General features: G+C 37.9%; 1 protein-coding gene and 1 long non-coding RNA gene across 3 annotated transcripts; one reads left to right on the top strand and one right to left on the bottom strand.

The window, feature by feature from the left end:
• Window positions 1-49,027: 49,027 nt before the first annotated feature.
• On the bottom strand, window positions 49,028-53,667 carry LOC142044724 (uncharacterized). 2 transcript variants are annotated; one of them, XR_012654405.1, is made up of 2 exons: window positions 53,241-53,667; window positions 49,028-53,152 (listed from the first exon to the last, which is right to left on the bottom strand). It is a non-coding gene; the product is annotated as an uncharacterized LOC142044724 (long non-coding RNA). The 2 variants fall into 2 exon arrangements; XR_012654406.1 differs by having other exon boundaries at window positions 53,327-53,667.
• Window positions 53,668-66,511: 12,844 nt separating this feature from the next.
• On the top strand, window positions 66,512-128,621 carry PRKX (protein kinase cAMP-dependent X-linked catalytic subunit). Its single transcript, XM_075057335.1, has 9 exons — window positions 66,512-66,985; window positions 96,916-97,084; window positions 101,321-101,584; window positions 107,988-108,107; window positions 113,989-114,084; window positions 118,390-118,447; window positions 121,026-121,103; window positions 124,158-124,306; window positions 124,815-128,621. The coding sequence occupies exons 1-8, from the start codon at window positions 66,796-66,798 to the stop codon at window positions 124,281-124,283; spliced, it is 1,101 nt and encodes a 366-aa protein (XP_074913436.1). The 5' UTR covers window positions 66,512-66,795; the 3' UTR covers window positions 124,284-124,306; window positions 124,815-128,621.
• The last annotated feature ends 15,558 nt before the right edge of the window (window positions 128,622-144,179 follow it).

Raw genomic sequence — 144,179 nt, 5'->3', positions numbered from 1 at the left:
GTCAACTGCAAGTGCTGCAAAAGAACCAAAATAATCAAGCAACATGTTAACATTACTGCATTAGAAATAAGGCATCTTTCTTTTAGTGAGAACCTGCTTTTGCTTCTCTTCCAGTAACAAAGTGTTACCTGTATAAACAACAAAAAGACGATTGATAAATGAGACACTGCATACCTGGTAATGTTTGGCCACTATACTGTATCTTCCTGGAGCCAGCCTAGCACACTGCTAAGCTGAATAAAGGGTTAGTCTGAAAATCAGACCAGCAGAGCAGTAACAGGCAAGACCGAGAAGCAGTTAAAACAATCCCAGAGTAAGCAGCTTCCTCTAACAATTCAAAGAAGAAAGGGAAGTATCAGGGGCTATACACAAATGAGCAAGTGCGGGTCTAACCAGCAAGCAGGTCTATGAATAGGAAAGAGCACAAGCATGAAGCTTTTTTGAGATATCTTGTATGAGGTAGCTACAGAGTCACAAGCAATAATGGAAATAAAACCAAAGACTTCATAGATAAAAGCAGATGCCTGGTGTACATGGATAAGCAAAGCTAAAGCTAGAGCTGTTAGGACACAGGTGGGATGATAGGAGATCAGAACTGATACACATGAACCACAGCAAGGATTGATTCAGCAAGATCCCACTCAATATGAGTGCAAACACTAACAAGGCAGACTAAGTCTGTGTCTAACATTAACAATGCAAGCAGGAGAGGGCACAGTGGTTAGAAAAAACAGCACAGATAAAGGACTGTGCGGCAGACTAACATCTCCTACAAACCTAGCAAACTCTGCCCTCCCAAAAGTAACTAATTGCTTGCAAACAAACCTTTCTAAAAAAAATAGTTGTCAATAGGAAACAGAGAAATCATTGTGATGTTCAAAGAGTGAATTCTGGGTAGTGGAAAGAAAGCATCTGAAATACAAACCAAGTAGCCAATTCTGCATACATCAGAATAGTCTATGGCACCAGTAATTTTCCTAAAGGAGAAATGGTTTGTTTTTTTCTAGCATGGTAAGGTCTTGCTTTCGCCCAGAATGCAGTTCATAGGGCACAGTGTAACAATGAATCCTGCAGATCAAACAGCCATGAATCTTTTGAATGGATGAACAGCAGCCTGCAAAAAGGCAGAATTTGAACTTGAGTCTCCTGGATGATCTGTTAAACCACTGAGCTTTTGGTTTAAAAAGGCCTGGTCATTATCTGTTCCCATCGTTCAGGACAGAGGAATGAGAACAGGCCACAACTGCTGGCTAAGAGTGTTTAAAACAATCAGAGAATTACTAATTATATTTTATTTCTGCAGCAGTGCATTTCCTCCAGGGCTGATTGAGTTTTTAAACCTATAGCCAGTAATTACAGCCTGTTTTCGTTGTCTCACACTGAACAAGCTACACTGCTACAAGCCTCTTCTAGGAGTTTGCAACTCCTTGTTAATGTTTCTGCAACCTCCCTTAGGGAAGTCATGACACTGCTTGAGATAATTAACATTATCTTCTCCCTTCAAGTTACAGCTCTAGGAAAAACATTTTGCTCTAACTGTCTTTTCCTTTTTGGAGTCTAGGCAAGAAAGAGAAAAAGTGATGTAGGGGAAGAAAGGGGAAGGGTGTCCATGCCACACTAACAGGCTTGGCATAGGCTCAGAATGGCAATAACTTCAGATAAGAGCATTTCTTTACAAACAGTAGGGTTTCCCACCCCCACTCGTTGGATCAAATAAACAATGATGTATTGGTAAAGCCACATTAACCCTCCTTTCTCCACAACTGACTCCACAATTGATGATAACACAAGATGGACAGATAGCAGAGACAAGTGTTCAAGCTCTAAATCTCTTAACACCAGGCCACAGAGCTCACTTATGCCCATGACGTGTTATTTTAGTCTTTATAGATTCTGGCCATGCATCTGCTGGGTACTACATGAGCTCCACATACTTGTTACTCACCTTAACCAGTTTCTTTTTTCCTGCTCCTAGCTCATTCCTTTAAATTTGCATAAAGGAAACACAAGGGCTTTCCAGTAACTGTTGTCTGAGCAATGACATTGTAAGCAGCTGCTTGTCTTCCCTCTATGAGATGCTTGCCTTGAGAAGCTGGTATGGGCCAGGAGATGGAGTCCCAGACAATGATACAGGGATGACAAGTTTCTTGACTAGCAGGGAAAATTCCCTGACACAGGGAAATTTAAGAGATTCAAACTCTTTGGTCCTTTGTATCTTGGGTACAGAACATATGAAGGTTTCCTTGGGCCTTCCCCCATGTTCTGTAGGCAGACAGTCCTGCTCTCAGCCAGAAAAAGTTATGTCCTTTCAGCATACAAGTGACTGAATTATTTTGTCATTTACCAGCAGTTTTAGATGACTCTCCAGGCAGAAAAATTGCATGCCCCTCACACTTATCTCAGCAGGATGCCTTAGGTCTCAGTAATATTAGGCTTTCATACCTGATAATAATCCAGGGTGGCAAAAATAGATACAATAAGCTCAAGTGGCAAAACCTTTCAAATGGCAATAATGTCGGGGGCGGAACTACCTGAAATGAATCCTTTTGGCCTTATCATTGCAACTGCTAGAAGGTTGTGAATGGTATTTAGACACTTTATTCTATGGCCAAGGGTCCACACAGCACTCAGAAGAACAGCACAAATCTGTTTAAAGTGAGATCTCTATTTTCTTCCAGCTTCTGAGATGACCTACCCTATGGATTAGGCTACTAACCCAACAAAGCTGTTCTTCCCAGAATATGTTTTCCTTCCACTTACATCAGCCCCACTGACAACAGTGCTGTGGTATCTAAGCTGGAGAAGTGCTTCAAAAATGGCAAGACATTTGGGAGTTCATCCCTGAAACACCTTGCAGTGCTTCTCTCTTGGGTGACCCAAACATACAGAAACTCTGGTAAGTCACAGGCTTCCCAGCAGAGGGGTCAGTTTGCAGTTATGCAGCTGTATACTGTGTCAGGATGCTCTCTTCTGTTCTCGTACACTCTGTAGAAAGAAGTAGGAAAAATTCTTATTGCCAGGTTATTAGACACAGTGACCTGAGTCTGAAAATGATGCATAATTCTGAATCTGTGAAGCTCATATTTATTAAGAAGAAAGAGACAAACACAATTTATGCATCATGATAAATGATCTGCTGCTTAGTGGAGATAAATAACCAGCCACCTATTCTATGAAACACTGTGACATTTGTGTGCTTTTTTATTAAATGCATAATCAAGATGAAAAATCTGTCCCTGGTTGAAGTTCTCTCCTTCCCAGCTTTGGCATGTCCTTCCAAAGGTAAATGAGGCATTCCAGCTACAGCTCCCTCAGGTGTTGTATCATAATTTGTGGGTTACATGCAGAAAGCTTTATAACGGGTTTAGACTAGAATAGCTATGCAGAATTGAAAATACATTTTCCTTTCCTTTCAGTGCAGTTTTTTCAGAAACTGCATTTAGATAGAATATTCCTATGCAACTCTGATAGCCATGGTACCAGCAGTCCAAAATGTCTTTTTAGAAATCAGACTAGTGCAATTATCAGAAATTGCTTCCCAGAAGAAACTGAATGCACAAATGTACTGCAAGAGAGATTTCAGAAAATGCAAATGCTAAAAACATTTGAAATAGATTTGCAATCCTTGAGATGTTTCCTCTATACATGCTTTTATGGTGTGACACGCACAGGAACAGGCAGCCTTTGAAGGTCGGGGTTAGAAAGTGGAACCTTTCTTTTCATTGGTGAACATTTGCTCACTGAAACACTGTCTTTGACTCATTGGTTTTTCATCAGTGTGAATAAGTAATTTACAATTTGATCTCATCTGAATGAGCCACATATCTTCCATGAAGTAAAAGCCTTCTGAAATAAACCGTTTCAGGAACTTTCACATTATTAGCATAGACTGAAGTACACCAATTGTCTGGTAGTATATCTGTAATTTGCCAAAAAGGTGGTTCTGCAATTTCTGAAGGTTATTCATTTGAACAGTATTTACAGGACACTGATCAAAACTACTCTTCAGTACATAGATGGTAGTCTGTACATATATTCCTAGCAAATAAGTGCTAGTCTGCTTGTAAGCAAGTGCTATTACTACTCAAGCCTTGAAGTTAATTAAAAGACTAAATGCCACATGTACCATTTGGAATTATTCAAATTACCATTTGACTATTTTATCTAAATATTATAGTATTCTTACCAAACCAATTAAACATCTTCAAGTGGTCTGCTCTTCTACTTTTCATTCCTCCTTGTACTCAGCTTTACATTTATTGCTACCTTTTTGTTTCCTTCTTATTTAGATAATCCTGTTAATTTTCTTTCTTCCCCTCTAATTTAAGTTCTGTAAACATTTACAGTTTTCTGTCATTTCTTAGATTTTTTTTTCCTCTGGATAGTCTTTCATAATCCCAAATGTGAGTTCTTCTGTAATTTGTTGTGACATTTTATGAAATTTATTCAATACCTGTTATTATACTTAAGTTACTTTTCTTAATACATTTTTTTTCTTGCCTTCACATAATAGTATGCATCTTTCTAGTATCAAATCAAGTCTGCCCTCTGAAGACTTTTTGCAACACTCAGACACTCCTCCTCTAACACTTGTCTAACTCCTGTTTACGGCAGACTCGTTATTCTGCACACGTGGTGGTTTTATTCTGTCTTTTCCATAGTGCTCATAAATGATATTCATGCCTTGTCTGACTTTGAACATACTTTCTCAGAGTCAGATTTTAAAAAGCTACATGTATCACTTCCTTGTGAATCTTCAGCTTTACCAAACATATTTCTTCTTCTCAAGGTACTTTGGGATTAAGTAAGACACATGCTTTTTTGACTGATTTTCAGATACTGAAGACTCACAAGTCCTACCAAAGCCACTAGAAGCTGTGGGATTCAGCATCTCCGTCAGCCCCTGAAAAAAGTTTTTGGCAACATCTCATTTCATCACTTATAAGGTCTGGTACTTTGTCACAAGTAATGGCTGCTTAAAAGCCATTTTAGGCCATCGATCCATCACTTTTCCCATAGCAATTTCCCACTTGTTTTCCATTTACTACTTTCCGCTTCTTCAGCCACCCAGTTTATCTTCATCCCTCATTCCAACTGCAGGTCTGGCCTCTGGACACCACAGGAGAGGCACGTCTGCCAAGATGGAGGGAACCCATTACCAAACCTTTAATCCTGATTCCCTCTTCCCCTCCCTTTCCTGGCTGTCATGGTTGACACTTACGCTTCCTGCAAGACAAACTGCTCTACCGCATTAATAGAAAAATATTCTGAGGTGACACTAGTCTATGAGCCCCTCTTGGGGCTCTTACCACGGAGACCACAGGGAGTGTATTTCTCTTGAGCTAGGGAAAAGAATATATGTTTGCAATATAACTGAGTTTTTGATATCCTAGGTTATGCCACACTTTACTGTGTTAACCTCTGCAACTTCACAAACCACTCCTTAGCAATCAGTAACTGCTGAACAACGTGGCACTTACGAGGCCTTCACGTGTCTTTTCAATTCACTACGTGTTTTTAATTAAGTAATTTCTTGAGGATTTTTAAAAGCTTTATCTCTGCTTCAGCTGGATCCACCTTCCTTTTTTAAATCCTCCCCACAAATCCAAAGTGTTTGTTATTACACGGACATGAAACCTTTCAGACTCATTTCTATCCTGCTTGGTTTTCTTTTTATGTGGGAAAGTATTTTCCTACACTCTCCAGAAGATGCTTAGAAAAAGGCAGAAAGACTCTCAACGTCAGCGTCACACCGCGGGGATCCCACCCAGAAGCAGCCCGCAAAGCCCAGCTACGCAGGCCACTACGGCTCGGGGGATGTTTTAGGGGATGGAAAAGGACCCACTCTTCCCCATTTCTAAAACCCACAGGCGGGCCAACAGAGCCGAGGAAGGCACGGAGGGGAAGGCCTCTCCCCCGTAGGAAGAAGCCCGCTCCGACGCGGTGCCTTGCGCTAGGCCCAGGCCGAGGCGCGGGGCCTGCTCCCAGCAGAGGGGGCTGCTGCTCCTGACGAGCCGCCCGGCCCGGCCCGGCCCGGCCCGGCCCGGCCCGGCCCGGCCCGGCCCGGCCCGGCCCGGCCCGGCCCGGCCCGGCCCGGCCCGGCCCGGCCCGGCCCCGGCCGGCCCGCGGCCCCTGGAGCCCTGGCGGGCCTTCGCCGCCGGAACGGGCTGGAGGGAGACCATTGCTCGAGGCGGAGAAACGGTACAGTCGTGATGGAGGGAACGTCTTTTAAAACGGCGACAAACGCCGTGCGTATTAGGTAGAAGGCGAAAGCCAGTCAGAGTACGGGGAGAAGCGTGAGCGCCCTCACGGTCCGCGTTTCTGCAGATGTGGTCCCAGCGATTCAGAGCGGGCGCTAAAATAAAGTACTTGTGAATATATGGTGAGCTTAAAGCTCAAAATAGAGTTTTCTAGACAAGCATGAATTTTACCGAAATGAGACAGGTTAAGTAGCTTCCTGCAAATAGTTCACACTGATGTAATAACACAAATGGGGGGGGGGGGGGGGCAGGTTTTCTTGACAAGAAGATCTCTAAGTGCAGGTCACTGTTCTCTTCCCTCATGTGAAACCGTAGAGAAATTGAGATACAAAGGTGGAAAACGACTTCTACCAATCACTCGGCAAGCTGTTGTTAGAGGCAGGCAGACACCGAATCCTCCTAAATCCAATATCGAGAAGGTTGACAAAGTACTTCTGCACAAATCTCAGAGACTTTTAAGTGTGATAGCTTGGGCAAACAATATTGCTAGTCAGGCTCGGGGATTTGCAGCTGTGTGCTCCCTCACTTCATAACAAGAGCACAAAAATTGTCTATCACACTGTGTCAGACCAAAAGTCCACCTAGCCCAGTATCATTTTTCCACCAATCAATAGTAGCAGATGCCAAAACACTAACAATTTTAAAGCACAGGGGACTCTTTCTCTCACTTTGTCTACCATTTCTCAGCAGCCAGCTGTTCGGGGAATTTCTGAGCCAGGGGCTGTGACTGGACTATTATATTAAACAGCCACTGGCTGATCTATTCTCAGCAAAATCTTCTAACTCCTTTTAAGCCACTTAAGCTTTTGAACTCCACAACATCCTGTGGCAGTGAGTTCCAACAGTTAATTATGTGTCAAAAGAAAAATTACTTCCTTTGTTTGTGTTGAATCTGCTGCCTGATATGTTAATGTTGTATTGTAGTACTAATTCCTTCTCTAGGTACCAGAACAGTAAGCACCTTTCCTGTAATCAATCGGGAGAAAGATGTCACAACTATTTTGTTTGCTTACACAACTTCTGACTCACAAATAGTTTTGCCAAGTTTGTTGACACTGAATATCAAACAGCAGATTCAAACCCATTTTCATTTTACTCATACCATATTATATATCATGTTGGCCTGAATCATCAGATTCTAAGTAACCCCTTATAGCTTAAAAATACAGAGATGATCAGCTTATTCATGAGTGGGGGCAGTTGCTTTTCTCTTTTTCCTTGCTGTGAAATATCCAGCATTAACTACTGAGAGAAAGAGCATAGCAGAGAGCTTTTCTTCTGTTTCTCCAAGCCCATTCCTATATTCCTGTGTTATTTTTTTATTTGAAACTCAAGACATTAAAAGTATGACTTGTCATGGACAAAACATATAATTGCCAGCATGAAGGATGCTATAGTTTTAATTAGCCATCGCATGCAGCGTCTTTCACTTACACGCTGGTGTCAAAACAAAAGCAGTAACTGTCTAAAAAAGCAGCAACATGAAAAGATTGGTGGCTTTCAGACACTCTTCATTAATTTTTTAGAATTTCCCTACCATTACACAATTTTTATGTTATGCCATGTAGTTCAGAGAACTTTCCCAGTCCCAGCCCTTTATGGTATTGTTCCTTTCAGTGCATACCACCATACCACCCACCCAAAACTCCTCTCTCTCACTTTTCCTACTTCTGTAATTGCAGACAAAGCACTATTGTACTTTGTTTCCAAAATAAAGAAGTCGTCTAGAATTGCATCAAACTCTTGGCTGATCAAACAATAAAACCATACATTAACATCAGCTGATATTTCTTTGTAACAATTGTGCAGCACAGGTGAATCAAGGGCTAATATATTACAGATTACTTCAATAATTAACTCCCTTGAGACACTCATTTTCATCTGGGGACAGTAACAATGGTTCTCCAAAAGGAAGAAAAAAGTCAATTTTTTCCTTTACAAATTCCCTGATGATGCAGGACAAACTTGCAATTAGTCCATATGAGAAATAAACATCATTTTAAGGAACAGGTTATATCTCTTTGTGCTACATTGATTTAAAGATCAAAAGGCAAGCCAAAATTTCCAGGCTCTTTGACTTAAGAAAAATAGCATATTGATTTGTTTAGCCTGTAGCAGGGTTTGGTGGGACAGAAACATTGCAGGATGTAATATGACAAGGCTTTAGTTCCTAATTATGTGGGATGGATTATGGGGAAAATATGCAAATGTAAAGTTCTTGTTGTGAAACTCTAGGCAATTCAGTTGGTGGGAGTTCTCCTTACAAAACAAGAGGTTATGTTCAGAGTTGTGAAACTTGGGTGGGGCTATAAATGAAATATTCAGCCAGATGATACATTGGTAGTCAGTGGCTTAAATTATTCCAAGGAAGTGAGTCCATGCCAACTGAAAGAGGAAAATAAGTCTTGGCTTCTTACAAATGGGGTATGCTGGCTGGTAAGTACTCTAGTGCAAGGAATGGAAAAGACCTAATGGGGTCATAGGGTTCATCTTTGCTTTCCATTACCTTTATGACTGTTGCTCAGTGTTCTCCAGCTCAGCAGGCTCTATTGCAGCTACATGGGAGCAGGGCCCTTGCTACTGTATTCAACAGCCAGTGCAATGCCATTTCCCCATTCCTGTGTGACGAGTTCCTGAAGATTAGAAAATGCTGTAGCAAAAACCTCTCCACAGCCAGCAGCTGAACATTCCCCAGAAAAATACATGATGATGATTTTCATCAGACCCAAGGTCTTTTTCTGGAATCTCTTCTTCCTCTTTCTGTCCATCTGATAGATGCTTGGTCTTATAAACCACTCAAACCTCACACATCAAAACTGATACTCTTTCAGCACATGCTGTCAGCCCAGTTTTGGAGCTGGCGACTCACTGCTTCACTTATTGCTCAGCCACAGGCACAGAGAGCTAACATGCATGGCCTGAATCCTCACTGCTCACACAACTGGATTTAGTTTATCTCTGCCAAGATGAAGAGAAGTTCTTAAATTGCTGTGAATCGAGTCTTGGTCCTGTAGGATCAAGGAGGGGACAACAGTTCTCACCATCCACCTAACGGGTATCTCTGGCAGAGTCAGGCCATTCTGCTGGTTCACCACCATCCTCTTCCCACCTGCCATTGCTTTTTCTTTCTTCCCATCCAAACCTCTGTTCTGCTCATCTGTCATTTTTCTTTCTCTCTGTGCAGTACTGAGCTCGACTGTGCTGCAAACCTGACAGCTTTCTTGCATGAACAGCTGAACTCTGGCGAGCTGAGAGAGGGAACTGGGGGGGGCAAGTGCAGCTGAGACTTGTGCTCTTCTAGTGAACGTGGGGAGCAGGACAGGTCTCAGGTTATGTCATACGGGCTTTCTGTGCAACACACGATTCCCCCAATGCCTACCTGAGTAGAGGATCTCAGGAGAAGGACCTTAGAGTCATCTATGCCTGTGAGTGTTGTTTGCAACTCTAAAGTTTTGCTACAAATATTGCATTTAGTTCATTTAAAAAGAAAAAAAAAGTTGGACTTCAACTGATTGAAATGATTATTCACAGATTTGGGACTGCTTCAGCAGAAGTAGGGGGGAATTGTGAGAAGCTGAAACATTTCACTTGTAGTTTCTGGTTTTATTTTTGTTATTTCCGTTCTTTTTAAACAACTATTTTAAAAGAATTCATAGCAAAATAAAATTTGGGCTAACATTTATTTTTATTTCGGTTTGCTCTTTGAACCAAGACTGTTCCCTTGCCCATTTGACTTATAGTTGTAAAAGGTGGTAGGCTTTTCAAAAATGTGTTTCTTAGCACCATGTCAACACTCTATCACCAGTATTCTCATTAACTCCTTAGTAGAATTGGCTGAATAATATTAATCAAATGATGCATGAGAAAATTTTTTCTAAAAAACCCAAACTCTATGAATTTTTTTCCTTCAGTTTCACTCAGCCAGAAATAGAAATGGGGAAACTTTATGAGTACATCTGCAAAATACTTCTATAGTGTTCAATTAAATATTTTGGGTTTGCTTTTGGACAAACTGCACTAGGATATTTTGTTAAAAAAATTTTCTGAGACTATACACCCATTTTTTGTTAAAAAAAAAAATGGTTAAGTTTTGCCTAAATCTGCCAAAGCCCTCCTAAATGAGTTTTTATTTTGTTTTATTAATCTTTCTTGCCATTATATTTCTATAAAGCACTTTTTGCATCTGATGCCTTTGGAGAATGTCACTTCTATTCACTGTAAAAATTCACTTTCAAAACAATCCTATTGGCAGGAGAGAGTAAAATGCTATCATTGGTAGAGGAGCACTGTATGATATTACAAATGTTCAGTCCTATTAAGCTTTTTCCTGTTGAGAACTAGAAACACTCACAAATTGTCAGGAAAGATACAGAAACATATGAGATACCTAGCAGAACTAACAAGCTAAGGCTGCTTCATAACCAGCTGCAAAAGCATGTGGAAAGCCAATCCAATCTCTCTGCTTTGGGTGAGCTTGTGAGAGCGTTTCATTCAAATTACCAGTAAATCTTTACTTTCGTACAAGGTGGCCCAATCGTGTTTCTAGCAATTCTCATGGGAGTCAAAAGACAAAGCTGTAATGTCTAATTGTGCTGGTTTTGGCTGGGGTAGAGTTAATTTTCTTCATAGAAGCTAGTATGGGGCTGTGTTTTGGATTTGTGACCAAAACCAGTGTTGGTAACCCAGGGACATTTTCGTTCCTGCTGAGCAGTGCTCACCCAGAGCCACGGGCTTCTCCCCCCACCCCACCAGCGAGCAGGCTGGGGGGGCACAAGGAGTTGGGAGGGGACACAGCTGGGACAGCTGACCCCAACTGACCCAAGGGAGATGCCAGACCATAGGACGTCATGATCAGCAGGTAAAGCTGAAGGGGGAAGAAGGAAGGGGGGACGTTCGGTGTGATGGCGTTTGATTGGCGTTTTGGGTTGATCCCAAGTCACCATTAGGTGTGCTGGAGCCCTGCTGTCCTGGAGATGGCTGAACACCTGCCTGCCCGTGGGGAGCAGGGAATGGATTCCTTGTTTTGTTTTGCTTGCACACACAGCTTTTGCTTTCCCTATTAAACTGTCTTTATCTCAGCCCACGAGTTGTCTCACTTCTACCCTTCTGATTTTCTCCCCCATCCCACCAGGGGGAAGTGAGGGAGCGGCTGCGTGGGGCTGAGCTGCCGGCTGGGGTTAAACTGCGACACTAATGAAAACTCTGAGCTGGAAATGGCTCTAAGATAACATGACCTCAAAATCAAAAGAAAGGGAAAAGGAAGAAGGGAAAAAGGAGAAGGAAAAAGGGGAAAGAAGAAAAAAGGGGGGAAAGGAAAGAAGAAAAAATGGGAAAAAGGAAAGAGGAAAAAGGGAAAAAGGAAAAAGGAAAAAGAAAAAGGGAAAAGAGAAAAGGGAAAAGGGGAATGGGAAGCCATTATGGAACAGAAGACAAACAGAAGATAGAATATCTGTTTCTCCATCCTTTTTCAGAATTAATCCCATACGGACAGACTGGTGTTCAGTGAAGTCTATGTCTACATTTTTAAGGGTTTACCAAGGTAAGGTCTAATGGTTTGTTTCCAAGAGCAGAGAGGCCAATATAGTGGCTTACAACCAAGCAGAGCACAGAAAGGGTAAAAGAGAGCAGTGGTGGTACAGTATCAGTGAAAAAAATTTGAAGAAGCTTGGGTGTTGCAGAGACTGGAGAGAGGACACTAGCTTTAGAGGAAGGGGGCACTCTCCCCAGAACCGGGGACTTTGCTCAGGTAGGGATAGGAAGGAAAGGTCACTGGCAGCAATTTGGAGAAACTGCCTACATGTGGGCAGGGGGATGTGGCATAAAGGGTCTCTGCATGGAAAGGTAAAGAGGATGGGAAGCAGTTCTGGGGTCAGAGCGCTTGATGTGGAATAGAAGCAGCCCATATTAATACTCACACAGATACACACATACCTTTAAGTGGAACCCCCCATTTTGGGTTTGGAGGTGGACACAAGGCACCCTGATTACCGTTGGTAGCAAGGATACTTTTGTGTGCTCAAATGAAGAGCCCAGTGCTCTCACACACAGTGTCCCAGGCGTCATTACCTTTTAGCCCACACATCCTAATAGGACAGTCCCTACAATCATGCTTCATAAAAGGAAAGAAATGGGAGAGTTGAAGACCACAAGGGATTATACATAAGGCACAAAGGAAACAAACACCTACAGAAAATTAAAGGAAGTTGGATTTGTTTTTTTATTTAAAAAAAGGCTAAGAAATGTAAATGGTTAAAGGAAACTTGGATGAGAGAGAGGAGAGAAGAAGCAGCAGAAATCTGCGGGAGATTAAAGGAAGGACATGTGTTTGGAAGAATGTTTATATTTCAGTCATCACAAGGAGGGAGTGGACATACAGGCTGGAAACCACTTTTTCTCCTCACTTTTCTTACCCAACTAGTCAGCCTATAGCCCTTACGGGTACTCCTTTTTATAGGAGCAAAGTAACTCCTCATACTTTTCAGTCCTCATACTCCAACACACATCTAACCTCACCATCGATGACATTGGGGATCTCGGGAATCTCTTCCTCTCTAGCATATGTTCCTCTTCTTTGCAGTGTAAAGTTGGAGAAAATAGAGGTGGAAGAAACAACAGATGGAAAAATAGGGAAAATAATGCTGTCAGACACAGGATTTAGGGGAGGAATCATTTTACATTCTGAACAAATTTTAGTTAATTGACCACTTGATGGAATAACGAGAACTAATTCCTATTCATTATTCTTCCCATTTAATGTGGGAAAAAAAAGCTAAATTTATACCACTGTACTTTTACTGGAGTAAGAAAATCATGGTGTGATGAAACTTTCCAGTTCCTTATAGATTAAGAAAAATGCAAACAAACAGCTGAAACAGCATAGGGAAAGAATAAATGTGAGGGTATTTGTGTAAGACATGTAAGCTTGAAGTTCAGTTATTTGCCATGCTATTATCTTAGACTAGAATCTCCTCTCAGGCACTCTGATCTGCATTTCCACATGCATCCTCTGAGACAGAAGATAATCCTTCAGATATGGAGTCCAAAACTCAAAGACAATTTGGATGGGTGAATGAGCAGGTATTTTTCCAGGTGTATTTTGGCTTACTGCATGTTGGGCCACAGCCTAATCTGCTTGGGGAGGAAATGGGGAAGATATTTTGCTCAGTTGGACTTCTGAGATCTAATAGCTGAAAGCTGAAATCCTCTCCACCTCACCCAGTAAATGCACACCTCCTTTAAAAGTGCAGCAATGCATATTTAGCCCCACTATGTAACACCTGACAAATTGATTTTCTCTCTGAAACACAGTGGTAAGCAAAATACATAGCAGAAGAAAAATGTTAACACAGATGATTCAAAAGAAATAATTTTTTAGGATGCGAATGATTTTATTAGACCTTGGGTTGCTGTTGTTGGTTTTCCCCTGCCTTCTGCCTTGTTATTAATAGAAGTTTAAAAATTAAAAGCAGAACTCAGATGTGAGAAGTTGGGAAACAAAACTACAATGACTTTGCTTTAACTCTATTGCCTTAAGCAGAGAACAGAGAAACAAAAAAATTCCCCTACTCATCCCTTCTGTAACTCGAGGCAGGCTCGGGCTAGAAGCAGCACCATCTTTAGGCAGCGGCAGACGCACTAACTGGCAGAAACACAAACCAGCCATGTCTCCTTGGCTAGCTTTGCTTGCACTGGGATACTGGAAAGTGATGCTGGCTGCTGTGTTGCTATGAGAACCCGAGGTTGTGACTCCTGCCAGGAGCACTGCCCCCAGAGAAGCACTCCTTCTCCCTTTGCCATGGCCAGAGTCCACCAGTCTGGCTCCCCAGAGCTTTCTGTGTAGCTTCCATCCAGCTTGGCTCTCACCCACAGTCGTCCTCACCCGACTCACATCTGGGGTGACACAGTTCTCACAGCAGAGAGTTCCTCATCAGCTTCGGTATTTCCCTTTGCTGGAGAGCAGGAGCAGGGGCAGAGACACAGTGAGCACAAGAGAAACCCTGACCTGTTTGCTACACAGAAATGCTTGCTAGAAACAGAGGCAAAGGTGTATCAGCTTCACAATGACTTTTTCCTCTTCTCTACAAAATAGAGCGAGGAAAATTACTGAATGTTTCCTTTCTTGTTTTGTTTTGGTGTTTTTCCCCTGCAAAACCCATCCTAGGATCTGTACATGTTGTACCTGACACACAGTTATGAAATGTGGGATTTGCCCCTTTGGCAACAGTGTAATGGGGTTGATGTAGGCTCTGGTGCAGAGTATGAAGAAAATGCTGTCACCTGAATCTACTCCAGCCACTTGCAGCACCATAACTGATGTTCATGGCATGACATAGTTGCTACAAATAATTATAAAAGCACCTTTAATATGTGGCAGCATTGGTCATCTTAAACTTTCATTTCTAAATAGTCTTTTTAGCTGTGACTCTATGTAAGACAAATACAAAAAAAAGTGAAGGAAAGTATAGAACTCACTATAGACTTGGACAGAAATACAAAGAAGTGATGAAATAAAGTTCTTATCTTTTAGATAGTCATCTTGGGTGTTTCTCACAATTATTGAGAAATAAGTAGGATTAAATGTAGTTAAATAGGGGTTACACAAAAGCACAGACAGAACTGAGATTAAATTGATAATACTTTTAAACATATTGAGCATTTTTTTCTCTCAGGTTGTTATGAGGCAATGACCCTATCTTTTTTTTTTACATAGTTGTTGCTATTTGCAGTGATTTTTCTTTGGTCTAATTTCCAACTACTATCAAATCACGTGGCAGCTGCAGAAACATGTTTTCTTTAGCAAAATGTCAATGAGGTTTGGCCAGTTTCTTTACAATAGAGAATTTACAGCTGAAATTTGTATACTTTAGATTTCTAGAGAACTGCAATTTCTTCTATGGAACTACATTTGGACTGTTGGACTACATTTTATCTCCAAGTGATACCTAAAAGTGGTGCAAAATTTAACAGCTTGCCTTGTCAGATTTTATTATGAGCGTTTTATTCTATTATTTCTGACATGGCCTTTGCGTTGCCTCTGGCTTTCTGCAAAACAAGTGGATTTTATGGATTTGTTTTGTCTTCTACAATACTGAACTTCCTAAGACTCACCTGAAACCATCCTGCCAGTTATGATCACAAAGATGTTTCAGTTAGACACCCCAATCTTTTGTAGGGCTTTTCGGCTTTTGCAGAGGTTTTCTTTCATCAGCCATCTCATCTGCATAATTGACTGAAGTCTTAGCCGAGAAACTCCAAGGACTGCTGCAAGACCAGCTAGGTTTCCGTTAGCAGGGATGGATCATGATATAGATCTTGAATGCTTGTGGTTATCAGTGGTTTCTGTGAGATGACATTTGTATTTCACGGCTGTTTATTTAAGGATTGCCAAAGAAGAATCTAGAGTGAAGTTAAGATGTTTCTTTGAGTAGATGGAACCTAAGTAAGTATATACAAAAGAAAGAAAGATATGTTCAGAGAAGTGTGGTTAGGTTATAAGCTCTAGCACTCAAAAGCTAGAGAATGGCAAAGTAATGTATCCTCTGCAAATCTTGGACTACACTGCAGTTTCTACTTCCTTGGCCATTTATGCTTTTTTCTCCCCCTAGTAAATGTCTGTCTTTTTCAGTGTGCAGACTGAACTGTTTTACTTCTTGTGCTCCTGCTCCTTCTTCTCCTCTACCTTCCAAGTAGATGAGCCAGGATCCGCTTACCTGCCAAAATCAGGTGCGCCAACATGTGATATCTGATGCCACTGCTGATCTGTTCTCTTTCCCCATTTTGTTTATTATTCATTGTCCAAAATGTGGACCACGCCCTGTATAATGCACGTGACTCAAGGCCTTCCCTAGATACAAAATTATTATTTTCCTCCTGGGCTTTCCTGTAGCCTGCTGTAGTCGCCAAGTGATGCACAAACACCAATTAAGTTATTTTCACAACACACCAGTGAGACAGCAAGGTATTATTATACCCAATTTAGATGTGGAGCACTAAGGTATGAGAAACTGTGGTTCCACGTGTAAGCTATCAGCATCTTTAACTACACAAGCTTGGACCATTCTTGGAACAGGGCTGACCTATTAACTAAATGAGGTAGGGTTACTGTAAAAAAATAGTATGCGATCATGTAATTAAAGACTAAGTCATACCACAAGTGCCCGATAGGGTCAAAAGAACGTTACTCAATCAGCTGTAATTCTGACATTTCCTAATCTTTCAAGCTTAATTTCTGGTCCTTAATTATGTTATTTTAATACAGCTAATATTTGCAAATTGTAGGATTAACCCCCCACAAAATCAGAAAAAAGAAAATTTCACTAGATCTCATTATCCTGATTTTCATGCAAGTCATCAGAAGGGTGTGAGCCTGCAGCCTCATGGTGTGGTCCTATAATACCTAGGCTGTCACAGGCTGTGCTTCTGTGGAGGTCTAGACCCACGTGCTGCTGGCTAAAAGACAATCTGAGAGCAAAACACTGCAGTTTCTTTTCTGGATTATCAGTGAAGGATCAATAAGCACCCACAGTAGATAGGTGCTGTGAAACCACAACCTGAAGTAGCAGCAGTATTATATTTTTTTTTGTGGCTGAGCATTAGTTCCAGAGATACTGTTTTATCAGCAGGTTTCCTGGGATTTTTTATAACATCAGAGACTCAGATAGGGTCAGTTTTATTCCCAGCTTTGAAGAGAAAGGTATTGATTTTCTCAGTCTCCCAAATATGACCCTTGATGTTGCACTTGCACCTTGGGCTCTGTTGATCATATACATTTTGAGCTGCTTCTAATAACTTCTTTAATAAAATACTGCAGAGTGCTTTCTCTATTTGTAATTTATTAAATTGAAAAGCAGAATTCTCAGGTAATGCATACAGGAAGGAGAGTTAAGGTGGTTAGATTTGGATTTAATCTTCTGGCAGTTTCACTGAGAAACAATTCATAAAGCCTTTTAATTTGAAGACTTGGCCAGGTTCTTCTGCTGGAGTGGCTCGCCAGGTTTTCAAAGGATTAAGTGTCCTATTTCAAAAGTTGCAGGATGTCTTGAAGCAATGCTGTTTTGTGGAGAGGTATAAAGTGGGAAATACTAAAACCCAAAATGAAAGTTTGGAGCTCCTATATGTGTGGGAACAACACACAGAAATTGAGTTATTTTAAAACATTTCTCCTCCTGCTTTGCTTATGTTTATAGTTAAGTTTCATGAAAACAGTACTATATTGCCTGCAGACTCCTAAAAGAAAAACCCATATCCTTCACATTACCAGATCTACTAGGCAATCACTGTATACAGAGTGGTGTACTCCAGAATCTGGCCTAAAAATAGGAGAATTGCAAGATTTCACTGTGTAAGAGATAAAGGCATCAGAGTCAGGAGACCGAAGAAATACGGTGAAAAATACACTAGAAATGAAATATAAATGTAGTTATATGCTACACAGTGTCCCATCAGGCTCATGATTCCCCTAATCTCAGTTTGCTCCCACTCCAATGATGATTTTCCTTGACTGTTTCCCCTCCCCAGGTACTTACCCTGCATATTTTTGTTACCCATTTCCAAGTACTCACTTCTGTTAGCTGGCCAGTCACTCACCTGCCTACATTTCTTCAGCTTACTGGATTCCAGTCACAATCTCACTCCCTGAACATCTTACTCCATTTCAGTTTCACCTAGCAAGTTCCCATTTTTCCTCTTCTTACTGATAGAGCTCTTCCTTTCCTGCTGCCACTTCCATCCAGCTTTCAAATTTTTCACCCGGGCTTGATCATTTTCTCAAGTAATCAGCCCCAGTCTTCAACTCAATGCCTACTCCTTTCCTAACCTATCTATTCCTGGGGACTTCTTTCATAGCCTTTCCTTGGATTCTTATCATCAGCTCCATTGTGCCCAACCTCCTCACCCACATCTTTCCTCACCCACACCTTTCCTCATTCCACTTCAACACACTCAACCGCAGACAAAAGAGGGTCTGGTTCTCATCACATCTTCATTCAGATTACACTGGTTTTTCCTACACAGATCCTGCATCTACTTCAGAACTCAGGGGAAACAGATAAAACCCCTTCCTTCATTTCAAGTATCCAGGTCAGGGTAGCTACTGAAGAAAACGTATAGCTGCAGGAGGGTGGGTCTGAGTCCAGGCGTTCACCACATATGGAACATTCAAGGAATCCCACAGGGAAACAGAAGAGGTCTCCACTCCACAAACCACTTCTCTTTCTCAGGTTTTGAACATGGCCAAAAGTCTGCAAATTCTAACCTGGGTTTCAGAAGACACATCCTTGGCAACATTGTAGACCCAGTTCTCACATTGAGCTCATTCTTCAAGCGCAAGGAAGAAAGGTCAACAGCATTTACAGCTATAATAACAATGCATTATACATAAGGCTTTTCAAGCGCTATTATTATTTATAGACAGACTGGGGGCCATATTTTGTTCCTTAGCTTTTTCTCAATAATGGCCAAATTTTTGTGGCTTCAATTTAAAAAATAACCCCATTCCAGGATCAACCCAGCTTCAGAAATATGCACCCAAATGATTCATATTTAGCAAATTTAGACGAAAAAGAAAACACAGAAAAATGGAAGAGCAAGGCAAGACCAACAATTGCTAGGCTTGCCTTTAATAAAACAGTTGATTAATCTTAATTAGTCTTCTGGTAGAAACAGAGACTGTTTGCTTAAATGAGCAATTTATAGGATTAACCTATTACAGGGAAAACTAGTTCATTTCAGAAACAGAACATTTGAGAAAAGAAGTCCTTTTTATGTGTTGAATTATGGAAGGCTTTTCTCCACACTGGGACAAATTGCACATTTCTCAAGAACTCAGTACCTGTCGTACATTTGGCAAAGCACACACATTACCCACTGCTCTCTTTTCTTAGGACTCAGCATTGTATTCCCTGAAGAGAAGTCTACTGGGAATACTTTTGAATGAACTTCTACAGACAAAGAAGTATCTGCTCTTGAGTAAGCAAAATGAAGTGCCCGTCAGCAGTCTGTTGAAAAACGAGTTCAAAAAGTTAGTGTCGCATGATCTGCAGTATTATTGTAGCACATATGCTACTAGTACTGCTTAACACAATTGGAATTAATTGCTGTATCTTTTTTTTTCTTTATTACCAGACAATACCAGGCTAACAAAGCAATGATATAGGGCTAGTAAAAAATTAATTGCAACAAATATCTACCTAAATATTAAAATTATATATTTGTTCTGTGTACTGAAATATATTTCATGTGTTTATAGATTCATAGTAGTTTTTATTAAAAAAATCAATCACAAAAGAAATAGTAAAGTATATAAGTAAAAAATTGTTTCTGATTATTTGCTAATTTATTCCTCAAGGAAGGTATTTTATTCCTTGTCACTTCTCTTGTTATCTTTAACAACTTCTGTGATTTAATTGTGGTTTTGGTTTATCATTCAGATAGCTGGCATGAGTCCAATCTTCCAATATGCAAGAATTTATTTGCATTTTTATTTTGTCAAGAGACAATAAAAGTAATGAGTTCTATCTAAATTAGAAGCTTTGTTTTATCTTTTAGTTTGAAACCTGTAATCCACTCATTCCTCTTGGCAGCCAGGCACAAAGATGAATCAGGAGGCGCTAACGATATCTAGATAAGTCATATACATAGCTTGTGCACATCAGCTTTGTGACTCAGTGGATCAGCCTAGCCTGCGATTTGTGCCACGCTAGTAATACATCCTGTTGATCCATTGGCTGTATTATGCAAGGCTGACCTTGAAAAGGGAACTGGGTGGTCTCTAAACATACCGGGGTATAGGAAAAATTAGGAACATTTATTACTATTATTTATGGGGTTTTTTTCTATGCAGAAAAGGATGTTTTCTTAGGGCTCTTTCATGTTCAGTTTTCTCCTGCTCATGTGACTGAAAAAATCCAGGAAAATCTGCCAGCAGCTGGAGCTGTAGGTTTGTGCAATAGCTTACACATTAAAAGCCCTAGAAATACCTGTTGTCATTCATTTTATTCTAAATAACTCTGAAAACTACAGTCTTACATGTTTAGGAAACAAATTGAGTAAACTAGAAGTAGCACTAAATCTTAAAAGGTTTACTTTAAAAAGGTAAACTCAGAAGGATTTTCCCCTTGAATTTGCTTTGTTTGCAGACAGTGACTGTAAGTCTTCTCCATAGCAATATTTGTCCTATGAGCATAGATAAACCCTCAAGGGTTTATCAGGTCTGCTCCCTCTCTAGTGCTGATGCTGACGTAGGTACACTCAGGAGATAAAAGGGAAACACATCTGATGGCACACCAGAGGCAACATCTGATTGTTTCAAATTCCTCTTCCCAAAGAATGACCACCTCTTTCCAGTTCTGAGAAACCACCTCTTGCGTAAGCACTGTATGGGTTTGGTCTTTTCATGGTACTGTGCATACCTTTAAAACGGTCAGTGCTCTCAAGCCCTGCTGAAGTCAGTGGGACTGAAGTGCACTTTGCTTCTAAGAGTGATCAAAGCCTGGCCAAAGGGAGGCCCAAACTGATGGTCAGAGTCATTATTAAGACTCAGACATGAATAATATCTATGAAAGCTAGAGGTGCAGCCAAAACACAGTTTCAGACACACAATGTGAGTATTTTCCTTCATGTACAGTCTGCCAGTTCTCAGTTATTCAAGGCTGTCCTCAATTAGGCTCTAGCTCAGCAAAACAATTGAGGCAAGTGCTTAAATTTAGGTGTGTGAATATTCACGCTCAAATCACACTGAAATGTGTACTATTACTGTCCCTTATTGTTAGGATTTATTCTCTCCTCTATGCTTTCTTAGATAAATTCTCCTTCCCCTCCCGAGACCCACAGAACAAGCTTTGAAAGCCCTTGGGAGCTTTCGCAGGCTGAGAATCCTCAGAAATATTTATCTACATTTCTAGCTTTGTCCCTCCTGTAAACATTTTTACATATAAAAACTTCCTCACTTGATTCTTGGAGGAAAAAAAGGGTCAGTAAAGTGGCAAGATACAGTTTCCCATTTTTTCTTTTCTTTTTCCTTGTTTTTTTAGATCAATTCTTTTTGTACAGCTGTTCTATTTTTACCAGAATCTCCTACTGTTTTTTTTTTAACATATACTGCTAGGTTTCAGCTACAGGCTTCTCAATGCCGTTAGACTATTTAATACTATTTTGATTTTAATGTGTCAGTGTAAATCAATAGAAAACTGGATATTTGACCCATTAGTTCTTCTCAATTGTTACCCTAAGTCTTTTATTTACCATATTTACAGATTATTTTTTTTTAATGGCAAAACAAATCTTTGCTTTGTCTCTAGGAGGATTCTGCAGCTTGTCAATTAATTTACAAGTTTCAAAGTTTGACTTCAAGCCCTTGGGGTACTCTGATCCCACACTGAACAGGGCAGAGCTTTCCAAAATAAGCTTGCTAACGTCAGAACCTCTTGTTGCTAAGAGAAGAAGTGAGTGTAGCCTGGTAAAAGCACGTTGTTTCAACAAATCCATTTGAACTGGCAGCCAACCTGTCTAAAGACAATGGAAGTAGTTTTAAGCAATACATACCAGATTGTTACATCAGCCTGTTTTACTGGACCAAGAAAAAAGCACAAGGGTATTGAGGAAAATAAAAGGGGAAAAAAACCCCATATCCTCTACTTACAGAGTTTGCAGAATGTAAATGTGTTCTATCAGTCAGAAAACTAATGGAGGTGAGAATGACCTACCCCAGGCTAATAATGTACAGTACATGCAAGTTCTCAAAAGAATTTCCAATTAAGCTTCTTTTTATTACTGCACTAACCAAAGGCTCCACTGCTGCATGGTACATTACTTTTAAGAATTGAACATTAATTTAGATCAGAGGTAGGTATTCCCATCCCAACTAGGAGGAATGCTACGCAATATTGACTCTCCCCTAGGAACAGCATGTAAGTTCATAAAGCAATCCATACCTCACAATATGTACAATTCACAACCAGCTACTGACCACCTGGATGGATCTCTGCACCATGGTCCTTTCTTTCTCTTCAATTTCTAGCCCGTTAAAAATGAAACACCCTACAGTCTTGCATTTTGACCTTCTTGAAGACACATGCAAACACACACACACATTCCTGAGAAGCTGAGAATAGAGTAAAATATAAGAGGATCCTCAGCTTTCACAGATTATAAAATGACACACGATACTGGTTGCATGAATGGGAATTAAAAACTTGTCACTTTTTGGAAGGTTAACAAGCTCTACAAATAATGGTAGCTATCATGTATTTAACTAACAGTAGTGGAATACAACTTGTATGGGTCATGGGGGAAATCTGTGGCTCCACAGAGTGAAAACATCCAGTGAATTTCAGTGTGAGATACCTACTTTAACAGGCAAACCACTACATATCTATGGTTGATTCATTTATCATCTGTTTTGTAGAAATCACTTACATGTCAGTGGGACTGGTTTGATTTTTATTTGCAAAATTATTGTATCTTAAAAATACTGAAAGTTCAAAAGCACAAGAAGAACTGGCTCTGATCGTTTGCATCTCCTATCTTTGCATCTTTTTTATTATTATTATTGCATTTTAATTCCCTTTAAATCACTGCAGGATGAAATGTCAAGTTTTAATGACCAATTTTCATAGCCTTTGTGGATACACATGCATTAATACCAAAATCATTCTGTTTTAAATCCCTAAAGTAAGAAGAAAAGTGCTCAAAAGAGGTAAAGAATGTTCCTGACTCTGGAGAATAGGTCTTGATTCAAAATCTTGTATTTTAGAGTTCTTTTTACTGGCTTAGGAGAGTTGTGAGTCAAGTCACTGATTAATGCCCTTACCTTATGGAGTGCATACAACTGGCACTGACTTCAGGGAAATTCTTTGAGTTCAGGGTAGCTCTGCCTTGCTTATATATGTGATTGTGCTAATTGTTATGAAACTGTTATGAAAAGTCTTTTACGTAACATGAATAAAAAAGAAACATTATTGCTGTAATCAGTCAGCCAATACTGGAAGGAAAAATCGGTTCTGCATGACCCTGAACTAATTGCCTTGGGAGTCAGTAGAAAGACTTGGGATTTCATGGTGGTCTTCCCATTGATTGCAATAGACGTTCGAGTAGAACTTTCTGCTCTCTGGGCCACATTTGTGTTCCTGCTTACTATGTGGGTTGGCTGATTTTAACATTGGGCACCAAACTCTGCCTTGGTTTTCTCAGAGTTATTGTTAAGCTAGTTAATTAGCATTACCTCTGTGAGGTCCTGTGGTGGAAGACTCCACGTTAGCATAATATACTGTTAATGCTATTATCTTGTACAAGCAATTGGAAAATAATTGTCCCTTAAATACAAGTTTACCTCAGCCATGATCTTTCGAAATCACTTGCAGCATATATCTGAATCGAACTCTAACCATATATAGATTTCATAGTCAAAATTTTCGCAGGGTTTTATTTCAAATTCTTACATACCAGACCTTGAAGGTGAAATGTACACTTACTCAATCACAGGGCAAAGATTTAATGTCCTTCTAATTAGAAACATGACCAGTTCTGCTAATTTACCTGAAGGAGGAAAGGCTGTGCAATGGAGTGAGCATTAATCGGGGCCTCAGGAGACTGCCACTCAGCTCCTTGCTTTTCCAGGTACTTCCTCTGTGACTTTGTATGAATCGCATATACCCAGATTCTGAAAGGTATTTCATTATCTGCCATTAAAATCTCATTCAATCTCAGTCAGCTGCCTAAATCACGGAACTAAAAATAACCCTATCAAAATAACCAGGGATTTATGTATCTCAGAATATTCCCCACTCCACTTAAAAAGACCATCTATATCCATGGCATTACTTACAGACGTTTGCTTGGTATTGCCACCTCTTTGATCTGCTTTTATACATAGTTCATTAAGGAAATTCCTTGATATCTCTCAAAAAGCTATTCTAGTACTTACCTATCCTTAAACGGATTTCCGTGTATCAGAACTGAAATCATTCCATGCTCCATTTCTTCACTTAGAAAATGGGGTGACTTCTATTATTTAATTGAACTGTTGCAAGACTAAAAATACTTCTGAGAAAATCTGAGAAAGTTATATTAATCAAGTTTAGGTGCTTAAATCAATGTACTCCACATTTGAACAGCTTGCTTGTGTAACTAATCAAAACTAAGCACTGCAATCTGGCAAATTTACAAACAGTCCACACAAAAAAACTGAAACATTCAAACATAGCCAGGCTACACAGGTTTTTGAGTAAATCAAATTCTGCTGACAGCAACAAATACTTTTTTGTAAAATATAATACATTATATTTCTCCATAGATATTTTAAGAAAAAAAAAAGGACTAAGTAATTGCTTTATTTCATCGTGTTATCTTCACCTAGTCCTGTTATAGGAGCTGGATGTAAAAATACTATATGCAAAGAATACACCCCAAAGGAAATGCACTCTGCCTACTCATCAAAGCACAGTGATAGCATTCTTTTCAAAACTGATCTCTGTAAAAGTACGACAGATGCTGACAAACATGAATTTCAAAAGAAGATATAACGCCATGTTTCCGCATTTTTGGAACTTTATAGTTCAGAATTCATATCTTCAATAAAAAGTTCATTTTTCTGACTCAGAATATGATTTTTAAATGTCAATTTTATTTCCATGAAAAATAAAAAAAAAAGCTATCAAAATTGGAATTCAGGATTTTCAAACAATCAAAATGAAGTATTTGATTTGTCAGTCACAATTTTCTGTTTGATTACTGGATCGTGAACGTGTTTGGAACTTTCGGTTTTTGTCTCAGTGGAAACATTTAATTTAGACTTGAATACTCAAGTATGGGAGAGAATTTCCTAATAATAGATAAAATGAATGCTTTTTTCCCCAGGAAATATCAGGTTGGATTTGTTTGGCAGCTGGCATTCAAATGACAGTTTAAGCTTAAACAGCTTATTGCACAAATTTTGGAAAAATAATCTCTTTATCTTTGTCAACATTCCCTTTCTGACAACAGATTTTGAAATCTGACATTCTTTCCCATGTGTGAATTACCAAGAAAGGTTTTTCCTCTGTTTCTTGACAGAATTTTATAATACAGTAGGCATTGCTAGCTTCTAAGATCTGTAACTGAACATGTACTCTGGACTCAATTTGTTTAGCTGTGGCTAACTCAGGTAAAACAGAGAAAAATCAAGATCCTTTTTTCATTATAGGTTAGAAGACATTGAGTTTGCACTATACCTTCCTTCCCAATCACCTCTATAGGTACCATCTGTGCTCCTCATTTATGTTCACCTGCTTTCTAATTAGCACCTTGCAAAGCTGCACACCTGCAGCAGCTCTCCTCACCTCACTGCACATTACCCAGTAAGTCTCCACAGCACACCCTACACAGAAATAATTTTGTCACTACATCATTGTATCTCCTCCCCTTCTGGGGAATACAGGCAAAAATCAACTGCTTAAAATTATGTTATTCTTGGGGAACAATAGCTATTCCTTTGCTTTTGCATCTTTACATGTTTTCACATAAGGTGAGAATCTCGCGTGTCCAATGTCAGTATTGCAACTGGCTCTGTTAAGACCAGGGTAAGGGGTTGAAAACCAAAAAAAAAAAAAAAAACCCGAACGAACAAACAAAAAACCCCAGAAACACAGAGTTTTCTCTTTGGATCTCATTAACAAGTATGCCAAACCACAGCCAAATGTTTTGAAATGTTCTCACTGTTGAAACATATACTTTTGCATTAGGTGCATTTCTTGTAAAGTCACACCAACCCTATTCAGTTGGGCTGGTTGCTCTTGATGAGGGGTTATTTTATTTTTCTGTGTTGCATCACATTTTCTGTAAATCACATGCACATACAAGCACATGCTGCACTCACCCACAAGCCCAGCTGCTCATGAATAACTTAATTGTGAAGTAATTCAGCAAACCCTGAATACCATGTGGACAAAAAGCATCACATCAGGGGAGTCCGATGCTTGGTCAGATTTTGAACTGTAGTAAGGAACATTGTTTTCTTATGTATTCTCATGCCATAGAAGAACTGTGTCCCTCTAAGCTCTGTTGTATGATCAGTACACCCTGTCATAGCCTGTATTTTCCTCCGATTCCCAGACAGGTGTGCATGTGCATGTTTGTGAGTGTATGTATGCAAGGAGTGCCTAGAGTGGTACTCTGCCCCAATAGTATTTAAATCACCATTGTACAATTGTGATGCTTAGTGATAAATTGCACGTATAATGGAAATTTTTTTAATTGTTACAGTGGCTTTATTTTTCCTCTCACCTATTTGGTATAAGTCTTATTTAAGTAAAAAAAAAAAAAAAAAAGGAATATTCTGTGATTTTCTTAAACCCATAGTGCCTGTAAGTCTGTTCATATGTGATCACTTACGCCTCTTTGAAGCAGGTGGGATAGGATGCTTAACGCTACCCAAGCAGAACAAGCATGAATCACTCTCATTTTGTGGTCATGCTGCAGAGTTGTGAATAACTTCACCAAAGCCAGTAAGCGCTGCCGAGACAGTCATATGCTCTCTTAAAATCAGAGTATTGCAGTCTTCATAAAATGTAACATTACAAAACACAATAATGGAAAATTATGGCTGGGAAGAAGCTGTGATCCACATTACTGAAATTGGCATATTTGCAAAAAACAAGGACTAATTTATATGTGGAATGACATTTTCTATCTGAGCCATGTCCTCTGCTTAGCAGGGTCAGTCTCTGTGCCTTCAGTGTGGTAGATCACTGCTCTGTCAGCCAAGGACTGGTCTGAAAGCTCTGTGCTGTTTACTAGTGTTTTCTATTCAACTGATCCTCATTGAAGAGAACAGTCATAATCCATTGATTTTAATAGCAAAACAGAATTAGGACTAAGAATATATGCAAGCAATTTAAGAGCAAAGACATTTCAAAGAAATTGCAGGAAGTATTTGAGATCAGAACTTTCAGCAATGAAAAATACTTCAAAAAAATTAAAAATATGTTAAGGGATGGAAATATGCAATACAATTTAACTGCCATATGCTTATATGCAAAAACCACAGACATTTGAAATGTAGCGATGATGTTGCATGTTTGCAACTCAACAATAACCAAATACTAGCTTCACAGTGTGCCTCCTCTAATGATGCTCCAATGGATTAGCATTAAAGGATTTCTGCCAATGAAGTACAGTTAATGTAAAGCTTGTTAGTCATAAAATACTTACATGACTAAGAATTTAATGTAAAATATTTTTTTTAAATACTGAATGAAAATAAATGTAGACTGGACAATCTCATGAATTTGGAATTTACTGGTTGGAAAACCATTTCTTTGCCACACCTTCAGAAGGGGAAAACCCCATCCCATTTCCTGTCCTAATCCCTGTTCCAACTTGCACAGCATATTTAGTTCCGATGATTGCACTACTTAGCAGATACATTCATGCCCAGGAAACCCAGCCAAGTGTTGAGATTATATCTTTATTTAAATTATAAGATAAAAATAGTGCCACATGCATATTTTTGGGTAGTACTTCTCCCTACCTGATGGTATTAAAATCTAGATATCAATCTCTGTAACAATGATTCAGTGAAACAAGCCATAACTCTAAAATCCTGTTGAGAAAACACACATTATACAGTCACAGAATCACAGAATGGTTGAGGTTGGAAGGGACATCTTGTGGTCATCTGGTCCAACCCCTCTGCTTAGGCAGGGCCACCGAGAGTCTGTTGCCCAGGACGATGTCCAGACAACTTTCAGATATCTCCAAGGATGGAGACTCCACAACTTCTCTGGGAAGTCTGTGCCAGTGCTCAGTCACCCTCACAGTAAAAAAATGTTTCCTGATGTTCAGAGGGAACTTCCCATGTTTCCATTTGTGCCCATGGCCTCTTGCCCTGTCGCTGGGCACCACTGAAAAGAGTCTGGTTCTGTCTTCTTTATAACCTCCCTTCAGATATTTATACACATTGACAAGATCCCCCAAAAGTCCCAGTTCAACTTCGTGTATCACAAAGATTAGCTCAAACCTGTTTCAGTGTTGGGCCAATGTTTAAATGGCTGCACTAGGCAGCAGACAACTATTGTCATACCTAAAACACAGACATCTGTCCTTAGCAAGGTGAGTCCCAATACCATTAAACATGCAGGAGTTTTGGTTTGTTTTGTGGTTTTTTTAACATTACAAATCATCCTGAGAGCCCTTCTGCTTGCTTTCTGAATTAGTCAGCAGAAAAGCTGACTACCAGTTCAGACATGGGCCTGTCCCTCTGTGTGTCCATACACTTCAGGGAAGGGACAAAGTAGCCTGACTATGTCTGTAGCCACCCATATAGTTAGGACTTCAAACATAGTTTTGACACAATATGTAGAAAAAGCCAACTATCTCTGATGGGGCACTTCAGCATTTATGCACACCAACAAGGAAACTGCCTGAAGCTGCCTGGTAGGACACATTTAGCCCATCCCCTGTGGGGAATTCAAACCAGAGTCATCTCTTGGCCTTTGCCCCCAACTAGCAGGGGTCATGCTTTGTAAACAGAAGGAAGATGTCCTTTAGTCATGCATGTCACCATCCAGCTTTTCTAATACCCCAGTGGTTAACGTATTCAGATGAGGTGTGAGATTCTTGTCTTTTATCAGTGATGTCTTCTTCTAGGAAGTTGTCTGGCTACCCAAATATAGGATTGACTAGGAGGGAATACACTTCACCTCTGTGTTGTAGCTGGACCACTATATAGCCAAGAGATAAGAGTAGTTACTTTTCTTCACAAATATTTCTTCCAGATCACTCTATTCATAATAAAAATTATATTACATTTTAAGTACCCTGATCATGTATGAGTAAATCTACTAGTCGATCTACCTCTATTCTTTGTCGTTTCTTCACCAAATGCATTCTGAAATGCCTCTATGCAGTCAGAGAAAAATTGCTTATCATATGTCAAGTAAGAGTCCTATAGAAAATATAGTTTATAATAAAAAATCTCATACACACATAAATACTGACATGAATGTGCTTATTTTGCAGTAACAATGCAATTAAGTCCTGTCATTTTTGTATACAGCCTTGGGAATCACAGCATCAGTTATCATTAATCAGAGGAAAGAATACAATAAATACTAATCTGTATAAAGAAAAATAATCTGTTCTTTTCTGACCACTACCAAAATAAGACACAGTGGGAACACAAGTCATTGATATTTATGAGACTTATATGTTTATATATCCAGACAGTTTAGCATTTTAACTAGACTTTGACTGATTAAACATAATGCCCCAGTGACAAGCCAAGACCTGTACTCTGAAATTCACACATGGCATTGATAGAAAATATTTTAGTAACACAACTGGGAGACTAACTCTTAATAAACTATTTCTCCAAAGAACTCTGCTGCTTAGGAAATACATGCCACATTCTCAAAATACGTTTTTTTCTTGAAAGTTTTATTACCTTCTATCACTCCAGTTGGTGGGGGTAAAGGGGGTACGGGTTAGATCTTGCTAATTCTTGGAGCTGACTATGAAAACTTCAGTGGGAGCAGTCACTGTTCAATCTGTGTTACTTCTTTCAGCCACGCAGTATGGTTTATGTATTGTGAATGGAAGAGTTCATAGCCCCTTTTTGCTTGAATTCTTATACCTTCAGGTATAAAAAAGATTCCTTAAACATCACTCAAACAATTTTACCATTTATGACAACCACAACTGACTACACAGATGTTCACACACACAAATAATAGTTTTCTGTCAAATACCCAGCAAACAGTTCTGCAGTATGGTAACACTTGCATCTATTAAGCAAACTCAAAACTTTTATCAAGTTTTCTTTGCTATCTCTGAAAAATTTGTGGAAGAAAATACATCCAGCATCTGTGTTTTGTATCAAAATATTGATAATTCTGATTTTTGAATGAGCTTTTTGAATCACAAACATTTTACAGACATTTTTCCTAGTTGCTTCAGTGTCAGTATGGTTCTAGTTGGTCTCAAAATGTACTACTATATCCAGACTTCCTTTAAAAAGAAATATGATTTTGGCTGTACTAACTTAAGCCAGTGTTTCAGAGTTTCCCCTTGAAGTGTTGTATGGATGTGCTTCATACTTCATCTCTGCAGAGTCATGAACACAGAAGGGAAAATGAGCATGTAAAAATCCATGGATTATGGATATATTCCTACAAACTTTTTGCTGGACAGTAGCAGAGTTGACCGCTGCTTTTAGCAAAAACTGGGTATGGTTCTCCCATGTTTCAGCAATACAAACTGGTGTACTTGCATCCCCTCCGTATGAATGTAGTTTTAAACCAGTTAACTTGGCCAAAGTAAAAAGGCATTTGAACTTATGAACCCAGAATCACACAGTGAAAAACAATCCACAAAAGTCTGTATGTGGCACTCCAATGTGTAAATAACTCGTGTCTTAATCTCCTCAAGGATTGCTGATGGACAAATATGTTACCCAAATATGAGGGTTTCTGCTCTTTTACAGTTTATCAGGCTGTCCCATTAATTTTTCAAGCTCTTCCAGTAACAAATGCTTAAATTATTTGGATAAGAGGAAAGGAGAAAACAAAACAAAACAATGTTTATATCTTCCTTAAAGTATTTCCTCATCTATGGAACTGTTGTAGCTAGCTGCTTATTCAAGTAGAACACATTTTATCTCTCCCTGTTTAAATTTACGGTGTTAATAGTTGTTTCATCAGCTAAATATATAATTGCATAATGTTCACACCTACCCAAAGTTTGGGGCTTTTTTTTTTAAGGAAAATGAGATATACTTTCACTAGTACTGTAACAGTGGAGATTCATTTTCCCTACAAACCAGCCTGTCGAGGAGGTGTAAGCTGCATTGTGTCTACAGAAGTGCAAAGGATTTGCATATTTCAAATCTGTGAACCTTCATGGATGAGCAAACAAAAATAATCACTGCTGCACATATTTGTGTCAGATGGCAGTATGGATGTATATTTCTGCTGCTGAAATCTTCATTTTTTTAATGTGCTCAATTATTAGAGCATGCACAAGGCAAATTACTCGAATTAATATCCAGTAAGTCAAAATAAAGGTACTATAACTGCGACAGTTGTTTCCTCTTAGAGTTTTTTTTTGTGGGCTTTTATAGCTCCTGAAATACAGCTGCAGTCATAAACAGGCCATATCAACTATTTTAAAGCATCTCTTATGAAAATTAATTTACATATTATCACAAGAACAGCTAAACAGATTTAGAAGGGTTAATTTTTAGGAGTAGATTAGTTGAAAAGTACTTTGAAATATGAAGGCCACCATTTTGCTTCCATTAAAAACAAAGAAACACAGAGGGTTCCACTGGAGCAGCACAGAGGCTGAAATGAGCTTTTTAACTCCAAAGCAAACAAATAAACAAACAGAAAACCCAAACAATCATTTGCATGTCTCTGTTCAGAAATGCCTCACAGCTACATATATTCCTATGGGAGCTTCTTAGAATATGTGGAAGGGAATAATTAATCAATGTTTCATTTAGGTGTTTGTTTTAGACTTTATAAATAAACCAATCTGTTTGTTTATTTATTCCCTTGTGTACTGTGCCTTACAGCAAAACCTGATAACATGTATTAGAAATTAAGTATATATGTTTCTATTAACACTAAACACATTTTGTAGCAGTTATTAAATCAATTAAGATTTAGTAGATAACTGTCTCAGACAGAAAATTTTGTGGGATGGATTAAGAACCCTATACTAAGGAATGCAATTCCATATTAAACTATGTGGAACATTAATATAAGGAACAGAGAGCCAGCAGAACAGAATGCAGTTTTTCAGAACGTGAATAAAAATGTAAAAGCAAATTTTTTTGGTGTTTAGAAGAAACAGTAGGATCACTGTGCAGAGACCATTTTTCATTAAAATGTTAGGCATGTTTATACCTGCTGTACATGTATCAGAGGTGCTCTTTTGTGTAAAGTAGATAAAATCCTATTGATTGAGGATTTTTAAAAAAATCTGTCATGCATATAAGGCACAGATTATGGGTCCATAATAATATGCATTGCCATGAAAATGTTGTAACAGCTGTGAGAAGTTGTGCTCTCTGTTGTGCCAATGAAATGAAGAATAAAACCTATTTCAAAGCACAGAAGACTGGAAAATAGAGCAGGCTCTGGCATGCACTATACATCATACTGTATACTTGGATTGGTCAAATGGATTTTTGCTGTTACTTCATACAAATTTCACTGAATGAAGATTTCTGAAGTAGTGAAAAGAAGAAATATTAGTCAAGTAGAGGTAGATTCACAAGTAAGAACATTTCCTACAAAATTACTAAAACATGCATATGCCCATTCACAGCACCAGGAAAGGTGCTGCACTTTTATTATGTCTTTTCCTCTGAGAAATTTCTTCAGATTAAGATGGAAAGTTATAGTCCTGCTTTGGCACTGACAACCTCATTTAACACAGTGATCACAGATTATTGCCTCTTGGTCCCTTGGCAAGGATCAAGTTTATAAATTCTCTCTGTATTTGTGCAATTCAAACTCATTAAACTGATACTGCTAGCTGTTGCCAAAGGCTACCACAAGGTTAGGGATGGGTAATCAGACTGTCCGATTCATTTTCATTACTTGTGAGGAGGTGATTCCCTCCTGAACAGCTCCAAATACAATGTTTTTTTTCTTTATTTTTATCTTTAGAGGTCAGAATATCTCAATTCAGTCATAAGGACTGCAGAACTGAAAATTGTCTGGTATCAGATTTTGCTGTATTTCATAATAAAGAGTAATAGTATGAAATATTTATCTTAAATACTTTCAGAGGAAGATAAAGTAAGAATGCAGGAATGATGGCACCAAATATTCGGTATCACTCTATCACTGTAACTGAAATATCCAATTTGGATGTAACTGCCCTCTAATGAATGCAACAATATGTATACTTTTAGCTTAAATTTCAATCAACGTGGACATTCATCCCTAAGTATTCGACTGAGATCATCCTTTTTTTATGCAACATCCAAAATAATGCAACATCATTTATGCACCATCGGCCAATACCTGTCCGTGGAGGCTGAGCCTGGTGATGAAGGACAGTAAGCCCAGCAACTGCTGTCTTTCAACTATCAGACAGAATCAATTGTCTCTGTCTTAAACTTCACCTTTTATTTTATTAAAGAGGTTGGTTTTTCAAGCCGCAATGCTGCTTTTCAATGCCTTCAATATAAAAAATTTAAGCAGCGTTTTTATTCAGTAGCTAGAAACTTTGACATATAATTACTTTTTTCCCACCCAGTGTACGCATACCTAGGTCACTACAAGTGGTAACTTGCGGAAACGTATCAATTGCCTGGCACGACTTATTTAAGAAAATCAAGGAAATGAATTAGTAGAATCAGTTTCCTTCCCTGACCATTTAATTGTCACAGCAAGCACAAGGGAAAGGGGTTGATGCCCACTCCGGCCGGGTTACCAGCCCAGCGCCACACGCTGCCGCCACAGCCGTCCCCAGGCCCCTGAACCTGCCAGCTGCGCACCGCGAACGACCTGTCCACCGGCGACCTGGTGCGTCCTGACGAAATCATGTTGCCAAAACTGCTCCTGGCGAGGGCCAAGCCTGACCGGAGGGCAAGGTGGAGGCTGCTGGGGTGAGGGAGGCCGGCGTGAGAGGTGGCCGCGGTGGGTCGGTCGCAGGCCGCACCGTGAGGGGGGTCGGTCGCAGGCAGCACCGTGAGGGAGGCCGGGCAGGGAGGGCAGCCGGGGTGGCCGGTGAGGGAGGCCGGACCCAGCCGGGGGGGACAGGGCAGCCCCACAGGGAGGTGACAGGGACACCGGAGGAGCGGGGAGCTCAGGAACAGGGTGGGAGACATCAGCCCCGTAGGGAGGCGGCAAAAGCGGGTCCTGCGTGAGGGAGACGGGGGTGAGGGCTGCGGGAGAGAGGGAGGGAGGGAGAAGACTTCTGCGTTAAACCCTGTGTTTGTAGTACAACAGAATTCGGGTTTGCCCCCTTAAGAAATATTGCTCGGCGCGTTTCTTTCTTTCGAGACAGTATTATGTTGCATACGCAGGCAGAAAATTGAAGTAACGGCCTAGCTTCGTCACTGCCTTTTCTGCTTCTGTGCTTTATTTTTGTCTCTTATTCTCTGTCAACAAATTTTTATTCCAAAATTGCTTTGCACAACATGGGGCGCTGCATCCAGTTTATTCCATGCCAAAAGCAATTTAGAGAAGTAGTGTAAATCAAACGTCATCTCGTAAGAGGTGACATAATAATGAAGCAATCCTCTTCTACCCAAGGACTTCACATGAGCACATGAACATCAGTTCTTCCCTTTGAATATCTTGTTCTGTGACGGCCAAGTCAGCAGGCTAATATTTGTCATCCAAAAAGCCAGTCATGCCTCTGCTGTAACTCTAGCACCTTTCACAGAAACAGAACTAGAAGAAAGGGATAAATTACCAGCTTGGTGTAAGGCCGTATACAAAAGCTATTGAATAGCTTGGGATAATTCCTGTTAAACACATGAGTTTTGGGTCAAACCCCATTTAAGGATGGTCCTATGGCACTCCCATTACAGAGCTCAGGAGCGATAGCAACATTGCCTAATTGCTGAATTTTGTAAGTGGAACACAGTTAAGTCCCCAACTATAACTTCTTTGAAATAGTCTTTTGAACTGCATGTCCAAAATGTCCCTGTCTGACCAAACATAGGCAGCACCATCCTTAAAGATGTAAGAATAGTTGGAAAGAATGGTCAGCAAAAATAGGACAGGATTATTTGTTAGCACAGACTGCTAGTTGGACAGCAGTGAGGAGCAAATACAGTAGTAGCCAAAAAAAAAAAAAAGATAAAAAGTGATCACAAATTATTCATAAAAATTATAAAATACTGTATTCATTATAAAAATCCAGATGTATATGCCATTGAAAAGAGAAAATGTAAAAAGTCTGATCATTAGATTACTGATTGTGCCAAGTTGAACATTTAAGAAATACACGTACGTACATACATACATAGAAGCATAAATGCATGTAGGAAAAAAGGGAACTCCGAAGGTCCCAAATCAGTGAACTCCCAAGGCAGGTGAGGTTGCTCTGCCTTCGTCCAGCCCAGATTAGAACAGCTCCATGGGTAGAGACTCCAGAGCCTCTCTGCGCAGCTGGTCCAGCCTCACATTCTTAGCCACTCTGAATCCACCGTCGTTTATTTGTTATTCATCTGTTATTGAAGTATAACATCCTTATGGCAAAGTCACACTTGCCATTGGTATTCACTTTATTCTGCTTTGTGTATTTACATAGAGAGTACCTAACTCCCTGTCATACAAACTGAAGAAACTAATAGATACTATAAAGGAAAATCTTTCTTTCTGCAGTTAAGAGTGGAAGGATTTGGCCACATGAGGCTGGACTGATATTTTCCCAGTGGTGTTGACACATGAGTGAAAACTCATAATCAGCTCTTTTTATTAGCACTAGATAATATCACATTCATTGCAAGACTGGTCCCCAATCTCACAAGGGCACCTTGAAATCCTTGTACCTCTGGGGCAAAGAAGTCACTACAGTTTTACTAGCTGTAACTGTAACAATAGTTCAGATATATAAACAGGTAAAAAAGTCTGGGATAATCTGACTCTGATACACGTTCATTGTTTAAATGGAGGCTATTTTTCATCAAATTGCCCATCTGTCTATTTGCATGCATACTAAAAGAAAAGAGAAATCATTCAGAAGAAAAAAGAACAGTTATCTAAAATGTAACTTGGGGAATAAAATACAGTCTTGATCCAGGAGATAAAGAAAAACATATGTTTTTCCATGGTCTTTTTGGAGGGGCAGAGGGGAAAGTTATCTACAGATTATCAGTGTGTAGGTGTTTGAAGATAATGATGAAAGGGAATTTATTTTTAAAACAACATGTTGTCAAAACAGGCATATGCAATTTCATCATAGACTGTTTAATTACAAACCCTTATGACATACACTAATACAAAAATATCCATTACAGTGATATTATCCCTTTCTTAATTCAGCAGGATGGCAACAGTTTTTACCTAAAACATTCTGAATAGCTTCCACTACAAAGTTAATGATGTTTATTGTGTAATTCTGAATTATTTGGATTTGTATTATATTGTAACATAAATGTTTTCAAAATATTTTGGAAAGCATTTCAAAAGACAAACTTAATCCAATTCTGTCTGCCAGAGCATCCACATGCTGGACCCTGAAAAATCACATTACTGTGTGAGTCAAGGTTCTCTCATCCTTTCACCTAATTTTGTTCTCTGATTTTTAAGCCAAAGATATAAATTTAGAAATATTTAGAAGCAGTTCAATGTTGGCTGGAAAATAAGTTTTCTATTCTTGTAAAATCAGTGATTTAAGTGTTTTCTTTTATACACACACAGAGTAATGTAAATTATTCACATAAACACACACTAGTTTTGAGGCTATTTTTAGTGCAAGATCTAGTTATAGACTTGGATGACTTAAACACAGTCTGAGTGTCCTACCTCTGATTTTTTTCTCCTTGTGACTGAACAAGGCATTCATAAGTGTCAAGACCAAATGGCTCTTTTTGCTTTTTCTCTCAAGCAGCTGCAGAATTACACGAGAAGAGAAAGAAAATTGAGAGTGTTATATTGAGAAATGGGCATGTTCATGCATGAAGTTCAGACAAAATATGCTGGCAACACAGAACAAAGTTCACTGGGTAATTCCAAATACATTCTTTGGGTAATTTTTCAGAGGGCAGTGATCACAGAGTTAGCATAATAAAGGCTCTTTCAATAAGTAAACTGCTAAAGGAACTAAAAACACCCTTCTCACACACTTCTCTTGAAGTATAGATGTAATGCCAAGACCCTGCCAGCATACTGGCTTTCTGTGTGCCTGCTATGTTCTGTACACTTGCTACTCTGCTCCATATGTTCTCCTGGCCTGCTTTTTTGTGTGTGTCTCCTGTGTAATTTTGCTCTTCTCCGTGCCGTGTCTTGGAGAAAAAAGGGTCTTCCATTCTGACAGACTGCATCCCGATTCCTGTTAGAGCTCCTTTGAATAAAAAGGACTCTCCTCGTACCTCGCTTCTGAAGTACAAGTCATATGCAGACAATTTTGAGCTGGTGGAGCACTCTCGTTACAGGTGTGGCCTGGGAAGTGAATGTACTTGGCGCTGCCAAGATCAAGATATCTAATTTAGGTTAACCCACATGAAGACCACAGGTAAAACTATACTAATGCAGAACCCCAAAAGGAGAAGGAAGCTTGGAGATGTTCTCAAATGTAAGCCACCACCATGAAAAATCAGAGAATGTGGCTGACGCCATCAGGATTCAGTCCCCCTGGAAGTGTTGATGTTACAAAGGAGTCTAGAGTTAGGCTGGTGTGAGGTGTATTAGAATATGCTAATATATGCTAATAGAGTTTGTTCTGGTACTAAGCTGGAAATATGTATGTAATTAACAGTCACCCTCGTATCTTAACAAGATGACCACGAACTGATCTATTCTGTATCTTTGATGTGGGTTAGCTTACACCATGCAGCTATTTTCTACACGGTAATCTACACAGCATCATGAATTCGACTTTTCCTCTATTTTGTGAATACGTAAGTATACTTTGCATAAATGCTTACATATTTTAAATATACAGTTTCTTAGCTCTTCCTGCCTTAAGCCATGCAATGATAGCGAGACCTAAAAAAGAGTATCTGGGGGTATAGCAGATCCACCATAAATCTACAAAGAAAGCCTAAAGCCAAAGCACACACACAAGAGATGGAGAATAGCTCTACAAAATGCTTTTCAGTAATTCTCCACTGAATAGCCATGAAAAAGCATTAGGCATAGAGATGGGCGAACACAGCTGTGGATTCCTCTGTGATCCTGTATCAAGAGCTGTTCTGTGGATAATCCATTTAAAAATGCTCTTTGGCCTCAGCTAGCATGTGCCAAGTTTCTGCATCAATCATGACATTCTGCCTTGCCCAGATAGAAGCCAGTCAACAACTAATGCGATTACATGGCCATGATAGTTTTTAACTGGAAAATGGCTTAGAAACTTGCAATTGGATTTGAAGCAATAATCCGTTGAATGCAAAGGTGGCTTTTCAGGTACTGATGCCAAATGACTATTTCTAGCAATAGAAACAGAAGACAAAAGTTCAAAAAAATTCCGTTTTCTCTCGTTCTTTTTAAGGCTTCAGTGTGTTAAAATGTTCGTCACTTAGGTTGGAGATCATACCTCAAATATTTCTCTGAGAAGAAAGAAAGATCCATTCGGATACAGTGGACATATTCTGATCAGCAAAATATTTACTGTAAATGGGCTGTGTTCTTTGCAGTCTACACTGCAGGGCATTGCAGCTCTATTAGAAGGCAGCAACAGCCAAAGATGTCAATGAGCATCATTTACTTCCTTTTGAAAGTGCAATTATGGTATAGTGAAGTTTGTACTATTTGCAGCTGAAAATTGCTTATTAACTATATATGAAAATTTAAAGTATTATGTCCTAGCAGCACTGTCCTATGTCATTTTACAGAACTAAATTCTATTTTAGTTTAGCAGAACTAATTTTATCTAAATAGCCAAAATGCAGAATGAACAAGACAAAATGCAAATCACACTAGTGAAGGCTAATTGTTCCATTTCATTCAAGTGAACAGCAACTCATTAAAAATCAACTTGCTGCACTGATTTCTACATCACCTATATTTTTTCCTGAGTTTACTATGGAAAGGCAGGAAGCAGAGCACAAAACCTAAAAGTTTTGCCTCCTGAACACATGGGCCTCTCACAGCAGCAAGTTTTAACTGCCTCAATCACCCAGCACAAGGCGTAAACTCAGCTTTACTCGAAGCAACCAGAAGGCACTGCAAATCCAGAATAAGATGCAGTACGAGGATTACCTGAGCAGAAGCATACAGAGCCTACATTTGCCTGCTTCCTTTTGTCTATCACAAACAGCACTTTTAATGGAAAATCTTGGAACTTTTCCTGGGTCATCTTACTATAATTTTGTAGTCAGTAATTACTTGATAATTTTAGTTAATCAGTATTTAATTTTTTAAATCTCTCTGCAATTGTAAGCACTTGCATTTTCCCCACATTTCTAGCCAGAAGAAGCTATCTTCAGGAGTTAGCTGGCTGCCTGTAGTCTGAGGAGCTTTAGTGAATGCAGGAGTCCTTACATGACTTCAGGCTGACCCTTGCTTGACTCTCAGTAAATCTTGGCTATGGTAAAACATTGTGGCTTCTCTGCAACATGACACATAAAGCACACCCCTCATAGTAGGTTCCATTCCTGTCTAAGGTTGTGTTTGCCTGCTGGTCCTACATCACTGGAGAAGACTAGAGCTGTTTTTCTGTGGTGACTTTCCATCCATCAGGCATCTCTGCATTCTTTGCTCTGCTACTTGTATTAATACTTCTTTCTACAATGGGGTGGGGTTTTTTCTCCCCATTTTTATGTAGGTTTTTTCATACTACTTATTAGGTTCTTTTTTTTTAATGTAAGCCTATTAAATATTACAAGTGAGTTTCTGTTGGCAAAAGAGGCTGGATTTCTTGCATTAAATACTGACATGCTCATCATCCATTATTTTGAATAATTTATTAGTCCAAACCCTAAGAGTACCTTAGAAAAAAACAAAACCTTACCTCCTGTGAACATACCACACCCACATCCACAAATGCTGATCAGTTGAACACTACCTACAACCTAATTAGTATATCAGAGCCATTTGCTTTTGTGCCAAAGTAATCTATGGCCAAAGATTCAGCCAAAAGCATGTCAACTCTAAGTGTTTTTGTTGCTTTGCACCTGAAGTTAAATGACTTTTCAAACCTCAGACTACATTCAAAAAAAGACTGATAAAAATGCATTACCTCTTCATACAGTGGGGAAGCTAGCGGCTCTGTGTAAGCCTCTTTTCTTCCCAGAAAGTCGCTGGATCTCACCACAAGATACAATGTGAGAAATGTGAGCACAAACTGTACAGGGTGGGTAGTGTTTAAGGGCGGGATTCATCAGATTTAAACCTCAGCAAAAGTTTCAAAGGGCTGGTTCACTTCCAAAGACTTGACTGTCAGTTTTGAACTGTGCCAAAACAAACCAGTGACCTAAAAATAAGACTCTGCATTGTGTCTACCATCTTCCTCCTTGTTCTATTTTTTTCCTAAATAAAAGAAAATTGCAGTGATACAATCAATCAGGAAACAGAAGGAAAATGAAGGAGTTTTTTAAACCATTTCCCACTGAACAAAGATGTCATCCAAATGAGAAAGGGTAAGCAGACAACTGGTTTACAGTCCACATCAGACAAAGGAAGAAAGAAAATAATATCCTTCTAGCTTTTATAACTCAGTAATTTAAAAGAGAAAAAAAAAAACAACCAACAACTCTTCTAACCAAATTAGGTTAACAGACTAGTGAGGCTGCCTGCTTCCTATTTCATCTTATTTTCATTTTGTTAATTAATTTTGAGAATATTAACATTAGCTTTAATGTTGAGCTTCCTACTTCTTTGTAATCAGATTAAGTGATTCCAAGGTCTTTCATGTGTTTTCTAGTTCTCCTTTCAACAGCTTTCATAACTGCCTGCTTCTATTTATATTTCTCTTACCGCAAAGCCAATGTCACTGAGATACTTCTGCTCTTGCTTGTGAGAAACGTTAAATCTGCTATTTTTGGAAAGGGGATCAGCATCATTTGTGCTGACTAATTACATTAATTTCTTTCATCTCATTTTCCGTTTTCCATCTCTTTTATTTTGCATTAACCCTTATTGGTAACATCCTCTGGGCAGCAGTCTAGTGGAGCCAGGCTACCACAGCACTGACAGCTCCTTAACGATAGGCAGAGATGCTGGAGTATTTCTGTGTGACAGGCTGCAAAAAACATCCCCACTTTCTTGATACTGTCACATTCAGAGATAAGCTGTGATGGGTCACATGTTTTCCTTTCGCACTGCTTGTTCCTGCCCAATTGAGCAACGGCAGCAGGGAGACATTTTTCTCCTAGCACTCATCAAGATGTAATAACAGGGTTCCTATTGTCAGAGAGGCAAGCCTTGCTTTTGTTGGCACCGATAAGAGTTTTAATGTAAACATCGGCCTTGAAAGACAACATACTTGTAGTTAAGAGAATACAAAAATGTCTAATAATAACATATCTTCATTGTAAATTCTGACACGTGCTTCTGAGATTGCCAGACTTTCTCAGTTTAAGTCACAAACCTAACGCTATACCTTAAGTTACAGCAATCCTATAATAGACATAGAGGTTAGAATACAAGGTGGTTTTCTCCCTCCTGAAGCTTGTTTAAAGCTAATACTGAAAACAGCCAGAGCCTTCTCACAAAGACATGGATGTAAAAATAAAGGTCAGGATCCTGGCTCTGCCTGCCTCTGCCTTGGCCAGAAGAACCAGCCCAGCAAAGACATGGAAGCACCTAACTTTATGCTCCTTCAGAGGGCCAGCAAGGGTGACACTGACATGTGGTATGCATCAAAACACAGTGCCTCCTGTTCTTTGGTATTAGCTATCAGACTTGATTTTACTTTGCTCCAGGCCTGCAGGTGCACAAAACACCTCAGGGGCTCCTAGTCCAAAATACCTTTCAGTTTGGTACGTGCTGTCCCTACTCTACTTGCAAGCATCAGATTCCCATACAAGATTTAGCATGATTTATATCTAACTATTAAATGTTGTTTAATAGTGTAAGTCTACCCATTAAATCTTTCTACAAACCAGGTAATTTTAGGAGTAGTCACAGGTGATAATAAGCTTTGGTATACTGGCCTGCTTTCTCCTGGTTGCAGAAAATGAATGGAATGAAAAAGTCACTTGGTATTTCGCCACTACTATAGTTCTGATCCACCAGCACAAAAACATACCATAGTGAAATGCAAAGTCAGAAGAAAAAAAGCAGCTCTAAAATGTCAACTTTGTACATCTAACACCAGTGGTTTACATCCGTGCTCAGACAGGTAACAAACCTGATCACCAGTTACTGAGGTCACAGGACCTCCACCGAGCCAAGCGTCTGATTTTGCAGATTTGGTTTCTGGTTGCAGAGCACTGTCCAAATGTAAAGAAGTTTTCCAAAACATTATATAGTTTATTAAAAAAAGTCATCAGTGCCCTGACAATAATTACCCATAAGATCCACAATGTCATTAGGACCAGAAAGACTGGTCATAATGATATTCATTTTTCTATTGCCCACATAAAGCCAAGGGTAATGACTGCCAGATATATCCCATCCACTTTGCCTAGCTCTTACTGCCAGGGAATGTGTATAATTTGATTACAGACCTGGGCACATTGCTGTACTATGTCAGATGCTTTTTTAAACTGCCATCTTCCAGTTTCATGATTTATATTTAAAACCTCTCTAGTCCCCGTGCTTTAAAACATAAAATGAGTGTGCAATCAATGCAGCGATGTCTCTCTGAGTTCACAGCCTGGAACAATGGCTTGAAATGGCATAAAATGCCTTGTATTACTTGGCAGGATGTTATTACTGAAGTCTGGTGACAATTCTCTTAACATCAATTATTTCACTACTGATTCTACTAGATCACTACTAGGTAATCAGCCACACTGGACATACCTACAGCTTTTGGCAAATGTTTGCTGTGCGAGGTTAAAGACATTCACATCTTTTCTTTGCATGTTTAAAGCAATTCCCTACCTGGCCAGCAAAGTCAGGGAATGATGAAATACGTCTCGTCCAAATCAAACTGGTCCCTCAATACCGAAAACCAAACTGTCTTATGCTGGTTTAGGTGCCTGAGGACCCAGTTACCCTTTCTCTAACTGCCAACCTTCGGTTTTCTTTTAGCTTCTCAAATGTCTTGTGTAGCTGAATTTAATTAAATGATATTTAATATAAAGGTAATACTAGAGGAGAAGATACCTATTCAACATGACTGTGCAAGAAAGTGGAAAACAAGAAAGACAGCACACTGACCCAGCTACTTAATTTCATGGTGCCTACTATACATTTCAAATCTAATGTGTGTCAGAAGTCAGTGTTTATCTATTGTATCTTAATTGTCAGTGATATCCATGGATAGATACTGCTCCAAGAGGAGGTTATTGCTGGGTCCACAGAGACACCATCTTAATCTTCCTCACCTACTCAGAAAACGGTCCAGTTTTCTAATATGCAGCAAATACTGCAACATGCAATGACTGTGCCACAGTCACATTTCTGTTTTCTGACAAATTTATGACCAGGCTTTCCTCAAGAACAGTTGAATAGGTTACTCCATAATGTGCTACCATGCCTGTGGGAGAAAAAAAGCCAGAAACAGGTTTACTTACTAAAAACATATGCTGCCTTTTTCTTGAAGATCATTTGGTTTCATTTGGTTAGCATAAGGGAAGGGGGTGGGGGGAAGGAGAGAGCAAGCAATATAGAATAAACTGTACCCTCTGAAAGCAGCATTTGGCACACAGACAACTCACTAACAGTTTCTTAGTAGTGATAATTAGCAAGTCAGCTTCTGTCTGTTTGTCTGTCTCCTGTTCGGTTGTGCTTTGCTATCACAACAGTTCCAGTCATCTTCTTTCTTCGCACACAGCAAATCTACCAGTAGATGAATTATTCTGGTGCTATTTAATAATTCATTTTTTTATTGTCCACAGGGTTTACACGTAGCTATTTTTGTAACATGAGTGAAATTGCATTACACAGAGTATTTTTGAACATTTGGCCTGTCACGTCCTTTGCAGCTCTTATACTTGTGGAGGACGAGTTGAACAAAGTAGTTTACGATCTAGATATAGGCATCACTAAATGAAGGACTTGCTCAGGATGGGAGCAAACTTCTGGGATGACAGTCACGGTCCCGGGGCAGCAGCATTCCCAGAGGGCAGAGAGACAGTCAGATGAAAGAGGAGGGCGGTGAGCCTTGGAGAGGATAGCTTTATACCTCTTCCAGAGGCCAGTTCTTTTTTGCTAGACTGTGTTTCTGATTTACCTGTACTGTCACAACAGCTCCAAGGACACATATCATGACAGCTTTTCCCCCACTTATGTACAGAAGAAATGTTCAGGAAAAGGTGAAGTTGCATGCTGCAGATGTTGAGGCCTCCAGACATTGAGACAGAGTCCTTCAAACTCTTCTTTTCCCCTTTTTCTCCCTTCTTCATGAGACACATTCATCTTTTCACCAGGTTTCTTCCATCTTCTTTTCTTCATCTATACTTTTACTTTCTACTTGTTCTTACATTTTAAGGAAATTTTATTTCAAATACTGCTGCTTCTTCATTCAATCAACTTTATTTTTTTTCAAATTTTGGGGGGGGAATTGTGAGCGACTTTTTCCCCTAAATGTACAAATAAATTGCTTCCCACTCCCATGATGCTAGAAGGAGGGCAGGTCAAGGAAAATATAAAAGAACACAACTGAATCAAAAATTTGTTTTGCATTCATGAACTGTTTATAAGAATAAAATCTTGCCACTGATTGTCTAGTTACAATCAAGATGCACATCCCAAGTGCGACTAGTAAAAACTCTATAACCACAGCAGTAAATCTGCAATAATAATACAAATCGGGCAGCAAGGCAAAATGACTTTTCCAGACAAAGTGTTTATAGCTTTCTTGAAAAGCTTTACTGTAGGTTGGTTTGGAATAGAGAGAAGGGAAATAGCTAAAAATATCAAAAGAGAAATAATAAAACTTTTTGTATTTGCAGAAAAAAAATTCTCATGTCACAATGCCAAGGAGACAGTGCACTGCAAAAGAATTCTGAAATCCCGGCTGAAAAAAATACATATATCATAAAAAATTGGAACTGTCTAGAACTATCTACTATCAAGCAGGGATGAAATGAAAATAAACAGAAAAAGAAAGAATCACAAATAGATGGAAAATGTTGGTATAAAACTGCTTAGGAATGAGGATAAGTATAACCAGCTCCAGTGAAACTTGGATCAGAAAGCAGCTTTTAAAAGCAAATTTTCCTCCTGAGGATAAACAAAAAACAGATTGCAGAGAGATATTTACCCATGGTAATTCATACTTTTCACAGGCAATTTTTGAGTGCTGCACCTAAGGCCAAGGCAAAGAACAGCCCAGACTAGCACTCAATGAACAAAATCAAGCTCTCAGAAAAACTCAAGCAACTAAATTACGGTCACCTGTGCCACCTTGACTCAGGTTCCCACTATCTCATCTGCATTAGCATGGATGTTATTACATGTTCATTATTCCTTTGCTACATTCAGTGAATAATTGCAGTAGACAGAGTAGATGGTGTTTATTTAATAGAAAGCAAGACACTAATTTTTCAAAGCTTCCAGCTGCAGTGAAAATGAAACTTAAGATGCTGTGATGACAATTGCCTCCATTATAAAAGCAGGCCCATGGGACCAGGTCCTGTGATCATGCAAATAAAGGTAATACTATAGCATAAGAGGCAAGTCTCTGTCTAGCATTTCTTAATTTTGAATATTTGGAAACTTTGTATTTCCTTAATGTGTCCTTCTCTTCAGGTACTTTCTAAAATGTAAACTGAAGCAAAACAATAAAACAGAAACCATTGTATCATGGTGATGGTCTGTACAGGTTGTCAGTAGAATCAGGAACTACAACGGAGGGTTGATGACAAGGAGTATCTACTTGAACCCTCATTTCTGAACAGGAGCACGTGACTGTGGTTGCAGAGCCTTTTGCAGTCTTTACCCACGCTTTTCCATCTTTGCCAATTTGTTCCACACCAGGCTTTTCCCCATGGGTTACCTGATTTTTTCCTTTTCCATTCTTCTTGACTGCACAATGACAATTTCCTCCTTTCAGCATCTCACTCCCACCGATTGTCCATTTTGTCTCAATACTTCACCAATAACCAGATTTCTCCCTGATGACCCCAGCTGCCAAGCTTGGGTTCCTCTATATTTGAGGCAGGCACTCAGAGAGATTTTCATAAAATGATCCTCTGGTTCAGAGAAGAGGCTTAATTGAGAAGCCTCTCACTCTTCACAAACTCTACAGGATTTTAAAGCAAAATGGGTTTGTATCTTGCAAGCCTAATTTTAGGTGGTACATCCATCACCTATAGTGCCTGGGCAGTGACAGCAGTGATGGGAGTTCCCTCATTTATCCTGGGATATAATCTGAAGGGTTTTTATTGATGAAATCTAAGAAATCTACCCAGTGGTTGTATACAGCAGTTCTTCCAAAACCTAGAATGGCTGGATTTCAAAAGGGACAGCAAAAGATAATGGAAACTTAGCACAGTGGACTACCTCTATTTTCATGAGCAAATGTTCAAAAAGAAGGTACACTCTGAGCATTGCTATCATATCTGAACAATCAACCATACATACAGATTGACTAGCCTGTAAGAAAGAGATTTTACAGCAATTTAAGGACACATCTCTTCTTACTCCTTTCATACCCTGGTACTAATGAGTGTGTTGCTTTTAAAGAGACTCAGTTGTGTTACCATAAAAATAAACACCCCTAATGTTTTCTTCTACATAACAGAAGTTAATGGGAAACCTATTCTAGGTAGGTGTCTTCGTGTGATCCTTCACAACTGACTTATACAATAAGAGTACATTAATATATCACTACTTGCATAAAGACTGCCACTGTGTGGAACTATCATTTTTCTATTTATTCAGAGAAAATCAAGAACTTATGTGGCATTACACTTTGCAGTTTTGTTTTCTGTTAGTAATGCAATGTTTACTATTGCTTTATGTTGTTGGTTTTTCGTTGTTTTTTTTCATAAGAAGTGTTGTAATTTGAAATGTGTTTGGGTGACACCTATTTTTCAGGCACAAAGTTCTAAAATATCTTGTAGTCAGACAGCATGGCTGGACACTCAATCTCCAAATTGTAAAAACTGCTAATAGAAAATTCCTGGGTAGCAGCTCTGACCCTCTCTAAAAGCAGGTGATGATCTGAATGGGATACTAAATAATTGTATTAATTATAACACTGGTTATGTGCTGGTGGCTTCCATTGTACAAGGCTAGCTCTCGAGTGATGACTTCTCTGTAATTCATGACTGACATTGATTTGATAGGGAGATGCAAGTAATTTTTTTTTTTTACACTGAAAAAATATAAGATAAGAAAGACTCTAGCGTTCAAATTTTCCAAGTATTTTCTCAAAAGTCAGTCCCTCTTCAATATTTAACGTGGGTGAAGTTTTTTTTTTATTTAGAACATTATCCGATTACCACAGGTATAGTTTCATTTGGATTTATTCATTTATTTATGTTAATTTCTGCATTTGTTCCCAATGATTCAAGTAAGATTGATAACATATCACCCACAAGAATAAAAGCTTCTTAGAATGAGTCAATTATAATGAGAATTTATAATTTGAATCTGAAAGAAGGCACTCAAGTGGAAATTATTTTATTTTAAATTGTTAGCATCAATCTGAACTCCTATAATTATGAAAATTTTCAAATACCATGATGTAGCTGAGGTACATCCATCTAATTATCCAGTTTCTGGGGAGAATACACTAAATCCTGTGATCCAGTATAAAAACTGGTAAGAGGTAAGGAGGCATAAAGCTCAGTCATGTATTCTGCCATTACATTTTCCATGTACACAGAGAGTAATTCCTAAAATTAGACACATCATTTTAGCTGAGGCCTCACTAGATCTGGAAAAAGCAGAGTAATTACTACCTGTGTTACGTATAACACAGCTGCTAATAGCCCCTAGAATGAAATTTGCATTTTTTTTAACCACATCACACTGTTGATTTACATTTATTATGTTGCTGTATGCAATATCTCCAAAATCCTTTTCTGTAATTCTTCTGCCTAAGGGGTGATTCCCCATTTCGTATTTGTATTTTTTTTTGATCCCTAAGTGCCTTAATATGCATTTTTCTTTACTGGATTTCACCTTACTGACTTCAGATAAATTAGAGAAATTATCACATTCGTTAAATTCTCACTTTTTTTTTATTGAGATATTTTGCTGTTGCAAAATTTAATTAATTCTTTAAGTGAGTTATAGCTTTCTACCTTGATAGTTATCCTTCTTTCATCCTATCTTCCCAAGAGACCCTACCTAACAGCACTTGGAATTTGCTAAGTCTCCTTTGTTGAAACATACTTCTGTCAGTCTATCCTCCTCTTCCATCCACGCATCCTCTTCCTAAAGTCCTAGATACATCATAATCACTTACATCAACATATCTTCTGTCTTTGGATTTTCAATTGGTATTGTCTGGCTAGTTAGAATGACATCTAAAACTGCTAGTACTAACCATTTATTCAAATGAAAATATTGTGTCTGTCTGACAAGTTGTTATTCCTTGTGTGAAAAGCAACATTACTCTTCCAAAGATACAAACTTAATTAAAACCATCTACTACAACCCTGTTATTTCAAAGCATTACATAGCTACACAAAAATAGCCTCATCCACCTACTCCTTCTGTTTGGCAGTTTATAGTAAATCCTTACCATTAAATTAACCTTATTCTTTTCCCCTTTCATCTTCACCCAAGTATCCAACCACACTGCCTCCTCCTGAACTTCAGAGCAGGTATGTGTACATTCTTGATCCACAGAGCAACAGTTCCCTGTGTTTTTCCTTCAGCATGGGCTGGGTTTCACCCTATGTTTAAACTAAACATGAACATGGTAACTATTTCACATAAACGTTGACTTATATCCTGAAGCCTCAAAACTTGCCTGGGTACTTTTCAGAGAAAACAAAGGATGACCTATTGTAGTGACCTGCATGTGTACCAGCCCCAAAACAATGCAGACTAGAAGTGCATGTAAGGAGAAGCTACTTGAGTAGGGATTAAAATGGATGAACATAAAAAGGCAGTATTTTATTAACACAACAAAATGCCGCACAACATAGCCAAGCGAGTAAACAAGAAAAATCGGTAACAGCCCTATAATTATCATGCAAATTGAGATTAATAATAGTAGAAATACTCATCCCATGCTCTTCTAATCAACAAATAGTAGATTACAGGGTAATTAGTAGGGTATTTATATATGATTATTAGGCTCCAGATTACACGGTGACTAATTATAGTAGCAATCTGAAGGCACGCTAATGACCATGGAATCATCTGGCAAAAAGTACATAAATTAAAGGTGTAGCATGTCCTAGAATTGTATACATGATCAAACATGGATACAAATATAACAAGATATTTTTCATTATTTATCCATTTCTCCAAAATAATGAAAAATAAGGCATCTAAGTAATACTTTTGAAAAGCCACAAGGTATCAGCGCAAGATTTACTAGAAAATATTATTCATGATTTATTGACTGACCATGACCATAAAAATATCTGTATCAGTTTCACTAATTTGCAAAAAGGACAATTCAGAGAAAATTTGAAAGCCTAAGCAGTATGATGGACACATGCTATTTTTGTGACTCTCACTCCTAACTAATTCCTGTGAGCAATATATAGGACAATCTCTGTCCTTTCGAATGAGAGCACATCCTTAAGAACTCAAAAACAATGTGAATTCTCCCTGAAAATGTAAAAATAAAATTTATGCGATTTTCTAATTCCACCAAATATAAAACTGGCTTCCTATGTTCACACAGGGACACCAATACCATGATTTTCTGATGTGGTAGGGTATGCAGCAATTGTCTTGGGTGAAACTACTGAAGAGTGAGCATTAATGAAACTCAGACCTTAATTTAGGAGCCAAAACTGAACTTTCAGTCTTAAGTTTAGACAGCCTTAAAAACAATCCTCAGAAGAAATTACCATAAAGCACTACTTTAGTATGATTATTTTAAAACAATGATAATTTATTTCCTGGGAAAACCAGAAGAGTGGGTAATTTCTGGGCAATAGAAGAGAACGTTTATATAGCCACTGCCACATCTACTCTTTCATTTATCAATGTCTGTTTTCTACTGCAATCCAAAACAATAACAATGATCTTTAAAATCAGCAGAGACTCTGTAACAGGCATGAAAAGAGAGCAAGAGAGGTAATGGAATGGCGCATACGCTCTGCAGAATGGAATTAGAAGAATGGAAAAGTTAAACGCTCATAAAAAGAATAAAGTGTGGGAGAAAGACCATCTAATGAGAAATAATAAGGAAAGAGTGTGGACCATATTCTCGTAGCTGCCTAAACCAGCCTGACTTTTAAGTTCTAGTTATAAATGCTAAACAAGATCAAAAGACTTGTTCTCAGGTGAACAATTGGACATAGCATGCCTCATTCTCATATTAATAAGGACCTGGGAATGAGCTGGAGAACATTAAATTGTCCAGTGCTGCTTAGCCCTGGGGAAGATGCTTCAGAAAGTCTTACACAAAGGCTGAATTCTGCTTATCAGTTAGCAGTTCTCATAAACTGTGAAGAGCACTTACAGAATTGGGACATAGAGCATTTGATCTGTGAATCTTCCACTACTCAAGGCAGGAATTATTTCTGAAACTCTAGAACTGCCTGATTTCTTTTGAGAATCGGTTTAGGAGGAGACCTGGCACGCACAGTTTTTCCCCCTGCAGCGCAAAAGACTGGCTTGGTTGTCCCTCTGGCATCATCCAGCCTCCTTAAAGCTGGTACAGAAATGTCATGGGCCGAGGAATCACACAGAGAAGAAGAAATGTTTATTGAGTACCCCATTTTCTGGAGCTAGCGATGCAGGGATCAAAACCAGGGCTGTTCTCAACCTCAAAAAAGATTAGGAAGCCTGAAGCTGTTTCTTTTCATTTTGTGCTAATATTTTACACCTTCCCTGCAGGGCTTTTCTCCAGGGCCTTTTGCCAGACAAAGCTTAGCAGTGAAGTGACTCCGGTATTTCTGGGAAGAGCACAGTGAGACCAGAAGTGGAAAAGGATACCTTCGGCTGTGAGATGCCGTTAAAGCAGTAGACTTTATAATGACTTATATAGCTTATATCACACTCTGTCAGCATGTGTCTCTTCCTCAGCTGAATTTTTATTTCCATATGGTCTGCACTGATGTTTTCTTAAAAACATTCCCACACTAAGGCCACAGCTACAGGGCCCAATAGCGTTAATATATTTACCTGGTACAACACAGAAGTAGCATTGCTACACTAGCCATCGCTGCACCCGAGTTAAAAAGCCCTGTCAGCTGGGTACTTGCATGACTTCACTGCTTCCAAAATCCTGAGTGAGGATAACTACGGACTCTGTTCCACCCTTCACTCCACAGTGAAAACAAATTTTAACTTTTTTCTGATTTGCTATCCTTTTTAGGGAAATCCAGTTGCTGTAATTACCTTATGCTCACGTACCACCAATCATAGCAACAATTAAGCAACCCATTAATCACTCAAAGGGAATTCTTGCCAAACAGATTTTGAAAAAAAATAAGGGTTCAGCTGATAAAATAAATGAGAGATGGATGAGAAGGTCAGAGAAGGACAATGGCATAGGAAATCTGCTAAATATTTATATTCCTGCAAAATAATTTAAAAAATTGCATCATTAGGGATCAATACATTTTTAAAGACACATATGCAAGATATAAACAGATAGAAATGCTGCTACAGAAGGTGAAATAAATCTAAAACAGCAGAAGGGAAGACAGTTGTGAGTGAGAATGAGTGAAATATGCCAGAAATTGTTGCATGTTTTACAGAAATGAAAATTAGATAGAACAGAGGGTAAATAATTTTGTAGGCTACTAAACAACAAAAAGTAGTAAGAGCTCCAAAACAGACTGTTTATATTACAGCATGATGAAACAGATGAAAGATAGGGAGAAATATGGAGAAATAGAAATGTTAAATATGTCATGAGGAAGAACAAACCCTAACACAGGTAAGTTAGGATGAATTTTACAGCAGCTCAGGGTCTAGTCTTCAAACTAACAGCCATGACAGATTTCACATATTTTATATTATAAATGGTGAGATGCAATTACAGAAGAAAGAAAAGAGATTGTTAAAGACGGGAAAAAGAGATGTGAAATAATGGAAAAAAGAATGAAAAAATGTCAAAAATCAGAAAAGATAATAGCACCTTGATAATAACTGTTGAGAAATTCATATGGGGACCTGTCCAATGTTTGTGGCAATGTGTTTCAAAAGAAGATAGCAAAGAACTATGAATGATAAAAAGAAGTCAAGATTGGCAAGATCTCGGGTTGAATTTGGCTCTGTTGAGAGATTCCAGTAATAAGATTACAACAAAACAAATAGACATTAGAATGTCAGATTTCTTTTTCAACTGCATGAAGATGGGTTCTTCCCAAATACTTGAAAGCATAAGGCCAAAACAAGAAAAAAAGACAACAAAAGACATGTCTCTGTTATAAAAGGTAGATAATACGCTACAGGAATGCAAAAGAAATAGGAAGACAAAAGAAATAACTTCACTTGGAATCAACTTGTGGATCATATTGGGAAGGACTACAGTTTAAGATTCAACTGTGAATGCAGTCCAAAGAATGCTAGAAATCACTAGAGACAGGTTTCACTTTCTTTGTGTCTTTTCTGACTATTCTCGTTAATTTTGATGAACCGGATTATTTCTTAGGTAAAACAGCCAATTTCATAAGTAAATGTAGATAAGCAAATGTCAGTTGTTTTTTTGAAGAACAGTGGTCTTATAAAACAACTTTAGATGATATCTAGATTCAGGAGGAAACACAGGTGGTGTGACTCCACTATATTCTGTAGTGAGTCAATGGCAAGAAACAGTTTGACAAAAATACGTCTCTGAGGTCATCATCTTATGTGGGTTTCTTCAGCTGCAGCACCATCGCACGTGGCTCACATACATCCTCTATGCCTGACCACCTCTTCCATTTTTCTGGGAGAGCTATTTTTGCAGCCGTGTGGTGACCCAAACCGAGGAACTGGTGAGGCTGAAAAAAGCCCTCTCTTCCTATTACATCAGTTTTCAGCCTGATGACTTTGCCAGGACCGTTCACTGGGTGGTGGTGCAACTGAGGGGACAAGTGGAAGGGGCTGGGGGAAAAAAGAAACAATATCAGCTGCGGGCTGCTTAACTTGGCCTGAATCCCATTTTGCCCCAATGGCTGAGGTGATACGGCACCTGCATTTCCATCTTGATTTTGTATACCACTAATCTGCATATCAAAGGCAAAGTCTTCGCTTTGCCCGCACCGCACTTGCCCTTGCCTCCGCTCGCCTCCGCTCGCTCGTGGATGACTGCCACTTCCTCGCTCAGTGCACTGGGCTCTGCAACTCTGGTTTCAGTATTACGTTAGTGTAGGTAGCAGTGCTCACTCTTTCTTCTTTTTATGCCGCAGAAATAATGTAGTCCTTCAGGGAGAAACAAAGAGAATTCTGCAGAGTGAAAAGAAAAACCAGGTAATTCCCCTGCACTCACAGAAATGGAATTTTGTTCAGAAAGCCATGTGCTATCTTGAATAAATATGCCTGTTTTCAAAATGTAAACAGTGAAAAAACTCAGTTTTAGATGAAATTTCTAAAAAAGAACCAAAGATACAGCATGGCATTTTACATTGTAATTATATGCTTTTGAGAAAGCGCAAAGCATAACTGCCATAGAGGCACTCAAGTAATTATCAGATGTGTCTCTAGAAGAAAAATGTTAGACCCTTAAGCAATGTTTGGTTTAAATTTGAAACATTTTGTTTCAAACTAAAATATGGCAATATCAATTCTGATTCTAACCTAGTTTTGAAGTTCCCTGCATCAGGTAAATGAACTACTAGAAAATGTCTGATTTTCATTAGCATAAACCTAGATAAAACCAGGAAAACTTAAATAAGTGGTAGGCTACTTTATGTTCATGTTTACATGTTACAAAAGCAAAAACTAATGAATAAAACAGTGAGTTAATAATTTGAGTTGGTTTTTGGAGGCAACATATAAAATTCTCATAAAAGTTTTGATGTGAACCCTTCTTTATTGTAATGATATGAAACTTTGCTAAGTAAGGACAAACAGATACCAGCAGAAATCTTTCTGTGATATAGCAAGGGGTCTTGAAGGGCCCCAGAGGTCATATAGTTTTCCCTGTCTTAAAATAGTTCCCTACTTAGACCTTAACAGGCTTCACTGCAGAGGAGATATTCTCGTGGCCTTGAATGATTGTCACAGCTTCAGCAGGAACACTTCTCAGAACAGAGGCAGACCTTCCTCTCATGCAAAGAATAATCTTTTCAGGAAATTTATATCATTGCAGTTTTATTTTGAGATGTCTAATGCATAATCACTTCTAATGACAACTTATGGTATTTCTGTAATATGGGGGAACCCAGTTCTTTATATACACATGTGGATCTATAGAAAATATTTTAATTCTTTGGAAGGCCTTAGCACAGAGATTTACATGTGTCAATGATGTATCATTTGCTAGTCTTTTATTTCTGCACTGCACTGTAGGGTTCATTTGGCAAGAAATTATTTCATATTTTCAGCAAATGTATAAAAATGCAGGAATGTACATTTCTAATATACTATTTCCTTTGCATCAATAGTTCCAGTTTCAATTCTTTTACTGCTTTGTGAAACTAAAATTTAGTACATCTTTGGAAAAGAATAAATCGGGGTGCTAAAGAAATACTTGAAAGTGAATTTTTGAGTTTCCAGCAAATCTGTGTCATGAGCGCATCTTTTCCCTCTGTCAAATCATTACCCGCTGTCAGAAACCGTCAGTGTGGTACTTTATTTTTATGAGGTATTCCTTGCTCTGTGCTTATTTCATGCTTTTGGATTAGCAGAAAACAATTTCACACCCAGTGAAATTAGTGTTACATGTAATAAGAATACGTAGTTTGAAGCTTCATTCTGCTGAATTGGCCTGATTTGGTATAAATGGTTCCTAGAGAGCCATGCCTATAATTTTAAATGGTTCAGTGAGATCAAAGGTAATTTTTCTCTTCTTCTTTCAGTCTACTCTCACCACAACTGGAGAAAATGTTTAAATTATAGGAGTTTCAATCTAGTAAAGCACTTACTGTTACGTATGTGTTTAGGTTTTTGTTAGTCAACAAAGCACTTAAACATTTCTTTCATTCCTACTGACTTCAAATTATACATAAGCTTAAACTGAAACACACACGTATTTGCTTTCAGGAAACAAGGCCAAACTGAGAAATATATTTTAAATGGACTTATCCAAGAAAAGCTTCAAGCTGCCATCTGATTCTATTAAAATTCAGTGAAGATTCTATCCTGTGCAAAATCCGTGACTATAGCTAGGGAGATTAAATTGTCAGCCTTTGGAACCTTATCTAAAGTTAAAATCTGTCAAAAACCTTTAAATAACTATCAAAGTTGTCATGTTATGTTCAGCAAATAACTAGTGATTTTTAAGAAATAAAAATAATCTATGATGTAATGAGATTAAGTTATGCAATATTTGTAATGCCAAATAAATGCTAGTAGTGCTTTTCAAATTAGCTAGTGATAGCCACTTCTCACTGAATCTCAGGAATAATATCACCAATTATTCTCGCATCTCTTCTCAAATGCACAAGTCATCTTTGTGCTGTCTGTTTTTTTCCCCATCGAATGTTATATATTAAACAATTTTGGTAGAACAGCAGACTACACTGTTGAAGATCTTGAATATTTATAGTGAACGGAATATCTGTCAATGGTCAGGTAAAAGTTACTCCACCCCACATAACAGAGTAGAAGAGTACTGAATAAACCTGAAGAAACGTTTGATGTCTCCATCTTCCAATTCAGCCTTGTTACTCCACTATCTGTAACGCCATCATAATATGATTTTCACATGTTCAGCTCTCCGTTTCCTAACTGCTGAAAACCTGCCTGCATGTCCCTTTGTTAAGATCCTCGCTCATCCTACGTGACACCCACTGGGGCCATAGGGTGGCACAGCCAGGAATTACCACTGACAGAAAACCGAGGTGCTCAGCTGTCCAGCCTAAAGAGCATACGCTCATTCCAAAACGCCTCGCCAGATGTTCCCCGAGCCACCTGTGCCCTAAAACTTGTACTGCTGCATTTTTAGGGAAGCACTTCTCTCTCTTCACCATTTCTTTGAGAAATCCCTGTATCCCCTTACCTAGGTTTCTTTCTGAATTACAGTAATTTTTGTCTTTTCAATACTCCCCAAGTTCCAGCTGTTCAAATTCAGATACTAAAACCAACTGATGAACCCAGTGAAGTCATCGCTAAAGAACTTCTTTCTTCTCCCATTACTTTTAGAATCAGATTTGTATCTGGAGTCTGAATGAACCAAAGCTTACATATACTACAAGCAGCACAGATGCCCACGTTGGCTCGAACTCCTGGGCAGCCCTCCTCCTCGGCAGGGACGCCTGGAAGCGCTGCCGGTTCCCACGCACCCACCCACCCTGCATCTCGCTCAGTTTTCAAACAGGAACACTCTTTCGCCTTGGCCTATGTGTCCGCTATTATTTGGTACTGACTTTTGTCATTTTTCACATACTAGGCTTTTCTACAGTGAATTTGGGTATCCTTTTTAATGGAGAATGTGAAAGAGATGAAGCCACCTGGCACAGTTTTCTATTCATTTTTGAGTAGTAACCGTCTCAGCTGTGTAAGTGTCACTGGGAGATACGAACCTTGTTCTAAGCAAGGAGACTGCTTGGCTTTCTGATGAAAGGGTGTGTAAAAACAGAAGCAGATAAGAAACCCACAGTATATAAACATGAGGAGAACAGCTTCTTATAACATGAAAGCAGCACCGCTGATAAAGTGGTTAAGGCAGTAAAGTATCTGAAGAATAACAGTCACAAAAAAAGGACTAACCAAACAAACATCAAAACCTTATCCCCATGCTACAGGACCTACCAAGTGGTTAACTGCAGCCCAAGTTAAAAACAAAGTTAACACACACACACACAAAATTTTATTAAAATATATATGGTCAGAACTCTTTTAGTAAAATAGAATATATAAATCTATGTGGCTTTCATGACATATAATATACAGGAGAGAGAAAGAAGGAAAATAGAACTGTTCAAAATAAAACTTATTTGATTAAATACAAAAAAATTCTTTCTGAAGTAAGTGCAGAAAGAGCATTGTTATGGTATTTGTCCTCTCCCTCACCCCAAATCCTATCTTTTTCCACTTCTATTTCTAGTTACTAGGTTGCAGACACGCACGAGAGCTGAATAGCAACACGAACTAAACTTATATGTGGAAAAAAAGTGAGCGCAGATATATTAGATAAAATAGATTACAGGTACATTATGTAAAATATATTAAAAAAATTAATACATAATATTAAGGGTGCACAAGTAAAAGAAATGTCATACCTCATACCATACCTAAAAGAAAGGTCATCACCTTATTCTTCTGTATCCATTTATGCATGGCAGTATCAGACCAAAAGGAACAGGGGTTCTAGGGGATTGCTGTGTCCGCTTCTCCAGCATGGCCAGAAACGGAGAAGCAGGGTGATCAACAGAGGCTGTGGACCCAGGTGTTTGCCTTGGGAAGCCCATCTGGAGCAGCTGGGGACTGTGAGGAGACAAGCCATGGCTGAAAAGAAAACCTCACAATTCATTCCAGTAGAAAACTAATGAGAGGTTTCTCTCGCTCTGGGGTGTGCTGATTAGCGGTCAGCTCCATGCCCCAAACGGTGAGCCCAGTGAAATCAATGGCAAAACTCCTCTTGTTTTCAACATGAGCAGGACTGCCCATCATATTTATAAAGGATAGCAGCAGCTACAAAGGTTGATCTGCAGTTCCAGTACAATCTCCTAAACATCTATTCTACCTGCAGTTGCCTTTACCTGCAAATATACCAAAATGGATAAAAGCTACAGTTGGAGTCAGTGAGAGCCTTCTGCACAAGAGGAACGTCCACATGCATGCAAAAAAGCATCCACAGCATTTCAGACAAACTTAAAGTATTCCAAGAATTGCCTATATTAATGGCAAGGGAAACACTTGGTATGTTTAAATGGTAATGTTTAAAATTGGATTCCAAGTTACAATAAAGTAATTTTTAATACAACTTAAAGTTGTAATTTTTTATATATATATATATATATATAGATACATACATCACAGGAAATGTGAATAAGCACATAATTCATTTTGAGAAATTTATTAAAATGGAGAGAGGAAAACATCAGAACTAAAGGTACTTTTCCTGTAAGCTGAGACTCCCAAAGATAATTTCTTCTTTTACAAAGTCATATTATCTACTAATCCTGGCTATCAGTAAGTGCAAGATTCATGTTAATTTCCACTAGTTTTGAATCAGTATCTAAACAACCACCTCTTAATACTTGAAGTGTGTCATTATTAACTAATCACAGCAAACAAACAAACCAACAAACAATGCCAAGTGTATGTAGATTATACCTGATACAAAGCCTCTGTCATCACAGAAATATCCCTGTGCCTATGAGGAGATGATGGGTGGATGAAGAAAAATAATCATGGCAAAAAAAAAAAGATAAACATGTTGAGAAACTTTCCAAAACACTGGATATAAGCCTTGATAAAGTGAATTTGTTAATGATGCAAATAACTTATCTGCCTCATGACAGACATGATCTGTTTCTTACATATACTAAGCTCAAAGCTGGCAAAGAATGCTTCCATTTATTTTTAGCTGTTTTAAAGCACCTCTTCTTCCTAAATGAATTTTTCATCTGATTCAAGCCACTGTCTTCCTCATTCTCCTCAGACTTGCAGGAAATTGCATTGACAGTGCGTCAGTTGAGCACAGTTACCTATCTCCTGAAATGCTATTAGCTTGAATTCCAGCTGTCAGATTTTACATTTAATTAAATAATCCTAATTTCATCAAAGGCTGTAAAATTACATCAGTCTGAAACCTGGATAACAGAATGGCTGTGCACCAAACCTTGGCTTTCTAAAAGTTCTCATCCTTAACAGAACTAGTGATCCACTCCAGCCCTCCAGAGAAATGATCCATTGCCTTCCAACAAACACAAGGACTGGAAACAAGATCAGCTCAAAGGCCAGAGATCAGCTGCTAAGTATAGTAGGGAAGTTATGTAATTAGGTATTTTGCAAAATAAATGAATTATTGGTCTGCTTACATGTTGCTGAACTCATCTATATTCATACTCTGTATTGCCCAACATTCACTGCGCTATATATGTTATGTTGACAATTTTGCAGATTTTATACTACACAAAAGCAATATACAAGGAAAAATAAAATGCACCGTAAAATAGCAAAAAATGTGAAAGCACTAAATGAATTCACATGTAAAGCCCTTGATGGTAAATTGTCCTTCTTCAGGAGTTAATGTGCCCAGCTATGTATTTATATATGCTTGGACATAACCTAGGGTTTGCATAGATCTATAATGATCATATATTAACTTGATTTTTCCAAAAAGCCACAATGCTTTTTCTTGCTGAAGTTCATAGTTAAATGGGCAAGATGCCCGAGTAAAATGTATTTCCATTTTATATTTGCAAATAGATCCATTCTCAGTTTCATTGCTTGAACAGTTTTATGCTTTTTGGTTCATGCTCCCGTTCATAAAAGCACGTAAGTGCATGCATGACTTTAAGTATGTATATAAACTCAGCTGTAGTCATTGAAACATTGCACCTTGTGACTAATTCCCTTGGCTTTAACAGAATCTAGGCACTTGCTTAAAACTAATAGAAATTAAGTAGGTGCTTAACTACTTTGCTTAATGAGTCTGCAATGACTCTCCTGTACTGAACAGTTCATGAACTGAACAGTAAACAGAAGAATGAATCACAGTTATATCACTTTATATTTCTTTGGTAAAATAAATATTTGATTAGCAGAAAAGAGTTTGAAAAGCATAGATAAATTTTATTTTACACATAAGAGTACAAAAAATGAATTCTAAGAAATCTTAAATCTGTTTCTTCACCTTCAGTAGTGATCAGATTGTAAGAATATCAGCAGAAATATCTTGAAGGCTTTTCTATCCACTTTAGCTCATGTTTCTATAAGGGTATTAACTGATAGTGAAAGATAAAAGTATAAATCAGGCCAGCCTGGAGTGTTAAAGTGGTAACTGTGCCATTACAGAGTGAATTTACAGAATTTATAGTATTTTAATTAAATAAAATTAATGAATTACAGAACACCAGAGAACAGATTAAGAAAAGAATATGTTACTTCACAGCAGAAGATATCAGCTATGGGTAATAAAGGCATAATTAATGTTGCTGGATTCAACTGATAATGTCCTCTCTTTTCACAATTCCATTCCTTTTTTAAAGAGGTAGCTAACACACATGCGAGCATTTTGCTTTCAAAAAACAAGTAACAAGACTTGCTTACTTTTAGCCGTGAATATCAATATTCCCTTCATACTTGCATCGTACCTGTAAAAGCATCGTACTTGTATAGTACCTGTAAAACTTTGGGGATTGTGGTGTCATCTTCGTTTTAGCGATAAACTGCAACGATTTGTAAAGATTTGCCTAAACTGGGAGCTAGTAAGGGTCAGACTTTGCTTAGCTGATTTCAAGTGCCACAGAAGTAAGCGAGAGAATGCCAGCCTCTTGCCTGGAGCTAGTAACTACATATTTCTGAATAGAGCTAGGCAGATACCTCCAGAATACAAGAAATCCTGATAATCTAAATGAGGTACTCATTTTTTGTCTCTGGTTTTATGGCCAGCCTCAATGCCCCTGTGAAGCGATTTGTTTGTCCCGAACACTGAATGAAGATCTCTTTAAAAACCATACACGGGAAACACCTCAGCTGCAGCCATGTACATCCATGGAGTATTCAAAGTGCTGATTTTTGCTTTTGAGGGGCAATAGGAGGGATGGCAAAGGCATAAGCAGAAGAAAGTGGAGGATAAAGCTGAACCAGCTTGATGGAAATACAGCCTGCCTCAGAATTCCCCACAGCCGAGTGGTTAGGACACTGAATGCCCTAAAACTTTGTGCGTGGCAATGGTTTGGGGAGCTGATCTGGCTAAAAACCCTAATTATTTTATAAATAAATCCTTGAACTAATTCCTGAACTGGCTTACCAGGGAGCTATCTAAGTGTCAAATGCAAAAGCAAGGGCATGGGTGGGACTGCTGATGCGAGAGAGGGAGGAGGACGACAGAATTGTGGCAGCCTGGATTTGGATCAGCTTAAAATGAACCACACCTTTCTAAGCCTGAAGCCTGCATAAATTGTGAGGGGAAAACCTGACACTAAATCAATGAAGATACGATGGACTCTAAAGCCTGGCGTCTTTCTCATTTTGATGCCTGCGACTAAAGGACGTTTTTTGCTGTTTCTTTTTACCTTGTGCAAGTCCTTACTCTTGGATATGAAGATACCAACATGAAACCAAATAGAATTTCAAAAATTTTTGAATTAAAAGATTTATTCTGTTCATGCATTAGATGTGTCTGCCATAGAAAAGACATTATACGCAATTTCACTTTAAAAGCCCTTTAACTATTCTAAACGTAGGGGAAGAAAATGGTTCGGCACAGAAATTTTACATTTATCTAACTGAGGACTCCTTGATGAGATAGCTTAGTTCCCTGAGGTTGGTAGCAACAGATGGGTTTTCTTGTTCTGTTTGACTACCCTGAATGTTATGTCTTGCTACAAAAAAAATTGATAAAGCTCATACCAATTTAATAATTTGTGGAACTTATTATTTTACAGTAGTCTCTGCAGAACCTTGACAAAATTTGTAAGAACACACCACAGTTACATACCAAAAATTGTATAAATAAATGTGACTTGTACTATATTTCATTTCTACAACTTTTGCAACATTCCACAGAGCAGTGAACTAAACACCTCATCTCATGGGCACAGTAAAAAAGGAGTGTTTGTGAAGTAGGAATGCACACTATGGGAGAATATGTCCTGCAGTTGCCTTTGATAATTTAAAGGAAGGAGGCTAGAATGACAACTCCTTTCATACAATTAAGCTCAAAAATGCTGGATATTCCATTTGCAGAGTGACTGCTCTAACTAGCATGCTATCCTGAGTATTCAAAACGAGATGTGCTAGTATGAATATACATAACTAGTTCTTTGGGGAAAAGAATGAACAAAAAAATGTCCTAGCATATTGCTACTCTATCCTGTCTTCCATCTGAAGAAAATATCACCATCTGTCTTTGGAGAGCTTGTCCAGCACACTGGTAGTTCAGTGTCTCCTGTTAGCCAACACAGCATTCCTCCAACAATTTTTTCTAAAAAGGTGGCCACGACTTAATTTTGTGAGGGGAGCAGTTTTGCATATATGTGAGATATGCTTTCAGAATGCTTACCAGAACAAGTTCCTCAGCAAACGTAGGCAAAGCAATGTCTTGCTTCCAGATCTCAATCTAGTTTTGGCAGAAGCTAGGCACAAACTTGCTCAGACTGGGCAGAAGTCTAGACACCCTAGTAACAGCATTTCCATGTTTGAACTGGCTAAAACGATGCACTTCCGAAGCAAGGCATTGAGTCGGCAAGACTCGACAAAATCACAGTTTTGGATGTCGGCATCTACCTTATATTCTTGGTGCTTAAATTCTCATTTGGATTCAGCCACTAGACTCATAATCATTTCAATGCTTTTACAAAAACATTAAACATAATCATATTGAAATACAAGTGTGATAGTTGCTTTATGAATGTGTAGATACATTCACATGATGTGTGATTGTTCATTATACGAATGGTCTTATTTCCATACTATGAAGGAACTACTTCAGATGGGTGGAACAATTTCCCCCTTCCTTTGTCACAGGCAGAGATTTCTTGCATGAAAGGGAACTTGTTTACTTCATAGAACCTGCCTGATCATGAGATTCTTTAGCAAAACAAAACAAATGAAAAACACATACCAGTACTAATTATCTTTACTAGTTATTCTTCCTCCTCAGAGCAGTCCCATGTTTTTAGGCACAGCACATAATGTGACAAAAGGAGACGATACAGAGCTATATATTAGTAATAACCACCATTGAAGGACTTGTCCATTTTCTCCCTACATGTCTGAACTGGTTCTCTAGCAAACTTGTTGTAGTAGTTTTACTATGACACTGATGGTAAAGATATGCTTTAACAAGATTTGTAAGGAAAATTATATATTTGCAGGGAAGAAAAAAACATGCTTTCAGGTAGACAAATGCAAACCTGCTCAGACCACAGGAGAGACTCTTTCGTCTGCAGTCATGGAGACATTTAAATGACTGATGCCTTTCTCAGAGAACCAAAAGACCAAGAGTTAGGTGCTTAAATCATATTCCATTTGCATGATATGTGTATCACAATGTCCCCTTGAAACGACAGAGAAATCATCTCATATCAATTCATAGTCAGGTAGAAAGTTTGTAATCCTTCCCTTTAGTTTAAAATTGTTAACAAAGGTTTTCTGGGGGAAAATAAAAAACCTACAAAAAAACAAAAAGGAAGGAATGGGAGCTAGGTTAGTAATTTAACACCCAAAGCATCACTGAACTACTGGTGTGGCTGTACGTGCAGCAAACTGAGGTTTGGCAAACATACATACATGAAAGGCAGCATGGAGTAACCAAATTGACACCTAGGGACCCTTTTGGCTCCTCAAAATTCTGAGCATATAAAGGACTATAAAGTACACTGAACACTTTTTGCAGCTGAAATGGAAGAAAAAAATCCTCACCTAAATTCATGAGTATTTAGAAAACTACTTAAACTACTGTTCTCTGTATTAAAAAAAAAATATCTCTTTTAGTAAGGCATTCACTGTCTTTGTAAAGAATCATCTGTAATATCTGGTACTGTTAAGGGAAAATGAAAATAGAGCTAACCCTTGGTGTAAGCATCTTCAAGGTAAAGGAATGGAAACATAAGGCATTAAACTCTGTTTTAAACTGAAAGAACCTGGCTGTAGGCATCTACCACATGTGTGGGTAAAGTGAAAAAGATAAGAACTATGAATTATCGAGGGCAAGGGAAAGGCTAAGATTATTCAAAAAGTACCTGTGACCAAATGTTCACATATTAAGTTAAAATAGTAGCAAAAATGAAAGACAAAAGAAGAACAGGGCTGCAGACTTTCCTGTGAAGTGTGGCCAAATTGGGCAAGAAACTAAGTTTCATATCCAGTATTGCAGCCCCATGGCCAGCTCTACTTCCACATGCAATTTAAGAAGTTATGAGTTTTGATTCTCAATCTCGTTGTATTTCAAAAGAACGGCATTTTCTTTCCCTGAAATATTGTGAATAATAATCAGTGTCTGTAAGATAAATTCTAAGTAGGTTATACAGAGGTGGTAAAGCACACTAATAATATGTTGACGTTCTAAATATAAACATTGCAATTATATTGCTACAACTACAACTAGTGAATGCTTTGGATGCCAGTCTAGCAGGGTAGGAAGCTAACTTTAATCATAAGAAAAGAGACACTTCATTGAATGGAGCTAATCCTGTGCTTACAAACCTTGCTGAATCATAGCCTTTTTGAATGCGTGCTGTCATACAGGCCACCAACCGTGGAAGTACGGCAGTAGGAGGCTCTTTAAAGAAAGTTTGAAGTTCCTGAATGCAAGTAATTTACTCACTAAGTAAAGTTTGTAGCATAAATAGAAATATCAGTTGAAAGTAATCAGTACTTTCTGTAAAGGTTTTTATGTCCTTTTCCACATCTGAGCAGTGAATGATTTCTTAGTTTTTATGAAAAAAAAAAAGACAGATTTCAGCAAGATCACATATTGACCTTCTTGGATAGACTGAAGTTAAGGTACTCTCTCTTGAAAATGATGATCACAATTAGCTTGTACCTTTTTCTAAATATCATCTCAATTTGCAATTATTTGTCTAAAAAACAAAGTTACATTTTTATATACACTGAGATTTCTTCAATGCTTATTTTTCAAACTGTTATTTTAAACAAAATTTTCTGTTACTGTTGAGACAGATTTGTTGATTTGCTCACCTTTTGACCAAACAGGAACTAAATTTACAGACTGCCAGAACATTTACAATTTGCAGTTTAGGGAATCTTTAAAACATTCAATTCAAGGCATGAATCATGATAATTTTTGTATGCGATGTACAAAACTTAATAGAAAAGGAAATTAAGTAGTAAAGCAAAACAGAAGTGCAAAACTTGCACTCCAAAGAATACACAAATGAAATTTGAAATTTTGTAGCATAAGTGATGTCATCCTCATTGACCGGTAATTCTTTTCACAGGCTGACAGGAAGCAGAGATGACCTAGCATTTTTCCAAATTAGTCATAATCCTTCATGTCAACAAGCTAAAGATAAAAATACATGTTATATCCTCTGGGTATCATGACTATAAACGAGACTGTAAGGATCTCTTAAAGATCAGGAAAGATGTACATAAATTTGTAATTCTTATATACAATTCATATATTTATACTCATTTTTTGTATACACACACGTAATGATTTCTCATTATTACTGAGACTACTCTACAGAGAAACTAGTAGGCCTTACAGTCCCATGTTTTCACATTTAATAAAGAGGAGATGCAAAATGCCACCTGCGTGACTTGATTTACACATCAGCTTTACAGATATCCTGCTTATCGGAGCACAGGCTAGCAGCTGTGAACAGCCTAAAACCGGGCCCGAACGAGGCATGGAAAAAAATTAGGATTTCCTTCCCAATTTTGACGCGACCGCTTCTCGGCGACTCGGCTCGCGTGCCAATATTCCCCGTCTTTCAGCGTAATTGCCAACAAGTTTCTTGGCGGCTGCGGAATGACCCATGTCGGCACACCAGGTGCCCTCTCAGCTGAGCACGGCGCAGCTCGGCACACCCGCCACCCGTCCCCGCTCCCCGCAATATTTCGCGGGCCCGAGCAGGGAACGCGGAGGGGCCGCGGCCGTCGCGATACCCGCACCTGACGTGAAAGCGGGGAGTAAAATCACGCCTGAGAAACCCTTCGCAACGTGCGGGTGAGGGGACCCTCGCCGACCCCAGAACCGCCGAGTTACTCGAACACGCGTGGGGAACGACAGGCTCCCCCCCACCCCCCCAGCTGTCACTGTGAAACCAGGTAGGCCAGGAAGCCGCTCCGCAAGGGCCACATCAATCGTTTTTAACTTGCCGTGGGGAGCGGACGGGACCTCCCCCCGTCGTCGTCGTCGTCGTCGTCCCCCCGCAGCCGCAGCACTGAGGGAACGCGGGAGCGGGCGCGGCATCCGCCCGGCCCCCCCCCCCGCCTCCTCTGAGGCGGGAGGCCGAGCGAAGGGCGCCGGCCTCACCAGACGCCCCCGGGCTGTGCCCGCGGCGGGGGGGGTGGGCGAGCTCCGCGCTCCCGCCGTGCGGCGGGGCCGCGCTTCCCCCACCCCTCCCCGCCCGCCCTCTGCGGGACCGTGCCGCAGCGGCAGGCGGGCAAACCCCGCCCCTCCGCCCCGCGTGTGGCGCGGCGCGGCTCGGCTCGGCTCGGCACAGCTCGGCGCGGCTCGGCTCGCCCTCGCCATTGTCTCATCTGCGCGGCGGTCCCCGCTGCGAGTGGCGGGCGGCGCGGCGGCTGGCCGCGATGCTGAAGGGCTCCGCGCCCCCTCAGAGGCGGCAGCGGGAACGGGCTCCAGCCCCCGGCGGCAGCAGCCAGCCCGCCTGCTGAAAGACTGAAACTTTGCGTCCCCGCCGCTCTCCCTCCTCCCGCCTTCCCGGCTCGGCTCGCCCTTCTCCATGCGCTGAGCGGCCGCGGGGCGCCCGCTCGGCCCCATGGACGCCTTCAGCGCCGCCAAGGCCAAAATGGGGGCGAAGAGCGGCGGCGAGGCGGCGGCGGCGGCGGCGGGGCTGGCCGCGCCTCAGCCCGCCGCGCCGGCCCCCAGCCCCGCCGGTCCCGGCTCGCCCGCCGCGCCCGAGCCCGCCGCCTACAAGCTGGAGGACCTGGAGACCCTGGCCACCGTGGGTGAGTGAGTGCGGGAAGGGGGGGAGAGGCGGCGGGACCGGGGAGGAACAAAGGAGCTGCCCAGGTGCCTGCCTCCGGCCGCCTGCCCCCTGCCCTCCCGCAGCCGCGGGCGTTGCGGGCCCGTTCTGTGAGGCAGCGGGGCTGGACCGGCGGCCGTTTAACGGCCGGCAGGTGCCGTTGGGAGCCATCCCCCCCCCCCTCACCACTACCACACACACAACGGCGGCGCTGGGGAGGGGGCCGCCGGCTGGCTTTACGGCTGCTGGGCGCCGCGGGGCTGCCTGCGGAGCCTGGGGAAGAGGCGCCGCAGCGGGGTCGGTGGAGTTTGGGGGCTGCGCTTTGGGCGGGCGGCGTCGTCCGTCCCTGGGGCGGCTGTGAGGGAGCGCTGAGGGGCCGCGGCGCTGCCGGTGTCGCCGGTCTCTGGCGGCGCGATCGTGGTTTTGATCTGCGGCTGAATGAGGCTGGGAGCGGGTTTGGCCTGCCCGGGAGACGGGGACGGTCGCTGCTGGAGCCGAAAGAGCTTTTGGTGCAAAACCTGATTTGTCTGGTTTAACTTCACTTACCTGCATCGTGATAAAAAAATTCATCGTTTAAATGCGGTTGTCGGGCCGGTGAAGAGATCAGACAGGTTAACTGGAGGCAGCTAAGTATATTTCAAAACCCCAACGCGCTGTTGCCCTGAATGTTGATGCAGAGATGCTTTGCGTGTGTAGAATTTTGGTAGAAAGCAAGGCTGCGTGTCACATCTACCACGCTTACTGAAAACCGCCTGTAATCAGCGGCACTGCAGAGTAAACGCGTGTGTTTAATAAATTGGCACTTCAGACATCAGTGATGATGTTCATTGTGTTCATATCCACTGTATCTGTCTGTGCGTTGTGTTTGAAAGTACGTATAGTTACATACGGTTTTGCACCTGGTGTGAAGTCTTGTATGTTCAACTATACGGAAGTTTTATTCTTTTTTTTTTTTCTTCATAGGACTGTGAAATGATTTTGAATAGGTTTATTCCAGCAAGTGCTGTAAATCTTCATTTTCCTTAAGCTCTCTTTAGCCAAAAAGGTGTGATTTAAAACCCTTTCTTAGTGAAGTTGATGGGTTTAGTAAGTCTTTAAATATGGAGTTGGAAAGGCCTGAGAGTGTTGTGATCGGTGAAGACCATGCCTGAGAATGTGATCGGTGAAGATCACGTTATCTTCTCTTGAAGCACGTTGGTTTTTGAGATATTTTTTCCAATTTAAAATGTGAACAGGCATTTTATTGAAAAATTAATTAAAATTATTAAGAGACTGCTTGAAAGGTTTGTGATGCTTTTTTTTCCACCAGAAGTGGTAGATCTTGTTTGTTACATCATGACTAGTTGCTGTGGATACAATTGTCATCACAGAGGATTATGACTTAAAGTGAAGCATAGGCTGCAGAAAAATTGTAATTTTTAAAGAAGGCATAAAAGTCACGGAAATGTCCCCAAGGCCAAGGAAGAAACATGGAAATAATCCTGGTGTCAATTTTAAACAGCATATCTTTTTAGAGTGTTCTGTGCAGTGTTCCTTAGAGGTTAAGGAAGAGGAAAGTTGTGATTACAAAAGGTATAGAGAGACTTAAAAAAAATGAGGCTGGTTGATATGAAGACACAGAGAAGGGAATAAAATGTAAAAGGAGCAGATAGCTGCCTGTCAGGGCACTGACAGGATACTTAAAGAACAGTCTCCCTTCCTTCTTTGTCTTCCCCAGCTTGATTTTTTTTTTTTTTTCTCCTTTTCTCAGATAGCTCCGTCTGAGATGACAACCATTCTTAGCATCTCTTATGAACCGTGGCATTGGTTGTTTTATAGTGAGAAGGAAGACAAAACACAAAACTTGAAGGGTACAAAAATATGCACAGATAAATACATAAGGCCTTACCCTACGAAAGAAGCTGAGCTGGCTTGTTGTAAGTTGGTTTCAAAATGAGTTTATGATATGCCTGTGCGCCTCACTAGAAGACTGTGAGGAGGGAAGGGATCTAGCTCCTGACCAGGAAGCAATATAGCAGCCTCAAAGTGATACTGAAACTCGACACATTTATACCTGCCTCTGAGTGGCAGAGTTCATAAAAGATGCAGTGCCCTGCTAATGTGTCTGTAGTGCATCTGAGATCTGAGCCGGTAACTCTGTGAGATTAGGCTGCTCTGTACAAGCCTGCTAACATGCTACGTTGCATTCCTGAGTTAAATGGGCTGCAGGTTAAATCAGTGCAGAATACTGCAGAGTACTATGTAGATGTGTATGTAGTTGAGCTTGAAAGGCTCATTTTTGCTTGGCTTAAATATTTTTGAATTGAGTTTGTTAAGTACAGTTTAGGTTTATGTCACATGTACTGAAAGAGTGTATCTACGGGGTTTTGTTTAGCAGAGGTTTAAGTCAATATTACCCTATCCTGTTTTGATCTCCCCTGCACAAATAGATGAGCTTAATGTATTGTCATCAATTTCACTACAGCAATTCAGAGTTGTCTGCAGTTTGATTGCTGTCATAAGAATAGCCATTTTCTTTCTGCTGATGTTCTCGAAAGCCATGTGCTCTATCTGAGATATTTGGAGATGGTTGTGGTGGGGAGGGGGATACCCAGAAATTACAGGACAGGAAGTTCTGGTATCTTCTCTGCTGGAATCATTGTTGCTTATAGACATACCCAGGTTTAGAAACAGTGTGGCCTTGGAAACTATCAGCTTGAGAAAGTAGCAAAACAGGGAGGGGAGCTCCATGGTCTTATAGCGGAATGATCTTGGTGTCTGTGAGATTGTGGTCATCCCTGACTTTAGGCACCTCCTCTTGGAGGATGGAATAAAGTTCATATAAAAATTTAAAAAAACCAACCAAACAAACAAATTGGAAGTGGTACCTGCTTTGACTATAATAGCTACTGTTTTAAATATCCTTCATAGTTTAAGAGGATTAAAATCTGTTGACCTGACCACCATAATGCAGGCTGGATTGGACATGTTCTCTGTGATTTCTGTTGGACCCTGTGCCTGGTTTAGCAAAGAACTCACTGTGAGGGAAGAAAGAGCAAAAGGGGAGAACAGTTTAGCATAATGATTGGGAGGACATTTCTCTCCCCGAAACTTCCCAGGACTCAACCTTTGTTTTCATGTTTGTGGGCCCTTTGCTAAAAGGCATTGGGAGCAGAGACTAGAGTACAGGTATGCTTTTGGGGGAAGTACCCTTATATTTAGTCCATAAAGTGGAGTTACAGGTTTGGGGAGGGCACAGGAGTGGGGTGCATACTGGTTTCTGGCACTAAGAGAGGTTGAACAGGAAGAGTATTTCTTTGAGGGTACTTCCTGAGAGGTTGAACATGTGGCTTTGAACCTTTGAGGTGTATGGTTTTTTAACTAGTCCTCCTATATGAAAGGTGAGTGCTCTTGCTCTGGAGCTGTTGAAGGTGCCTGGTTGTCCACTTCTGACTCTGGATTAATTTTCCTTTCAAAGGAGGTCAAAATACAAATATTTGCTCAGTACACTTAGAAACTGCTGCTTGGACCAGGCTGAAATATTCTGTGAATCTCAGTTGAATTTACATATTCAGCTGTGCCAAGACTGAGGTAGTTCTGTGCTGCACAGAAGCAAAAATTTAAATGTCATGACCACCATGTTTATTGAAACTTAACTGCTGAAAGTTCATGGCCCAGCCGTGCTTATCTGAATCCGTTTCAAACTTTTTGTAGGCCTGGTTGGTGGAAGAGAGAGACTATGAACACTAGTGGCATAGTTTCTGAATCATCCTTGGTTTTGATGAGAATTTAACAAGAGCAACCTTCCTATTCTAGTAGCCAGGGGGGCTGCAGTTGGACACCTGACATATGTACTGAATTTGAGTATTAAATTTTTAATTGTGCCATAATGAAGAAGTAATTCAGATAAACTAGAATAATAAGTACAAGAAAACCGTAAGATATTTCTTCACTTTTGGGTAGGTGAAATTGGGAGAACAAATGTTTTGTTCCTAAATGAAAAGTATGGTAATAGGGAAGGGGGAAGGAAGAGAACTCTAGGAGGAGAAAGATGACAAACTTATTCTTGCCCTCTCTCCTGTGAGATTTGTTTCCTGCCCATTTTTCAAAGTGCAATGAATTCCATAGCAGGCTTTATAAATGTAAATTGGGTTTTGTAAATCTATTCAATTGATTGAAATATTTTAATAATAGTATTTTCATGCAAAAAGATTCATTTAAAGTACTGTTCCCATGAAGTGCTTTACACTAAACAAATGCAGAATAAAAAATTGGGCAAACCAGTATTTTAATTTTTATGAGCATGGGAAAATTTTTAAAGGTACATGGGAAAAGTGAGGTGCAACATATTTTTAAATACTTAATTTCACTGTGTTCACACAGAAAATATGCTAGCCACATATATTTCAAATGGCATTATATCAGCAGGACAGTAGGTACAGAACTGGAGTCTAATGCTGTAAGAAGGACTCTGCTCCTATATAGGACATTACAGTGCTAGTCTCCCTGTGTATAGTCGAGGTAAAAAATTCTGCACCAGAATAGCTACATTCTTTACTAGCAGGGAACACTGGTGGCTTTTTTTTTTTTTTTTAAAGGGGCTCAAATTAATTTTGTTTCTTACCAAGTGCTATTTTTGGTTTCACTACCGAGGTCCTCACCTATTTAAAAATAATTCTAAGGGATCTGTGAGCATTTTTTCCTGTTTCTTCACCTTTTCTTGATACTGAAATGATAAATAATAATCCATGATTTTACTTGGCAACATCCTTAAATGCCACAAGTTTTGAAAGAAAACATGGTCTGAATGTTGTGACTGTAATGGTGACCTGAATTCACCATTACATTTGTACATCTTTGAGACTTTAGTCATAAAGCTAAATGACTTGGATTTTGTTTTCACTCTCTGTGGAATGTCTTTCTTGCTTCATTTTTCCCTCCCACAAGATCATACTTGTCCCAAAATAAATCCTTAGTATTGTTATAGCTGATGTTCTAGAGAGAAAATGACCAGGTGTGACTCAGCTTTCTTCTCTTGCTTTTCCTGTTATCCACTTCTGAGGTGAATTTCAGTGGCATAATGTTTATTGTGGAGTAGGCAGCACCAGGTCCTTTCCCATAAGGTTCTTGCTCTCATTAGGCTGGAAAAAGTGGATTGAAACAAATACTCTTTTTTTATCTTTCAGAAAATTGAGAGTACCTGGAATAAGTCTGAACATTTGAAAACTAAAAGTTCACGCTTCTGCTTTTCTATCTCCAGTGTTTAAAATCAGTGTTGAGGTAAATGGCTAGTCACCTGTTTGCCTGTCACCTGTTTCTTTTGCCTTAATCATATTTATATATCTAACTGATTGTGAAAAGAAATTCAGAATTCTTTCCCTGATGTTGTGAACTTCATGGTATGTTATAGAATGGGCTTTGACACTCAAATACAATTCTTGAAGATAAATAATTCAAGTCCTATAAATAGCCCAGAGACTCCCATAAGCGCCTGTTGCAATGAAAATAATCAAATAATCTTGAACCCAACTAGTGCTAATATTTCAGAAATAAGCATCCAAAACTCCTCTTCCACAAAATCAAAAGCATCTAACACCACACCTTCCTCCTGCCAAGTTTATGCTTAAATAAAATTAATGTTCCAGATGAAGATGCTGTTGAAAAATTCTTCCATCAAAAGTATTGTGTGTCAGCCCAAACTGAAAAAGAGAGAAGAGAAATAGAGATTTGATTTTTTCTTTTTCCTTCCCCTTCTTCAAAGGGAGGAAATATGAACTTAAAGTACTGGTGGTTGAGAGCACATAGGCTCTTAGGTCCTGACTCACCTTTTCTATGTTTAGGTTCCTGAGTTTGCATGTCTGGACTGTCTGTAGTGGACAGGGAGAGCAGCCTTTTGGAGATGGATGTCTTGATATTTTGGTTTTTGCATCACGAAAACTTAGAGAAGTTAATCCCCAGCTAAAGTGCATTTAATCCTGGTTTGGTCCACTTTAAGGGTGGTATGCAATATGTAAATACCAGAAGAAAGAAAGGGTGGTGGAGTTTATGTACTACTTTTGTTTGTTATGAGAGGCATAGATGTGTATACAGCAACAAAGAGTGAATTTTTGTGAAGTAAAAGATGGGAACTCTGTGTTCACGTTGCAAGGGCTTGTCTGGACATAAGTTGTTCTTAACCAAATTGGTTTAGGTTAAACAATACAGTTCCCTTACTGTTGATACTTATGAGTGTAAAAAATCTTCAGCATTAGCTTGTACTACTTGGAATAGTACTTGGAGTAGTTTAACACGATGTCTTGGGAAAGCATCCTCCCATTCCTACACAGTTTTAGAGGTTTTGTAGCAGCTTCAAAGATGTTGTTAAGTAAAATTTTGCTGAGTACTGTGTGTTAGTGTGCACCTGGGATATTAAGGTGATAGGGAAGAGCAATTCTCAAAATTAGACTGTATTTCTGTTTTCCCACAGGAATAGTATCTTGAATGAACAAATGTGGCCTTTTTTTTTTTTTTTTTTTTAAAGGGGGGGGTATAGGTTACAACATTCTTTCAAGCACTGTTTGCACTTCACATTAGAGTAGTGGTTCAGTTTTTATTTGAAATACATATTGCTTTACTATTATTATGATTAGAATTTTTTTTAATACTGAAGGTAGATCAGAGATTTTTTCCCTTAGTACAGCCCCTTCTTTACTACAGAAACTGTTAGAGTGCTAAGGAAATTCACCTGGGAGACAGGCGAGTAAATTGTGAAAGTAGTTAACAAAACACATTGTATTTGGAAAGTGAGTGGAATGTTACAGAATGAGAGAATATTAAAAACCCACTTATGTCAGTCATCTTATTGTATTTCTGTGGATAATTGTAGTCTTGCTTTGTTAATTTTGGTAAAGGAAATGTTCAAATTTTTGCCCTTTGTATTATGTTTACCATTTTATTTTGGGTAAATAATATGTTTCAAGGGTATTGAAATAATTTCAGTTGTGATGGTGAGTTGGCAAATTAAAGACTTATTTCTTGAGGGGCTTCAGGGGATGGTGTTTGAAAAGATGTAACCTCTGAAGCAGTGAGGGATGTTTGTTTTCTTCTAAAGGTTTAGAGGGGCAGGGTATAAAATAGCTACAGTGTTTCTGTAAGCAGGTTTTCCCTAGACCCATTGATAATCTTAGAAAAAAAATATTCTGAGAATAATACAGATTTATCATTTCGGAAAGCTTCTTTGAACTTGAAGAAAACATCTTGTTCTACTCTGAAGAGCATTCTGAAAATACTAAAATAGCAATCTCATTATGAGGATTAACTTAATCATCTGTTTATAGACAGTTTAAGGGCTGCAGTCTTATTGAACTCTAAATTTTGTGTTTTTGCAATTCAGTGTAAGCAACATAACTGTTCTTTGTAAATACCTAAGCTCTTTCACTGAAAGGGCAAAAGGTGGCTGGAGCAGGGAAAATGGTGTTGAAACTGTAAGTCCTAGCATTACTAGAAGTATTCAGAATGTGGTCTTCTAGACATATCTACATTGTAGAATGTACAATTACAGTTCTCCTTTTTAGGCATACCTAAACTAGATTTAAACTGTTTTCACTTCATTTCAGTAAAACTGCTAGTTGTATTGCTAAAGTGCTTGTGCTTTTGGGTTAGTGAAATAAGCTTGCCTGAGCTGCTGTGTAATGCTCATGCTGAAGGATTTGTATTAATATCTATACCTATTTTAAGGTAGTTTGAGGATGTTTGTGTTGCAGAGTTGCTTGTGGACGCTCAGATTTTCTTTTGGTGAATTCTGACATCTGTCCTATCCAGTCTTAAATTGTGGTGATCTGTGGCATTTGTTCATGAAAACTTTCCACTCGGCTGCCCTCTTCTGCCCTCCTTCACTCCAGTCCCAGCTTGGAGCAGTTGATAGCTGGTCTATTAATGGATTGACAGTAACTTTTGTGTATATGTGTTGTGATTTTTCTCCAGGGAATCAATTGGTCTGCTTTGATATGCTTCACCTCAGACAAATTGCTAGTGTGTGTGTTTTATTGATTTATTTATAACTGAAACACATTAGAATTAAGGAAGCATCGTTTCCGTGTGAATGAACTGCATGGTATAACTTATTTCTGTATAATACCAATGTCAACGGAATGTTAGACTTGTCTTTTGGGTTGTTCTGGTCAGCAGAACCATTCCCAAAGTCTTGCTTTGACCCTCAGCTTTCTTAGTCCATTGGCGGAGCAGGGAAGTCCAGCTCAATTTGACCTACGTTATAGTTAAGTAAATCTGAACTGCACCACTCAGGCGATTTGAATACTTTGTGAAGTATCTGGATTTCTAGTTTTGTGACTCTTTATGTGTTGGGGACTGTTTATTTAATACCAAAGTAAAAGTAGATTGGTTATATGGTTTTACTTGGTTTGCAATGTATTTCGTAGCCCTTATGCCAACAAGTTATGGTGTCTAAAACAGACTAATTTTTATGTAAAATCTTCTTTGTTCTTGTTTCTTCTCTGGATATTCAGTTTGAATATCACCTACAGCTTTCTCTATTGGATTATCGATTTTATATATATATGCATGTATATATTTAAATTTATATAAACTCATAAAACCTAAGTTCTAGAATTTTATAGCTTGATGTAGAAAGAATGAGAGTATGGAAAAGTCTGCTCGTTCTCTGTCAGCATATATAGAATTTCTTAATTGGCTATTGCACTTAGCAGTTTTTTCTTCAAAGTATTCATACAGTATCTACAACATGTAGCATTTTTTTTTTTTTTAACCGGGATATTTTTTACTTAAAGGATTGATTCTGAGCTAATTTTTCATGAAAGGTCACATATCTGGTATTTGTTAATTTTATTCTAACATGCAATTTGCAAGAATTCAGGTGTAATGATTTATATGTTGTATTTATTGGAGTACTTGGGAAAGGCAACTCAAGGCAGAAGAGCTATATAATAGAAACTATTATTAGCAGTTGTAACCCGCAACTTAAATGCGCTTTTGTTTTTCTCGTGTACGCTTGACATTGTCTAATGCATACTTTTAAAAAGCACTAAACCTATCAATACAATACGTTATTTTGCCTGGAAAAAGCGACTACGTAATCTCTTACATTGCCTAATACAAGAGGAAAGCATGTGGAGCTGCCAAGGTTTGGGTTTTTTTTGTTTCATTGGGGTTTTTTTTTACATGATTCTTATATCGGAGGTAATGGTTTGTTACCAAAATTATATAAAGTGACCATTTAGGATGCCCACTATGCAGTATTTGAGTTTTGGTATGGTTCTTCATTAAAACTTAGCTTCTTATACAGCATTTGTGGCATTTGCTTAAGTGTCATTCTGTTTGTATTGAGGAATATGGGCATTCTGAGCAATTTGAAATATTTAGGGTAATGACACTGCCACTATTGTTTGAGGTGCAGGGAGCTCTCTGGATTAAAGCAAAGTATCTAGTCAGTATTGCTTTTTAGGGGTCTGTGGTAGTGCTCCAGTCAGTAAATTAAATGCTCCAAAGTTGTTTAGGTAGATGCTAAGAGAGCTATGCCTCCATAGACTCTTCAGAAACAGGCTAAACTGGGTGTAAGATTTTTACTTTGCTGATCTACTAATTAGGATGCACTGTAATAGCTATATGGATGGCAAATATGAAAAACAAGAGGCTGGAGCTGACTGTGTTTATGTAAAACTTCTGGGTGCTATAATAGCAGACTCCTCTAGCCACCTGCCTCAAAACTGATGACAGACTTCTAGCCTCAGACCTCTTCCCCCCAGCTTGGTACTGGCTTCTTTACAGCTCCTTGGGTACAGGAGATGATAGCCTGTACAGTTCTAATTTGTATGGTCTGCCAAAAATAACTTCAGAGTATGCATTGTAAATTTTTAGTTTGTTTTCAGGAAGATTAGTGGGTAACTCCTTGTCTGTCCCTGGAGAACAAACAATGAGGACAGCTGCTGGTCAGTCTGTTTCTAAACTGGGATTCTTGTCCCCTCTTTCATGAAAATGTTTCAGGTTGCATGTTGGTATGCTGAATTTGTGTTCTGAGGCCACTAAACTCTCCCTGAATTTTGTGACTTTCAAAGGCCTATGAAGCCTTCTGCAGTATGTCCTTATTTAACCCACCCAGTTGTCACACTCAGAAGTGTCAGATATAGAAGTTCTACTGGATCAACAACATTATTCTTCCTCCTTTTTTAGTGACTGACATAGTTCAATCCACTTAAATTCATGTTAGCAACCATGTATGTAGAAATTGCTCTTTCATTAATAACTTTGGAAATAAAGTCATTTGGGATATAATATATTTAAAAGTATTTCTAAAAGTTTCCCAGTATTACAACTTAATTCAAAATATTCTGTTTAAAAGCTTTCTGAATCTCTCCTAGTAATTTCACAGTGAATAGCAGTGATGCCCTGGATCTGTTCATGGAAAATTTTCCTTGATTAAAGTTGGTTTTGTTACTTTTTTTTTTCTGCTAGAAAAGGCAGCTGGGAAGAAGCTGTGAGAAAGACCGTGTGTCCTACAAGACAGAACCATTAGAAGGAAAACAAAGTAACTGAGATTTGGAAAGAATCTGAAAAAAAGAACTAACACCAAAGTTAATGCAAAGTGTTTTAAAAGACATGGAAATATATTTCTTCTTGGGGGGTGGGGTGGGGGTGTGTTTTTTTAAGTTAATTTTTTGGATTTCAGTCGTATACATTTTATACTTAGTCATTTGAAAGTAGAAGCAAAGTGGGGCACATCCATTCCTGATGCTGTAAAGCCTATGAAAGCTATCCCTTTTATGTGTTTAATAAAATAAACTATATCCTTTGTTCTAAATGTCTAAGTGAAGAGAGTTTCTAGAATTGTCTCAACTCTTTGTATCTGCAACACTTATTGTAAGCTAAAAGTTTTATTTTGGTGGCAGTGGAGACGGTTTTTTTGCTGCCTTTGTTGTTAGGTAGGCCTAAATTTTGCAATGCTCCTACTGCACTGTCGGTTGTAAGTTAGGCAGAGTACAGCGCTGTTGGCTTGATTTGGGATAATTCTGGGAAAACAATGCTCTGTGATAGGACAATTTGAGTGAGTTGTGCATTTGGTGAAATAACAGTATTTGACATCTGAAACCCAAAGGGTATTTTGGAATTATGCCTTCCCCAACCACCCAAAAAAAGTGTAATACGATTTAATTTTGTGAGCTGAAGGTGATCATAAGATGTGGCTAGGGTGTAATTCCATAAATATTCAACCTGACTGACATCAGAGGCAGATTGAGAAATAGAATCTTAAAATCCTGTTTAGCAAGGATTTTTAATATTCTGTTAACGTGAAATATGTATGTATTGTGCTATACTGCAGGTGATGTTACTTATCAGTGAATTCTTTTACCTGGTGAGAAGACCTTGCAATACATGCTAATAGTAAATAGAGAAGCAACATTGTGAAATAGGAAATGCAGAAGACAACTGGCTTTGTGGCTAATTAGCCAGTCCCTCAGCAGTCCTTATTTTTTTTTTTTCTGGCAGGTCTGCAGGTAAACCCATCTAACTTAGAACTAAAGCAGGATTTGGTTGCATAGCTACTGATTTCATAGCTTAGAGTATGCCTGTTTCACATTGCTTTTTAGAGTTTCCTAGGAGTGTACCTTGGTGATAAAAGCCTGCAATAGAAATAGTCTTTGAATCTTGATCTTAAATGTTTAATTGCAAGTGAAGTGGTTTGACACTGTGTTTGGAGACAAGGGTTCACACCTCTGTGTTAATTTTAAACATTCTGTTTGAATTTTACTGACTTTTTTGCATGGTTGCTATTTGTGTATTAATGAAGAGGGTTCTTAGTGAAATGGGGACTATCAAAGTGGATGAATAGTCAGAGGGCTGGCAGGCAGTAACAGAGATGAATGCTTAGGTGAGGCTATACCTTTGGTTCAAAATGTTGGAATTCCTACATAAAAATGATGTTGGAAAAAGAGAGTAGGATAAGAAGATTTAACGCTATTTTGATACACTTCCATTTTGTTTAGGTAGGTTTGTGTTTCCTTGATATTGTTTCTTTCCAGAGCAAAACAAGTAGAACAGAGTAAAAGTCTGGCTAGGAACACAGTTGGGTATTCTACATGATTGTATGTGAAGAAAATGTTACTAGTGCTTGATTTGGTAGGGTATATCTGAACTTGTAGTTGTTGCTAGTTAATACTTAGTGTGTGATGTCAGCAACTTTATGTTACTGCTTCATCTGGAAATAAACCAGCTAGGGATTCACTGATACCCTAAAGCTGGGCACTCTCGCATGAAATACTGCCAGTTTATCTCCTGTAAGAAAATACGTTGATAAACCTCTCTCTAATCTTCACATGTTTTGGCATTTAAAATATTTGTAGGAGGAAAAAATTCTCCTGATGGCAATTAGATGTAACAGGTAGGGAGAGATTCAGAACTCCAGATATTCCCAGACTAGTTGTGATTTCTAGTCTAATTGGCTTTCATTTTTGATAGAGATGTTAGGAGTTGCATTGTTTGAGAACAAACATAGCTTTGTTGCTTGGCCTCCATTGGTTCTCCGAAATATGATTCTTGAAATAAAATTAAACTATGATTGTAGTAATAGGAAAAAAGCATAGTTGTAGTTTTATAAGCAAGACAAATCCTTTTTTTTTTTCCTGCTGCAAACTATTGAATAATTTACCATAAAGTACAGTCATCTCCAAAGAGTTTTGCATGTTGTACACAGACCTCATTTTAAAAGACTGAGGAACTCGGTAAACTTGACTAAAAAGGGCAATACAATGAAAACAGGTGCTTAGGGACTTTTTAAACATTGATGGTATTTAGCTTGTATGCTGGCAAATCCTCTTAAGGATAACATTTTATGTCAAGAAGAAAGATATTTGTATTAGTCATTGGCACAGCTTCTGGTACTTCCTGAGGAGGTATATTTTGGATAGTGCAACACAAATTTCCTCTTCTGTCAGTGATGTAGGAGGACCTCTCATATATGAAAAAAATAATTTTATCAGTCTCTGTCTTGTCTTTTGAGACTGTTACTTGTTCCTAGGAAATGTGCAAGCATCTGAAACAAACTGTAGTTCACTTCATAGAATAGTAAATATCTAATATGCCTAATAATTTTTCTTGTTTGGCATATTTCATCTCTCTTCAGGGCAGAACTATGCCTTTTATTTTTGCTGCTGTAAACTTAATATGCTTCAGCTTCTGTAAAAAGTGTTAATGGATGATAAACTAATAACTGTCAGATACCAGTAACCTTCAGTTACAACTGATTTGGGTTATATGTGAACTGATGACCCGGCCCAGGTGGATTGGTGTCATGGTTTAACCCCAGCCAGCAACTAAGCACCACACAGTCGCTCACTCACTTCCCCCCACCCAGTGGGATGGGGGAAAGAATTGGAAAAAAAAAAGGTGAAACTTGAGGGTTGAGATAAGAACAGTTTAATAGAACAGAAAGGAAGAAAACAGTAATGATAATAATAAAATAACAATAATAATAAAAGAATTGGAATATACAAAACAAGTGATGCGCAATGCAATTGCTCACCACCTGCCGACTGATGCTCAGTTAGTTCCCGAGCAATGATCCACCCCCCCGCTCCAGGCCAACTGCCCCCCAGTTTACATACTGGACATGACATCATAAGGTATGGAATACCCCTGTTGGCCAGTTTGGGTCAGCTGTCCTGGCTGTGTCCCCTCCCAACTTCTTGTGCCCCTCCAGCCTTCTCGCTGGCTGGGCATGAGAAGCTGAAAAATCCTTGACTTAGTCTAAACACTACTTAGAAACAGCTGAAAATACCAGTGTGTTATCAACATTCTTCTCATACTGAATCCAAAACATAACACTGTACCAGCTACTAGAAAGAAAATTAACTCTATCCCAGCCAAAACCAGGACAACTGCTTTTGTGTTCATTTCTGATCCTTTTGTCTGGCTTTCTAATTTTACCACATTTGTGCTTGTGCACTATTTCTTTAAGAGTAAGTCCTGAATTATAAATTATATCGAAATGCTTATTCTTTAAAATGAATAATTTAAAATACATTTCTGTTGAAAGGTTTGCCGTGTCAACTATAACAGTGAGTGAACCTCTTAGTAAGCAATGATGCTACAATTTTGGAGAAAGAGTCTACAAGGGCATGACAAGTACTCTTGGCGTGTGAACTACAGCTCATGAATTCAATTAGCTGTAATTTAATCTATCCTATCAAGGTGGTGTTGGATTTGCTATTCATTGCTCTCTTTGCTGCAGACTGTGAACCTGTTTTTAAATATTAGATTCAATTCAGATAATTAATTCTGAGATTTTGTGGGGTGAGAGAATGGGAGAGAGTAGAAGTGAGAAGCAACTATGGCAGTAAACAAAATAAATAACCTGTGGTTGAGTAAATCGGTGTATGTGTATATTATATACCCATATGTCTATGTATATGATATGGGTATATGTTGCTAAGAAATTTGTGTATGATGAAGACATACATCAGATAGCAGAGTGAAATAACTGAAAATCTAAAAGAAAATATTGATTCTTATGAAAAAAGAGAGCTTGGTTTTCATTTCAAGATCTGAGTATTAATGACTAACTGCTTTCAGTGACTAGAAAGCGAGAACACTGGGGATATAAAAAGGGTTCTGTATGGCTGACTAGCTCATAACTGTAACCATGATATGATGGGTTGGAAATTCTGTTTCTATTAGTAAGGTCTATCTAGTACTCTTCACTATTATTACTACTACATAATGTCCTTGATACTCTTCATGACCATACAGAGCATTATGAGGTAAGATTCAGGAAATAATTCCTCATGAACTGTGGAATAGAGCAACTGATAAATGTTTAATGCTGAGAATAAGTTTCCATGCAGTATTCTAAATACACTATATGTAAAAATTAAAATCTTGTGTCTAGAGTAGAGGTTTGTGAGAAAGGGTGTAACCAGGTAACACTAATCATGGACTCATCAGTTTTAGATCTCAAAGTTCTGATCTCCTCATGCTTTTGACTGTCACAGACAATGGAGACGGGTTTGGGGGGGGTATGTGTTTTGTCTTCTTGTTAAAGCTTTGTTTTCCATTTGAGGCATTCTTCAGATTAGCCAGTTCAGTTAGGATGGAGAGCTGTCCATGTGTATTGACTCAGTGTATTGTCCAACCAGTTGTCCTGAAATGCAGTTTTTAACATCTCAATTGACTTTTCTGGTGTACACACCTTAAGTGATTTGCCACTGTACTACTTTGGGCTTAGTCACCTCAAGTTAGTGGGTGAATCCAATTAATTCTTAGGCTGAGATTCTGCAATTTGAGGTAAGTCTTCAACACTGGGTCATTAGTAAGGATGAGATTTTATCAGCCCAGACTCAATACATGTGAAGAGTTATGCGGTCTTTTCTTCTCAATGTATTTAAAAACTGAACTAAATTTGTTTGACAGTGTTTGAAGTGCTTTCAGATTTTATGGCAAGTTCTCAGGTCTTACGGAAGGATTTGTGTAGGGTATATGCTCATGTATGTACCTACTATTTTCCTTCTTCTGGATTTATATGGATTTTTGTCTATGGTATTGTTCAAATCCTGCAACATGAAGATGAGGTGACTTTTAAAATTTATTTTAATGGAGACAGTCCTTGAATTGACAGATAATATTTAAGAAAGTCCTTCTCAAACAATTTAGAAATCATAAATTTGAACACAATTGTCATCAGAAATGACACTTGATATCTGTATTTTGAAAGATTGTATACAATTTAAAGAAGCATATACTGTCCCATTAATGGGACTTAGTGTTCTGCAATACAGGTTTTGATTTGCTCAGGTTTAAGCATTCTCATGCTACATATCCTGTTTTATATTAGGTATGTTTGTCGTTCTATAAAACTAGCTATCAAATAGTATAAAATGGGTCTGAAGTAACTTACCTGTGTTTTGATATAAATATTCCAAGAAGTAACGAGCTTAGCATTTCTCCAGTGTTTATATTAGCTTGGAAATTCAGGAGTGAATATTGCAGCTTGGTAAGTGTAAGTTAAGGTAAGCTAAATTGTGCTCACCTGTCCAAACAAAGCATCCTTTTGGGAATCTTAAAAGCCTTGGCCTATGTGTGATTGAAGCATAGGTCCTGTAGGATATTTTATTTCCCTATGTCATGGGTGTTTAATTTTGAACCTTATCCTTCTCTTTGCTCTTCATGTGACTGTGTGAAGAATTCTCTGTTTCATATTGTGACTCATGAATAATTTAAAATCTGATAAATTCTTTATTATACATATTTACTCTTTAAGTATCTTTGTTCAGGAGCAGGTAGTAGTTATTGCAAAAGAAATTTATTTCCATATCCTTGTATGTCAACCTTGCTTTTGGATGGGGAAAACTTTATTGTTAGGGAGTTCACCTATATCCTTGCCTGTTTGTGACATACTGCATCTTCCCACCTGTGTTTTCAGACGTATGAAGTTAGCAAACTGTATTTAATGCACGTGGCATTAAAATAAATGTTGTATCTTAGATGATTTTATGCTTTAAAAAAAGAAAAAAATGTACAGAAACAACGTCAGGCACAAAAATGCCATCTCGTATCAGCCAAAAAAGTCTAACCTTACTGTTATGACTGTTAAGATATATGCCATAGCCTCTGAAACTTACTTTAGTGTTTACTGTAGTGACCTGTTCACCTCTTGATTTCTGTTTTCTCATACAGTTTGTTTCTTGAGAGTCACTTTGAAAATCAAGGTTGTTTTATGAAAGGAATTTATTTGTAGGTTGTTTGGGTGTGCTCTTTCATAAATTCTCAAATGTTTTCATCCTGGTTCATTTTTGTCCATTTAAATAATTGTCAGTGATGTACAACCTTCTCTTTAAAGTCTTATTTGTTGTCTTGGATGGGTTTCTTGGGTATGATATTCAGAGGTATAATACTGGAGAGAAACTGAATCCTAGTTTGGAGATGGGAGGGGAAGGAGAATGTGTGTATAAAACTAAAACAGGCAGTTGGCTTCTAAATGTGGAAATTTGGTAGAGTGGCTTTTCTTTCTTATTAAGAAACCACATAGTAAAAATAGAAAAAAACCCCTATCTATTCTGTGTTTCAGTTGTATAGTAGGCTGAACTGAAGTTAGAAGACAGCAGAATTTTAATTGAGTTTAGACTTATTTTTCTGCATTAGAGAGAAAAAAGTGTAGTCGTCCATACAATCCCGAATAGCCTGAAAAATTTAAAGACCACAGTCCCTTTCTGCTAGAGTATTTAAGTGTTTACAGTAAACATAGCCATTAAATTAACACTGACGTCTTCATTTACATTAGGTATTAATACAGTCTTCTATCAGTAATGTAATTCCTGGGCACTACAGTGATTTTCTTCTGAAATGTTTAATTGATATTTGAGAATGGAATTTGGAGACTGAGGTTTTGAAACTTAATATTTGTGCTAGTGTATTTGTTCCAGTTCCTTATCAGATATAGCTTTATTTGGATATTCTAGACTTACTTTCTCTTTCTTGCATGATAGCTCTTTAGGTGCAGAATATTATTATGTCCATTCTAGTGCCAAGCAACAGTGATTTCATCACCTTACCTTGGACAGTGTTACACTATTTTTTTTTGTATGGTATAGTATGAGAGAATTTGGAAAGGTAATGAACACGTGAAGTAAATTCTAGATACATAATGCATCTTTACTCTGTAGTCTCTCAGGAATATCAGTTGGTGCTGCCTTATGAATATAAACAAAGCGTTCTCTTTGAGGAATACTTTGTTCCACTCGTGAATTCTCAGTGTATTAACCCTCAACTAAAAAGAAATCCATTTGCAGTGCCTGTTCCAGATTGAAATAGTGTTTTAGGAGAAGATTCTTACTGGTTTGAAGCTTGGTTTTGTTTTGAGAGACTTCATTTACAGAAGATAGAATATAGGGTCTCTGTGGCCCAGAACACTGTTCATAGCTTACAGATGTAAAAAAATCATTTGAGTCTTTTGGGAAGGTATTCGTTTTGCTATAGTTACAACACTAAGTCCTTTGTGCATGTTATGATAAAATCTCTAGTACTCAGTACAACCCATTCAAAGCAAAGATCAAACTAAATAAAATTTTCAGAGAAGGGCTTAGTTGTATCAGAAATATTTTTCTGTTTCTGTCTACACTTGAGCTGTTTTGCAATGTAAACAATAGTTTAAAGTACCTTCTAAGACTCTGTTGTGCTGTATAAACTTGCATGACATATGTAAAATTACAGATGATACGGGTAAATGCAAGCTTGCAAATTGGATGTGGTTTGAGCTGTGAATATTTGTAAAATCTATATCTCTTCTTTCTTGTGTGTGATGTCTGTTTATTAACTATATAGGTATTTTTTAAAAAATTGCTAGATGAATGAGCTGACTTTTTAATGGCACGTTCGTGATATTGTGCCAGTAAGTTTTATTTGCGTCAGAGTGCTGAAGTTATATAGGTATCATTTGGCATAGTATTGGTGACACATATGAAGAATTTAGTGAGTTGCTAACAATTCTTTTTTTAAACCACACAAATGTATACTTCCTTACACAAATTAGCATATTCTGTGTCAATAATTTCCATGTCATGAAATCCCATGTGCACTTATCAGACCATATAACTTCAAGGTTGGTTTCTCCTGTCTGAATGTAGACCTATGCAGTGTAAATGACTATCAAACCTACATTTGTAGAATCACTTTATAATCAGCAGAGCGAAGTAGGTACTTCTGAGTTCGTAAATTGGAGGTGTAAAACTGCTCAGTTGAATAAAGAAGTGCCTTTTTTCCCTCCGTTGACTGGGAAAGGATTCTACCTGGCTGGTGCAAAGGTAAGCTCTGTAATAAGTGAGGAAGTTCCAGTTCAAGGTGTCTGGGGAGGCTGTTTTTTGTTTGCCTAGAAGGTGGAGAAATTCTCTCAGCTTGTGTTTGGGGTACAAACGAGCTCGTCAGTTACTGCTTGTACACTGTTAGTCTGCAGCTTTACTACTTCTGTTTTTTTATATTATGAAATGACTTTTTATAAGTTCCCACCATGAATTGCAACAGGCCAAGAACAATGGCGGCCTTTCAGGACATATATCCATTGTATCTTTTAATGTCCAACCATAAAGAGATGATGTGGAGCTATGTGGTCCTCTGTGGTGGTAATCTATCTTTGAAAGAAGAAAGAACTCCAGTTTGTCACTTTTCAAAAATACCAGTCTTCAAGTTTGAAGGTAGAATGCAAAGATCAAACTTTCTGATGCTTTGAGGCCTTTAGCTACTACTCAGTGGACAGGCTTTGTCTTCAATGTGAATGCCCAGAGGTTTGGGGTTATTTTTTTGTTATCCTGAGTTAGCTCTAGGTCAGTGAAATTTAAAAAATGAAAGTAAAAAGTCTGAGTGAAAAAAGGTTAAACTAAAAAAAAAAAAAAAAAAACAAAACCAACTGGAAAAGTAGGTATTGGCCACCACTGAACTTTAATTTCACTGCTAATTTGATAGAATTTGCTTTCTGAATATTAGCATAAAGGCCAGGATTTCAACCTGGCCTTTCTAGCTAAATTTCAGTTTTGCTGGTACGCGTGTGGGTAAGTATGCAAATGTGTTTCTGGACTAGGGCCTTCTGTGCCTAATTCTGTGGTAGCACACAAAATAGCAGGGCATAGGTAATCTTGAACAGTTTTCTATTAGTCGCCTATTAGCTATTTCCTGAAACAGATGAGAGAACTAAAACGTGCTGAGTACATTTAAATTAAGTCAAAGTCTTTGATCTGTCTTCATCCAAGAGCTCTTCAAAAGCATTGTAGAAATACCAAATTAAGTAATGAATAGATAATCTGTTTCAAAAGTAGTGCACAAACCCCATATTTTTAAATAGGTGAAATGTCCCCCTTGATTTGTTTCTCCTTTAGCACTACTTTAGGTGAAGATGGAAGCGAAATGTAATTGAAAGGAATGTATAAGAGGTACCAGTCCCTCAAAGGCTTCTGTCCAGCACTGGTGAAGGAGGAAATCGGTCAAGTACAAACAATGTGGCTTTTATTACATTTGTTCAGCAATAATAACCCTTTGTACTTTAACAAGATTTTTTTGTTTGCTTTTTAAAAGGACACAGTCAAGGATATTAAGCCTGATACTTTCTTTGCGTTAATATGGGACTGACTTGCATCAAGTAGTTCTATCGGGGAAAACAAAGGAAGAAATCTGTAAGAGCTGAGTTTTGGGACAGACAAAAATATGCTGGTTATGTAAAAATCCTGGAAGTGTGTAGAGGCACATATTTCTGGACTGAAAAGGAAAGTGGCTGAATCAGGTGTTAGGTACCTTCTAAGCACCCCTATTTAGCCTCACATAGTTCAGAGGGGGCTGCTGTTAAAGTTTCAACCCATGCTGCTGCATGTGTCTCTGATCTTTATCAGACTCCATTTAACTTTAACTTCTGTGGAACGAAGTCACTCTTTAAATCCTTCATGGATTATTGCATTTGTGTTTTTTTCTTAGTCATCAAAATGTTATTTTTATTTCTTTTTCTTAGATGAGAACATGAGTTTAGGGCACAGCCGTGTTCTGTAATCGTTTGGCTAGTCAACTTTTATTTTAAGGTTTTCTGTTTTCTTTGGGTATAATTGTAAGCTTTGTCCATACAGTAGTTTCGCAGCAACATATAGGACCCAATACATTCATCTGTAGTAACTGGCAGAGCAAAAGCTACTGGAACAATCTATTAAATACCTGAACTCTGGTGCATCTTCTACAGAGGTGCTGTTTTAAACTTTTAAGACCTTAATGACTGTTCCCTTTAGTTGAAGTTACTTGAAAAAGTTAAGTCTGTCCTTGACTTTGTGACATAGCAAATTGTTTTGTTTGGGGGTTTTTTTTGTGGAAGATTGAACTAAATATCTCCATGCTGAATGTGAGTAAAGCAACTAGCCAAATCAGTTTTGTAAATGATTCCTGTATACAGGCAAACTGAAGGTGAAGATAGAAGTGCTGACAAATGATGAGAGAGAAAGCTTTACTGCCCTCTTGGGTAAAGATTTGATTGTGGGAATTAAACCTAGCAACAGAGATGTTTTTTCCAATTTAATATGTCCCTGAATAGGTTTTGCTCACCATCTTTCTTCTTACCTTCATTGGGCGGGAGGGAAAAATCACTTGGAAGCACTTCTAGCTCATCATCAGAATAGAATAAGTGAAAAATGGTGTATTAATGTTTTACTGGAATTGATTCTTTATGTACTACCAGAGATAAACTGCAAGTTACTCATCCTCATAGAAAATTAGAGGTTAATCCCTTTTGTCTTAGACTGCTAATGGGACATCCAGTTCAAAATTTTGAATGTAGTACTAATGCCAACTCAAGAAGTAGGAGCCATGTATTCACAACAGCAGACCCAAAATTAAACAGTATCTGAAGAGAGATCAGGATTCATAATTTGGGGTTATAATATAAAATGTTGCCGTCATAGCTTTTTTTTTTTGCTTTTTTTTTTCTTAACAATCAAAAGGAATCTTGTAGCTTAAAACTGGGGATTTGAATTATGCTAGAGTGATCTTTTTGGTTTTCCTTCTCTTTGCCTGAGCTGGTTACTTTGTGATGTGTTCATGTATTATTTTGTTCTTGGTAAGCGAAAGTGTAACATACTTCAATTAAAAATAGTAACTTTTAGCCTAAATGTCCATCATTTTGTTTTCGGTTTCATTTTAAGAAAGCTTTTTCATAGTATTTTTAAACACATAAAGAAAAAAAATAATTAAAGCAATCATAAAAGATTAACTTTGAGCACAAATTCATTTAGGAAGAATCCTGAATTGCTCTAAACTTTATGGGAATTTTGAGCACTAGTTAATGGACAGGAGATGGCTGTATGTTGGGTTTTGTATGTCTGGCTTTTGTTGTTTGAGGGATCTATTTTTTTGAAAAAAAAAAAAACCAACACAAAAAAATCCTTCTTTTTCATATTTGCATTCCAAGAAGCTCTTGGTTAATATGCTTATTTTACTCTTTCCCTACCTGAAAGAAGCAATTCTGTGAATAGGATTTGAAAGACGTTTTATAACTTTAAAAAGTCCAAAGATGGCCTATCTTGCTAGTATACTTTCTGATTTACAGATTCTCTTCCAACTATTAAAAAGTGACACTTGTTGATAATGCTTTAATTACCTGAAATTCTTGTCAGATGAAATAGATAATTTAATGCTTTCTAGTGTTTTAACTTGGAATGTGTTGCTAGCCAGACAGGTACCTGATCTTAGCTTAACTGTACTTGTCTTTTAAAACGTGATAGGTGAATTTTTTTTTAAATCGGGTCAATACAGATTGATATGCTTTACTTCTAGAAGGGGTTTGGTATCATTTAAAATACACTGTTTCAACAGGCCTCCTAAATTTAATTCAGCAAAAGTAGTATAGAGCTTAGTTTCTAGGTGAAAAAGGAGTACCTCTTTAAAGGTTTCTGTTTGAGCTTTTTTTATTAAAAAACAGTTTTGCAGTTGAGGCCTATCAACACTTCATGTGCAATATTTAATAGGTAAAAGTAGGAGTAATAGTGACTTTGCAATGTCTTATTTTCAATACGGGGGAAAAACTTTTCATCCACTCATCTGTTCATTTTTATATCAACATGTCATGGATCACAGGTAGCGGAAGGCATGGGAAGAGTTACAAAAATACCACTGAAGAATCAAGTGGGGAAATACCAGTTTCATGAGAATTTGTTCTGAAGATTGTGGATGTGAAAGTTTTGTGAAGGGACATGGACATGCATTTAAATTCAGTGTTCTAAGAGCTGTTTAGAAATGGAAAGGATTAAAGGTTATCTTATCACCAGCAAGCTGGTGACTTTCTGGTCTCATTTATTATTATTTATTATTTATGGTCCCTGGTATTTCAAAATAAATAAATAATAAAAGAGAGGAGAAACTTTCAAGGATTCTGCTTATTTTGTTTAAAGACACCCTGATATTTGCAGTATTTTTATAGAGACCCAATAAGTTGTGAGCCAAATAAATAAATAAATATCTGGAATTAGAAGGAACTCCCGTCATGGGCGTTCTGCTGAATGGCACTTTTTGGAAATCAGTAACTTGTCTCTGAAGTATGTGAAAAACAGGAAGCTTGACTGATGGGTATTAATTAGCTTGATGATTTCTGTGTTCTTAATTCTTTAAGGTTTGTAATTCAGAAAAATTTAATTGGGTGGGTCAACAGCAACTGTCATTGACACAATTGCTTGGCATTCTCTGGCATATAAAATCATGTGCAAAGTTGAAAGAGGCTGCACCGAATTCCAGATTGTTAAATGTAGTTTTAGTGGTGCGTTGTTATAAGCTCCCTGTATACCAAGTAAGAAGGAACCTGAAAATATGTCAGATCTTTAGAATCTGGAAGCAGCAAAGAGGTGGAATTTTTTTACAGCAGCATCTTTGAGTGAAAAGCTAGGCTGTGCTTTGAACATGCATTGCTACTTTCTTTTCGACTCCAGCTGAGCTGGGATAAAGAATTAATGATACTGGGCTTTCAGTTGAAAAATGGGTTGACAAAGGATGAGTCTAGAATCCAAAATAGAAGTAAGAGAGAACCACTGCTATGCCACTGGCAATAAAATTTCTGGGACAGATAGTCTGAAAAGTGATGATGTTGCCTGGAATGTAGCAGGCATATTTCTTGCTGTGTAATATATCACATTATTGCTAAGTAGAAAGACATTTTCTCTATCCAAGGAGTTCCTTGTGTAAACTGCAACACAGCACAATGGATGAATGAACAAAGTCATAGAAGCAAGCTGCTCTGGCAGAGCTGCACATGGTGAACACTACACAAGGCATCTATTTCTTTATGCTTTTAAGCTCTCTTAATCAGACTGTCTCCTCAGATATTTGAATATCAAAGGATATACAAAAGCATTGCAAAAAGTATTGTTTGACATTTACTTCTTGAATTCAGTAGTATGAGATACGCAGTTCTAGACAGAACAATAGGCCGCCTGTAAAACCTCCTCTAAATTTCTTTATTTCTGTGGCATGTTTTTCAGGTTTAGATCAGAACCCTCTAGAGCGGTACAGAAGTATAGAAGCAATGGTCTAAGAGTTACGGTGAGCAATCTACAGCTGGTTTGTGGAACAGTGTGAAGACACTGAATTTGAGAAGGTTGAGTGGTAGTCTGCAAGGCATTTTCAGTTGACACTGGTTTATGGGTTGGGGAACAAAAAAGTGAACTTGGCTACTACGATGTCCAAAATCATCATCCTCATTCTGTGTTGCCCTGTTCATGTGCCAACCATGTCTTCTGTTGTAGAAGCCCACAGCTGCTCGTGTCATGTGGTTTCCCCATATCTTTCTTTCAAGCGTTAATCTTCTGATCACCAGTCTATTTGGTCAGGCTGGTTTCCTTTGCTGTGCCACTTCTTCCCCTTCTTTGTCAAGACTTATTGACAACCCCCACTCCTCCTTGTAAGATATGTATTGCTAGGCTGTTTAAGTTCCATCCCAAGATGAGACAGAGATTAAATAGCTGACAAATTTGACATTCAATAGTGAGTTTGAAATCTGATACAATTCATTTAGTTTATCTCTGATATTCAACAGAATTAAGTCTGTTGTGCTTGTGGCTACCAATAAAGGCTAACATGTGGCACAGTAGGAAATGTTTCTTCTAAGTAAATGAAAGCAAATACATCTGACGCTTTTTGTAGGCATCTGTGGAAGTCAGGACCAACCCCTCTGGGACTGAGAAAGCAGCCCTCAGGGTCGTGGATCTCACATGACCTAGTTTATTCTTCATTAAAACAGATGGTATCTATCTGAGCAAGGCAAACTTGGTTTTAAGAAAGAGCTGGGGATTAAAAAGATGGGAAGCTGGAACAGCTGGGCCTAATTAATGGGAGCAAATAAAGAGGCAAACTAAGCATTAAATTAGTCACCTACATCAATAGCAAAATAGTTACTACATGACTACTCAATTGTTTTAGCTGATCAAAAGTTGCAGGATTGGTTTTCCTAGCATCAAAAGTATCTAAAATTGCATCAGAAATATTCTCACATTCTTTATTCTTTTTTACCAGGCTTCAAAGAGAGTAAAATCCTGGAAACTGGCTATGGTATTTTGGCATGGTGTTAGGGACTCCAGCTTGTTTTGTAAGACTGAGAATGCCCTTCTTGTGTTTGATACCTAGGCCAAGCTGGTCCTCTGCAGTTTTTCACCTCTTCCCTTTCTGTGTGTTTAACATGAGAAGGTTACCTAATTGAGAAGGTTGCTGGCATTCCTTCAAGTTCTGCAACCATATTAAATTTGCAAAGGGATCCAAAATTTTTATTGTTTCTGTAGTAAACAGATTGTACTGGATTAGTGGTTAGTATTTTGCATGTTTTATTCTGTTTGCCCATTTAGTCCTGAAAATCTTGTATTGTGTTGCATGTTGCAAATAGCATAGGCACTCCTCACTTGCTTTTGTTACTGGTGGCCAGAAACCTTCTTTTGCTATATGCCTTAGCAGGGAGAAGGGGACTGTGTAAATAAACTACAAATCCTCCTTTAGACCTTCTAATAACAACTGTTTTCATGAGGTGTAGTTTTCTGATGTAAGCACATTTTTGCTCTAAACCTCTGGCATTACATGCTATAATAGATAGAGGTAGGGATACGCATGTGTGCCCCTGTATGTGTATAGCCATTGCTCTTCCTTCAGCAGGATAGTACTCAGTAGATCCTGGGACTCATCCAGAATGGTACACGGTCCCTGATGTTCTCTTGGTTTGAAGTAAACATTAAATAAATGTCAGTAGAATACTGTGCAAATCTGTACACACCATACTTCCTTTCATTATTATGTGCAAGACGGGCAAGTACAGATATTTCTATTTTAAGGTAATCCTAAGGAATGTTTACTTATCTGTCACAGAAGGTCAAATTTAGCTGGTTCATACAGCTGAGCTCTGAGATGATCGAGGCAAAAAATTGAACAATTCTTTCATGAGGATTAACAGAAACTGTTTCAATAGCTTAGTATCTCCTTCCTGGTGGGCAGAAGGCAGTGGTGCTTTGATGGAAGACTAGGAACCCTGCCTTTTTCTGCTTCCAAAAACCTGTCCTCAAATTTATGGAGCCTGGGCTTCTATCTTACATGCTGCCACTTTGCTGCTTCAGTTTTTTAGTTTTCTTTCCATGAATGTGAGGGGCAGAATTTCCACCTAGTCACGACAATAAGACCTGTTTTTATAAAACAGCTAGATTTTCTTGACTGTCATGTCCCATCCCATTCCTCCCTCACCACCCCACCACCCCCTACTCCGTTTGCAAGGAAGAGAATTTTAAAAATCTTTGCAGAAGTGGCTGAAAGCATGAGCAGGAGATCCAGACCAAAAGTTTGAAGGTTTGAAGTGAGGTATTTGAATTGTAGTCATCTTCGTATGCAAACTCTATCTGGTTGTCTGAAGACTGGCTAAGCATAAAAAAAAACAACTCAACAATTAGTCCTGTATGTGGCTGTGCAAAGGCATAAATTAAACTACATTTGCATGCTTTACACAACTGGTTTTAAGTTTCAGCCAAGTTCCCCTGCTCCCCCTTGTTAATGGCCCCACATGGTTAAAGTCTTTTTTTTTTCTTGGTTGAAAAAATATGTAGTACTCGCCATGTTTGCTCTTAGCTTCTCTTTGCAGTGAGAGGAGTTTGACTGAACAGCTTAAATGGTGTAAGTAAATTCCAGAACATCACTATTATTTTTCTTTAGGGCTTTAAGAGAATGTATTGTTTGTCAAAAGTGCTGGAAGGCTGGTGGTTTTGTGTCTGGGTACTGTCAGTACCAACTGATGTAGGCCTAATGGATTTTCTGAGAAGTCTTGAATGGGAGAAAATTCATATTATGAGAACAGACATCTGAAAACAAATGTTAGATGGCTTCTTGGTCTGTATTGTCATCTTGATTTCCATAGTTGCTTGAAATTGGGCTAAAGATGTTTGAAGAAAGACTGCAATCAGTTCAACAATAAAACTAGCTAGGGAGGTTGTATGTTCTCGCCTGTCTGTGTGGTCTTCTGGTTTTCCCGGAGGCTCTCGAGATTAGGTGCTTGCCACTATTCTGGAATAGCCTGCCAGGCTTTGCCGTTCCTGGCAGAGATGTTTTTAAAGAGGCCGTGTTTCCAAAGTTAGAACTATTGCTAAGTAAGTCTCCGATGGGTCCTTCTTTGAAAATGGATGGAACTTGTGATTGCTATTATTATTACTGTTACTATTTCTCAGCAGCACCATTTGTAAAGTTAGACCAATAGCATAAGGAAAAATTAAATTGTTCTAAAATAAAAATTTCTAGGACAAGCAGAACAAGTCATGAAACATGAGATCACTGGAGACCTAGGAACAATTAGTTATGTGTTCACTTCTGACTTTCCTCTTGAATATGTCTATGGAAGCACTTTGTTCATACAAGTATAAAAATGCATATAAAACCAGTATTTGCTTATGGGGTTGGTACTGTTGATTTCCCTGAGTCCACATTTGGAAGTCTTAAAAATTTAAGATGATTTTTAGTTTTGGTGTGCAATACGGATATAGTTATTCTTGACAGTGTTTGTTTTTACTCAGAACTTAAATTTCAGCTCCTAATTCTGAAATAACCTAATTTTTTTTGTCTATGCATTCAATATAGATGTACATAATCAGTATTTTAAGTAGCTTGAACAGATGGCTCTGCTTGGAAGCTTTTGGGCCTTTTTTTTTGTTACGGGTGTTTTTACTGCAGAAGCCCATCCCCGTGCAAATAAGGTTGTTTACAGGTATAGTCATGTAATGTGACTGCATTGTTAAAGGATTTAATTGCATGATAAATTTTCCGGAGTAACCTGATGGCTTACTTCACTATAATAGCAGACTTTATCTGAGACCTATTTGCAGTTTTTATGGTTGAAGAACTGTAACTCAGGACTGGTGGGAATGTAAAACTGCTTTGATAGAATCTTCTGTACTTGGACAAGTGTACTCCTTGGTGGGTTTGTGTAGTGAGAAGTTTTATCTCAAAAGCTGGTTTTGAAAGCTGTATTGGTAGTGGACCTGCAAGTTCCCTAAAACTGGATTGCTGAAGTTGTTAGTATCTAGTTTGTAGTATGAGTATTTTGTTTTGTTTTTTAGTAAATGCCATGCTCTTAAACAATATTACAAGTGACTGGAAAGAATAACTGTTAGATAAAATGTAAATGTTTTAAGTGAGAATACACATACAGAAAACAAACTTTTTTTTTAAATAAATTCTCAAGATTCTTGAAACTACCAGAGGCAAAAACTCCCTTGCTTTTTCTCCTCTCCCCAAGTAATACAGTTTTAGAAGTTCATTTTTTGGTCTTCCCCCCTGCCTCTCTCTCAAAAATCTATTTCCTTTCACATACATACTTGTGTCCCTGCACCCATTACATGTCTTACAAAATTGTCTTGTAGTATAGATGGATCCTAACAGGTCATCACAATCTGAAATCAATTGGCGTACCAGTTAATAATGCTGGAACAGGTCTATGGGCTGCCTTCTTAGGGTATGTGCAAAGAAGGGGATGATTGTGAACTTAAGTATAAGATTTTGAATTCTTTGAAAGGTGTTTCTCAACAAGAGTGACCTTTTACAAGTTAGGGAATTGGTCTGAATGCCAAGCATCCTTTATAGTGGCACATATTTCTGTCAGAGACTAGGATTAAACATATCTGGTGCACTGTTCTAATGGTACCTACATGGCATTGTTTAATGAGCAAAAAAACAATGAGCAACCACCCAACAAGCTGAAATGTGTATTCATCTTCAAATGTGTAACACTGTGCTGCAGTATAAATAGCAGTGTGGCTAAATGTACTAATTTTAACTTTCATTTCAAACTAAAAGAAATACTGAGTTCAGTTATGTATAATTGTCTTGAGTGCAATGCACTTAAAAGGAACTTTAATGACTACTGAGAAATAGAGAAATGCATAATACATTATTTAAAAGATAGTGTTTTTATTTCCTCTTATATTTTTAAGAGTGAATTGAAAAAGGAATACATTAACTACAAAAAACAGGTGCCCGAAATCTACTGTTTCCACGTGATATAACGATGCAGCACTATAAGCAGATTTTTTATTTGTTTTTAGAAGGGTCAGCAACTTTTAAGTACTTTTTCCCATCTCTCCCTTATCCTACTTCACCTATCTGTTCACATTTAAGGGAATAATCTACTCACCTGAATAATTGCAGACAGCTGTTCTCAGTCACTGAACCTTGGTAGATGAATATTTTGAAAATTTTTTTTTGTCATCATTTTTGTATTTTCTGTACTCTTCATGTTACGAGTTCCTACATTTTAAATGCTGATTGATTTTTAGCTACCTTGTTTTAATAAATAATATATGGAAAATTAAGTAGGTTTTTGTGTTGAGGAATTAATAAATCTGTTACAATTGAACATTACATTCTTAGGCAGTAATGAGATTTATTTTTTTTTTCTTTTACGCCACACACTGTGGATATAATAAGCTGAATGCTACTTTTGAGTTTATCCCCATCCCTCTGCACTCTATCTAAATTAAAACTGATCTCTGAAGTTTAGAAGAGTTTTTCCCAGGCTTTCTTCTGTACTTGAGAACAGTTTTGCTTGTTTCATTTATATTGGTTATATTCAAATCTTACATATTACATACTTTTTTCTCTTTTTTCATACATCTTCCTTACCCTTTCTCAGGACCACTTCTCTTCTTTGCAAGAAATGCTTCCAGTATCTTTCAAAAGAGTGGCAGTATCACAATACCATTATTTTTATTAAATCATTATCACTAAAAATTGAGAAATCCCAAGAAAAAAAATGGTATGAAAACAGGTAAAAAAAATGTAGTACCGATATATTGATGAGAAAAAACCAAACCGAAACAAACCAGGAATTGTGTTCCTGTAGGTTTTAATTTAGTAAATTATCTTTGTTTTTTGTCTTTTTCACAATAAGTTGACTTTTCTTCAACCTTTCAGGCACAGGTACCTTTGGGCGCGTTCATCTGGTGAAGGAAAAAATGGCCAAACGTTACTTTGCACTGAAAGTAATGAGCATTCCTGATGTCATTCGACTGAAGCAAGAGCAACATGTGCACAATGAAAAGTCAGTCTTGAAAGAAGTCAACCACCCCTTTTTGATCAGATTGTGAGTTGTATTTTTTTTAATTCATTTAACTCATATATAAAATGCAGTTAAGGTGTTCCAGAGTCTCACTGCAAGTTCTTAGGTACTTAACCAACACCAAGCATTTATGTCTCTTATGTAATCTAGACTAAAATAAACTTCAGACTAAAGTATTTATTACAGAAGAATCAATTTCAAATCAAGAGGCATAATTTAAACATTTAAGCAATAATTTATTATAAGCTTTACTCTGTCTTTTCATACTGGAGAAGTGAAATTTTCTTAAGTGACGGGAAAATACTAATGAAGAAATGTTAGGATTGGCTTATCAAAATGACTTCTAGAATGATTCCTGATGTTAGAATGGGAAGAAAAGAAGTATTTCTACATACATATGTCCTGTAGATACCTAGATAAAGATATAATTAGATTTAAGTATTTGCTTTTCGAAAACTTTTTTGAACTTTATGTTTGCAAACTTTATTTTTAAAGAGTTTAAATTTTAAATAACTGCAACACTTCTTGGGCTTTGTTATTCCCATATTTGAGGTTGAGTGATGGAACCTATTGAGAAACATGATTTAAACACAGTTCACGAAGACTACTTTTTTAGTGGAATTGTGGTGATCCCTTTATTAAGGAGAGAAGGCATCATACTTTTCTGTTGACAGCGCCACAACACATTTTGTGTATCTGAGTCTATATCTATTAATGAGATAACTAAACCTCTGGGTAATTGCGCAGTTAATTTCCATTTATATTTTCTCATGCATGGATACAGGGCCATTGACCAAGATTTGTTTTGCATTTACAGTTTTACATATAATTAGATAAAATTAGCCTTAGTTAATCTCTAGCTGCAGGGAGTGCAGCCTCCTCCCAGGGCGAAGAAAGTATCAGAGGGAAAAGAAGAGGCAAAAGCATGGTAGTTATCCGAAAGACAGGAAGAGCCCTGCAGGGGGAGGCTTTTTCCCTGGTGTTCTCTTGCTTTTTCTAGCATCATGATGTTATTAGTTTCCAGCCACTGTTCAAAAATACTGTGTGTGGCATAGTATTAGTTTAAGATGAGTCCTAGGGTGTGTGGAGTTCAAGATGCATGCAGGAAAGCAAGATGGAGAGGCTGAATACATCTGGTTAGACTGGTTAAAATATGGACAGAACAGGGGGAACAGGGTTTTATATCTATATTTGTGTACATACATAAATTCTTTATAAAAGAAAAACAAACTACCAAAAGCAAGGAAACCTGCCCCCCCCCCCCCCCCCCCCCCCAACCCAGTACATTTGTGCGTTTGGAACAGTGCAGCAAGTGTGGGAATAGAGAAACTTGGGTGAGAAGTCAGAGGCGGGGATGTGAGGGTTTGTGTCCATACAAAAGTGATCAAAAATCCAAACTGGTAAGTTTTCTTGGATTTCATTGAGGCGTTATTTCCAAAATGTCAGGTTTTTAAAATCGCCAAAGGAAAGACACAACTCAAATGGAAGTTCACTTGTGTGTAAGACAAACATTCTTCATGTCTTCTAGCTCTCTGCCTTTTTCCTTGACGCGTTCAATGAGATGCTTGATCAGCTATGCTCTTGTAATTGTCCATGTGATGCCTTTCTCCCTTGGCAAAGGAGACTCAAAGCAACCTAGCTGAGATGAAGTAGTTAAATTTTAAGTCATGTTAATATTTGTGTGCTTTAGGTTAAACAAGCATTCATAGATAATTATCACTGACTGTATGACAAATAAAACTTTCTGCAGCTTTTTGTGTGACTAACAGGTTTTTTTCAGCTGCCTCCTCCCCTGCCCAGTACATGTTTTCTTCCATGAATTCTTTGACTATAATTGATCAACAAAAAGGGAAAAAAAATTCTATATAGTTTTGCTTCAATGCCTTTGATCTGTGTTATCTACATGGTCTAGTTTTTATATTTTCAGCTAGCGTCACCATCTTAAACGTGGATAGTATCTTCCTGTGGTTGCAAAACAAGGAATATGTGTTAGCGCAGCATAATACTGTATATTTTTAGCACTTTATGATGGAGAGTTTTAAAGTAATACTGCACATAATTTATTTCTGGCATTCGCATCCTTCCTATATCTTCCTATTTATAAGGACTTTTATATAAGAAAGTTGTTTTCTTTTCCTATTACTTTTGAGAAATGCTTTTCCTGCATATAGGGAGGTCCCGTTTTTCTCTAGATACTGAAGTTATTTATCTACTTATTTTCTAAACTGTTTTTTGGAAATGCTTGTTTGGTGCTCTTGCAACAACTGGCCACTGGAGACTCCTAGGCAGTCTTTACTGACATGTTTGAGTGATGTATCATACTTCTGTGGGTGCATATTGTGCTGTAATTTTGACATGTATCTCTGATTTATTTTTTTTAAGAGAACAAAAATTAACAAAAATCAACTGTCTTATAGTCCTATAAGCTAAAATAGGTTATTTGTCTGTAAGAGTTCAGTGTGGCATCCAAAGTTCATGTAGGGAAGCTGAATTGTAGTTACATGATACCTTGCATATTATTCTAATGACCTCTTCTGTGATATTTTCTTTTTTTGTATTAAAATACCATTTAAAGCAATCTGTTTTGCAAATATTGAAGTTCTTTATTTTGCTGTCTTCCATGTATACTAAATAATGTATCCATTTTTCTGTGGATAGACAAACCTTTAAGAGTCAGTTCTTGAAGAAATTAATTCCAGTAAAAATACTGGGGTTTAATGGTCTAGGTCTTCCATTTTTTTTCTTCTGTATTCTTTGTCAGCTTTTGCCCTTCCTCTCCCTGTATGTGGGTTTTTTTTAAATATGTGGTTTCCTTTGTTTTGCCCATTCCTGTTCCTCTTTCTTTGTTTATTCTAGGTGCAACTTTGCCTAACTACTTAAAATACATCTCAAGAGTGTTTTTTACATAGTCAATAAAGATATTATGAACATCATCAATAGCCAATTAATGATGTTGATGACTTTGTGATAGGGAAGTAGTGCCATAAAAGCAAAAGGCAAGCCTGAGCTCTGCTTTCTTCATCACTTTGAAGGAATGGAGGGGCTGTTGTCTGATAGTCTCATTTTCTTGGTTGCCTCAGTGCTGGTATCAAGAAAGAAAATCTTACTGAGCAGAAGTCACTCGTGGGTTTGGGAGCTCAGTTTGCTCTGCTTATCTTTCTTGAGACTCTATGCCTTGATTAGGAACTAGCTAATGAAGGAAAAAAAAAAACCCCAAAGATATTTGATCTTTCCATTCTTGTGATACTGCAGAAGCAGTTACTAGAAGCTAAAGTAACTTCTGTTCTTATATCAATGAAGTAGGTAGGGATACAGTGTTCTTTATCTATTATAGTAGTAATAGGGATAGCTGTTTGTTTTAAAATGGTAGAATATTCCTCAGGACCTCTACCAGATACTTATTTTCTTCTTAACTGTTGAGTTACATTTGGGTGTGGGGTATATGAGTTGTTTAATGTGGGTAGAAGGAAAACCAGCTCAGTTTTGGGGAACGTGGGAGAGAAGATTCCTGTATTCTGTAATGAAGCATTTGAAAGCCACGTGGAATGATTTTCTTTCCTAGCTGCTCTTTACTGCACTCTAGTAATGACTGTACCACAATAATAGCTCTTAAATTAAAGGCAACAGTCTGAGGAATGGAAAGTACTTATCATTAAGTTAATTCTGAGATACAGAAATAAATCTTGTTTTGCTGTCATTTTTGCTTTTCTATTGCTTTTGTTAAAGATACTGTAGAAGAGCAAGCATTGCGATCTGATGCTTTAGTTGGGGTTGTATATTTCGGGGGATGAAGGGATAGGAAAGGGGAAGGAGAACTCTCTGGTGTCCTGTTTTTGAACATATTGTCATAAACATCTTTACAAAAGCAGATTCTGCTCACCCCGCATCACTTTGGCAATATTTGATCAATAAGGTGTGTACAAATTGTCTGGTCTTAGACTGGCAGTACACTAAGTCAGTTGTTAGGTGCTTAGCAGAGACCTGGTTTGTACAATACAACGGAGTCTATCAGTTAGATTTTCCTTGTTGGCCTGTGCTATGTACATCCTGAACTACTTGTTTTACTTTTTAGGTTAAGTCAGGTACTTGAATGTCTGTTACATAATCCTGCTAGATTCTTGGGGGTTTTAATATTTGGGGAATAGGAAGCATAAATTAATTACGTACATGGGGCAACAGAGACCATTTTACAGAAATTTACTTCTGAAGCAAATCAGAGAGATAATTTGTTTATTCAATAAAATAATATTTTTATTACAGATTTTGGACCAACCATGATGAACGTTTTTTATATATGTTAATGGAATATGTGCCAGGAGGAGAACTTTTTAGTTACCTGCGCAACATGGGGCGTTTCAACAACAGCACAGGACTGTTCTACTCTACAGAAATTATTTGTGCAATAGAATACCTGCACTCCAAAGAAATAGTTTACAGAGACTTAAAACCTGAAAATATATTACTAGACAAAGAAGGACATATCAAGCTTACTGATTTTGGATTTGCTAAAAAGCTGGTGGATAGGTAAGTAGGTTTTTGTTATGGTAATTACGTTTGCATGTTAAACAGTTGGAAGAAAAAAAAGGTTGATTTCAGAGCTCAGCATTTTACCTAACATTCTGTGTGGTTCACACATGTCAAATGCCTTAATATGAAGGAAATGATTGTCTTAAAATGGCTGCACAGAACCAATATTACACCTTAGGTATAACTAGGAGCAATATCACAGATAAGCTACCGTAGAAAAATATTTTTATATGAGTAGTTTTGTATATTTAAGTTTTCAGCAGTCATCTTGTAAAAAGGGAGTTCTGTGCTGTGAAGTAATATGAGCAAATATTGAGGTATGTACATCAGCATGGTAAATGGGACATTATTCCTCCATACACGTTGAATTGCTAAATGTTTTGTAACTTGTATTTCCTTCCGCTTTCATTTTAGAGAGATTTTTGAAATGTGGGAATAAGATTTTAAAACTGGATACAGTGTTCTCACTAGCCTGTTGCTGAAATGAAACTGCAAAATCTGGACAGAAACAATAAGGCTAGCTTCAGCAGAAGTTATTTATTTAACTGTAACTTCTATGATACTGTCAGCTTTATGTCTGTTTTACTAGCATATGTAAACTTTTTGATAACGCAGAGGTGTTTTCCCCAGTGATTTCTCTGTTCTCTCTGTTTGAACTACTCTTCCAAGATTATAATACGTGTTCTTAAAAGGAAGCAAGAGCTGTCATTGGGATTCAAAAAAAGGGAGGAACAAACTAGCCTGTCATATTAGAAAAGCAGCGTGACAAGGATTGGTATTATGCCCTTGGGCTACCTCTTGAGGGAGACTATCTGATTATTCTAGTTGAGGCAGCCTTGTAAGCGAGTTAGGTATTCCATAGGTGCTCATCCTCTTCACTCATTTGTTTATCTGTTTGATGCTGCTTTTGCAACAGTTCAGTGTGCGTGGGAAATTCTACAACATCAATTTGAAATGAAAATTGATCTGAGGGAGCCACTCTTAATGGATCCCTTATGAAGTAAAAGTCAGCTGAGACAAATCATATTGTGTTATGGAGGTCATAAAGGTTGCCTCCCTATAGGTTACAGGCTCACAGTGCTGGGTTGCCTTGGCACAGAAGAATGGTAGGCAACTAGTAAGGATGCTGGTTCTATTCACCCTTAAGGTCTAAAAGTCTGTTTTAAAACCATAGTGTTTTAATATCAACATGTTTGACTGAATTCAGTTTCCACTGGGCAAGCAGATAGGTCTACAAATATTGGCTTTTTTTTTTTAATATTTTGTTTTTAAATTAAAATAACTTTTTGCAGGAAGAGGTAAGGCTACTTCCACGTAAGTAAAGAAGATATTTTGATACAAATTCTTATGACTTCCTTTTTACATGGAGATACTGCCACTTAGTGGTTATTCTTAATTTGGATTTCTGTGGTTTAAGGCACAAAAGAAGTAACCCTTCATTAAATAAGATGATAGTTCACATCAGAGTGTATTTTTCAATCTGGAAGATGAATCTGTAAGAGTAAATTTGTTCAAATACATTTTAGGACATCAAAACAAGTTATTACTACTGTTTTTAATTGTTTTTTTTGCATCCTGTATTGCTGGGGGGGCAGTAAAATTGATCAATTTGTGTTGAATTGAAACATAGAATGCTATAGTACTTTTATATTCATAACTGATTTACCTATAAATGTACAACAGGTAAGATAAATACAGAACATAAAGTTGGAAGGAGCAAGGATTTTATCAGTTAGAGCATAGGTAGTTACCTATGCAAATCTGGTTTGGTTTTTTATGTTGGGGTGGTGGGTGGTGGGTTTTGTTTGTTTGTTTTGGGGGTTTTTTTGGAACTACATAGTATCGTTCCCACTAGCTGTAGTAATTTTCACAGTGCTGGTTTTGTCACTGTAAAAATACACAGTTGCCAGCAATTTATCTACTAATGCACTCCAGTAGGTTGTTTTGTATCAAAAGTATAGGAGATGTTTTGTCATTTTTATGCATGGCAAACGTCCGTACACATGAACCTTATGTGTATATATGTGAGTATGTGTGTTTATATGTATACATATATATATACTATATATGAATTGTGAAAATAAAACACAAAGTATGTATATTTTTCAAACAGCTGTGAGGAAGCCTGCCACTTAGAACCAACAAAAATATTCCTAGAGAAGACAAGACATGATATGTAAAATAAAACATGGTCAGCAGAAGACCTTCAATATAACTACATATTTTTGATACATAATACTTCCCATGAATGATTCTGTAGTAGCTTAATTGAGATTTTTCTGTACGCATTTTTATTTCTTGCCATTACCATGTGTGAAAGGGTGAAGTGTTCACCATGTCCATCTACAATTAAGCTGCTCTTTAGGGAGAGTAGCTGGCTCAGAGCTCATGTTCCCACTGTGGGAAGCAGCCTGCACATTTACCTTCTTATTTGTACATTTTCTGAAGGGCTAAACGTTAATTTTTTTTTTTTTTCTGGAGAAAAAGGAAAGAGGAGGTTTTCTTGTCTCCTGTTTCTTGTTGATATATCCTTCTGTTTATCCCTTTTCTTCCCTTTTCACTCATAGTGTACTTAGAATAAAAGTTTTTCTCCAAAACAGTGTGTCTTTGCCTCAGCTGCTGTTTATTTCTTCTCTTTTCTATTTTGGTGTTGCTTAACTGAAGACTTAGTAACCTTTTCAGTTTCTTGTAAGTACTTTCACATAAAATATATGTGCTACTGCTTTAAAAAAAAAGGCAATGTCAAGAAAAAAGAAGGGGGGGGGGTATAAATGATTGTTACCTGAAGGATGGTAGAAAGGATTTGCTTTGAACTTTATAGCCATTACCTTTTTAGAACTTTCTTTTTCTAGAAAACATACCACTTTTTGCATATAGCATACCCATTAAATATGTTTCTGATCTTTCTCACTTTTTTTTTTAATTCCTGTAATTCCTGTGTTCTTTCAGAGAAGCACAAAACTAAAGCTCATAGAGTTTTATATTTTTTTAATGCACAGAGTTCGCTCAGAATGTTATGAAAGTTTTAGGTATAGTTAGGACTTTCATGATTTTTTAGGTTTTCTTTTTAATTCAGGAATGTTATTCACTGTTATTTGTAGTTTGTTCAGTTTAAATTCCTAAAAAAAATAATAATTTTAAACTATGAGAGTCTTCCTAGAAACTTGAAATGATTAACCTTAAAGATTTTGGGGATACTTCTACACTGTTACTTAAGCTGGATGTGCTTCATGACTGTTCTGCAGAGTGAATTGAAGAGAAAAAAGACACATGAAGTCTTGTTTGCGAAGTGTATTGTTTGTCACTGTAGAAGCAAGAATGTCTTGCAGAGCAAACTTTGTGGGCTAGAAACAAAGCAATCTCCATTGAATATAATTATGGAGAAACTTCCAGAAGAGAATACCAAAAAGGATGTTGTTAATCTCTGGCTTGTATGCAAGAAGCCTGTCAGGGACTACAGACATGGATGCTGAATGGTGTAGAACGCTAAAATAGTTAACCATTGAGGCTTAACTCCTTCAAATAATACTGTTAACAAGTTCTGCAAATATTATTTTATAGCTTATCTTTGTGACCAGAGTAGATTCTTTGTTTTATTTTCGTGTTTTAAAATTACATGTTCAACCTATCAACTATTGCTCACCTGTATTTCAGCTTTTATCTTGAAAACCCAGAGCAGTGGACTTTTTGTAGCAGTTTGAAGGCAACAGTCTATTCTTATTTTTCTGCTTTATAATTTATCTTCAAAAGAATGATCTGGATTTTCAGATGAATATGCAACAGTCATGAAATAGTATTGATTAAAAAAAAATACTGAAGACAATTTGATCTTTTTATAGAATTTACTTGATGCGTTTTCCAAAATATTAAACAGTTTGTTTCATGACCAACAAAAGAGGAAATAAAAGTCATGATCTTATGGCACAAATACACAGCTTGACAAAGAATTTGAGCTTCCTCCAAGTTTTTGTGTACTTAGTAAACATAAATTTCTTGATTGAAAGTAAGAGAAGTAGGTGACCTGCTGGTGGTAATAAATTTTATTTTCTAGTGCAGCTAGGGGACTTCAAGTTATGTTTGCCTTTCCTTAATTTGTGGTTTTCCTTTTGCTTGAATAAAAAGGATCTTGTTATTAACCTGTACGGTAATTGAGAGGCTTTTTAGTTACATTGTCACCAGCAAATTACGTAGGTCCTGGAAGTCATGGTCAAGTGTTAGACTGATTTTTATTTTTTTGTATGTAAATGACCTTGATAAGGGATGAAAACCACCAAAGACTGCATCTTAGCTGAATTTGTGCATTCATGGTGTTGCAATTTTGGGGGAGGAAAGGGTGACCGTTGTGGGGCATTATCCTGCAAACTGTCTAGCTTGTCCATTAAAATAAATGTGCCTGCCCTGTCTGCTTTAATTGTACAGCCCTTCTTCCCAAATGCAGTAAAATGGTCAGCTGCTTCATTTGCAGAGCTGGCTAAATCAATATGAAAAAAAAGTCATCCAATGGACTGTAATACAGCTTTTTAAATTCGGGAGAGGGGAGACTATTTTGTTTTAAAAGACAGCGAAGCTTTGCTGTTTTTTCTGAATTGCCTAGTCCTGATCTAGGCAACTGCTAGATGGCAGTAGTGTGTAAAGCAGTGCTGTACCGAAGAATTTTCTTGAGTATGGTTGATTTGGAAAATGAGTGTTTATATTTTCTAGCAATAAAAATTATGCCACCCTTTTATGACAAAAATTAAACATGTATTCTTTACACTAATGAATGTAGTTTCAAGAACCATGCAGCACATGTGTGCATAGTGTGTCTAATGCACTTTGACAGTTTAGCTGGAGTAATTTAGGTTTTGCCATATTAAAATCAAGCTTAAAGGAATTCAACTCTGTGCATCATACATCTTCATTTAAAGTCTTGACTGCCTGTACAGCTCCTATTCCTTGATCTTAAGTATTTTTATGAATCAAGGGTAAGGCTTAAAAAAAAAAAACAACCAAGAAAAGGAAAACAAGAAAAAAATACTCAAAGGCTCTGTTTAAAATAATTCTGCCATCTCAGAAAAATGTATTATTTAATCTTCAAAAAGAAATAAAAAATAAAAAATTATTAACAGTTTGAGATTCCATAAAGTGCATCTTAAACTTTCTTTTTCCTAACTGTAAATGGATATTCAAGTTTAGCCGAACAGCGGTAGGAAAAAACAGAAGTTGCAAGGAGTCTGCATTATTTCTAAAGGTGATTGCTTTTCATCTTAATGCATTTGTTCAGGACCATGTTACCAGTTTAATTGGAGAAGATTTTTCCTGCACTCACAGATAAAACAATTAGAGTTTCTTTTGCTGCAAGTTATTAATCATGTGCAGTGACCATTAATTTTGTGACTATATTCTTTGTCATATCTTACTAGAACTCTTCTTAGGATGCAATACACTTTTTTCTTTCTTATTCTGTGCTGTTGAATTAGTGAGCACTTTTTCAGTTTCATCTTCTGACTTGTTATCAGGGAAGTGTAATTTATTCAGAATGAAAGCACTTTTTTTTTCTCTAGTGTGTATTTAACCATAAGTCAAGGTAGTGAAGCCAGGCAAATTCCACATGGGTATTTTTACAAAGAAGAGTTCACGTTTCTGAAAGAAATGCATTCAGAATATTCTTTGTTTCAAATTGTAATTTGCTCTTTGTAAACGTTAACTGCTTATGTCTTTGTAAATATTAACTACTTAGCTTCAATTTATTTCATGAATTTATAGAACTTGAAATACACATTTCAATTAGGTAGCAATATAACACTTTTATATCCTGAGCTTATATTAAGAAAGCTATGACTAAAAATGACATTAAAATATATCAAAAATATTATTTGCATATCTCACACTTGTTTAACTACACCTTGTAAATATTTTAAATAATTAAAAATACAAAATGTTTTCCTTTTAATGGGTATTGTGGAAGTGATGACAGGTTACATTTCAATACTATTTGAAAAATGTGACTTAGATTGTAAAAGGAATCTTACTTATGTCTGCAGCTGTTTACTGATTTAAACTATTACTTTTTTTATCTCCCCCTCTTCCCTTTGTTTTTTCTAAGCAAAAATTTTTCTTTTTGCTGGAAAAGGCCAATAAGCTTGCTTTTTGCTGGGCCTGTCAGAAGTAGTCCGTGAACTCTCAGGGTCTGCAGCTTACAGGGCTTTACCACTGTTAATGCATTGGAGAGCATCATCAAAGGAGTCCTTTTAGAGCTTGTAGAGTTCTTTCTTTTTTCTCCTGTTGCTATATACAATAAATAGATAGGTATAGGTTGGGTACTTCATAGTGTTTTTGTGTTTTTCTATTACTGTTATTTCAGTTTCACTTCAGTGTGGTTTTGTTGTTTGTGGGGGTTTTTTTCTTCTTTTCCTCCCAGGACATGGACGCTCTGTGGCACTCCAGAGTACCTTGCACCAGAAGTTATACAAAGCAAAGGCCATGGAAGAGCTGTGGATTGGTGGGCCCTAGGAATTCTTATATTTGAGATGTTGTCAGGGTAAGTGATAATGATTACTATATCACAGCAATATTATGTAGTACAGGATTCTTTACTAGTTCTGTTTACAATTTTCAGAATAGCAAATTTGGGCTAAATTTATTATTGATATACCAGTTTCATTTCTGCCTCCAAAGAAAGGACTTGGGAAGCTGTACAAAACATATATCACTGTTCTTACAGGGATTTTTTTTTTTTTTGTGTTTGTTGGTTTTGTTTGGGTTTTTTTTTTACTTAAGGCTTTTTTTAACAGCTGCTCTTTTCCTTACCTGTTTTGGAAATTCAGGTTTTCTTGAAGTTTAGATTTTTGTACATAAAATCCTTTACATTTAAAGGGTGAAGAGGACTACCAGTTTTCTTTGAAACCTCTGTAATTAATTTCTAGCATAGTGAAATAATATTTACAGTGGGAGGTTTAGCCTGTGAAAATGCATAGTGGCAAGTAGGAAGACTTATTAGTACAGCTTGTATTACTACTGAGCACTGTTTTTCTTTAAACCAAAGGAAACAAAACAGGGAGAATCTTAAAAGGTCTATTTGGAAATTGGTTTGCTCAAATGCTACTTTTGATGTTTTGGAATTTGCTTGATAAACATTGTTTCCAAAAGAGACAAATTCAAACTGAAGAGACACTTTCTGGCATTAATACAATTAACTGTTACTGCTGTTAAGTATTAGGTAGGTAAAAGTAATTGTCTAAATTTTCCCTGATTTCAAAAAAGAAATAGTATTTTCAGTAAAATAAATAACTGTTTGAGGGAGAACAGGAAATTCTGCTTGTGTACTGAACAAGGAATCTACATGTTTTTCCTTGTTTTTTGTCTTAGCTGTATCTTTTGAAGGCACTTGGGCGGGGGAGTGGAAATTTTGAAAGTAAGTGGTTTTGCCATGGTTGGTGCAGTAGAACAAATGCAGGTGAAAGCAAGGCTTTCATAGCTTTGGAAGAAACATAGTGTATTTAATCAGTTTTGGTTTCATAGTTGTTAGAACTTCTTTTCAGTGCCAGGCCCAGTGTGCTGTGTGCCTTCTTGCTCCCTGAGCATGCGTCGTGTTGCCTCTATGGCCTTTCCTTCTGGATCTGCAGCCCCATAGAGTGGTCAGAACAAAAACATCCTTGCATGGATTTATTCCTTTTCTCTATACCCTACTGTCAGTTCAAGGTAACTGGTGACTCTTCCAGTGTTCAGACAAGCTCGTCAGGTTGCCTGAGCAGACTGTTCCTCTGATGGATGATCACTTCAGAGCTCCAGTCCATCGCTTGTGTTTGCTGTGAAGAAGTCACAGCATCAAATCTTTATCCCAGGACAGCACTGCTGCCCACTGCTTGCTTTCTTAATGTCCTGAGGCTTGCACATGCATTTACGTTGAATCTCAAGGCAATTTCTGGACAGAAAAAGCATAAAAATGTACTAATAGTTCCCTACTGACCCAGGCAGCCTTGGCTGACTCGTCTAATAAAAAGTCATTATTTATGTAGGCTGATGTGTGCAGAGGCCAGACTTCACCTTTCTTCCACCTCTCCCTGTAAGGCTCAGCAGCCCAAGTTGGTCAAGGGAATCCTTCTCGGAGGGATGAAAGGAGCAAGAGATTCCCAGCAGCCTTGTTGCCACTAATCTTAGTCCTAGACAGCATGAAGACTGTAGATAAAAGTGTCTGGTGCTGTAATGTGAGTGCAAGTGCTGCAGTCTCCCAGCTGTAGTCTGAGTGATTTACTTTCCTGCCGCAGGTTTCAGTGGGACCACTCTCTGTTTGGTCTGTGTGGTCTCAGTGTAAGTGGATATTGGACATTTTTTCTTTCTGTGACCTACAGAGACACTGGTAGGATTCTCTCTACTAGAGCAGTAATAGAAACATGGTTTCCAAAGTTAACATACTGACTACAGGTGATAATCAAGCAAGATCTCATCTCTGGTGTCATTGAGACCTCAAGACTGCATGGCGCTGAAGTATGACTGCTATATATTCTACTGAAATATGACCGGTATATATTCTTCATAAAAAAAGGGAGCAGCTGCAATCATTTCTATGTAGGATCTTCTGTGTCCTGACACTATCTGGCTCAAGTGATGAGATCTGGATTTCCCCAAGCTTAATATAAACACTTTGGCTATAGAGACTCGTAACCAATAGAGATAAATTACACATTTCTAAAAGGCAGCCTAGACCTTATATAGGCTGATTGACAGAGCAGCTGTCTGCTGAAAGTGACTTTGTAATGGTTTTTACTACAGTATTTGTGTAGATGTGGTCTTCATAATGGTTGGATGCTTCTTTTTATTTTTTAGCATTTGGGTGGAGTCCCTATCACCCCTTTGGATAGGGACTCTAACGAAGTTTGGTTGAGTTTTTTTGGTTTTATTCTTGTGGTTTTTCGGGTTTGTTTTTGGTTTTTTGGGGGGTATGGAGGGTGTAGATTCATACTGTTTGCTTAGAATTTTTAAGATTCTAGGGTTTGGGAGGTTGATGGGGGCAGGGATTGTGGCTTGTGTGTGTTTTCTTTAGGAAGACAGGTTGTCACATAGGGCATATGCTTTTAGCATTTTATTAGCTTTTCGATGCTCTTGGCAGTAGTGTTTTAAAACTCAACTCAAGATGCGGCTTGATATTTACTATCAAAGTTTTTAATGCAAAAACAGTCCTGGGTAACTTTATCCCTTGAAATTCAAAGATGATTTAAGAAATATGAAAATTATTTGAAGGTGAAAAAACCCTGACTTTAAGACTAAGTTATTGTCTGCAAGTAAATTATTTAAGACATTTGGTAGTTATTTCCTGAAGTTACTCTCTCTGAACCCCAAAAGCAATTGAGAAGATTGGTAGATGTGTGTGTAAGGAAATGGTCTCTCTAAAAACAAACAAACAAAACCACACTTTCCTGTTCTGCAGTGTCTTATTTCTCTAACTTAATCTCTAGAGGCTCATGGAATTCTAGTTCTGCACACACTAGGCTTAAGGCATGGTCCCATTTAGGTTTAAGATAGTAAAATGTAGGAAGGGGAAAGAATGGAGAAAACCAGGGGTGAGAAGAAATCTTTACAGAACAGATTAGTAATATCAAGTTCATAGAGTTAATCTAAACAAACTGTCAATAGAAAGAGTTGAAAGATCTGTTTATTTTGAGTAAATGTGTTCTGTTACAATCTACCATAGAGGAAAATATACTTGTTATTTAATGTTAGATATGTTAGGTCATAATTGTACTCTCATTAGATGTGTAGCTAACTGAATTTTCTCATTTGATGAGGGCTTTGTGGTTTTTTTGTTTTGCTTTGGTGGTTGTATGAGGTGTGCTGGTCTATCATTTTAGGTAGCTAATGTTTCCTGTCCACGGTTTAATATTCTCAGACTTGTGTATTTTCCCTTGAGGTTTTACAATTTCTCTTCTCCAGTGCTAAAACTACCTGTTATCTTTGAGACCAATGTCAGTGCCATTGTTATGTGTCAGTTAGCAAAAGGAATGGTTTGCAGCTGTTGTCCTATATACAGAGATTTTTTTATTTTTTTTTTTAGCAGCTTTTCAGTTGGTGGAAAAAGGCAGCTGTTTGTGTTTGTGTTATGGTGTGAAGACAGTCTGAAACTCAAGGGGGTTTTTGTTGATTTATTAGGTAGCTTCCAGCACAATACTTGCATTGCTTTGTCTAAAATCTGTTCTGTGTTGAAGATTGATATTTACAAGTAGTATCAAAGTTAAGTTACTTGGTTTGTCCGTAAGAAAGTAATCTTCCAAAGCTATTCCCATTTTGCATACAGTTCAAATGCACTTTAAGCAGTATTGCCATTAAATTATTATATACCAAGTGTGATTTAAATTTCTCTCAAGAATTCTAGACATAGTAATTTTGTATTTTCAAAGTGGGAAAGCAAAGAGCAATTTAAACATATATAAAGATGTAAAAACTTATACATACTTCTTATTTTTCTTGATTGTACACTACGTAGGTATGAAGAGTGTTTGGAAATGGAGGGAAAAAACCTTGCTGCATTTCATATCAATCTGCTTAATTGCAGCTGGCACCTTTGTAGTACACAGTTACAAAGTCTCATTCTAATTGCTTTATGCATTTATAGATACTAATATCTAATAACAAATAGAAAATTGGAAATTGAGTCTACTGTTTGTCAACTTGCTTTGGAGAATGTGAAGAACATAATGTTGCCTGACTGAAAAAGAAACTTTATATGATAGTCTCTGTGGTGTGGGAAAATTTTATATATGTTAAATATCTATCACATTTTCCTTGTTCTTTAGTGTCAGAGCAGGAATTTATAAACACACAAATATTTTTTCCTGAGATTCTTATATTTTCCAGTTTCTTCCTAGCTGAGACTATTCAGTTTTCAGAATGAAAATACTCTGGCTTTCTGAACACCACCAACAAATGTTCTTCAGTCTTTCCTTAACGATATAGTTTTGTCATGCTTTTCTGTGCTTTGAAGTATTACTTTTTTTACTTTATGCATACAGACAACTTTATTTAACTATTCTGATGGAATTTGTTTTTGTTTGTGGCTGAATTTTACAGTATTTCAAAGGAAATGCTAATTCACTTGACCATCAGCTGAATAATGAAGAAATTAGTACTTCTGAAAACGTAATGGAAATAATGTAGAGTACTTGTTGAGGAATAAGCTAGTTTGAGTAGCATAAAATTAAGGAAAGAATGTGAAATGAAGAAACGTTGTTTTCACCCTTGTTTGTGCTACCAATGATTTTCAAAGCCACCAGCACTGTATTTGTGTGTGTACACATGCAGTTAAGTTCTCTTAGAAAGTAATTATAAAATGTTAGGGAGATGTGAAAATATTTTAAACGTTGGACTGTAATGGTGGTTGGATGTTCCTAATATAGTTGATACTCAAAATCCCTTTTTTTTCTATTCTGTAGGGGTTTTGAGACAAAAGCATAGTAGGAGGGATGCTTTGGTCATGTTACAGAAGTCAAGGCGGGACTGAGATTAGTGAATGAGGAGTTAGTTATTCCATTCCCCTAAAAGGTTTCCTGTGGTAACTTCTAAAAAGGTGACTGCCACTCTGAAAACTTGTTGGCATTTGGGCTAAGCTGCTTATACTGACTGTACTGATGCACCCATACTCTGAGCCTCTTGCAGTAATCAGGGTATGTATTATACTAGTAAAGGAAGCACAGCAGAAAACTTTCAATTCTTACTGTAACTATAAGACAAGAAGTAGTCTCTCTGTTAGCTCATAACTTCATGAAGAACTTTCTAGAAAATAGCAAAAGTAGAAATTTAATTGCATCTTGGTTTACTGATCATCTTGGGAAGATTATGAAACAAGTACTTTATCTGTCCAACACAGAAAGAGAGCTGCACTTGAGAGAATTTCAGGTTCTGAACAGTCTGTCTCTTTCAAACCTTCTCTAACAAAACATATACTTGAATTCCGGAAGTACAACAAATAACTGAACCGGACAATATTCATATGAGGGTCCTCTGAAACTTTAGATAGAAACTAGTGAATAAGGAAGGGTATGCCTGCAGTTACAGGACAAGAACAAAAATGGTAATGCTGTTTTGGAAAGTATACCCTTGGGTTTTATAGATAAAGGCAAAGCATTTTTTACTTTAACACTGAAAATTTGTTTCATAATTGATATTTTTACTGTATTAATGTAACAAAAATCTCTCTTGTAATACTTCAGTTCTAATTCTGTATTCATGGTGCTGTGTACAAAAATGTTTTTTTGTTTTGCAATAGCAGCCTTAACTTGTTATTCTTCAAGTTAGTATTTGATTGATGATGCCCTACCATAAAGAACTATATAATAGTTTCTGAGGGGAATTACTATAACATCATAATGTTTATAAGATTTTTTAGAAATTCTTTTTCTAACCTCTAAAAATTTGCTGTATTAAAATAGGTTTCCTCCGTTTTTTGATGACAATCCATTTGGTATATATCAGAAGATTCTTGCTGGCAAAATAGATTTCCCGAGGCATTTGGATTTATATGTAAAGTAAGTCCATGACTCCCAACACTGTCTTTTATATTCTAAACACCTCCTGAGCACTGTTTTTAGAGGATCTTCATAGAAGACCAGATACCAGATTCTGATTTTCTAAAATGCCACGTTGGAAAATATTTTAATTACATTTACTCTTGCAGTCCAAGTAAAATCATGTGTTTGGTAGTTCTCAAGCTGGAGATACATTTGTAAGACAGTGTCTGCATCTCTTACTTTTTTGCATATTTTGGAATATTAAATGCTTTTCTACCTTGTGCAAAGCTCATTGGTACCAGATTGGTGCCTAGAAGAAAGAAAAGAGGAGAAATATGAGGAGATAATTTAATATGAGTAAAAATTCGGAGAGGAGGAAGCAAATACTGAACTGTTCCTTTGTATGCATACAAACCAGTTAAATCACTCTGCGACATAACTATTCGAATGAACTGTCTGATGCTTCAGAAGTTCCAGTATAAAATCAACTTCCATTTCTGATAGCAGGGCCCCAGTTCAATATACAGTCTTATATATGCATGTATGGGTTTTATTCATAGTATTTTGCAATTCTGACAGGTATATTGCAGATTAAATGCTTTTTTCCCTATTGAAAAATTCCATAATTGAAATAATTGTTAGCACACATTAGAACAGAAGAAGTGCAATTTTAAACATGAAGTTTCTGCTCAGAAGCAGAGATGACTGAGTGAACGAGGACGGGAAGTTATTCTTATGTTCCCAGGTTAATCATTCAAGGTGTTTTGAAGAAGTGACTATAGAGATGGCACTTGCTTACTGTCACTAGGTAAATAGATAAAATGTATGGTAAATCTAATGAAATCTGTCCAACTTTCTCTGAACTGTTATGAATTCTCTTGCAAAAATAATCATTTGAGGAGGATTTTTTAAGCCTCCACTGATCATCAGGTGCACTGAATCAAGCACATCTATGTCACATTAGGCTGATTAGTGTCTCATATTTGTGTGTTGCTCTTAACAGAGTTTTCCCTTATTATCTCGATGCTGTTTCCAATTTAATGTAGTCTCATTGTTTTGTCTTCCCAACCCAGTCTGTCTTAAGAAGAAAACTGAGTATCTCACGTAGTGTTGTGTGCACTAAAGTATAAGAGTGTGACCAGAAAATGAACAGCTCAAATTAGGTTATTATCACTAGCAACCTGTCTAACATGGTGGAAGCATTTAAAAGTAGAGATGCTGCTAGCTTCTGTTTGTGCTCGACATTCACAGACCACCACTGATTTCTACTGTCCAGAAGATGCCTGATGCTGTGAAGTGTCCTAGTTATGGTAGTAAGCATGCATATGCAGGTTTTGCTCTTCAGTCTAGACGTGACTGCCAATGAATTGTAGGATAATCAACATAGTTGTTGATACACCTCTTTCCCGGCTTTTCTTATCCAGCCTTTCAGTGTGTTTTGGCAGCTTGTTCCCACTATATTCCTGCCTTTAAGAGGTCTCATGGGATTTTACCTTGGGCTTTCCTCCTTTCACACCTTGGTTTTGGGTGATCTCATTCATTTGCGAGGCTTCACCTGCTTTCTGCAGTGAGTTGTTAGCATAATGTATCTCTCTTCTGTCAACCCCTCTTCCTGTTTTTTCGAACCATAGTATGCAGAACTGGATAGTCTTTGACATCTGCACCATTAGCTTAAAGCAGGTGCCAAGATTATTTTGTCCTAAGGCGACAGTCTGCTTCTTGCCTTACTTGGATCCCGCTTGATTTTTCTCTCTTCTTCCTATCAGTTGGTATCTCAGCAAGGAAGACGACTATCTTGGGTCCTGACACATCCAGGCTATGTCTGAAGTATTAGTGCTATACTGTGTTTATAACAATTGAACTTTAACTCTCTGCTTTTAGGCAGCAAAACTATTTTCCTTTTTGAATTCTGAGAAAACTTTTCTACCTAGATTTACTACGTAAACTTACTGGTTGATGTTTTTTGCCCTTCTACCCCCATCACCCTCCCACACTTTCTACTTTTTGAATTTGTACTACTTTTGCTTTCCCTCCTGCTGCATGATGTTCACTGTCTCTTACTGTGCTGTATAACTGCTGGGTGTCTTGTATAAGTGCTGTTCCTTCTGGCCTAAGCTACCATCTCTTCATATTGCTCTCTGCTGTGTCCCTTTTGCTAGCCACCTTGCAATTTAATCAGAAGTTTTCTCCAAGTCCTTTGTCCTGTATATATGAAGACCTTGACACATTTGACCATTAGTTCAGATCTCTTCTGAAGAGCAACTTCTGCCCTGATGATGATGATAAATTAACCAACTAGAAGTTCCAAAATAAGACTGTCAGCAGAGTTTTGTGTTTTTTAATTTCTGATAAAACATAAGTATTAATTATGCTCCACCTATTTCTTTGGCCACTGATGAGTTTATAAGTTATTTCTTTATATTTTTCTTTTTTTGCTTTTGTAAAATTTTCTTTGCAAAGACACTTTTGGAAAATACCAAATGAAACACCAGTGCTACAGCAGTTTAATGGTTATTGGTCTGGAAAGACCTTGGTGTAGAAGTTCATTCCCTACATACATACAGCAACATATCTATTGGATTGACTTTAACATGATCATTGCTAAATTACTCTTGAGAAACTATGTAATAAAGAAGTACTAAACAATCTATTACTTGTTGCAATTTAATGGGTGTTCTATTGAATGCAGCAAATGTCTTCATCTTTAGTGACAACACAGTATCACTGAGCAAGCTCATCCCTTAACTGTTCTTTTATAAGGTGAATTTTTGAAGCAAGCCAAGAATGATCCACTGAATGTTTTCTGAATATACAGGAATAGGAAACTCCATAATTTATCTTTGGCCATGTAGCCTGTGTTCTGGATTTTTTTTCAGTCCTCCTCCTGTTTTAAAGCCTGGTTGTAGCCATTCTTGTAGCCTTCTGCATAAGGAATAGTATTCTCCACGAAGAACTGGGAGAAGGTATTTCTGCGAAGATGACTGTAAAAGGAGTTGGTCACATAATTTAATCCAATTCAAATATTGATTGGCTGGAATGATCATGAGAGTTTTAAAAGTTGCTTTCTACCTTGACTTTTTTATTCTCCTTTTATCTAGAAATTGAATATTTTTCTAGCTGAATTTTAGAACTATATTCCTGCCAAATGCAACAGCTTTTCAGACAGTCTAGCACATTAACTCTCAGTTCATATATTTGTGCATACACTTTTGTGATTTCAAGGGTAGGTGACAGAATACTGTTTTTGTTTGGGGATAGTAGGTGTTACAGTTAGGGTTAGAGAGAGGCAGGTGTGTCATTAATATGTTTGCATTCTTTTCTGTAAATAAAACTGTTGGGTTTTTTTTAAACCTTCTACAAAGTTAAAAATTGGAATTAGCCATACTTTGTAGATTTGCACCATTTCATGCAGTATTGCATCTCTCAGGTCTGCTTGAGGATATAGGAAGAAGAAGGATGGCTAAACTTTTGTTCTTTCCTGTCATTGGTACTTTATGCAATGAGACCAGAATGCTATTATCCTAAAAATAAACAGCAAAATAACCTTTGAGATAAAAAGTAACTGTTCATAGAACTGTGAAACCAGATTTTTCTCTCAGGTCAGAAGTAATGAAGCTAACTCAATAAATTGTGATGCTCACTTTGATTTATGTTGGGTTTTTGGTGCTTGATATTTAAAGTACTTTGCTATTAAAATGGAAGTCCGTTATGTCTCTAAACTTGCATTCATCTTTTAAAATGTTGATTTAGCTTTATGTAGAACTGTTCAATTAACTAAAATCTCAGGGGAGGCTTTTCATTTTCAATTAAATTAAAGCTTATGGATGTTAGTAGTTTAAAGCAGATGACTAGCTCTTCCACCATTTCTCTGAATGTTTAGCTGCCACGGTTTAAATGTCAATGTATAAAGTTGAGGGTGCAGCTTTATCAGTATTTTTTTATATATATTAGAGTTGTGTTCTGCTAAATATGTTTGAGATCCATTTTGAGATATGGAATCCCCAGCAAAATACAAAAATACAAAGAAAGATATAGTACTAGTTGGTGGGGGGGCAGGGGAGGAGAGAGAGAGAAAATTTTTCTCCTTTCTTTCTTGAAAGAATCTAAAAGGAACTTGCAAGAATTCTGCAAGTTCCTTTTAGAACAGGTTATTCCTTTTTATTATTCACTCTTAAGTGTCCTAAAATATGTAGGAAATGAATGGGTAAATTATACATAGTATTAGCTAGTCAAAGGGAAGTATGCTCATATTCTGTAACATTTGTATGACAGTCAAATATAAATTACTTTTGTTTAACAGAGAACATGTTTTCTTTACTGCAGAGACCTTATTAAGAAGCTGCTTGTGGTAGACAGGACAAGACGATTAGGAAATATGAAGGTCAGTATAAAATGTTAGGTGTAATGCAGAACATAGCACAAGGTTGAAAGAATTCTGTAGGAATGATGTAGAACAGCTCTTCTATGGCTTTTGTTTTTATAAGTGTGAAATTGAGATATATTTTCCCATACATTAATTCAGTTGTGCAATCCTAAATGCAAAGTTTAACAGTGTATTTCTGGAAATCATACTCCTGTTTGCCTGGATTAATGCTATCTTTCTTGACAGTTTCCCTCCCCACCCACCCCATCCCCCCCCCCCCCCCCAAAAAAGAGAGAAGGAAAAAAAAAGAAACCCTACCTGTTTCCTGATTAAATTGAAGCTTTACATTAGACCATTACATTAGACCAGAAACATGGTGTTAAGTCCTGTAGGACAGCACCAGCTGATTTTGGTTCTTTCTTGGGAGTTGTTTAATCCCAGAAGGAGCACTAACCAAATTTGAAGCTTAAAAGTTATTTTAAGGAATATAAAGGTTGTTGTAGTACCATGATGTTTGGTCATTGTCCTGATAGTTTGGTGTCGGGGCTGATTAAGCACAGTCAAACAGTCTTCCACCAAGAAGAATTATTCATCCCATTCTGAACAGACTTCTGAAGGCAATAGCTTACTAATGAAAAATACGCTCACATGTTCCAGGTAACATTCTAGCCTACCTCAGAAATACATTTACATCTGTGATATATCAAGGAGGAACACAAAGCAATCCTGTGAATTCTGTGTGATGTCCTGATGTGGTACTACTTGTAATGCCAAGAAGATGACAGCTGTATTACAAGCTTATTTGATTCTGCAGCTGCGCAGTAACTATGGTTGGTAGTGCAGTGAGAAGTTAGTTGCATGTGAACAAACTCAGATACTTTAACAGACTAGCCAAACTACCGCACAAAACTCAGTGTAGGTTAATTTACCCTTTGGCAGAGTAAGATAATCCTGTATTTATTGGCTTGTTATTGTTGTTACACTGTTGCAGGTACATAAATTAGCTGTGTAATCTTTTAGTTTTATAGAGACAGCTAAAAATTCCATCTCCTTGGGCAGGGGAGGTTAGAAGCTTGCTTTTTTGCACAAAGCACAGTTCATGGTGCACATAAGTGAAGAATGTAAAAGATGCAGAGTCATCCAGGTTCCTTGAACATACTGATATAAGTATAGATGCTAGAACCTGCTGTCCAAAGTTCCTTTTCAGAGCCTTTTATGGCACAAACTTAGACTGGTAAGAAAAGCTAGGAAATAAATGTTTTTCTTATCCTTCAGAGTTCTTTCCAGTGTTTTTCAGGGTGGGGGTGAGAGCAGGAGGATTAAAACCAAACTTTCATAAGCTGAAAATTTAGAAAGTTATTGACCAGTGAAAACTTTTTTATCTTTTGACAGTTTTGAAGGAAGACAAAAACAAAAGCAAAGCTTGGTTTATTTGAACATGGCTTTTAGGAAGTGTGTTTGGCTGGCTTTTGTTTTTGGGGAGTTTTTTGGTTTGGTGGTTTTTTTTTTTTTTTTTTTAGTTTGTGGTTGTTTTGGTTTGTTTGTTTTCTGTACAGTTGGCTAAAATGTCAAAATCAAAAATAGTTCTAATTAGAAGCGAGATTTGGGGTGGGGGTGGTAGGTCAGTCTTAAGTCTGATCCTTTTAAAAAATTGTAGTTGGTTTAAAAAGGCTTAAATCCCATTGGGCATTTTCTGGCGAAGCATTGTCAGATCTGCTTTTGAGGGAACTAGGTGATAAATTACTCTCCTTGTTCCTTCTTTGGATACGAGCATGGATAGTCCTACTCCATATACATCAGAAAAAAACAAATGTGTGATATGCTTCATTCTGTGGAGCTGCATGTGGTATGAGCTTGAGTGCTGGGTATTAAAACTATGCTGTGATCAGGCCTGAGACAGAGAACCAGCTGGTTTTGCCCAGTGCTTAATGCCTTGAGAAGGAGTCTGTGCTTGTACCAAGCTTCATCTGGGGGGGAGCAGGGGGAGACATTTTCATTCTTTATGCACATAATCAAAACAGTCAGCTGAGAGAGAGTAATCATTAAAAGACAAATAAGCCTTTAACTGTATATCTAAAATGAAAACAAATGTTTTTATATAAATACTTTTGTAACAGTACTGAGAACCTCTTGTTGTCAGCATTAAACCTCTGTAATATTTGATAGAACTACGTGATTCCCAGACATAATTTTTATTTGACACCATCAACGCTCAATTTTTTTTTTATTAGTGTGAGAATTAAAGAATGCCTCTTATTCAGATATACTTTCTAAAATGTTGGAGGAAACAGAATTGAGTACAACTGCAGTAAAGGATTTTGTGGGTATTTTAAAGCCTGTTCTTGATCTCCCTTGTGTCAGAAGAATGCTGCTAAAAAAAAATAATAAAAAAAATAGGATCTTACTGCTGGTACTCAGGATCTGCTAGGGAAATAAACTATGAATTTATCCTGTAGAATCCTTTAATGATTATCACCTGAGGAAAGAAAAAAGTTAGACCATTAGTCTACCTTTTTACCACAGTTCTTATGGTGAAATACATGGTTTGGCATACATATAACTCACTAAATATTAATTTTGATTTTTTTCTTTAAAGAATGGAGCAGATGATGTGAAGAGACATCGATGGTTCAGGTCAATAGATTGGGATGCTGTACCTCAAAGGAGACTAAAGGTATATTCTGCAAAATATGTATAGGACATTGCAACAAGAAATCATTGTTCATTTAAGCTGATCTGTTCAGGTTTTGTGGCCTGGTATGTCTGTGTGTTCATATGTGTGTATGAGCATGTATGTATGTGCACACATCAATAATTACATGCATTTTTGCCCTTTTACACTGCAGAATTAATTATATGAATGTCTGCTTGCATTTTTGTCTATATACAAAATGTCTAAGAAAAAAATCCCTGCTTTGTTTTGCTGAATCTGGTTAGTTAATACAACATTTAATTTTCAGTTTTAGGATTTTGTAATTAATTACTTCGTGTAGGTGTTTTTTTGTTTGGGGGGATGAGGGGAGATTGGCAGTTTGTTGTTTTGATTCCCCACCCCCACCCTTATATCTGTGGAAGTATTTTACTCTGGGCTTTGAATTTTTGTGCCAAGTTCAATTCAGGTAAATGCTTTAATAAAATGTAAAGCATATGGGAGTAGGAGGAATAGGGAAGGTGAAAGACAAGAATTTATGAATGTAAATCTAACATACTTTTTAACAGCACTGAATTCTAGTATTGTATGAGGGCAGATGCTTGCAAAAGCTATCAACACTGCAAAATGCTTTTTAAAATTCTTTGGAAGTAAAACTGCCTTCTTTCTTTCCTTCCTCAAAGTTCTAACTACTATGATTTCTTACAGCGGTGATTTTCAGTAACATAGGTTGCCACATGCAGTGAATCAAGTACCGCTTAAATGTTTGGTTTTCCTTCTCTTTGCATTAGTTTCTTACAATGAATTTCTGGCTAGATATCTTAAATTGAGTTCTTGCAAAATAATTAAGAGATGAAAATGTTCCTGATATATTCTTGTAGACAACATCCTAATACAAAGCTGTAGGTGACTTTTTTCCTTAAAAAAAAAAAAATTACATTGTTTTAAATTGGTGGGTTTGGGTTTTTTTTTTTTAAATGATTACTACACCCAGTTGATGTTTTATGTAGATCTGTTGTAATGAAGTCACATTTTTCAAATTATGTACTGTAAATTCTGCTTACACAAATCAACAAAGAACACAAACTGGGTGATAACATGTTTTATAAGTATTTCAACTCTGAAGTTTATGACAACCTACCGTATTACCAAATAAATAACAAACTAATAGTACTAAAACCTGAATGTTAGAGGACCAAATCAAAAGTTTCACATCCAAACATCCTTTATGTTGCAATTTTTTATTTTTTTTTTTTTTAAATAAAAAGTCACCATGGTATTCAGATTATTATGAATCCAAAACTTGTTTTCTTAATTTTTCTGATGGTTACATTAAGTTCTTAGAAGATGAAATGCTGTTTAATTATACTTCAGAGCAAGGATGTGAATTGGGTCAGAAATTTACATTGTTATTTCTAGAGGCAGCTATATTCTTCAGAATTAGTTTTCACAATCTCACTATTTCATACTGATGAAGAGACTGAAAATATGAAATAATGGATACAGTGCTCCATTTTCCCTGTAAAAAGTGTGAATTGGCCTATTGTACAAATGAAGCATTGATTCACGGTCCTGATAAGAGCTTAAATAGCAGTATTATATAAATAATAGTAATGGCTGAAAGAGAGAAAATAATTTTGTTAATCTAAAATAAAGGATTTTCCTTTCTCTCTTTTTTTAATTTTTCTCTTTTTCCTGCCAGAATGCTTACAGGGAGGTAGGGGTGCCAGGCATTGCCTACAGTGGAACAGATAGTCCTTGCGAGCAGAGCAGATTCTGCACATTTTCTTAAGCATCTGGGCAGCATACTGTGACTGCTGTATGCAAAAGTAGGACTTTGCTTTTGTCTGAGGCTTAGAAGTACCATTCCTCAGGGACCCTTTCTTTCCCATTGAAAACCTGCTGATGGCATTGTTTCAAACTGAGAAGCCCAAAAGATCAGATAAGAACTCAGAGCTAGCTGAAGCTGGACTTTTATCTTTTTGAGGAGGTGCAGGATAACATTTTGCTGTACTTTATTGTTCTGTGGTATGACTTTTACTAGCCAGTTTGGTGATCATCCTTAAGGTTTTCTCATTCTAAAGTGTTTGCTGGCGTCGTGAAGATAGTTAAGCGCTCTGTCACTGTGAAGGGGTTAGAGAGATGAATGTCCCTTGAGAGAAGAAAAGGGGTTTGCACTACTTTAACCCCTGCGATTAATGAAATGTTCCAGAGAGGAGCTTTATCTCATTGCCTGTGGCTAGAAGGGCAGAGTAATCTTGATGCTAGATATAAGACAAGGAAAACCCACCAGCTTTGCAGTACGTGTAGGCAATACTGGAAATCCAAAGGATCCTCTGAGGAAAGAAATAGAAAACAGATATTTCTCTTGGTACCTCCAAGCTTCCTTGAAAAGATCTATTTGAATTAAGATGCTTTTACAGACATGCTTGTGAAATAAGTTTTTACAGTGCAGCAATTTCTTTACCTGCTCGAATTTATTGCTAGTCTAGGACAAAGCATAGTAGGTATTATGAGGCATACACAAATTAGTCATCTCAACCTTCTTGAAAGCAATCAATCCATTTGAAAGCAATGAAGAGGAAGCTTTTTTTCTTCAATTAGAAAGCAGTTCCCCACACTGCCATCAAGACTCTTTCTTTCTTGAAAGGAACCTAATGTGATTACACTCCTTTTTTGCTCATAGGACACAGAAGAGGGCAAGAGTGAGGAAGGAGAGTGGCAGATTATGCTGTAACAACACGTGCCTGGAAGCTTAGTTGTAGTAATCTTTTACAGTAGCTACCTTTGGTCTGCAAAGTAGCTAGAACTTGAGTGCTAAATAAAACAGGTATCAGTATTACAAGTGTCTTTTAACCATAATATTTAACTGCAATATAGACAAAGTGTTGGGACATGTCTATGTTGCTGCAAGCTTCTCTCTCTCATGCCATTCATTATTTGTGAAAAAGGTGAAGTTTTATAAATACGTAACCCTTTTGTTTAATCAGTTTTTTACAGAATTTCTGCTTTAATGTGATGGAGAGGAGCTCATTGAGGAAACTGTACTAACATTTCTGTTGTGCTTGTTCTGACTAGCCTCCCATAGTACCAAAAGTATCCAATGATGGGGATACTTCCAATTTTGAAGCTTATCCTGAAGATGACTGGAATAAGATGCCTCCGGTACCCCCTAAAGATCTAGAAATTTTCAAGAACTTCTGAATGTGACATCTACACTGGATGAGGTATGTCCAAATGTCAGGAGTCCTCTTCAAACAATTGCAGGTCTGTGAATGAGAGCTGTATGCAGAAATTACATCTTCTGATTCATAACAGTGATTAATACTTCCTTATAGCTCATAAAAACAACATGAATCGCAGTAATACATAGTATAAAGTAAACTGTTGAAATAAAATACTGTGAAGCAGGCTTATGGAATGACAAAGGTAATTTATCTCACAGGCTTTGGTGTTCTACAGTGAAGTTATTTGCATAGAGATATTTAAGTTGTTCTGTCCTTAAAACTTTTAAAATAGTGTGTTAAAAGCAAATATCTAGATTGATTTGACAGATAAGGAAATTATTCTTGATTGCAAGATTTTTGTGTTAAGAATGAAGACTTCAGTTAGAGGAGTAAGATTAATTCTATACCCTGGATTCTGTCTTGTAACTGTGATAGGCTGATAGTTGTCATTCAATTCACATGCTCCACACTGTATTTTGTGTTCCTTTTTCATTATTTTTTGTCTTAGAAACTGGAAGGAAATTGAAGTGCTAAGAGCAAGTCTGAAGAGAAATGGAGTTCATGCGTAAAGGAAGACTTCCTTTGTAGATAAGAATGATATTGCATTCAGATATGTATTAGTATATAGTAAATATCTAAAGAGATGGAGGCAGGCAAGAATAACTTTTTGCTGTAAACATTTGACATTAGTTTAGTAAATTGTAATATTGATAGTCTACTCTGAAGTAGACTCACTAAAATGGTATATTTTAGGATTTTTTTTTGTAACTTATGGTTTAGTTAAGTTTCCTGCTATTCACAGATCCTTTTTGCATAGTTAACTCATAGACTTAATTTTATAAGTTTATACTAAACTTGTGTAGTTAAAAGCACAAATTAGTATATATGTATATAATGAATACAATACAACTAAAGCACAGGAACTGTGCAAAGATGTAAATTTTTGTACTTTTCAGAGTCTATGATTTTTATTTTTCAAATAATGTTTTTCAAGAAGTTCTCTAGGAATAAAAAACTTAAAAGGATAAATGAGTTTTTCATCATCTTATATACATTTTATAATTCTTTGTAAAAAATAAAAATAATTAAGTTTTAAAAAAGATTTGTACCTAAAATTTCCAATGCCTCACACTTGCAACCATAGTACTTGAAAGCAGAAAGACAAGGGCATGTTTTATTGTTGATTAAGATGCAACTTAATGGCTAATTTATGAAGTTCTGTTACAGTGATATCTCTTTACAAACCAGGATATTGAGTGATTATACACTGTCTGAAATGAGATTCCTCACATGAAGACTCTCTGTAAACATGCAACTCAGTGCATACTGATGAAAGGGCTCTAACTGGCTCTTACAGGAGTTGTTCTCTCTCAAGCTTGCTGTCTTCTCCAAATGTAAAGCATGAGCCATAACAGACTTTTTTCATTATTGAAATAGTTGTTGTTGAATGCTTGGCACTTCAGAATATCAGAGGGAAGACTGAATATATATTAGAGCCTGATTTTTCTGCTCCTGCTTTTGGAAATGTCCTAAAGTCTCTGCTGCCAGGAATTCCATATGTACAGAGTTCAAACCTTAGATGTAAGGAGTCTCTTTTTTCATCCTGTACTAACATCTTTCTAGCAGCTTGAGTACACTGTATTTAGGAAGTATTTGCAATACTGCTTCATTTTAAGTAGCACCAAATATCGGTATGTGCATATGTATGTATCTATGTATATGAATACACATAAACATGAAGGTAGATTGTATACAAGTCAGGATCTTTTTTTAGGTTTTTTTCATGTTACGTATTGTGAAACTTGTGTTGATATAGGGGAATTGATTCTGAAGTGCTTCGATTTCAAAAAGTAATTACATTCTTTCAGATGTTGTGGGTTTAGATAACTTTCAGTGAAATTATGATATTTAGACCAAAAATATTTTTTTCAAAAGCATATCAGCTCACTGGAATTCCACTACTATGGCTGCTGGCTCTACATAAAACTCTTTAAGTAGATCATACAGATAGTTTCTCCCACAAATGGCTCTCTACATTCTTGATCTGAAATGCCATAAGAAATGTAGGCCAAAGATTCATTTTTCCAAACTAAATCCTGAATGCTTATGAAGTAGGCATTCTAGTAATCGCTACTGAAATTGCCATGTTTATAATTTTGACAGATCTGCAGCTGGAGTCTCCTCATGAAAAAGTGACCTCCATTTTCTTTTGTTTAGCTCTAAACAGTACAGAAATGCTGTTGAGAGCTTGCAGTTTCTAGGGTATTAGATCTATTTCTTCATAAAGCAAGTCTAACTTAAAGAGATTGCATAACTGCAAAAATGCACAATATTTAACAAAATCAGGATACTTCAAAGTGCTAGTTCTGGAATATCATAAAGTCTTCTTGATGTTATGTAAGTGTCACAAGTTGATGGCCCCAGCTACCACTCAGTAAATACTGTGTAAGAATGTATAATGTAATACAGGAAAATCCATAGAAAATTATCATTTTAACCTGGTGAAAATACTTCATTCTCTTGGGGGAAAAAAAAAAAAAAAGAATCTGGTCCACTGTATTTGTATCTGTGGAATTAGTTATTCCAAATCAACTGGGAACAACTGAAGCACATAAAACACAGCTTACTTTGTCTAAGGGGAGCAAGCACAGTTCAGGGTTTTTTTAATGTGTAAGCTTACAGTATTTTATGGAATCTGAGTACTACAAAACCAGTTTCTTATTCAAAAATGTACAAACTGAAACAAGCAAGTATGCTAAATAGAATTTTTTTTTTTTTTTCCAAATTTAAAAACTGCACTGTGTTTAAGTCTTCAAAAGCTGAGGAAATGAAGTTGCATCTGACTGATGTGCCACAGTGGTGGTTAGAAGTTTTGAATGCTTGAACAACAGGCTATCGTGGATTTTCTTTTTATGAATCTTATCCATTGCTGGCAGTGGATGCACTGACACTCATTATGATAGAGACTAAAGAAATAAGTACAATCTTATTAATAATGCTAATCCATTGACTTAACATTGTTTCCAGAGCCATGTGTACATATGCCTAACTACTGACCTCGTCAACATGCTTTCTAGTACAAAACTGCTTTCAAATTTTTTTAAAATCCTTCACTAAAAGAAAAACCAAAACATTGTTGAAGCATTATTTTAAGTGATCAGTTATTTTCTCTACAGTCTTGAACTTGAGCTGTTATTACCTGCCCATTTTATTTATTTGCACAAGTGAATATTTTATTTTAAGTCTTTGCTGGGACTTCATGGCCCACTAACATAGTCCTGTCTGAGTGCTCACACAGAAGTCCCAGATACACACTGCACTAAGGACTCTGGTTTTATGGGTTTTTTTTAAGCAGACTAGAACACTTTTTTATTTTCGATTCCAGTGTGGTAGTCTCTGAAGTTCATTTTATTTTGGTTGCTTCTGTTAACGTGTTTTTACGTATAGACTGTTGCATAAGGACTGTTTTCTTGGAAGAGCCCGTAGGCCTTTGGTATTCTGCTTCGGTGAACAAGAATGTTAAACATTAAAAAACAACCTTTATTTTTGAGTTTTATATATATATATATTTTTAATTGCCCAATTTGAGGTTTTAAGTGATAAACGTGCATTGTAAACTCAATTGCCTTGTAACCAAATGATATAAATGCTTCATGATTTCAATGGAGAACATGCTGTAGATTTTCCTGTAAATTAGCTTGATCAATGAATATGTGTGCTACTGAGCTTTAACTAATGTGATCTTCCACTGTAGAAAGTCATTGTTAATGGATCAAATATAGGTACTAAACTATGTTTAAATGGATGAACAGGGATTTTGCAGTTTTGAAAGCAATTAAGATATGGCTGTTCCTCAGCCCATCTGCTTGCCATTCAGAAGAGTTGTGATGCAGTGCTTCCTATGCTATAGAATTATTTTTCAGCTTTCAATGACTGTAGCATGATTCCTTTTTGTACTGTACTGTGTACAGACTTTCCATGTTTTGCACTTTTCTATGGCAAACCTTGACTGCTTTATAAATACTCTGTTGTGTAGTAAGTAGTGATAGTGGTAGCAGGCATTTGTGTACTGCATAATCAGTTTGAACTGCTAGACTTGCGAGGTTAACTTGGACTAACGTCTGTTGCTGGTTGCTTGTTGTAGCTCACATGTATAAGTACTGTTCAAAGTTACAAAGTCAGCCCTCATTGCACAATGAAAATCACTGTGATCTGTACATAAACCCTAGTAAAATTTTATTGCTGTTTAATTTATGTAATATCTGTCAAATCTGGATTCATTTAATAAACCTTTATATCTTTTTAAATGTTTAAACCTAGTTTGCTTCCATTTATGTTGGGAGGAGGTAGAGGTTCTTCATCCAATAAAATGATGCAAGGAAAGAGGAGAGGAGTAGAAAAACAACTGTTCCTTCTTTTCAGGAGTTAAGTCTTTCCAGAGAAAGATGCAAGTGGTGGAACATATTTCAGTTGGCATGGAAGAAGCACCAAAAAAGTATATTTTCAAATTCATTTCAGGTAGTGCACCAGTAGTGAAAAGTGTTAACTCAGACTTCTCATTAAACTTTGATTATATGACCCTAATTGCTCCAACATTTTCACAACTTAATGGCCTGAACACTGTCCAGAACACTCATTTCAATCTGTTTCTTTAGGCATCAAAAAATATTTTTATGAAGTCAGGCACACCTAACTAAACCTTTATTTCATATTCCATCAAGAAGTTCAAAAGTCTGTTTTTAACAAAATTTGTTTAGCCGTTGGTGTTAAATTACTTCTCCCGTGTCAATTGTATTTTATTTCTTACCCACTAGATAGCTTAATCTTGCAGAGATAATTATGTAGGCATAGAACCAACTGGATACAGTTTGGACTAGTTAAGGGTTGGGTTTTTAACACAGAACTTCATGCTTTCGTTCTGCCTGGCTTAATTCTAAATTTTGTGCATTGACTTTTTTCTCTTGTAAACCACTATGTCATGTGCCTCAAGAAACTGCTAATGGAAAGTGAAGGAACACTGCAACAAGCCCTGGCAAGCTTTTAGTCAAGTCTTTGACATGAATCAAAAGAACCGCTCAGTTAAAACATACCAGAGTTTTGAATGTTAGCAAGTGTCCAGGGTGTTTGTAAAGAATTTGGTTTGGCATCTTGTTCTTACCCCAGCCTTTTGCCATGTGGTTGAGTTTTTGTTCATTTGTTCTAAACCAAGTACTGTGTCTTTTTTGATTGCACGTGTAACTCCAGATCTTATCCAACAAAGGCCGTTTTAAATACGCTTTTTCACTCATGCAGGGCAGGTAAGTTTTGCTGATGTATAACTTTGTCTGGACCATACTCACATAGCATTACTCACTACTCCCAAATCTGTCTCACTTCATGGTTCATTAGCCCTTTTACTGCAAAACAGTGTTAAAACAGCATTTGACAAGAGCCTACCCTTCCATGACCTACTGTTAACCAGTACCAGTATGATAGTATAAGAAATGGTTGAAAGCAACTGTCACTGTTGCAACTCTGGATCTTGCCCAGTACTTTGTGAATTGGTATATAATTCACATACCAAGCTCTTCTGTGTGCAAACTCCTGCTAGCTGCTACAATCTCAGCTTCAGAATTTAGGTAGCTTTTCACAGGGAAGGTAAAAGGCTCTTCTACTGTCCTCAGCAGAATACTCCAGCTTTCCTTTCTGTCTTCCACTCCCCTTTTCCGTCTACCCTTCAAAAAAACACCATGCATGAATATATCTTAAGCTTCATATTTATCCTTGAAACCGGGAATATTGTAAAATTTTTCCAAGCTGAATTTTAATAATTTCTTTCAATGTCTCTAAATATTCCTGCACAAGACTAGAAAAATATTCCCAACTGTGACAACAGAAAATTTCAGCAGTAGGTAGGGCTTTTATACCAACTTTGACTTATGATACAGTTTTATCCACTTTGCTGTCTTTGTTTTGGTGCCAATAAGAATGAGTTGTTGGGGCAGTTGAGAGCCAAGCATCTCTTACTGCATCTGTGATTTAGGACACTAGCCAGTGTTTCTGTAATTTAGGACACTGCAGTCTCTGAGGGAGATCCCAAAACTGATGTGTAACCTGAAGCACCAAAAATGCAGACCTATCTTGCTTCTAGTTAAGGCTCTGTGCAGGTGCTGTCTCTAGTGCACTGATTTTTACTTAGTTTATCAGAGTATGTCATAGATACCTTGAAAAGTAAGTTCTTTTTCAGCTTAAACAACTAACCAACTTGAGGTGGTTTTTTGTTCGGTTTTTTGTTTGTTTGTTTTTTATTAAGTCCTCATTTCCAGCATATTGTCCATATTCTAGACTGTGGTAATAAAGAAGGCAAATGGAAGACAGAAAATTATTTTGGGAAACTAAATAAGCTTGAACTTGGTATGTCTGAACAGTACATACTTGTGTGTGTACTTGCTCTGTCACTAAAGGTTGTAGAGAAAATTGTGTCTGTTCTAGCTTTATGCTGGCTGCTAAGCTATAAACTGGTGCTCTTCCTCATATTGTATAAAAAGAGATAGTTGTAGGAGCCAGAGGTTATTTCAACTTTAGTCTGTAATTAGTGTAGTTTAGAGAATCCTTGATACTAAAACCCCTTGGTTAGAGAAGGAGAAATGTGCTTTACAGTCATCATCCTCTTAATTTTCTGTTCTGTGCAAATGTAAGTTGTGCAGAGGAGGTGGTTGTGCTTTGAATGCTGCTACTGTTGTAAATCACATGAAGAAAACTGCAGCTCGCTTGAGCATGGAGTGTCAGGCTTCCTTCAGAGCCTAAACTTGTCTTCTCACCTTGAAGGACCAAGTCTTTTCTCTTTCAGCAGCTCTGTGAGAGTTTAACTGAGCAGTTTAGCAAATATTAAGACTGAGTCTTAGAAAATCTCTGAGCTTTTCAAAGGCAGCTTTCTTTAAGTCCACATTTCTTCAGAAGTTGAGCATTAGACAGGTCAATTTTTGATTTAGGCTACAAAAAAAGACTCTCAGCTGTTTGGTGCTTCTGAAGTTTGGTGAACAAATGTCATAAACATGGAGTGTTTCAAATTGTGTGTGTAATATCTAGTACTTTCTCTGACCTGATTTTAATTTCTCAATTAGAAAGAAATTTTAAGATAATTTAGGACCCTCTTCCAATCAAGGTGCTTGTAAAAATAACTGAAGCAGGGCTGCTAGACTGTGTTAATACAGTAAAACCTTCACAAGTGGCATGTCTTTTATTTCTACTGTTTAACAGTTTCCTTTGAGGCATGCTGACTAAATTACTCAACATTCTGTTCTTAGGTTTTGAGAAAGCTTTTACCCTTCTAGTAACACATTTTGCAAAAAAACAAGTACAGGTAAGTAAATAAAGTAGGTAAATTATTTAGTCTTTGTGTTAATAAAACTGAACTGGGACTACATATGTAAAGGCACTGTCAAGGCACCGCTAAGTTTATTCCAGATTAATACACTCATGGTTTGAGTGTATTCAGATTTAGGATTTTTCTTACTGGCCTCTCTCTTAAAGCAGCGCTGCAGTCCTGTGCCATGACACTTGCTTCCTCCCGCCAGTCTGCCGTCATCCACGTAGCAGCAATAAGTGAGCCCGTTAACTCAACTGATCTATGAGAAATGTTTCCCTGCCATGAACTGAACTTTGGATCAAAAGCACTACTTATTTGATCTGAAAAGGAATTTCCAATAACTGTGTGTAGCTGAAGTCCTTCTATTCTCTCTGCAGGTATTTGTCACTGGGCAAAAAAAAAGACTACGGCAATGTGCTGTAAAGTAACACAAGATTCAAACAGCACGTTTTGAACCCATTTAAAAATATTTACATAAAGCTCCTGTGACTCATGTAATCCCCAGCAAAATCCTGGTGAAGTCAGAAGGAAAGTGTGGTGGTGGTGGATCACTTAAGCGTTGTTAGGGACTGAGTCGCTTCTTCAGTTTCACTGTCTGGCTGTTGAAGAAGGGGAGTTGGGGGAGGTGGTGGTGGTGTGGTGGTTTGGTTTGGTTTGTTTTTTTTTTTCCTAGGCGGGCCATCAGTACGTGAGTGACCATTACTCTTGAGTCAGGTTTTCTTACTGACCCTTGGTTTTGAGACAATGAATTTTTGGATTGTGAAAATGTCTGTGAAGTCTGTTTTAGAGACTCTGTAGATTTTGCCAGTAATTAACTATGCCAGTAATTAACTATTCTAAATTTATTTATACAGCTGATGATTATTTACATGCAAAATATGACAGGTTTAAAATTTAACATTGATTTGTTTAAAATTTTTGTACTTTAATACACTGACATGCTAGTCAAATAAAGAAAATCTGTGCATTCAATTTAAGAACAAGATATTTGAAAATATCAAAGCTTTTGATATGAAATGTTTTAAGATTGGAAATAGAGTCATATTGTCTGAATAAACAGGTATCAGGAAGGCGGGCTGATTTCAATTCTTCAGCTGGGGATTAAAAGGGGAAGCTATTGAATTAGGAATGAAAAGAAGAAGTTGGCATCCATTCCTCTTTTCCACCCACCTGTCAAAAATTGTGTAGTAGAAGAAAATGTAGCTACGGCACTAGCTAATGTCTGAAGCTACAATATCTACAGGGCATTTCTTACAACTACAATTCATGTCATGGTGAATGCTCCACAGCTTGTCCTCTGTTTTGTATTAGACTAGGGTGCTTTCATCAAAAAATTCATGAGCTGAGGCATGTTGGGAGTCACTTACCTCCTGAAAACAAATTGTTGGTTGTTGTCATTCATTGATATTCTAAATGCCTTTTGTATGACTTTGAAGGGTAAGTCTTTCATAGAAGTGTAAAATCTGGCTTATTACCCCCAAAAGCAGTTTTTACCTGGATGAAAAAGGAGCAGCTGAGTTAATAGTGTTAACTGTGTCTTTTTTTTTTTACATTCAAAATTACTAAGTATCTACATGAAACATTAAATGGTTTGAAGTTCAACATGTGACATGTCCCATTTTTTAAGCAAAGGAGGCATTGCAGCTTTAAAATATGAGGCTTTTTAACTGTTTTTGTTCTTGTACATGTATTAAGCAATACACATGGATGTCAAAGGAAGAGTGAAGTTGCCAACACAAGCAGGTTTTCAGCTTCTGGGCTTTCTGCAGAGATACCTTTTCATAGGTAATAACTTTACCAGAGGATGGGATTCATGGAGTGAAATAGCCTACATTAAGGATAACCTATCAGCTCTAGGAGACAAACTTCCATTGGGCTTGTGGTGGTAGACAAGAGCTGCAAAAGATTTTTTGAGTTTAGTATAAAATAAGATTCAATGATCAAACAGTGGAGTGATGATTTTTAGCATTGTAATTAAAAAATAAAAACAAATAGACTTTGTTATCATCCAGTGCCAGAATCATGAACAGTACCAAACATACGCTCCTTATTTAACTTTGTTATGAGTCTGTGTTCTAGTTTTTTTTCTGATTTCAAACTGTCAACAGTAATAGTAATTAATACCATAGAAATGCAAATGAGTAGACATTTACCTTGTAATGTCTTTAAGCTTCAAGTGTATCCTGTAGACTGAGTGGAGATTTCATCCTACTTGAAATAATTCAGTCCATAAGTTTTTTCTCTCTAAATCTCTTCAGTTGATCTCAGATTGATCTCTTTACTTGGTCTTAGATTGGCATAGCTTCAAGGAGCTAAAAAGAAAAACTGCAAGAAGATTATAGAAACAGTCAAGGACTTCTAGAACATATGTTGTCCAAAAGTGTGGGGTTTGGGGTTTTTTTTCTCTGTATAGGGCTGTAGCATATGATGTATTGAAAGGAAAAATACAAGCCACCTTGAAAATCAGGTTTGAGTTACAGTATAGTTTCATACATTGCCAAAAAGTTGGTGCATTTGCTGGCTTCTTTTAGCTAGTTCCCTTTCAAGGCATCCGTAGCTGTATTTTCCTGTATTGTTTCGGAAGTACTTGCTTCATGTTCAAGCTTGTTTCCCAGTTGCCCTGAGGGTGACGTTCAGTGGAGTTCATTTCTGTTTATTCTGTCAGAATCTCTGATCCTGTTTCTTCTCAAGGTGTTACAGGAGATGGCAGCAATAAATTACAGATTGAAACAATGCATTATTGTGAGTCACATGAAGGACTATGAATGAGAAGTAGACAGAGAGAAAAAGCCCCATCATGCTAGATTTTTTAAAAGGATTTCCAGTAACGCAATTAAGTTAAAACTCTGTAAAACAAGGTCTTAAGGTACAAAGCTTAAGGATCAAAGACAATTTCTCCTATTAATGTCACTTGTTCAGTCTACCCAATCTATCTCATTTTGTACATTTTGAATAGAGGGAAGTCAGTAAGTAGGGGTGTGCGTAACTGGCTGGAAAAAGAGGGTCTCTGGGTAAGGGAATAAGTGAAAAAAACTATTTTCTACAAACTGCTCTAATAGAAATGTAACACCACATAACAAATGTTTACCTGTGGCAAGAAGGGGAAGAGACTATATCTGCATTCCATTTGTTTCCTGGTATCACCATAGCACGTTTAGGCAGTGTTCCTTTCTTTAGTTGGGGTTTTAATTTTTTCAAATTGGAAAACAGACTATGTGAAATAAAAATCTTCAACGCCTATTTTCTTTGATACTGTATCCTCTTACTTCTATAAGAATAAAACCAAAATCAACTAAAAAAACTCCACCGCCCACGAAGTAGTTGATTTAAGGCAGATGCAGCTTCTAGGGGTGAAGAGAGTACTTGAAACTAAAAAATAGCAATGTCTCAGGAATGGGAGAGGAAGTGTTATTTCCTTGGTTTTGAAAGTTTTCTGTCTGAATCTCATACTTGGAGCCTTATGTTACACCAGAGGGACTCAGGACTTCAAAGATCAAATTAGGTAAATTAATTTGGAAGGGGGAAGGAAATACTTAGGAGAAGTTTTGACTTTCACTTGACCATTTCACAGAATCACAGGATGGTTGAGGTTGGAAGGTTCCTCTGGAGGTCATCTGGTCCAACCCCCCTGCTCATGCAGGGCCATCAAAAGCCAAAACAATAAAACAGTATTTTTGCAATCATCCCAAATGACATTTTTGGAACTGTCCTCAAAAGTTAAGTAAATAAAATATACAATGCTCTTTTTTTGGTATTTCACTAAAAAATAAAGCATTTTTTTAGATTTTTTTTTCCCCATTTTAAAGTTTTCCAAACAGCCACCAACTCATAAATTAATTGTTCTCGCAACTTTAACTTCAGCAGAGTTGAAATAACAAGCTAAGGAATTTTTTCAGTTCCTTCCCTTCTCAAATGCTGTAGAAGGACTGTTCATCCTCTCTGGATCTAATGGAGGTCTGAAGTCGTGAAATGGACTATGTGTTGATGTCAACTGCTTCACATTGGTTGCTCATGACAAGCAAGTTTCTTCTGTTTGAAGGTGGTGGTGATTTGCTGTCCTTATAGACAGCTTTGGAATTTCATTTGGAAAAAAACTGATTTTGTATGTCAACCAGCTCATGGTAGAAAGAATGTTACCTCATTGACTACCACGTGTAGAACCAAGTTTCCAGCAGTTCATAAACTTGTTTACCTCAGAGGTGTTTTAAATGCTCATGCCATTCAACCTTGTTTCTCTCAAGTCTAGAAAGCTAGTGTGGCTTTCTTCTGACTTGTGGAGGGGGGGTGAAATCAGTGCAGGACCCAGCACTGTGCACACTGAGGGCCAGAGGACCGGTGTGCTCACGTGTTGCTGGATGTGCACTGAATCCAAAGAGTACTGGATGCTGCTCAGAATACGCCTCTGTCAGATGATGAAGTTTCCCCACAAATTTATTCCCACCCAGTTCTTTCTATGGTGATGCGACAAGCTGGCAAATAATGAAGTCTTGTAATGTTGTGCTTGCGTTTCCACCAGACGTGGTTGTCTGGATGACTCATAAATGCTGATGAGCTCCTGTACAGCTAGCTGGAGTGTGGAAAGAGAATGCGTCACCACAAAAAAGCCCTTCCAGGAACCATGAGCCCAACCATGATCACGTTCAGCTTGCCAGCCAAATTCTTCATCACAGGCAGACAGGAATGGAGCACAGCGAGACCTCTCGGAAAAGAAGACATTACCTTGGGCAGGAAAGGCATTCAAGGCAAAGGCTGGAGCAGCTTCACTTCCATTCCTTGGGCTGGGTGACGGAGTTGTGTGGTAGGTCCAAAGACATAGACCCGTCTGCACCCACCCAACTTTGTTCAAACACCCCAAATTTTAACTACCATATTGCTCATGCAGGGTGCTTCATGTCAACAAAACAATTCCCTCTAATACTTTGGCTTTTACTAATACATCTCCTTCCTCCTCCACTGAAAACCGTGCCCTGGGAATTGACCTGGAATATGTTTAATTGAAAACAGAGGAAGACTGAGGCCATTTCCAAATAATGCCTTTCTTGTGATATACTCCTTGTTTACTTAGCGATCGGTTTATATACATACAGTAATAACACCATCTATTTTTTTAATGTTCCTCTTTTGAAATACCATATAATGAAAAAGAAGAACATTCCAGACAAAGTCAAGAAACATTTGACCACTGTTAATTAACAGAACCTGAATTGTTCTTGTCCTTTTGGTGACAGGAGGATAGTGGAAGAATTGTTCTCCCTCTAAAAAAAAAAAAAAAGTTAGGGAATAAAATAACCACAGAAGTACTTTTATAGTATACTCCAGAGTCGTCGTATTTATTTTTAAACAATCGTAAATCATTCAATTGTTTCAACCAGGCTTAGTTCCAAACAGTTCTAAATTTGGAGTTAAAGAATTGATCTTGAAAAGACGTGCAGGAAAACAAAACACTCTTCCTCTCTCATTTCCTGTTTGAATTGATGAGAATTCGGGCTCCTCTTTAGTTAACTTGGCAAGCATTACTCCCCCATGAACTCTCCTTTTAGTCAAGGATCACAGAATGTCCTCATATGAAAAGCATGAATTGATAATCCAGTGTGTCTTCTGAAAAAGGGGATTTTTTTTTCCGTATGAATGAGCCACAGCACTATTAAAAGCATTTTAATGGTTTTACACTACTGTGGACAGAAGTGATCCTACTCTCAGCTTGCTGTGTTTTGAATACATTATATATTGCCTTCTAATACTGCTGATCACAATCTTGGAAGTATAATACATAGCAGCAAAAGCACAGCAAGGCACAGTGAGATAACATCAGCTGTCGTGCACCAAGTGCTCTGATTCCTCCCAACAGTCCTGATTCAAAAGGAGTGATATAAATTAATCAGGAGATGGAGATTCTGCCCCAGAATTTAAGTAATAGCCAAGGAGCTTCAAAATATCCTTAGACATAAAGGAGATTACACGGACCTCTGGAGAGGCTGTGTCTCCGCTCGCGTGGGGCATCAAGGATTTCTTTCAGACATTAAGTGTGGACCTAGAGTATAAGGAGGCTCAAGGCTTTTTATTGTATCCTTGTGAGTCTGCCCAACTTGATATTTTATAATTGAAAAATATATTTTGTGATATTTATGTCTGCAAATACCAGTAATTCTGAAAGTGACAGCATCACTGGGGTCAGAGAGAGTGGTAGACATCACTCACAAAATATAGTCCATTTAACTGGGAGGAATCTAATAGGAGCATTTTCAAGAACAAAGGTAACTTTGGTTTTGGGGTTTTTTTCTGGTATTTCTGGTATTTTCTAACCTAGAGTGGCAATTGTAGGTTTATTCAGATGAAAACTATGCAGCCGTTTAACTGAGTAATCATTAAAGATTCCCTATTCAGGTAAGTCAAGGTCGTACAAGTAGTTCTGAAGTGATGTAAGAATGCTGTGATGTTCCTATGTTCTGCTGTCCTTTTAGGTTGCCTTTACTCACTGAAAAATAGATTTGTCGTCACGTAAATGGCACCTGTAAATTTGGCTTACACTTAAACATGGTAATGAGATTGGAAAAATTATTTCTTCTGTAATAGTTTAGGAGTTTTAAAGCGCTTCACAAAAATAAGATAAATTTCTTCCCATGTCTGTGAGTCCATCTCCCTTAAGCCAGTCATAGTGGGTTAACATCATCATGTTTCTGGTTTTACTGAATGAAACAATGTTTATTAACTTTGAATGGATAAATCAGGCATTTTGAAGGGAAAAATGTACGGTACTTGGGCTAGCACCAGAGTACTGTGAAGAAAAAAAAAATCCAAACCTGAATCAAAATTTCTGGGTTTTGCCTTAAATAGTTTCCCAGTGGAGTAGCTGGGAGATAAATTAAGGACAAAGTGATTCGATTCATAAGAATGCTTCAACACATGATTTCACAGACAAGAAAAACCTTTACTAACACACAGAAATATTTTCGTATCCAGGTCCCATACGTGATCAGTAAAAAAGTGTGATTCAACAGGCTGGAAATGCATCATCCTCATGTACAATGACAGTGCCATGATCCAATAAAGAGCTTCCGCAGACCTTTTTCAATCTGAGCTTTCCACAATATCCTAGATACGTCCGAGTAGCGGGTAAATATTCTCTCGAGGGCCTGCTGTCCGCTGGATTTTTGCATGGTGTTGGACACTGTACTGAAGGGAGCCTGGCACCCTGAGTCACGTATTTCAGCTTGAGCCAAGGCTTACTACCTTCCAGGCAGTTATCCAGCATCTGCACGAGCAGTCGCTGGAAATGTCCTTCTGGAGTCTAATTAATACTTAAAATTCTTTGATACTTTTATCTCTTCAAGCATCTGCCAGTGTTAACAAAGCGGAAGGCGGCGGATGAGCTAGTGCTGGGGAGGGTAAAACCCTGCCGGTGCTGGCACGGCGCGGGGAGGACCAGAGGGACGGGGACGTGCCGGCTGATGGAGAGCACTCGCCTCCACCTCGGTACCTGCTAACCGCCGGCACGCAGCCCCCGAGGGCCTTCTGGTAAGGAATTTTGGGGTGGAGGTGTCGAAGCATGCCGCCGTGCAACGCGCAACCCCAACCACCTGCGCGTCTCTTCTGTCTTTCAGCAGACCGTTTCTGTAACGGTAGCGTAAATATATAGGAGCCAAAATAAGGAGTGGTCTTTTTCCATTGTATTTTAGTAAGACGAGAGTCTGTAAGCATGGTCCAAGGGAAAGCAAGCCAAAAATAACCAAAAAACAAAAGACTTGTGGGGTAGAGCCTGTGGTCTGGGGTTTGCACAAAGATGTTAAATAGCAGCTAGAGAGAGAAAGCAGAGCTCTGACAGCTAGCTGGGGGAAGAGGCGACATCTGAAAGAGCAACGGGGTAGGAAAGGGAAGCTGTCACAGAGCCAAAACGAATTAAAAAGGAACGAGGCTGAAAGGACTTGAATGGAGAGATTTCGTTCGCCTCCTTTCCCAGATGAAGCAGCAACCTCCGTAGAAAGGAAAAATATTTTTAAAGCGCTTTTAGCACGTTGCTCCCTTGGAGTAGGCCTCTTCCTATGGCGTAGGTCGGTCTGCAGAGACATCCCCTTCTCCCGAGGGGAGCTGGGGACCGAGGACACCCGTGTCCCCCCAGCCAGCTCCACGGCGGTGTAACGCCATTCGCTTCAGCAGGCAGAGCTCCTCGTTACTTTAGCAAAGCTAATTGCCCTGCTGGGAACCCCTGGCTGCTTTGGCTCTGGAGGCTGTAGATGCACAGTTGTTTGTCCTCTCCTTGCAGTCCTCTCTCTTTTGGTTGCTTTTAATGAATGCTGTTTTATTATATTGTGGGTAACTTAAATAAACATATATATTATTCTAGTTACCTATGTAATGACGTAGGCTTCTCTCCTTCGCTCTCACAGATTTTCCTGTAAAAAGCAGATAGCTTAACCTCATCAACTGTAGTAATTTTTTATAGTGAGACCCTATATTATTGCTACCTGTGCTATATCTCCTATGGATAAATTTGTCTGCCTGGTACCTTTGCCTAGCAGTACATTCATGACTTAAGAACTTCCATTGTCATGTGAGAATTTATGTTTTTCAGTACTCTTGGGATAAAATTATGTAGAAATACTGTAGTGGGAGGGAAGAGAAAATTATTTAGAGCCAGGGATACTGAATCTTTTTCTGCAGCCAGAGATGGAAAAAACACCAGAAAAATTATAATGCAGGGTAAGCAGGCAACTGGTTCTGCAGGCTAATTACTAATAACTAGCTTTTGCTGTTAGCTAAACAAAACCCTTCTGGGAGTCATAAGACAGTTTCTGCTCCCATTTCTTACCTGCTCTGTCTCTCTGTCCTTTTTCTGGCCTTCCTACAGAAGAACTGCTGTGCCCACTTGTTTGTAGAATGATAGTCTGGTGGCAACAGTACGGGTCAGGAGGAGAGAAGCAAAGATCAGCATAAATTATAGGGCAATTATTTGAAAGATTTTAAAATGAGATTCGAAAATCCAATGGGATGAGCTTAGAAAGAGAATGATCTAAATTCTTACTGTGCAAATGAATCCAGACCTTGTACTTGCTCTACATAAAGGTCTTTTTTTTTCAAGAATAAAATATCATACCCTACCTAGAGCTATAACCAGATCCTGTCCAATCCTGGCAAATTAAAAAGAATGTTGCTTGGGTTTTTTTCAGGACCTTACAAGGTCAAGAAAGATCCCACTGGTGTGAGAAGAGATGTGTGATTCCTAAGAGGATAACTCTGGTAAAAGACTCAACCTGCAGACATGGAGCTGTGAATTTCCTAGAGACGTCTGTGACTGAGGAAAGAGTCCTGCTTCTCCAAAATGCCGCTCTGCCCGCTCACAGGGCCAGCACAGTTAAACATTTGCTTCTTGGCCTTAGGAGAAGTCCCAAAATGGAGCACGCAGTTACTCACATAGTAAGAATTACTGGAGGATTGTCAAACTGGCAAAAATTAGGTGTGTATCTGAAAAAGCAAGTAAGTGCGCCTGCTAGATATAATAGACATATTGCTGTTGTGGGGCTGAATTTCCTCTCCTTTCTTGAGCTTAGGCAGGCACACACAGGCACGCTCGCAAGATGTCTCAGGCTGACTGAGTGAAAGCCTCAAATCCTCTTACAGGTTGGCACAGGTAACCATGAAAGCACAGCCTCCCAAGGAAATGCTGCTACTGTCATCTTTTGTAAAATAGAGTGATTACTTACCCCCAGAATGAAAACAGAAGTTCAGAGACCACCGTTTACTTTCTCAGCTCCGACCGTGCATTTCCCTGAAGCTAGGTGATATTCTAGGGGCAAGGATCTAGTATGAATGGGTGAGAAAGAGCAAAAGCTCAGGGGTTTGCAGCCTGGTAGGGAGTCTTGGGCTCCATCCCTGCACCAGAGAGTATTTTTATGCAATGTAAACCAGCCTAACTAGGAAGCACATATCCCTGCTTTCTCAGCATCCAACTACTTTTGTAGTAGTTGTGGTTTGTAATTGTACACTGGAGAACTTGCTCTCTTTCTAGTTCTGAGCCTGTAGGACAGAAGACCTTGGAAATACTTCAGGTTCCTTTCTTTGCTTATTAGATTTCTTTTGGTCCTTTCTTTCCTGAGGAAATTGAAAGGATAAGGAATAAATCACGACAAACAGATTATTTGTATAATCATATAACAATCAAGAAAATAAACAAAATGCAAACAGCTCAAATAATTAGAGCTGTGTTGCCAAGCCTTGGCAGCCTGGCTTACTGAGTTTCACTGTCCCCATCCACCTAAGATCCCGCCAAGGCTGCAAAGAGCCGGTGTTCATGGAAGGGGAGCTTGCCTGCCTCTCTCCTCTTCCTCACATACCGATTCCAAGGGAGAGGGCCCTGCACAAGCAGGATACCAGCACAGAGCCACTTTTCTTGCTTTCTGTGTATTTTTAATCCTCTTCCAAAGTAGGGGCAAACAGCTGCAAGGTCAGCGCGAACCATTTACTGTAGGTCGTATGTCGAAGGGTTCCTGTGCCCTTTCACGGCTGTGAACACAGTGATGATCTATTAGCATTTACATGCAATACAGATGTAGTACAGCTGCAAGTTGTAGCAGTGCTGCAAGTGATATAAATGAGGCTGGCCAAAGCTCCTTCTATCGCTATAAGTTCTCCAGCTCTGGGGTTTACACTTGCATTGCATTACAAAGACTTTGGCCAAACTCCTTTCTTCCCCAAGGAAGCCCAGCGGAGCTCCCTCACCCATCACAAAGTCCAAATCAGAATCACATTTCTGGACAATGAGCCGGACTCCTGGCCCCAGGCCCAGCTGCTATGTCTGGCTAGGGAAGCACATAACAGCCTTGAAAACTGCCCTAAACACTCTGTGGACTAAGACAGAGAGGAAAATGGCTTTTGCCCGTCCTAAGCACTCACAGTGGTAAGGGGAGATGGACATGCCAGAGCTGGCTGGGGCTCTTGCTGGTGCCTAGGTTAAAGGAAACATATCTCTCCTCCCACTCCTCAAATATCTGCTCCATTGATTTGGTCTGATTTTCCCCTGGCATGAGAAATTTAGGGGGTGGAAGCTGAGATCATTTTCTGATAAAGCAAAACCATCTGTTAACCTTGAGTGCTGTCATGTCTGCATCCAGCAGCCAAGAAACCTCCATTTCTGCTCCGCATTATCACTGGGCGATACTTTGATCAGCAGGAAAAGTCTAGGGAAATCAGATTTATGGAGAACAGAGCTTTGGTGGTGTGAAGCAGAAGGGTGGCTGCTCTCGCTCAGCAGTGAGGTCCCTTGAAATGCAGGACCTCTGCTTCACTTGCTCCATGAATTAGTTGTGCGTGGTCAGTCCTGCGCGGAGGACTCAGAGAGGGAAGGAGTTTCTGGTGAATCAATAGCCAAGAAATGGACCTACAGAGGATGCAGGTGGCAAACCAATGTCTTCTCAGAGTTATTTTAAATAACAATATTTGTCGGGGGTTTTTGGTGTGTATGATGATCCCGGCTGTCACTGCATGCAAGTTCTGCATTGTGAAAGAGAACATTTGAGTAAACAAAAACCTTGTTTTTTTCAGTTCAAAATTGTCTGCGCAATCCTATACATGTAGGGATTCAAACTGAGAGTTAGTTACCTTAAATAGCAAAAAGAAATATCTTCATTTAGGATGTCTGTGACGGTAAAATCAGTGGCAGTGTCTCAGGCGTGAAGGGTGGACTCTCCCAGGACTCAGTCGGTACCCTGCCTTCCTTTCTGGGTGTGTGAGAATGACAGGCAGTCTTAAAGTTTGCTTTGATACTTAATTTTTCATATATCTGTTCCTGAATCTTGCCTCTAAATGGCCTGAGATGGTATTCATTTTGCCGAGACTCGTGGTCTGGGACATTGATACTTCCCTGAGTATCTCTAATCAGAAACATTTGTAATTGATATCTGTTTGTGTACGTTTGGTTACTGAGAAAGTAGAGCAGAGAGATGACATCTGGTACGCTCTTTTGATTACATCTTAGATACTGTGTTCTGGATGAAAAATTGAGCATTTTGCAGTGAGGTCTCCGATATCTAACAAATCATCAATTATGTAAGTAGGATTTTCTACCTAGTATTGCTATGGGTATATAGTTGTTACTCTTTCAAGGTTTTTTAAATACATCTCGACAGCAATGCTAACAGCTGTGGGTTCAGGAATGCAGAATGCAGTTATTATTCAGGAGATCTGAGTGAATTTGGACACTTTCCTTGCAATTTACTGTAATTATGTGATTGCAAGAGGTGCTGTTAAACATTTTAAGGGTCAGTGAGAGAGAATTTAATTATATCATGCTGACAGTTCTTTTGCTTTCCACACATAAAATATTAAGTGTTAAAACCCTTGGACTGATTAGTAGAAAATCAAGATTAATGTCTTATCATACTGCAAAGAGAAGGAAATGTAGGCATTGTTAGCAAAAAAAATGAACCCTGATGAACTAGACAGCTATAATCCTTGTGTGGGAAGGACTGGGATAACAGAATATGACATTTGGCTTTGTTAATGAAAAAAGCCTTATGAAATAAAACAAAACTC

Source organism: Buteo buteo, chromosome 25, assembly GCF_964188355.1.
Source record: "Buteo buteo chromosome 25, bButBut1.hap1.1, whole genome shotgun sequence".
Lineage (NCBI taxonomy): Eukaryota > Metazoa > Chordata > Aves > Accipitriformes > Accipitridae > Buteo > Buteo buteo.
The sequence above is the reverse complement of the archived record's forward strand: the minus strand, read 5'-3'. Positions and strand labels throughout refer to the sequence as shown.

Excerpts from the sequence above, each read along its gene's own strand:
- PRKX (XM_075057335.1), top strand. The coding sequence starts at position 66,796 with ATGGACGCCTTCAGCGCCGCCAAGGCCAAAATGGGGGCGAAGAGCGGC. Across the intron at positions 108,108-113,988 it reads ATATTTGAGATGTTGTCAGG|GTTTCCTCCGTTTTTTGATG; the intron begins GTAAGTGATAAT and ends GTATTAAAATAG. Across the intron at positions 114,085-118,389 it reads CATTTGGATTTATATGTAAA|AGACCTTATTAAGAAGCTGC; the intron begins GTAAGTCCATGA and ends TCTTTACTGCAG.